The following is a 144,179-nucleotide window of genomic DNA, read 5'->3' as shown; positions in this document are numbered from 1 at the left end:
GTGACTTTTGAGGTTCAACATGGAAACATTAGGAAGGAACTAGGGATTCATTGTGACTTTAATGGTATTTCTTCTTTCCTTGGGAAATAACACAAGCTAAGCTGTTATATAAAAAGACGAAGTCCTGAATGAATAACTGATCGCACAGGCCAAACTGCCCAAACTAGAAACTTGGAATTCGGACAGTAGATAAGATTTGTGACGTAGGGTATTACTAAGGAAGGATTTCTTGGAGATTCGAAGAAAGGAATGGGGTGGCCATCTCTCCGAATCCCTTAAGGATGGAGACTTGAAATTTGGTATTTGGATGTCTCATTTTAAATAATTTGACACGCGTTTCAACGTTTTTTGATACTTTACTAAAATGGGGGGAAAAAAGGTGAAAAGAAAAGGTTACGGGGATTGCAATTATTCTAATAATACAGTGAATGTAAAAAGTATTCATACACCTCAGAAAATGGTAACATGTAACTTATCCCGGTGAGAAAACACCACTTGAATTGAAAATTTGTATTTTATTTCTTCAAGTGTAGGAAACGTAACACAAAAATACACCGATAAGAAACAAATTAGGACTGTAGATAAAAAAGAAGCTACTATTCGTGCAGGAAATTCAAAAAGGTAGTGAAAAGAAAGAAATATCAATCAACAAAAAGTATTCATACATTTCACTTAGTGCCTTTGTTTTGGTCAAATTGGGCCACTTTAGTACTTCGTAGGAGATCCTTTTGCTGCTTTAATAGCTTTAATACGCTTTGTCATTGACATTTCCAAAGCCTTGGTCTTTGATGAGGAAATTTTCTGCCATTTCTCTTGCAGAGCATTTTGCAAGACTTGTTTATTCTAAATCGGTCGTTTTCTAATCTGTTTGTCAAGGTAGTCCCATAGACGCTCAATGGGATTAGTGTAGGGGGATTGGGGAGGTGTTAGCATGTACTTTGGCGTATTGTACGAGATGCAAAGGCGCGTGTTTAAAGCGGAATGCTTTGGATCTTTGTCCTGCATGAATATGAAGTTTTGTCTCATGCCCATTTGTCAGCAGATGAATGGAGATTCGATTTTAAAATATCAGTGTAAAGATAATGGTTCATAATACCATCTATAGAGTGCAAGGACCCTACACCAGATGCACTCATACACCCCCAAACCATGATAGAACCACCACCATGTTTCACTGTAGGTTTCAGGTTTTGTTTTCGAAACTCTGTATTCTTTTGCCTCCACACCATGGTTCGTCCATCGGATGCAAAAATGTTGAATTTGCTTTCATCCGTAAATATCACACGGTTCCAGAGTTATTATGGTGTATTTCGGTGTTCTTTGGCAAATGTTAACCTTTTCTTCCTATTGACTTCACTCACAAAATATTTTCTTCGGGCTACCCGACCATGAAAGCCACGCTTTTTCAAGTAATCGCGAATCGTAGAATGTGAGACATGCACTTTAAGTTCATTATGAAGCTGACTTGCAAGCTCTGACACACTCAGACGCAAATGCTTTTTATTTATTGAACTATCAATGACTGACAACACGTATTTAATTTGACTGGTCGACCTGTTCTATGTGCATTTTTCAACGTTTTTCTCTGTCCTATTCTATCAATAATACTATGAATAGTCTCTCTAGGCTTACCAACAATGCTTGTGATTTCAGAAAGTGAATTACACTGGTTATGCAGACGAATTATAATTCTTCGTTCCTCTTCTGTAGTTTCACGACCCTCATGCCCCATACTACCGCACTTCCAAACTCCGCGATAATGTTGTGAACTAGAATGCACTCCACGGGAATGTAGAACAAACTAGAGTGCCTTTATAGGCCTGACATTCGTTTCTGTACACGGAGAGTGAGGTATTCCTGTGAGAGTTGTGGTACTGTATGAATACTTTTTGCACATTAATTTTCAGACTTTTCCATTTTTGTCCCTGTAAACCAAGGTCAAAATAGCATTTGTTGTTTATACTTCCCCCAAGTCTTCCTTCCCGGAACACCTTTTTCTAATTGCCCAGTGAGTTGGATCTACATATCATGGAAGCGGGACAAAATCACATTTTTTTTACAAAAATATTGCCTGTATGAATACTTTTTACACTCACTGTATATCAATATCTAAGAATCTTTAAAGATTAGAAACATGAAATTTGGTGTATGGACTTCTTACTCAAAATAATCAATACATATTTCAGCGTTTTTTGATATTTTACCTAGAAGGAAAGAAAAGCGATGGGAATTATTATTATTATTATTATTATTATTATTATTATTATTATTATTATTATTATTAAATGCTCATATCTCGGGATCCCTTACGGTTCGAGACATGAAAGTTGGTAGTTTAATTTTTCATTTAAAATAATTAAACACGTATTTGACCGTTTTTGTCACTTAACGTAGAAGGCAAGGAAAAGAGGTGCGGGTGGTTCACTAAAATGCCTTTCGAGGTGTTTGGATTTCTTAACAGAGCTTTAGCTCAATCTAATTCTTTATGAAAGAGACGAAAGGAAGAACGCGAAATATTGTGCCACAACAACACGTAGGAACATTTGCTATATCGTGCGAGGCCGTATGTAGAGCGAATTGGGGGTTTGGGGGCGAAGCGAAGGCTAGTATAATATAATTTTATTGTTGTTGTAAGCATAGCTATAATTATACTATGTTTCTAACAACTGCTTTTAAGAAATTACCTAATAGAGCCAATTTCCAATCTCTGTTCCTAGTCTGGTCTAATGCTTTTTTTTCTTTCTTTACACACTCAATTATACCACTGCAATAGCGGTGTATTCGGACAAAATACCCTATACAGAGCATCATCCGAAAGAACATTTTCAACACTAAAAATGGTTAAAGACATGGCTACAATCCTGGTTGGGGGCAGTGTTGAATTCAGACATTTTCACCCGGGGGGAATGTGAAGTCCTCGGAGGGGAGGGTTGTTTTTCTGTATTTTTGCAAGAAAGCAGCATATTTAACAATTCCATTCACATGCACATCTTCCTAATATTGAGACTAATTGCTGATAAATATTCAATGTAACATTATAATTAAAAAAAAAAAAACAATCGTTTAATTTTATCTACAACATTAAATAGATTGGCAAAATATTTTAGACTAAACTTTAACTGCTATTTACAGTAGCTTTCTTTGTTATTACACTCTGTAAAGAAAAAATAGCGACACTTGCTCGGATATGGTTTTCTCAACATACTCTAATCAATATGATTTTTTACATGAATTCCTGATAATATTACAATACATATTCTTAATGAGCAGTTCATTCTTAATAATTGCGCCAGAGTTTCAGGCTTTTGACATGAATTTAGTGAATTTATATGCATATATAAGTAGCTATGTGTGTTTTGAGCAAATCGTTTGTAGGAAGAGTAATACATAAAACTGAAAAAGATCAACAACAATAGCAGAAAACAAGAAATGGAATTTCTTTAGGGTAAGACATATTGTGTGCAAACATCGGGAAGTACGATACACCAAACTAGTATTTTGTATGTGCACCATGGGCTTTCTGCAGTGCAGCGAATCATCGGAGCCCTTTGGTAACAAGGCTATTGCAAATGCAACCTCGATTTCACGGAATAACACCCGGATTATCTGTTCTTTGAATTCCATTCTGTTTGAGATGGTTGTCTATTGAATCTTCTGCTCATATTGATCCACAAATTGTAAACTGGATTCATGTCAGGTGAGTTTGTAGGCCACAGGAGTCTCTAAATAGTCATATTCTTGAACCACGTATTAACGATTTTCGCTCGGTAACATGAAGTATTATCGTCCTGGAAAAGGAAGTAGTCCAAATTTTCTTCAGAAAAGTCGTCTTTAGCTATTTTAAGAACTTTAACTACCAGAATTTGAAGATATTTTCGTGCATCAAACGATCCTTCACATATATCCGTTGGTCTGATGCCTTTAACGGTGAACCAAGCCTATACCATCACTCAGTAACTGAATATTTGCATCTCCTAAACTAAATCCTTGTCAAGTTCCTTGCTTGTTCGTATCCACAACTTCACACCACCATCGTTTCCCACTATTCTAAACTTCTTTTCAACGAAGAAAACGACTTGCTTTAAGTTGTCAAAAGTCCAAGTTGAATATCGACTCACAAAACTACATGTTGAAGTCCTCTGTGTTTTGTCAGTTTCGACCTTCTACACGGTTTCTTCTTTGTAATATCCTCTTCATACAGTCAAGACAATACAGTTGTATGAGTAACTGCAGTTCCAAGATCATGTCAAACTACAGAAGCGATTTTTGGGGAAATCACCCCTTAAATCTGCGGTGCTATTGATTTCATTTAGCAATCTGCTCTGGGTGATGCTTTCTTTTTTCTTTCACACTGTTGACGAAGGGACGATTTGTTATGCTGTTTCCGCTTATAAATTACTCTTCCTGCCGTAGAATGATGGATTTTCAGTATTCCATCTATTCCCTTAGAGATTTGCCTTAGCTGCGCAAAGCAAGAATTATGTCTTGTTCACATGGCAACAACTCACATTTCTTACCCATCTTATTTGTTTACGGTCCACATGTAGCAACAATATCACACACAAACATCACTGCACAACAACAATTTTGCCACTTGACACTGTTCAAACAATGAGAAAGCAAAGAACAATCATAAAATGCTATTTACCTCAGCCCACACATCACAAATGCAATGCAGAATTTCTCACTACAATAATTTACGAGACGCACTCAGTGCCATGTATCGAAAATACTACTGATACACAAACAACTGACAAGCGATGTCGTACACCACAGGTGTCACAGATAACGCAAATGAACTATCCCACTCTTCATTTCCTTCTATTCCTCTTCTAACGGGCTGCAACTATGGTTTTCTGTGTAAGTTACTTTGAAAATTGAGGTGTCGCTATTTTTTCTTTACAGAGTGTATTTCCTATATTCAGTAGTTACTGTTTGTTATTAATGTAGAAGTTTTTAAAAAGATTTAAATTAACACACATATTTTTTTTTGGCCTAAAACAAGCATACATAGGAATATCTTAACAACAAATTATCATTCTTTCTCACACTTTTGATTCTAAATCAAGCATATTAGCCTTGGTTTCTTCACTGCATGCACACACATCAGTTTAGTTTACGAAATCTACAGTAGATCAGTGCCGTATCGTGGAAAATCAGCGCTTGGGGTGAGAGTGTACGACGGCACCCCCGTACATATGAGTGGCGTCGACAGACCAATCGAGAAAAATGAGAAAATTTTAAAAAGTAAACCCTGCTCTTCCTTGATTTTGAGCACTTTTATTACTTTTTTCCTTTCATTTTATATATGTGCACATGCTCACATGTGCACATGTGTTTCATTCCTATCTTTTTTTCTTTCCTTCTTTTCTTTTCCCTCCCGAATTTTGCGCCCCTTACTTCGGCGCCCGGGATCGTCGACCCACTTGCCCCTCCCCCATGGCACGACAGTGAGCAGGATCTTTGTAACCTTCAATAACAATCTTTCACTTATATACGTGTATACTATTATATTGATAAATTCTATATAAATCTCTAACCCAGGAGGGATAACTGCTTCTCCCTGATCCCTCTGAATCTCACCCTTTAACTGACTTATTTTTAGTTAAAGAAAGGTGTGTTTACATTAACAATCGTCAAACACATTTACATCTGTTATTTGCGATGCGAGAAATTGGATTTAGGCGCTCTAATTCAAATAATGCACGAACTGTACATTTTGAAGAACTGAAGTCTGCTGACATAAGAGATCATATGTAATGATCGAAAGAGCTTCCCTATCTTTCCTTTCCTATCTCAATCTGTGCTAGTGCTACCTACTAATATACAATATAGGGAAAGAGTAAAGTACCTACTAAAATACTTACCTTTCTTCAACAGTTGACAATTTCATGTTCTGCCAAACTCGGTCATAGCGTTAAGAAATACAGGTTTTATTGACTATTTGGTATTCTATCTTAGATGTTACATGTTTAATATTTATCTAGAATTAGTATGCGTTATTTATATGTATATTGAGAAATCGGATTTCGTCTGCATGTGCACGGAAAGAAAAGCAAATAATTGGGTGAAGTAATTTCTACATTTTGTGACTGAAATTTTGGAAGTTTCTCCGGGGGGAATAAATTTTCTTCGGGGGGAGATTCCCCCGGGCTACCCCCTGAATTCATCCCTGGTTGGGGGCAGATAGACTTAGAGGCCTGTCACTACTATGCACCGGGACAAACGTAAATTACGATTGAGTCATCGACAGATTTGCCAGGAACAAGAAAGGACGTAGGTTTGAGTTTGTGCTGTAACTTTCACAGAGATGGACTTCAAGGTGATAAATGCCGTTGTGTGGTTTCCACCCGTCGTGGTTTTGACCCGCAATTATTTTCAATTCGTGGGTATTCTCCAAAAGTCATGAATATGAGTCTAACAATTAATTGTAATTGTACTCCTTCTGTGTATCTGAATCGCAAATCAAGAAAGATGAACGAACTTGAAAAAGTTTTTGAAATTGCTTTTTAAAAATCTTTAACTGAAACGAAAGGGCACAACTACAATCGTAAAAAATGTGTACCGGTATATAGAATATATTATAATTTTAATAAACAATACATAAGATATTGTTTGTTTAACTTCGCACGATTGTTCCAGGACGGCTAAACGAGACGTGGACTTATTGATTATAGTGGAATCCGAACCACTTTTTATCGTTCAACTGTACCCCCACCGGGAATCGAACCCGGGATCACTCACACCAAAGGCAAGCATGTTAGCCATTAGATCAAACCCTATTATATTTGAGATTAAAGAAAAACAATAAGTTTGTTTTTCTTTAATCTCAGATACTTTTGTACTGTATTCTCCATTGGTAATTTCGTTTAAAGGTGAGAATTTTTCAAAATTAAATTTTAATTTGCATTTTTCTTTTTAAATATCTGATATTGTCAAATAATATCGCCAGTCGGAATGTTAAAGAAAATATAGTTTGTGTGCAGTAATGAACGAAAACATCACTTTGGTTTTACATTTCAGATCATCTTTCTTTCATTTTGTTATAGGCTTTGCTATTTTTTTTACTATTTATCATTATAATGGCTTATATTGTGATTCTATATAATTGTAATTCATATTTTAATTCAGGTAAAATTTATACAAATTTCGCGCTAGATCATCTGACAAAATTTCTGAGTTTGTGTAAGAGAAAGTTTAGTATTGATATTTTTGTTATTACATTATTTGCAGTATTTTATTGAATAAATTGTGCATTTGCATTCGTAGTGATTTATAAGGTTAAGGAGTATCTGCAACATATTACAAACACACACACACACACACACACACACACACACACACACATATATATATATATATATATATATATATATATATATATATATATATATATATATATATATATATATATATATATATATATATAGGGTGTTTAATAAGTAATGGTCATAAATTAAACCGTAGATAGTACACGCCAAAACTAACGAAAAAGTCTTAGTAAACATGTGTCCGCAGACGCTTCGTAACGGAGAAGGGGCTGTCGAAAGTGTGGGAAAATGAAGTTTAGAGACGAATATCTCAAAAAGTATGAATCGGACAGAGGGCGGTCGAATGAATGATTATCTCAGTCAGACCTCCTGTGCTATGCAGAAATGCATGGTTGATAACTCTGCAATCCGCGCGCAAGGGATTCCCCAAAGAAACGGAGGGATTCCCGGAAAATTGTCCAAGGAAAGGGGGCTCGAGATGAACATCGAGGGCGAGTCTATCCACCAGTAATTCATAAGTCGTGGTACCAGGTCGAAAGCTTGAAAAGATACAAAATGGCGGACAACGGTTACGTGCCTTGTGTGGTTGCATAACCAGCAGGAAATGAGACAGGCAATCGAAGAAAGGTGGTGGTGCATGTTGTGAACTACTTCAGAGTACATTGCTAAGACAAGTTATCAACCATGCATTTCTGCATAGCGCATGTCTGACTTCTATAGTCATTCATTAGACCCCCCCCCCCTTGTCCGATTCATACTTTTTGAGATATTCATCTCTAAACTTCATTTTCCCACACTTTCGACAGCCCCTATCTCCGTTACGAAGCGTTTGTGGACCCATGTTTACTAAGACTTTTTTGTTAGTTTTGGCGTGTACTATCTACGGTTTAATTTATGACCATTACTTATTAAACACCCTATATATATATATATATATATATATATATATATATATATATATATATATATATATATATATATATATATATATATATGATTTATACTCACAATTCAATTCATATGTTACTGCTATAGTTTAACTTCAAACTGTCGCTCTGGGTTACTGTTAATAGTACAGTACAAGGGTTCAATGCAGTGAGAATTAGTATTGTGTATTAGGAAGTGTGTCCATTTCATTCTCCTGCACTAGATCTGTGGGAGTTAAGTGCGCAGGTTAGTTCTTTTAAGGCAAAAACCATAACATTCTTATTTCGGGGGAAAGCCATGAAATTCATGTTCGGGCAATCACTACTAGGGGGAATAATCACGGAGCCACTAAGCATCCTTGGAGTTCAGTTTGAATTTTTTTTTTCAATTTTCAATTTGCTGAATTATATCTGATATAAACAGAAATGAAAGCAATATGTACAGATTGCTCCCCTATATTTTTGGCCCAGTTGGAACACTGTGTTGATATACTATTAAACATCACTTTATAATTAATTATTGTATTATTTTAATATACCAAGAAATTTACATAGAAATATCATAATGTCTTTTGTTATTTGTTGACATTTTGTATTATTCTTTATGCATGTATATTTTTGTTATTTATTTTTACGTAGACCAAGCCTGTCGTTTTTCTTTTTTCATCTGTTGTCTACAATAGATGTAGCAATAACTAACTAACTCTATGGCCTATGGAACACGGAGGTTCAATGCCGCGTTCACAAAAGCTCTCCCTGACTTCTATCCTTAGCTAACTGCGTCCAGTTTCTACTTTGTATTCCAATGTCTGCGAGATCCATCTTAATATTGTCCTCCCATCTGCGCCTAGGTCTTCCTAATGGTCGTTTTCCTATGGGTCTACCAGTCAAGACTTTGAAAGCGTTTCTACTTTCTTCCATTCTAGCTACATGACCCGCCCACCTAAGTCTCCTAGACTTGACGACCCTAACAATGTTGGATAAACCATATAAATTATGTAGTTCCTCGTTATGAAGTTTCCGCCATTCCCCTTCCCGTTCCTCTTGGGTCCGAATATTCGTCTCAGGATCTTGTCCTCAAATACTTTCAGTCTATGTTCTTCCCTCAGAATAAGTGACCATGTTTCGCAGCCATACAAAACAACAGAATGATTATCGTTTTGTATATTTTAAGCTTCAAATTCCTCGACAGAATTCGCGACGACAAGAGATTTTGAACCGAATAGTAACACGAGTTCCCTGCTTTTAGTCGACATTTAATTTCTTCGTGAATATGATTTTCCTCTGTTAATATTGATCCTAGATATTTGAAATTATCCACTTTATCAAAAGTATTATTTAATATTTTAATATCTATAATTTGCTGTATTACGGTCCCGACGCACTTCCATGTATTTAGTTTTCTCTGCATTTACTTCTAAATCCATGTCCCTGCAAGCGTTTAATAAGATCTCTGCATTTCTTTCTATTGTTCTCCTATCATCCCCTATTAAATTTACATCATCAGCATATGCCATCACCTGGTGAATACCGTTCAACTCTAGACCCCTGGTTGCTATCTTTGATTTTCCTTATAGCGTATTCCAGAACAAAGTTAAATAATAATGGCGACAACGCATCTCCTTGTTTCAGGCCATTTTCGACGTGAAAGTTCGTGGACAAAAATTTTCCTACCCGGACTTTACTTTGGGATTCATTTAAACATATCTTAATTAATCTAATTAGCTTTCTCGGTATTCCAAGTTCTGTAAGAACGTTGTATAATGTTTCTCTCCTAACCGAGTCGTACGCCTTTCTAAAATCAATAAATAGTTGATCCACCGGGGTATTGTATTCCCACTTTTTTTCGAGTATTTGGCGAATGGTAAATATTTGGTCGATAGTTGATCGATTTCGTCTAAATCCGAATTGATAATCTCCAATAATTTCATCTGCGTATGGGGTCAGTCTTGCTAATAGAATATTTGAAAGGATTTTATAGGATGTTGACAGAAGAGAAATGCCTCGATAATTATTACAGTCAGTTTTGTGATGTCCCGCAATTGAAGTAACTGCTTTGTAGTCCTGCAATTGTTATTCAAAATATAAATGATTAGAGCAAATTATACACTCTTTCGTTAAAATGAATGCCATCGTCAATACAGTATTTTCTTTTGTGCAAGTAGTGCAAGGCAGCGCATCTGATATATTGCGGTGACTAGTGAATCATGATACCGCCATGCCTCTAAAAGGAAAGTTCGTATTTAATTTAAATCTACAGAAAGAATATACTTCCATTTAAAAAAAAAAAAAAAAAAAAAAAAAAAAAAAAAAAAAAAACATAAATTCGGATACCAAAATGGAATATGGAATATGGGAATCAGTTTTACACCCCCCCCCCCCCTCTAGTCCCGCATTCATAAGCGTCCGATTCTTGCAAAGAAAAATTCTGGTCACCTTGGGACTACGATGATCTTTCAGGAAGCGAACCGCTCCCCCCTCCCTAACGATCCTTCTGGATCCGCTAGTGGCTGAAACTTACATCAACAATAGCAAAGAAACTGTAAAATGTATAACTCTAAGGATAATTTGCTGCGAGCTTCTGCACCCGATAACAACCACAGAAAACAGAAAAACTTAGAGATTTATTTCTCTTCTACCTAAAGATATGAATGCAGATAAGCCAATATTTAGTAACCAGCTGAGGTTCGAAAACACTTAAGTTTGCCAAGAAAGAAATCTTATTTAAACGATTAGTTGTAGTAGTTAATTATATACTTTATGTTTTTCTGCCGATGTAATCAAATTTTAATCTAATTATTTATCAATGAAGTGTAAGGCAAAAAAAATATCAGTTTAATAACACTGAAGATATCAATTAAATAGCTGAGTAAGTATTGATAATGGCTGATAAGAGCATCTCGAAATCTCTTGTGCATATATGCAAGCTTATAGACTATATGTGTCAATAGGAAAGTCATATACAAGTATTAGCCAGTTTGAATTGTTTGTAATTGATGAAGCTAACAACTGTAACATTTCGCCGCACCACCGTTGGTTGTATTAGTTTCTCAATGACTTACTGGTAATGTTGAATTCAGGTTTCAGTTTACTCCAGGACGACAGGCCGCGTAAATAGAGGATGGCAGTGGGGCACAACAACTTCCAACACCTTCACCCTCCCCTGAACTTTTAGTTCCTTCGTATGTATATATGAATGTAAGGTAAACTTAAAATGAGATCGACCCCCAAATTATCTCGTCCTCCTGTCTTATTCTGACTAGGCCTGGATCAAGATCGTTTTTTTTTTTTTTTTAAATAAGGTTCACACTAGTGCTGTTAAAAGTGTTCAAATAATTTTTCGAATATTCGTTATCCGAAGAATGTTTCTGTTCCTGTTCGAATATCTGAATATTTGTTTTAAACTTACGAATAATTAATTACTCGTTATTCGAATTACGTATATACAACTATATATATAATAATGAAATATATATATATAATGAAATCTCAGTTTAACGTCCCACGATTATGCCTTTAGGCTAAGGGAGACGGATGATTAAAGCAAATGAATGATGGTAGAATTGGTGGGATGTGAATGTGGGAGGAAACGAAAGTACCCCGAGAAAATCCACGGACACGATGTTGTCTAGCTTACTTGGGAGTGGATCGAACCAGAGACCCCATGCGCCCTAGATTATAGATAAGACGGGGTTTTGCACAAGTGACGGTACTACTTGATTTTTTTATAGAATGTAAAAAACAAGGGAGAAAATTCATTACATCTCTTAGTAATGAATTTTCTCCTTGTTTTTTACATTCTATAAAACCCAAATCAAGTTGTTCCCAGTCCCATAGTTTATGCAATCCGTGTGAATAATCGCTCCTGTAGCATAATCTAGGGCGCATGGGTTCTGAATCGATTGTTCACGTTTTCTGTAGTTATTACTCGTTTTCAAGCCACACAGGTGTCATCTTGTGTCATGTGAGCTTTTTTGGTGGACAAACACCGTGTGCGTGGGTTTTCTCGGGGTTTTTTCTGTTTCCTCCTACTTTCTTAATTCCACCATTTCATTCATTTCATCACTGTCTTTTTTATCCTTGGTGCATAATCATGGGGCATTAAACTAGATACTTCATTTCATTTCAAAGCATTTCATATTAGTGGTGCTCTTCTTCCAAAACTAATGTAGTATTGAATATCGATAATTCCGTACATCATAGATGCCTATTACATAGGTATGGCCTTGGCTCCGAGACTCCAGCATCCGTTGGAAATTTTTAATGTGTGCTCATAAAATTAATATCGAAATAACATTTTCATGACATTGACAAAAACTTAGTGCATGTCACCGCAAGTTTGATTTCATGGGTGGATGCTTATACGTTGAATAATTGTTTATCAATATAACTTTTAGCCTCCTTAGGTATACGGCACATCGAGAATTGGGCGATATAACATTATAGTACAACAACAAATGTATATTATAAAATTGAAAGTGATTACGTTGTGACTCCTAATCTCTTGAACCATCCAACCGATCTCGATCAAATTCTCAACATAGATGAAGTTCAGGCCAGGAACGATTTTTATCATTTTACTTTGACGGCGCAACGTAAGGTAGGAAAAGGGGAGATATACGTAAAAAAAATAAAAATAAAAATAAAAGTGACTATTTTGTGACTTCATCACACTTAAACGAGCCAATCAATCTCAATAAAATTTTTAACATAGATGAGGTTCGGACTTGGGGTGTTTTTTTTCATATCACTTTGACGGTAAAACTTAGGAGAGGGGGAGCGGGGAGGAAAATGTACAAAAATAAATATACCCTTAAAACTTAGTGGGCTTTATGCAGAGTCATTTTGTCGCGTGATTAGTGTCATACTAAAGAGATCGACTAACATATGTTTCCTACAGTAGTGAGGCCTTTAGTATGACCCTAATCATATGTGAAAAGAACTCTGCATAAGGCCTATTAACTCTTGAACCACCTGATCGATCTCGATCAAATTTTTAAAATGGATGAAGTTCGAACCTGAGATGGTTTTTGTCATATCACTTTGACGGTACAGCTTAGGGGAGGGTGAGGGGAGAGATATATAAAAATGATCGAAAATGACGAATATTAGCTAATGTCGAATCCATAGTTTTCGAGGTCGCTGAGTTGAATACTGACATTTCCATACAGTTTACGACCAAATTCAGCCTCCTAACTTGGGGGAAAGAGAGATACATAAAATTTTTCAAAAATGGCCAAATATTAGTGTCGAATCCATAGTTTTCGGGGTCGCTAAGGTGAACAGTGATACTTCCGATCTCGTTTAAATGCAAATTCAGCACCGGAACTTGGGGGAGGTGGAGGGAGAAGATACATAAAAATTATCGAAAATGATCATTATCAATGTCGAAGCCATGGTTTCCGAGGTCATTGAGATGAACAGTGACACTTCCGATGCCGTGTCTCCCAAAATGGGAGAGGAGGAGATATATATAAATTTATTGAAAATGACCGATATTTATCAGTGCTGAATCCATAGTTTTTAGGGTCTCGAAGATGAACAGTGACACTTCTGATGCCTTTTAAATCCAAATTCAGCCCCGCAACTTGGAGAGGAGGAGAGGGGAGAAATATATCAATCATCGAAAATGACCGATGTCAGAGAGCGCTTTAGTAATAGTAATTTAACCTAATAGTAATAGCAATAGCAATTTAACCTAACGAAGTGCGTAATTGATGCTTATAATCCATATTCACAAGTGAGACTGATTTTGTACAGTTGTTTCAAATAATTTGGAGTTTGATGCCGTTATTTTGTATTTCTAATAGCCTATAGGTCAAAAGTATTTATATGAATTGAGTTTATACAAAAGACATAGACAATTGAGTCGTTTCCAGTTTTCACTCGAATTATTCTAAAATATTAAGAGGTTTGGATATAATAATTATCATTTTAATTTTTTCTATCTTTTTTGGTCAATATTGCTAAACATATCATCATAGTTATTCTGCCATTATTGGCAGGTTACTTGTTGCAACTGAGAAGCTTCGATGCACGGTTGTCCTCATCTAGTCTCTTCGTCTTGACGTAGCAATTTTCTGTTTTAATACCTTCCCTCAACTACAGTCTCCTTCGCTCCCTCCTTCTCTCTCCTTCCACCATATCCTCTAGTACGTCTCTCATAATACAGTTCCTCCTCAGCCAATATTCCAACCAGTTTATCTTTCTCCTCTTAACAATATCTAAAATTCTTCTTTTTCCCCTACTGCTAATATTTCTAACACCTTCTCATTTGCTTTCCGTTCAACACAGCTAATTCTCTTCTTTTTTTTTATCTATGCCCACATTTCGAAAGCCTACATTTTTTTATAGCTTTTGCGTAATGTTCATGTTTATGCCCCATAGAGTACATATTGGAATCAGTGAAATAAAATATCAATATTTAGTTGGAAGTTTGTTCAATACAAGGATCAGCTAACCGTGGTTGAAAAGAAAAAAAATCTGACGCCTTTACAGTGTAAAAATAATTTTGCAATTCATGGTATTTCAATAATCCGTGCCGTGTTGATTTTCTTTCATGCGTCTCAGGGGTAGCCTCCCCAGTTTGGGAACCAATGGTGTGTTGGATATGTTAAAAAAATATATAAAAAGATTACGAAACAATGTTATTTATCTTATAAGTAGTGAAGCGTGGGCACCCATTAAAAAAATAAAGGTCATTACCTGTGTTGTATATACACTTTCGTCATACGTACACGAAAGTAAACTATATTACATTTAAAAACATACATTGCTCAGGGGCGTCATTTAGGGAGGGGAGGAGGGTGCAATTGCCCCCCCCCAAGTGTTTGATGAATACATATACTTTAATCGATTGTCTACTAATATACTAGTACAATACGTGAAAGTCTTATGTCAGTGGTGCTCTTGCCCCCCTCAAGCGAAGTCTGAAATGACGCCCCTGATATTGCTTTTCCGTTAGTATTGGCACATTGTAGAATTTATTATTCCTTATATCCAGAGTAAAATTTACCTATGAAAAGCATAAGATTTCTTAAAAGTAAGACTTGCAAGACTCTTGCGAGCAAGACCAAAACCAAGACCAAGTGTTCCAGTGCAAGACCAAGACCAAGACCAAGACCACCCGGGTCTTGCTCTTGGTCTTGCATTTGCTCAACACTAAAATATAATATATCATTTTCTGAAAGCAGAAAAGCAATTTTGTCTTTTCAGGAAAGTATATTTTGAAGCAAAAATCAAATTTAATACAAGGTGATTAAAATATGTACATTTAAACAATAATTTGGTTTATGCTATTATGATTTTTTTTTAAAGAAATGTTGAATCATATACAGCATATCTGTGTTTTCTAATCTTGCCCTTGAAACGAGAATTTCTTGTCTCAAAAACGAAACGAGAGTCAAGACGAAAAGTACATTTTCTTTTACTGATTCTCGTTTCGTGGGCAAGATTAGAAATTCTCTTTCGTGACGAGACGAGAAAACCTTGCTTCTTGTATCGTCTCGTGGGCAACACTAGTGTTTTCAGTATTTTCGTGGGCAAGATTAGAAATTCTCGTTTCGTGGGCAAGATTAGAAATTCTTCGTGGACAAGATTAGAAATTCTTCGTGGGCAAGATTAGAAATTCTCGTTCAAGATTAGAAATTCTCGTTCAAGATTAGAAATTCATGGGCAAGATTTCGTGGGCAAGATTAGAAATTCTATTTCGTGACGAGACGAGAAAGTCTTGCTTCTTGTATCGTCTCGTGGGCAACACTAGTGTTTTCAGTATTTTCAACCAACGTTTCTAGAACAGCACAAATAATTATATACAACAAACTAGGTAAACAATACATGTGAAGCATAGCTTTCAAAGTTTTTTAAAATCAACGTATTAAACAATATAATGTTACTAAGTACACATAATTTCATTTGCTTCGGTCCACCCTTTCCGCCACCCAACGCTTCGGTCCACCAAGCTTTTTTTTTTTTTTTTTTTTTTAATGGAAAATTCGAAACACGTATTCCCTCATCTTACGTCTACAATATTTGTGCACAATTTCATTCCCTTCGGTCCACTTTTTCTTGCCTTTCGGGCATTAACTTTCAAACTTTTGGGTGGGGGCTTTGCCTCTAAAACTGTTTCTCCGCAATAAATAAAAAAACGTATTTGTTTATTTTTTTCATATTATCACTATACGAAGTTTCATTGCAGTTCTTCATGTCCTTTAAGCAGTTCTGACATACTGTTATTAGCACTTTTGATATTTCATGATCAAAGCTTTGAAAAGGTCCGTGCTCCACCCAACCGTTTTTTTTTTTTTTTTTTTTTTTTTTTTTAAGGGAAATGCGAAACACGTATTCCCTCATTTTACGTCTACAACAGTGACGACAACTGGACGTTAAAAGTGGGGAGGAGGGAAGACATTATCTGAATATTTGTATATCAATGTTAGTTTCCCTGCTTGATGCTACCACTTTGTTTGATAAAAGGTTGTACAACTAATAGGATACTACCTTTTTGAGTTAAAATATCGTATATCGTATTTCATATATCATTAAGTAAATTGACAAGGGCAACCGAAGTAGGTACTAGCCCTTTGTACTCTTAAACAGTGTAGGACTGAAGGACAATTGTTTGCTGATGGTCTAAAAATCTATTGCAGTATCTCCAAGGAATTAGACGCTATTTCTTTGCAAAGTGACACTAATGATATTTCCCAATGGTGTGAATCAAACAAATTGCTACTAAATATTAGAAAATGAAAAGTAATAGCATGCACCAGGAAAATGAACTGTGTACGCAATGTTTATACTATAAATCAAACGCCAATTGAGAGAGTGAATAATGTTATTGATCTTGGAGTCATTCTCCAGTCAAACCTATCTTTCGATACTCATGTCAACAGAGTAGTTGGCAGTGGCGGCCGGTGGATTGTGGTTTCGGGTGTTGCAGTACGAACGATAAGAGACAAAAGATATAAAGTTGACTCATTGACTAATCAGCATAACTTGAGATACAAATGCTATATGACATGTTAAATTAAATAAAATTCTGTTTTATAAAAAATAAAAATGCAAAACATTTTATCCGATTAATCACCTTAATTAATTAGTAAGTTCATTCTCCTCTCTTTGATTGGAGCAAATCTGTTTAATACATGCTGGTTGAACTCTGGTATTCTTATTGTCAGGTCTTTTTCGATTGAAAGCATAAAAATGGTGATAACATTTCTTGGGACATTCAATTCCTTGAAAGTGTCAATTCTTTCTCATATAGAAAAAAAACTTTTCGTCTTTTGCTGACGCCATAGGTACAGTTAATATTAATTTCAGAAGCTTTGTAGATTCACTAAATATTTTTTTCTAGATTATTGCGAACGATTCATTCTAGCAAACTCAGTCCCTGACAGTGATCCGAATTCCTCTTCAACGTTGACTGAAGAGAGATCGTAGCAGGGATTAGTGTTATAAAAAATTTTACATTGAACACACTTTATTCACAGTTTATCCAGGAAAATTTAAAATAAATGGAGGAAATGTATCTGGTGCAAACAACACTACTGCCATAAGATATCCTGTAAATTTATACTGGATTTTTGTTTCGAACACTCTCCTGAATTGCCCTTTGCTTGTTTTGTCTAAACCTTAATTGCAAATTTTTCCTCAGTTGAAAGCTGGTCAATGTTTTTTGTAAGTTATTTACAGAAGTCATGGTATACAATTTATTCAGAATTTGTAGGTTATTTAAAGGATTAAAGCACACAATAAAATTAAACCTAATAATTAAAAACCAAAACAACCGATACAAAAGATGTACTGGTATATGAATTCCGAATGTCACATATTCATACATCATGTGCGTAAAAAAAAAAAAAAAAAAAAACATACATTCCAAATCATCCTCTTGGTTGTTACGCAATGCACGATGAACACAATATACTTCCACATGAGGCGAAACAATGCTTACCAATGTGATATGTTCTGGAAAGGAAATTTCGAAACGCGCCAGATGAAGGATCAGCATGTAACAGAAGCCAAAAATCAAAGAACACCAAAACAAACAGCACTGCCAATTCTACACCTAGAAATATTAACTGAGAGGGATCCAAAGTATTTGGGGGAGCTCCAATACGTCTACATAATATGGAACCTGACTTATACTGCACCCGAAAAGACGATAAGTAATTCTTACTTACTGTCACCTATATTTTTAGAAAAAAAAAATGATAGAATGATTATTTTTATAAGAAGAGTACATGATGAAGTGTAAAATAAAATATTTAGCCTGCATCAATCATTTCTCTGTTAAACAAGTATAGTTCGTTAAGAAAGTCTACAAATGTTAGTCGAGTTTCGAAATTCGTGGGAGGTCCGAACCCGGTGGACCTTCCACGTGGCTGCGCCCCTGAGCATTGCTAACTAGTCCCAAATTCAATCTGGCGTTTCCCATCAAACAGTTTTATGTGGAAAGTTATTAAGATTATAAAATACACTTATTTTATAAAAGAAATATGTTTATACTAAAATACTATCCCCAGAGGGGAGGGGGGAGCGATTCTACATACTGACTTATTAATATTTGATTCACTATAATTCAATATAAGCTAAGAATGAACTTGTAAATGCGGGGTCTTTCATTTGTTTTCTCCTCTACTAGATATTTTCTTTCTTATTTTGTAATTCTGCAATCACTTTTTTTAATTGTCATTATATTGATTTGCTTCAGTATGGTCCCGTAATTTAAAAATAAGAATGCATAAAAACAAATTCCATTTGTTAATTGCTAGTGAAAGAAAATCCAGAACTCTTTTTTAGCGCGAAAATCCTTCTCGTTCACTGGAAACCGTGCTGTGTTGCAGAAGCACTGCAACGACCAGTCCCTTTAACTTCTGAGATAGGGGAAAGGAGACTTAACATTTGCTCCAATTGCCGCGCTGAAGGAATCTGGTCGTTGTATGCTTGCTGCAACACAATATAAATTAGAGACTCTGTGACGGATTATTTTCCGCTTTTTAAAACGGATAAACGAAACGGACAGTTACAGAAACAAAAAAATATGTTATTTAAAGTGTATATATGCGAGTATTAAAAAGTATTTTTTTCTGTTCTTTACTACTATTGATAATAATATTTTTTTCTTGAAATACCTTGGTCGTTACGCAACGCTGCAACACTAACATTAGCCGCCACTGGTAGTTGGTGAGGTCATTAGGAACCTTGGCTTTGTGATGAGATTAGGAAGTGATTTTTCTAACACTAATGTCCTCAAAATATTATACACTGCCTATGTACGGTCTAAGCTGGAATATGCAGCTATAATATGGGGTTCTAATAGTAAGAAATATATAAACAAGATCGAAAACATTCAAAATAAATTTATGCGCATTTTGATATGTAAAGAAACAAGGATATATCTAAAATTTGAGAACTACGAAGGTTTTCGAAACAAATATTCATTACAATCACTTGAACGCAGGAGAACTCATTTCATTTTATCTTTTTTTACATAAAATAATTCATTGTATAATATGTTCAGAATATTTGTTATCAAAAATCAAAATTCACGTCTCACATAGAGCGACGAGACCCTATAATGTCATATTCCATCTCTCAGCGCAAAGGACTAATGACTGAATGTATCGCCTGTCAGGATAATGTGTATATTGTATAATAAGATGTCACAAGGACACCCAGATATAAATATTTTAGTTATAAATAAAATTTTCATTCTATATAAATTTGCTGTATCCTACATATTGTGCTATATGTGTATTTTAAAGTGTATTACCATATAATGATGGAAAACTGTAATTAGGCATTTGGGTGTTGTTTTTCCGAAATAAGTTTAAATGTTTTTTTTTTTTTTTTGTTTTTTTTAAGTGTAAGAGATTTGATTCCTTGCTCCTGAACATTTTAAAATTCTGTCTGGAAAATATTGTGATCAGATTCTTTAACAACAAATTTGCAAAACAAATAAATAGAAATGATAATATTAACCATTGTAATGAATAATGAGGCTTGTTTCCAAAAAATATATATTGAAAGTGGGGATTAATGAAGAACTTATGTTTTTAATTCCACCCATAACTTATGTTTTTAAATGTACGGTATTACTCAGAAAGACAGTAAATAATACAAGCATATGTTACGACTGATACATTTTCGTTGCTATTACGTGGAGTTTTCGCTTTCTTAAAATACATCAAAACTCAACAATACACACAAGGAGACTTACGGAAGTGTCACTCACTGATTTGAACGAAACTTTGCATACTTGTATAAGATTGAAAAATAATCGACACGTATTTTTTTGTTTCGGCAATGGTGAAGATTTAAGGTTGGAAAGCACCCTTTGAACGTTAGGGATTGTCTCCAATCATACACAGAAAACAACTATTTAATATAGAAGAAACCATACTGCCAGGGGCGTTTTAGGACAGATGATTGAGAATCTGACGTCAAAATTACAAAATTCAAAATGGCGGATCCAAGATAGTGATTACAATCACAAAATGTCTTCTGGTTTGAAATTCTCTGCAGTTAGCCAAAAACAATTATAGATGGCAGGGGTTATTATGAGAAGTTTGAAGATCGATTTGAAATCCCTTTCTATTGATTTGAAACCCCTTTATTTTAACGGAATGCTTGGTTAAAATGAGTCTCTGCACTTTTACTTAGTCGGGGTGCTTATGTATAGTGAGTCTCCTCGCCTCTCACTATGTCAGAATTTTACATATCCTCAACTGTTGTAATTAAAATTTATTGAGAAAACCCTTCTCAGTAATGATATTTCGTTAAAAAGTTGGCATAAACATTCGAAAACGCTTCACAGTAATGATATTTCTTTTAAAAATGTTGGCATAACGATGCATAAACATTGTTTACACCAAACTCACTTTTTACAGCAATAACTTTGACAAATCGCAAAATGCAACACAACTTTCTTCCAAATAACTGTTTTTGTATCACGCATATCTAATAAGTTTTGCAAATCTAGGAGAAGAAAACTGATTATGAATCAGTGATTTGTATCTAAACTATATTATTACGGAGATGTAAATTTATGTTATAGTTGTAGAGGACAATATTGGTAAAATGTCTCAAGAAGTTTTTCCACGACCTAAAGACAAACACATCAAAAGGCTGAATCCTACCAGTTGTTAGTGCCGAACGGTTTCTATTTTGAGGTGTTCTTTTGTTCGTAAAAAGATTGAAAAGTTGATTGATTGTGACCACTCCACGAATCCAATAAGAAAATGGACTTTGCATTAGACGCTGGGAGAAAAACTTCTTGAAACCATGATCTCACAAGACCTGACGTTAATCTTCCCGAATTTCATGCTTTCATAAGGACATTTTCAGATTAAAAGAGGCTGTTTTGGAATATAGGGCCAAATGTTTCATTCTTTTCCTGCAAAATAATTAACAATGGTGATAACAGAACCATTTTCAGAAATTAAAGGATGTATGATGTAGCTGTGAGTCATAGATTTATTGACTGTGCAGCACTTTCTACTGTTTGTGTATCTGTAAACGTTATAGTGAGAGATGCAGAGACTCACTTTAATCAAGCATTCCATTAAAATGAATACAGAAAGGAGTTTCAAATTGGTCTGCAACCTCCTCGGGGCGGATCCAGGACGGACTTCTGGGGGGCGGTGAGTTGTAATACTGCTACTTAGAGCTACTTTTAAGAGCGATTTTCCCCCCTGGATCCGCCACTGACTATAATTGTTCTTGGCTAACTGCAGAGAATTTCAAGCCAGAAGATATTTTGTAATTGTAATCACTATAATGGATCCGCCATTTTGAATTTTGTAATTTTGACGTCAGATTCTGAATCAGCTGTCTTAAAACACCCGTGGCAGTATGTTTCCTCCTAAATTAAATGGTTGTTTTCTGTCTGTACTTACAGACTATCCCTAACGTTCAAAGAGTGATTTCAGCCCTTAAATCTTCACCATTGCCGAAACAAAAAAATACGTGTCGATTATTTTTCAATCTTCTACAAGTATGCAAAGTTTCGTTCAAATCAGTGAGTGACACTTCCGTAAGTCTCCTTGTTAGAATCACTCCACACTCCAGTTATACAAAATAACCCTAAAACCTAGCGGTGGCTCAGTGGTAGAGCGTTCACCTCTGGTGCTTGGGGTCCCGGGTTCGATCCCAGCCCCCGCCAAGTGAACTTTGTGGTGGACAAACACCGTACTCGTGGGTTTTCTCGTGGTTCTCCCGTTTCCTCCCACTTTCTTCATTCCACCATTTCACTCATCTCTCATCATCACCGTCTCCTTTAGCCTAACCGGCATATCCGTTGGACGTAAAACTCAAAGATTTCATTTTTCATTTTCTTAACTCCAAGGGAAGACAACTAATACGTACTCACGCAACGGCAAATTATATGGCATCATTTTTTCCTATGAACCAGTAATACATACAATAACTTTACATTTCCAAATTAAACTATATACATTAATGGATCACTTCAAAAAAGTGGAGGGGCAACTGCAACTGCCCCCCTTCCCCCCCAAATCGCCGCCCACGGTCTACAATATCTGTGCATAATTTCGATCACTCCGGTCCACTTGTTTTTGCCTTTTGAGCGTCAACTTTCAGGCTTTTCGGTCGGTCGGTGGAGGCTTTTGTCCTTTAAAACAGTTTTTCCGCAGAAAATTAAAAAAAAAAAAAAAAACATTCGTTTATTTCATGTGTAGTATCCACCAGTACCTGCCAAATTTTATCAAAATCAGAGTGATACACTTGGAAAGTGTTACTTGTGAGTTTACATTTGTAATAAAACAAGCCAGCCTGTGAAATTATCACTAATCGGAGTTTGAATTTTTACGGTCAATCGTTGAAGCACCGCTTTCTTACAATACTGATGGACCTGACCTTTACAGTGTGAAATGATAAAGTATTTGTCAGAACATGAATTTCAATTTACAGATACTTTTCAGCGAAAAATAGAATGAAATTTGAAAGCCTCAAATGAAGGTAACGTAAATGGGAATAAAGTGTAAAATTTTCCATATAATTAAGCATACCCTCCGAACTTAAAATTTCTATGTAATTAAGCTTACAGTGCAAATTTCATGTCTATTTTTCTCACAATTTTATGGTTTGATTGCCTTGTGCTTTGAACGCTCCATACAATAAATATAAGCTTCAACAATTATTATAATAGAAAGCAATGGATATAAAATGCGAAGCACTGTAGTTTTTAATTCTGAATTAATAACTGTTTCTCAATTTATTTCTCAGCTAATATCAATCGTTTATATATCAACCCACTACCAATTTCTCATAAATACAAACAACCCTTCATTAAAAGAGAATTAAAAAAAAAATACCAGGATACGTCTGTTTATTTTTAATGAACAGTTAATATACTAAATTTCAGCTCCCTGAGATTCTCAATATTTCGCAAAAATTCGGACCCGCACTCACCATTTAGGATATGTATTATAATGAAAGCGGTATGATAACATCCCAGTTGAGATTGGGTCCTAACTATATACCAAAAGCAATTTCATTTATCTTTGTCATTTGGACGTGATGGCTATGAACACACGATTATATTCATTTTTTTTAAATAAAATAATTCATATATTACAGGTGATTCAAAAATATATTTATTCCTATAGTCAGCTTCCTTTAAAAATACAGATGTTGTGTATCAGCGAAGTAGGAAGTCCAATTGCTATTATTACAATTACAAATATCAATATCTGAAAGTGCCTGAATTTCTTTTTGCACTTAGATATACTCATCTCAGGTACTAAATAGAAACAAATGGGAAGAAAATGGAGGCATTGAGAGTAAAACGTAGACAAATTCACCAGTCTTCAGAAGATGCTCTCTACAATGCATTGAACAGAGTGGGTCGGTGGGTCAGAGTGAGTCAGGGTGAGTTGGTGGGTCAGTGGGTCGTGGGTCACGTCCTGTTAACCCATGACCCACTGATTCAATCCATTTCTGATATAAAAAATAAAGGAATTGAAGTTTCGGTTAGCTGGATGTATTACAAGTATTACAAGATGAAGTGAACGATTGATGAAAGCAACTCTTGACTGAACACTAACAGACAGGAAAGTAGGCCTACTTAGGAAACATCAACATACAAGGCGGTGCGATAAAATCGATACCATGAAACAGGGGCGCATTCACAGGAGGGGTCCACGGGTCCAGACCCCGCAAAACTTCGTAACTCGACTTAGGCCTACATTTGTACACTTTCATAATAAAATTGTAGTTGTTTAGCACAGAAATACTTGATACAGATTAAAAAAATGATTTTACTCAACATCTGTACTATTTCTTTTCTGATAAAAACAATCTAATTTTATCCTTTTTCGTGAGAATATAGGTGTCAGTATTTAAAATTATTATTATTATTATTATTATTATTATTATTATTATTATTATTATTATTATTATTATTATTATTATTATTATTATTATTATTATGGCTACTTCAATACTACATAAACATAATCGGCTTTAAGCAGAGTCATTCTGAAGCGTGATTGTCGCTATACTAAAGAGTTCGACTAACATATATTTCCTGCAGTAGTCAGGCCTTTAGTATGACGCTAAACATACGTCAAAACGACTCTGCATAAAACCAATGTTTTGTATAATCGGACCCCCCTTCCCCGAAACCTTGGACCTCTCCCAACAAAAGTTTCTGGGTGCTCGCCTGCCATGGAACAGAGTAGCCAAAGATAGATGACTGGAGATAAAAGTTGGAGAGACCTTAATCTAGCAGTGAATTAACAATACTTTATTATGACAATGATTACATATATAGAAATATTTATATACTATACATGCTAGTAGGCTTAGAAATATTGGTAATGAGAATAACATGTTACAGTATTGTTCTCGGAGAGGGGCGTGAATGAGTAGATGAGGAAAAATGAAAATTTAGCTTGTTAAAAAAAAAAAAAAAAAAAAAAAACTAAGTGTTAATTTAAAAGTGATCTCGATGATGCAGTGAAATTTGATTTTCTGCCTTGTCTAGTTATACCAATCTAACCTATACGATGACGAACAGACTGGAAAGAACAATGGGAAACAAAGTGTGTTACAAACATATGAAATGGAAAAGTAGATCACCCAAACCTTCGGCCGCAACTTCGGTTTAGTAGATATGTTGTTTCTCAACATAGCTGGAGTTGTGCTCGCTCGCTAGAGTACATTGTACGAAAAGGTCGCACAATAACGAGAGCGAATCTTAGCAGTAAGTAGGGCCTACTTGATTGTGTGCAAACTTATCATTTATTTTTTGTATATATATATATTATAAATTTACGAATCAGAAACTAGTTTTTGATTTATTGTAATATACGGAAATTGTTTATTACTTATAAGGTGAATGCTTATATGCCAAACGAAGTACAGACATTTAAAAAGCGTTGCGCTTCGTTTTTCATTTGTTAGCAGACGACGGTTTTTGGGATTTTCAACCTACATTCTCCGCTAGGGAACCTCAGACAGGTAGTGAAGTGAGCGATCGCTGAAATTGTGAATAAAGCGAAGAGAGGTCAAGTTGTGTTCGTTGCAGGTAAATATTTCATAACAAGTTTACTTGTTGCCCCATGTTATAATAAAGTAGGAGTTTATAAATTTGTATTAAAATGTATTGTTTAATTTACGAATACACAGTATTGCGCTTAGTATATATCGGCCATAACTGTTTCTTCAAATCGCAATTGTCTATTCGCCATCTTTCTTGTGTTGTTACATTTTACGTGGAAGAAATCCAAGATCATCGGATGTGTGTAATGTGTTACACAAAATTAAATTTTTACTAAGTAATGTTTAAAAGTGCTTCTTTACCCATGACCGGTTAAAATAACAATATTTAGGTGAAATATTGGTAAAATTGAAGTTTATGATCGTTGCTCCACTTGAACTATTTAAAGCTTACTGTGAACTGTCTAGAAAAAAAGTGAAGAAAAAAGTAGCTTAGAAGCAGTGAGAGTTCTACCGAAATTCAAAGTAAAATCAAGGTCTTCTAATGAAAATATACGAAATAAGCTTAAAGTTAGTAAGTTATTTGAGCATATTCTGTGGTTAACTGTTTCACAGGTAAACGTCATCTACCTTGCAGGTGCAGTGTCAAATATTTGACAAATAGATCATTTGTACTTATAAACAAAGTACAATTAATGCAGTTTCTCAGCTCTCTATTTGTCTTCGTACGTACGCTTCAGCGACAATGATAAATCATAATTCAGGTTTTGCGTACAAAGGCTAATTATCAAATCGTTGGTAGTGATTTGGGTGCAGTTTTACTTTACGGATCCACAAATTGTAAAATGTACGGAAAAATTTGGGGAAGTCTTTAATTTGCCCGTTTTATGTCGAGAACAGAACCCCCTGCGGGGCTTTAACCAGTTTTTTCTGCTACTACTTATATTATGGATCCGTATAGTCAAACTGCACGGTGATTTGTGTCTTTGTAGTGATCTTGAATCACGCAGTGTGAAGTAAATTTCATAAACATGTGGATATTCGTTTTAACTATATGAAGCAGTTTTAGAACTTGGTTCTAGAAGAGTTTTTAGTTTCAACTCTGTGGTTTGAAGAACGTAGCAAACTGGGGTACTTTCTGCGGAGTCGAAGGCGTTCAGGTTAATATCCTTATGCCATCAGAAAGATAGTAAATGACTTTTTTGTAAAAATCGCTTGCAAATGTATTCAGAATGCTACCCTCTTGCATGTTCGTGCATATTTATAATGTGGATGCAAGTATTGAATACTTAACAGTAAGTACCGTAAACTAATCTTTCAGCGTTGCCTTCACTTTCACTAGGTATGCTTGCACGAGAGTGGTGGTTTGTTTCATTGATCATCGTTAAGTATAAAAGCCTCACTAAGCGGATACAGACGAACGGGACTTCGGAGTAGAGCGAGAGGTGGGCATTTTTCAGTCACTATAAGCAAGTCTATAGGTAGGAACTCGTGTAGTATGTACTTAAAAGCTCCTATTGAAATTACAAGCTACCTTGTGCGTAGTCTTTTGCCTTTTTAGCTTGCTTAGATCATGACTTCCTTAAGATTCATTCAGCTTTTAGTTTTCTGTAATACTAAATTACCCCGACCATATTATCAGTTGCTGTTATTAGTATTGTGATCGCCGCGTATATACGGTGAGAGTTTTCTTTATGTACACTCATGTCCAAAATTATTGTCGCATGACTATAAATATGTTGTTCTAGTAATATAATTTGATAAAGAATTCGCCCGGTATTTCTTGTGTTAGTATGTGTGTAATCGGCAAAGACAAGTATGTGGTAAATTTCATGTCAAAAGAGCAGTAAATAAGAACAATGAAAGGAAAATAAAATTTTCCTGTATATTTACTATTTTACTATGAACTATTATACACACATTATCAGTATTTAAAGTTTTCTGCAAAATCATCAAGTTATATTCTTACAAGAAGACAATTATAGATATGCGACAATAATTTTGGACATGAGTGTACAATTGCGTGGTAATGACGTGCACTTCTTAATATGGCTTCTATATTAGTTTCTGAACTATTACCGTTTGACATAATAGAATTTTGCCATAAGTTTTGCAGATAGTGGGGATTAATATCCTATAAGCTCCGCTGCGGGTTAGTGTTATCCTATTGAAGATAAACTAATTTGAGGAAATAAGGAATTGTTGGAGGTGTTTATCAGTTTTATGCAGCCAAAGTGGCACTGTCTGAGACTTCTAATCCTGGGGTCGAGACCTGAACCCCTTTGTGTAGCAACCTAGTACAGGTAAATAATGATTTAGTAGACGATTTGGAATTTTTGATCGGTCACTTCTGTTGATTAAAAGCTGGCAGTGGTTAATGAAGGTAATTCCGATATGGGCACCTAAATTCTTAATTTGTACTATCGAGAGCTACTTTAGATTCCAAAGCGTGAAGTTACCTTCGATGTTGGTTAGTAATTACTTGTTAGTTCTCCTAAATGTTGGACTTTCATCTTTTTCATCTTGACAGCTACTGCTAATAGGTAACTGGGGGTAGGAGTGGCGGCTTGGTGGTAGAGCGCTCATGCGTGGTGTGGGTCCCAGATTCGATCTCGGCTCGCACCAAGTGTGTCGTTTGTATGGTGTTTCTCGCGGTTTTCCCCCTTTTTTTGCTTTCCATCATTCCGTTCATTATCATCAGTCTCCCTTAACCTCGGATTACAAAGGAGGGGTGTTAAACTATTATAAACAGAAAGAAATCTTGGCTCCAGGACTGTTTCCTCTTCGAGCTGTGTGGAAGGGTTTATTATTATTGACTTTTTGATCAAAACTAGATAAATTTTCTTGTGAAGGCATATTTAATATTGAAAAAGGAAAGAAAAATTACTTTGCATCTTGTAAATTAAAATTGATACTTAAGAATATCATAGGGTTTCTTGCCCTTTTGTCAATCAGGGTAGGCAAAGAACCTGTATTTTTCGGGGGAAAAATTGGTTTAAATAATTTGCTCTATGTATTTGTTACATATGGACAGAAATATATTTGTTTTGCCTTAGTGTAATTATGCAACAACGGGGTTGTGCTGGAAGGGGTTCCACATAAGCTTAAAGCGGAATCCAAACAGCTTCTCGGCTCGGCTTACATCGGAGAGTAATTGTCCTCTATTTGGACTCGAAATCGGGGCTAGTTGGCCACATAAGATGAGTCTGTCAACTCACTAAGCACTCTTTGATAAATATACGTTGTACTGATTTTCACATATTGTAATATATCTTTCAGGGCAAAAAGATAGTTGACCAATTCCATTTCAAAACGTCCAGACAAACCACAATTGGTCCCCATCATAGTCTCAGATTTAGTTCATTTTTTAAAATAAGAAACTACATACAAAATTATTAGACCCATATTTTTTCTTTTTGCTGAAAAAAATTTCTTCGATATACAGCCTTCCAAGATGGCCGCCCTCCTCTCGGATTGCTCGAAAAACTGAAAAACATGTCAAATTAAAACTTTTATTGTAGAGAAACGAGCGTACTTAGTAACGTAATCGCAATAGCAGGAAGAGTATAAAGTTGTATGTTTCGTTGGAGGGTCAAAATTTGTCTATTGGTCCAATAGGAATCGCGCAATTCACTCGCAATGTTGCCAACTTTGATAATTTTTACTAACTTCAAACATTATTTTTGTCCTCACGAGCAATATCAACCATCTGCTTCTAGCATCGAAATCTACTCCATAAGGTCTCTTGAAAATGTAAAGGACTTACGTTTCTGATTATTACATCCCACGTTATAGCATGATGAAAAGCTGAAAATTTCATTAAGACGCCATGTTTGGACGCCATTTTCTCAAAAACCCCACCTTTTAAAAATCTGAATTTTTTACATGTATTGGAGAAGTACCTAAGTATTTAATATCCGTTAACCGTTCATGCGGCTGCAGCCCCAAACATTCGCAATTAATTATTGAAATTTCGATTTTTGTACTTGCAATGTAAATATTTCCAATGGGCATTTAGGTCCTATACAGAAGGCGATTTTAAAGGGAGTGTGAAAATTTTGAGATGAATCCTGACATCAAATCCAGTTGAAAAGTTCCTATAAACGTGAGTCGAATTCCGCTTAGTTTTCGAGTTACAGGGTTTCCAACTCGGGGCCCAAAATCGGTTCGGGACAATAGAAAATAATATATATATTTCGCGTTAAATCAGAAACTGTGTTAAAGCTTTAATAAAGTTCAGAAAGTTGATTTGTATCAGTATGATATTTTTACGTGCGTTGCAATTCAGTTGGCAGTGTTGCCAACTTGCTAGAATTTTTATTACTTTTCTTTTCAAATGACACTACGTGGATTTTATTTGATATTTGGTATTCATTAATAATTGCAAACATCACACGAAGTACAATTTTCCCTCACATCACCACAGTTTTCGAAAACTTACATGTATTTCATTAAAAGGTTTTATCTCGTGCGTTATTGATAGTTTGTGAGATTCGCTGTCGTGAACATCGCCCTAGTGTTCCCTGGAACCATGAAAATTGTTTACACTGGTAGCATGGCATTGTAGTGCATTTGTGTGAATAACAATGGGGAAGTCCTATTGCAGTAAGGACCGTATTAAATGTGATTATGCTAAAAAGCCGTAAGATGATTGTGCGCAGAAAGAATTCTAAACAAAAAATTTATCTTGCGGTAAAATATATGGATTGCGTACTGCGTGTCAGCCCAAACTTACTATTAGGGGAGGATTATTATTTGTCTTGTACACAAGGCGATTTGAAAGGCAGTATGAAAAATTTTGAGATGTGAATCCTTCACCGTAGTCTAGGTGTCACCGATAACGGCCGTTTTAATGGGGGCACATTCGTGTTTAGCATGTTAACTGTCTGGTTAATGGTTTCCAAATCTACATTCAGAGGAACGAATTCTTTATCTTGCTGGTGCATAATTTCATATTTAAATCTTCTTTCGTGATCACCAATATATCACACACATTCATGTTGTTCACGGTAAATATTCAAAGCACCCTTTACACGAATAATCATCCTCTCCTAATACTACGTTTTGGCAGACGTGCTGCACGCAATACATATATTTTTCCGCAAGACAAAATGTTTGTCAAGAATTCTTTCTGTACACAATTATCTTATGCCTTTTAGAATTATCAACCCATTTAATACGGTCCTTACTGTAATACACTGAGAAAAAATTATTTCTATAGTAAGCAAGAGGATACCGTATATTTGTACAATATACCGCTTTACGGAGATCGGATTTTTCTGTGTAAAACTTCCCCATTGTTATTCACACAAACACTGTAACTAGTGCACTACAATGTCATGTTACCAGTGAAAACAATTTTCATGGTTCCAGGGAACACTAGGGCGATGTTCACGACACCGAATCACACAAACTATCAATAACGCACGAGATAAAACCTTTTAATGAAATACATGTGTTTTCGAAAACTGTGGTGATGTGAGGGAAAATTGTACTTCGTGTGATGTTTGCAATTATTAATGAATACCAAATATCAAATAAAATCCACGTAGTGTCATTTGAAAAGAAAAGTAATAAAAATTCTAGCAAGTTGGCAACACTGCCAACTGAATTGCAACGCACGTAAAAATATCATATTGATACAAATCAACTTTCTGAACTTTATCAAAGCTTTAACACAGTTTCTGATTTAACGCGAAATATATATATTATTTTCTATTGTCCCGAACCGATTTTGGGTCCCGAGTTGGAAACCCTGTGACTCGAAAACTAAGCGGAATTCGACTCATGTTTATAGGAACTTTTCAACTTGTGAACTTGTGAACTTGTGAACTCTTCCAGTACATCACAACTGCGAGCTGCTGTTGCGAGGCACAGTATGAATACAACGGCTATGTGGTGGGGGCATAAAGAATGCATCCAATCATGTCTCTACTCGTTTGGGTACGTTCGATAACTTACGTAGTCCTGTGAGTGAGACCGCAGGATAAATACAGTATAGATTGTGTGACACATACATGCATTATGATTTAGATATATTTCAAGACACACAATGGTAACGGTCGTATGTTACGTTCTTTGTAATACATACAATGTGAAGTATTATGTTGTTCGAATACTTCTGTCGATTTCTGTAATAGAATCAGTTGTATTTTCGATGTGGTACAGTCCGTTATCAACTTCAAAGTGTGGATTGGACTCTTTTCTTTTCTATTGAAGCACCATTTTGTCGGTACCAAAATCTATAGCCATGTTTTAGTTGAATTTAGCAAAAAGAGAAAGTGACAAAAAGACCAGACAACACTTGAAACTGTTTTCATTTTTATGTCCAGAATGCCAAGGGAGAATATTTTTTCCCTCTTCCCAAAACTAGATAGAGATTGCGAAATTTCCCTCGACTACATTGCTTCGTCACAATTGCTTATGTTAATGTATTAGTCACATGATAATTTGTTTAGATCTAACAAATGGCAAAAGTGCACTTTTAACAGAACATTCATAGGAACAGATTCCTAACCTAACCTATTACGTACAAATAAGTGATCCATTTCCTCCAATGCTATATTGTGACCCCCCCCCCCCCGTACTTCACAGACGTTATTCTGAGAGCTCTGACATTTTATACTGGTACGTGAACTAGACCACTACAATATTTCCAGAATTGTGCCTCTAGCTTATTTTACTATAAAATTAAGTTAGGAAAAACTTAGATTGTTTATATGCATAAGCATCACAAGTTAAACAGGAGTAAAGTGATTCAAGTCTGGTTTGAGATTTTCGTGGTGGCTTGAAAGTTTGTTAGTTCACACTTCACATATTCACTTGTAATGCTACATAGCTTGCTCAGTTGTTCTACACTTAGGTTTTATATTTGATACAGTTCTCTTAATTTTAATCAATATTTCTACAACTTTTGAATAATGTTACAGAAAGACTCCTCTTCTAATTATACTTTTATGGCGTTTTTCTCTTGGTGCCGTAAGTTCGTGTTTTCGTGGATATTCGAGCCAACACTGCCTAATCTTCATTCTTCTCATAACAGTTTCGTCCTATAAGATGCAGTGAAACCACGGTTTGAAAAATTTTTTGAAAAACTCAACCCATCTGGGCCCATATGGGTTTTTCAAAATATTTCAATTTCTTTGGGGCACAAGTGTTAAAATGAGATTTATATTTCAAGATAATCATTGTCACAACTTGCAACAATTTTCTGTTAACTGCTGTTTTGAAAATATTGGTCGTAATTTTGAATTTTTACATTGGATCACCGAGAAAATCTATACAAAGCTAGAATGTCTCGTGCTTCTACCCTCAAAATTGCAACTTAAAAGTCCGACAAATTGCACCCTGTAGAGTTGATACCTGCTACTTTGAAAAATGGCAGTCATTTTGAAATTTTACGTTGGATTGCCGCCAAAATATATATAGCTAATTTAGTGTCACGTGCTTCTATTCTGAAAATTTCAACTTAAAAGACTGAAAATTACTCTTTGTAGCGTGGATACCCGCCATTTTGAAATTTTGTTAGTATGCCGCCAAAATCTATGCGAGAAATTTAGTGGCTCGTGCTTGTATCCTGAATATTTAAACTTAAAAGATCGAAAGTTGTACTCTGTAGTGTGTGGTACAGTCAGACAAACGATCAAATATAGATCGAGGATCCCAGGAGTCTGTGACGTTTGCCAGATAAGAATACCAAATATATTAATTTAAAACAAAGATGTAATTAATGATTTATGAAGTAAATGTTTCAAAATGTCATTTCTTTCACGACGGGTTTTTCCCCGAAACTGCAGGTTTTATATATATATACAGTACATCAAAATTTCCACTAGTACAAAAGTTTGAATTCAGCATTTGAAATGGGGGCTGCGGTGATTCAGTGGTAGAGCGTTCACCTCGGGTGTATGGTGTCCTTGGTTCGATCCCAACTTGCGCCAAGTGAACTTTGTGTTGGACAAAGTGTTCGTGGATTTTCTCGGGGTTCTCTCGCTTCCTCCCACTCTTCATTTCTCATCGTCAGTCTTCTTTAGCCTAGCCGGCATTAAACGTTGGACGTAGAACTTAGATTCCATTTCATTTTTTTTCAGTGCTTGAAATAGTAAGCATTACGTAGTCTTCGTAACTTCGAGCATTAAGCTTCTTAAATTTGACAAGAATTTTTACGCTATTGCTGGTGTTGATTCTACAGAATACTTATTTGAAGAGTAGCAACAAATGACTGAACTAAACTGTTGGAAAACCAAATTTTACTGAAGAACACTGGTGTTACCATCAAAGATAAGAAATAATACTAACTGGTAGTACCAGCACATATGGCCTTAACCTTTTCAGGACGGGCAAGGATTTCAAGAAAATCGTAGACCTTTACTTTGGCGGCCCTAGCACCCCTCCTAATTCTTCCATGGGTATGAATTTTACCTTGTTGGAAAGCTTATGAAACAGATTCTAGTAAGATAACCTTTGGGGCTACCGTACCCAACCCGTAGAAGAAGAAAAAGTGAAAAAAATATTTTTTTTTTCGAAATTTGAGTCTGGCAACACTGTTTCTAGTCGTACGCTAGAAAAAATATTCTGACCTGTAGGCCAGACATTGGTAATAATTATACCAAAAAATGAAGGGCAAAGGTACAATAGCTAGATAAAAAAAAACTCGGAAGATAGAATCTAGGTGAATCATCCTGTTCCTATTTTCCCGAGAAATTTTCGTCTACCCTTACGTTGGCAGGCTTGGCGACGCCCCTAAATGTCACACATAAACAAACCATACCTCGTTGGAAAGCTTATAGAACAGACCTTTCAGCAAAGTAACTTTCGTGTCTCTCGGACCAAATTAGTAAAAGAAGAAGGCGAAGGTTTTTTTTTTTTTTTTTTCAAAAATGCAATTCTTCAGATTTTGTCAGACTGTGGCAACGCTGTTGTATACCGTACGCAAGCAAAAAAAAAAAAAAATCTCAGATTTACACCAGACACTGGAGACAATGATATCAAAAAACGAAGGGTTTAGATTCAATAGGAATCGAGGGAAAAATTCTGAACACCGAGCATATGTGATTCATCCTGTATTTTTTCGATAGATTGTGGTATACGCTGACATTGGCAAGTCTGGTGATGCCCCTAATTGTCACAAGCATATCGGTTATACCTCGTTGGAAACCTTATGAGACACCCATTTCAGCAGGGTAACTTTCGTGTCTCTCGGACCAAACTAGTAAAAGAAGACGACGAAAGTCAAAATTTTTGCGAAAAAATCTATTTTTTCCAAATTTGTCCGACTATGGCAACACTGGTATTTGTCGTACGCAAGGAAAAAAAATCTTACATTTACGCCAGACATTGGGAACAATGATATAAAAAATGAAGGGTTTCGGTACAATAGGAATGGAGGAAAAAATTCGGAACCCCGAACCTACGTGAATCATCTTATATTTTGTTCGAGAGATTGTGGTATACGCTAACATTGGCAGGCTTGGCCACGCTCCTAATTGTCACAAACATATTAGCTATACCTCGTTGGAATCCGTATAACACACACATTCCAACAAGGCAAGTTTCGTGTCTTTTGGGCTAAATTAGTAAAAGAAGACGACGAAAATCAAAATTTTGGTTGGAAAATCAATTTTTCTAAAATTTGTCGTACTATGGCAACGCTGTTATTTCTCATACGCAAGAAAAAAAATCTCACATTTACGCCAGACATTGGGGACAATTATATATAAAAAAAAATGAATGGTGTAGGTTCAATAGAAATGGGGGAAAAAATTCGGAGCACCGAATCTGCGTGCATCATCCTGTATTTTTTTCGATAGATTGTTGTATACGCTAATACCGGCAGGCTTGGCCACGCTTCTAATTGTCACAAACATATCAGCTGTACCTCCTTGGAAAGGTTATGGAACAAACATTCCAACAAGGTAACTTTCGTGTCTGTCGGGCCAAACTAGTAAAAGAAAAAGACAAAAATGAAAATTTTGGGTGGAAAATAGTTTTTCGAAATTTGTCGGACTATGGCAACACTGTTGTTTGTCGTGTGCAAGAAAAATAATTCACACATTTACCCCCGTTATTGTGAACAATTGTGCAAAAAATAAACCGTGTAAGTGCAGTAGGAATGCAGAGAAATTCTCTTACTAACGGCAGAGAATAAACTCGCATTGGTTCACCTAACATTGTTCGTCGCAAGATCATTGCTTTTCTTTCCTTTTGCTTCAGGAGGAAGATTTTTTTCTAAAACTAAATAACTTGTCAAAGGAGGGAGTTGAAAGAAATGCATATTTACGACCCTTAGGTTCAACTGATAGCTACAGCTGACTTTGACCAGGCTAAAAATAGAACTGTGCGTTCTGAGGTGATAACTGTTTTTCTTTCGCTCTCTCTCTCTCTCTCTCTCTCTCTCTCTCTCTCTCTCTCTCTCTCTCTCTCTCTCTCTCTCTGTGTGTGTGTGTGTGTGTGTGTGTGTCTGTCTGTCTGTCTGTCTGTCTGTTCAGTAGGTTACCTTGTTGGAATATCTGTTCTATAAGCTTTCCAACGAGGAAGAGCTGATATGTTTTTGACAATTAGGAGCGTGGCCAAGTCTGCCAATGTTAGCTTATACCACAATCTCTCGAAAACATACAGGATGATTCACGTAGGGTCGGCGTTCCGATTTTTTTTCTTAACTCCTATTCCTCCTAAACCCTTCATTTCTCTACATCGTTGTTTCCAATGTCTGGCAAATATGTGATAATTATTTTCCTTGCGTACGACAAATAACAGTGTTGCCATAGTCCGACAAATTTCGAAAAATTTGATTTTCCTCCCAAAATTTTGACTTTCGTCGTCTTCTTCTTTTACTGGTTTGGCCCGAGACACACACAAGTTACCTTGTTGGAATGTTTGTTCCATAAGCTTTCCAACGAGGTATAGCTGATATGCTTGTGACAATTAGGAGAGTGGCCAAGCCTGCCGATATTAGCGTATACCACAATCTCTCGAAAAAAATACAGGATGATTCACGTAGGTTCGAGGTTAGGATTCACTCCTATTGCACCTACACCATTCATTTTTTATATCGTTGTTCCCAATGTCTGGCGTAAATGAGATTTTTTTTCCTTGCGTACGAAAAATAACAGCGTTGCCATAGTTCGACAAATTTAGAAAAATTTGATTTTCCAGCCAAAATTTTGACTTTCGTCTTCTTTTACTGGTTTGGCCCGAGACACACACAAGTTACATTGTTGGAATGGCTGATCTATAAAGTTTTCAACGAGGTATTGTTTGTGTCTCTGTGATAATTAGAAATGTCGCTAGGGCTGTCAACGTTAGAGTACACAACAGTGGATATTGAATAATTTTCAGGATGTGTCACGTAGGTGTGGGGTTCTGAATTTCTTTTTCCATTTGTATTGAACCGACGGGTTTGACTTTTGTGTATCATTGTCCTAAATATCTTTCGTAAATGTGAGATTTTTTTTTTCTTGCGTACGATGAATAACAATGTTGCCAGAGTTCCTCAAATTTGAAATATATTATTTTGTCTTTATAAGAAAATATACAATAAGAAAAAGGGTAAATTCAATATCCCTCCTATTCACCCCTCTCAAGCCCAAAAGTCATGGACTGGGTATGGCTAGTTAGTATGTTCATTTGTCTCTATGGATGCAATTGTTTATCCTTGTAGCTCCATCAGGGGGGATACCTCCCCCAAATTCTGAAGGGAGAGGGAAAACTATAAACACCCAACTTTGCCCCCTCCCCTTCACGGCGGGACCCATTACATGAATGATATACACAGGATTAGAAAGTTCCATTCTTTCTGAAGAGATACATACCAAAATCATATCTCTAGGTTAATTAGGAGCTGAGCTAGAGAGGTTTGAATCGCTGGCTCAAGGGTTGAGCCGTTCGTCCTGAAAAGGTTAAATCCGTGAAACGTATGAGGGGTAACGTCCCTCGGCGTCGCCGAGTTGGTGAGTACACTGTTCACGGAAAGTATTTTTTAAAATATAAAATTGCATATTTTACTTCAAATATGCTATAAGCATAACCCATTACATTAATTTGTTCTATCATCTCAAGCTCTTTTTTTTCATCCAATGGATTCAGAACTTTATAAAGGTTTTACTTGAATGATGATGTATACCTTAACGTGAAAGAATCTAATTCGCCCAAGGAAAGTCCAAAATCTGATAAAAATTATTTTCAATGTGATCACCTTAGTTATATCGATAATATACTAACAAATAGCGTATAAACCTAGCTGGGTTTTATAGTTTTTTTTAGTTGGATCCAACCCGAAAAACCCGGTGGTTTTTTTTCGGGCTGGGTCCACTTGGGCAAATCCTGAATGAAACACATGAACTTGGCATTAGTTTTGTATAATATGAATTTTCCGATAGTTCATTACTTTGAAATTTGGCCACTTATAAGAAATTTGACCTCATAGGTGAAACGTTAGTCCTGCACGAATGTTAGATTTACATCTGTGTCTGCCACCTAAACATTAGACAGTAAAGGTAGTCTTAATTTAGAAAGTCCTTCCAGCTTCTGTTATCGTAGACGGAAGGAATGAAACTATTGAAGGATGCGCTTCAACGTTTAAGATAATTTCATGTTGAAATTACTTTTAAATCGTAAGAGTGTGAATAGAAAGCTTAATTTATTACATATGATGTTTATATTGAGAAATTACACTTACTGTATATTATGAAATACCAACTGTAAAGAATTAGTACCTTAGAAATACTTATATTGCAACCTTTAATTTTCTCTAACTCAATAGTTTATCAGTTTGCAGTGGAATCAGTAGTGGCCATCATGGAAAGGTTTTACTATTTTGTCAATAAGAATATCCTAGAAGAATTGAAGGACCATACAGAAATGAAGTTAGTGTTACAAAAATCCAGAAAATTTAGTGATGCCATTTCTATACTTCTGTTTCCCGAAATTTGTTTGCACGTGAATATCTAACCAGGGTTGGCTGGTTTAAACCAAAGTGGTTTAAACCGGCTGTTTTTTTTTCTTTCTTTTCAAAAAGACCAACTGGTTTAAACCAAACAAAAAACAAAAAAATTGTGTGAACTTCATGGTGACGTCTCCACATATCGAACCATCTGCACTACGTTTATGTACTTTTCACCTTTTAATCAAGGGGTCCCGTGTTCAGTTATCGGTCGAACAACCCATCTTTCAAGTATAAACCAAGTAGCGATTCGAGGTGTCCCTTTAAGCGAAAGTCTTCTCCATGATAACCTTGGTATTTCATAAGGATGTTAAGCCTAAACATACGACACGAAACCAAATTATATATTTCTACTTGCCTGAATGCCTATTGTTTTATAAAGAAGCCAAGGTTCCTTAAATATATTTATAGAAATTGGCAAAATTTATCAACTGCCTACGCAGCTTCCAACGTCAGCTTGGATTTGACTTTGTTTTAATTTTATTGAATGATATCTACATACCAAATTTGTAATTTAATACCTCAGTTTTAGCGTAGTGATTGATACGTTGACCTTAAAATTTTATATACAAATGCATTTAAAGTAATAACAGGATTTTCCCAATGGCTAAGGCGGGAGTTTCCCGATTTATATATAATTGTATAATGCTTTTACTTGTGTAACTGTTGATCTATTTGTACTTCTGAAATGACTCTTGACAATTATATTAACTAGGCCTATGTAAAGATCAGTACAACGTATTTTTATCAGGAGTCCTTCGTGAGTGAGTCGGCAATCGCATTTGTGACCAATTAGTCCCGGTTTCGTGTCGAAATGGACCGTTTTTCTTGGATGAAGCCGAGAAGCGGTTTGGATTCCGCTTTAAGCTTATGTGACCCCTTCCAGCATAACCTTGTTGTTGCATAATAACAACACCAAGGCGAAACAAACTAATTTCTGTCCATATCTAATACAAATACATAGAGTAAATTATTTAAACCAAAAATACCGGGTTTAAACCAAAACAACCTGGTTTTTCGGTTTTTTCAATAAAAACCATGGTTTTTGCCAACCTGTATCTAACAGAAAATGCGAAAAGGATCACTGTTTTCTGGAATTTTGTGTTTCTCTTGTTTTATATATATCCTTTAGCTTCAGGTTCTCTTTAAAAAAAAAAAAAGCGGGGGGGGGGGAGAATGGAGTTGTGAAAACTTAATCTTGACTTAATAGGCGGCCTCCAATTTCCTATAATGAAAATGTCTCCAGGCAAGTAAAATATTTTTTGCAGAGACCGTGTTCACACATTTTCGAAGCTTGGATTTTATATATTTGTAAGATAATGGAAGTATAGGAAAGAAACTCGCGTACATTCATGTCCATATAAATATGTTGTAGGAATATAATTTCGCCTGGTATTTCTTATAATGTTAGTATATGTATAATCGGCAAAGACATATATGTGGCAAATTCCATGACAAAAGAGCAGTAAATAACAATAAAACGAAAATAAAACTTTGTCATTTAGCATCATTTTGCTTTACTCATTCTAATTTTCGAATTTATAATTCTTTTCCTATGAAATTTACCACAAATACACATTTCCCGATTATACACATAGTATTAAAAGTACCCTGCAAAATCATTCTCAAATTATTCTTACTAGAAGACAGTTTCGCGACAATCATTTTGGACATGAGTGTACATGTTTTCAGTTTTGGCAGTGAGCAACGAAGAAACAGGTATTTTTTTCTCTTAATATGTATCATATCTGTGAACTACTAACCATTATGCGAATACACTTCAGCACTTGTTCGCAGTGCGTTATAGCAACATGGCAGCCATACAGTGCTAACGACACTGATAAACAAGACTTAATAAAACTCATTCCTTGACATTTTCGGTTGCTTAAGTTTTTTTTTAGGAACTTAGTGTAACGTCTGACTTCCGATTAGGTATTTGAAAATAATTTAGCCAGTGCAAGGTATTAACTGTGGGACAAGATAGCTAAATGTTCCAATTTGTGATTTTGCACTTGTGACGTTTTACATGTAACCATTTTCTTTCTTTTCAGAAAAAAAAATAAAGTGAACGAGATTTTCTGTGAATGTGCAGTGCTCAGTGAACCCAGTGAAATACCTTTGACTTCTATTAGCAAGTGAAACAAGTTTGTTGCACAAAAGTGTAGGCCATTTTGGCCCTTGTATCATTTCAAAATGATGACAACCGAGAGTCATATGAACTCGACCAATCATACAGCAGTGATGTCTGGCATGAATAATATAAACAATCAGAACAAAGCGTAAGTATTGTGCGCAATATGTAGTTATCTTGACATCGTATACGTTATGCCTTTCGTAAACAACAGTAATAGTGTGAAATCGGAATGTAGAAAGTGGCTTTGGGAAGATTTTACGAAAGTTTTCCATGTCCTTGTCATGGCTAAGAACAGGTAAGGATCTGGAAGTGTTGGATACATTTTTCAAGAAACTAAGTTGGCTTCAGTGGTTGTCCAGTGCTACTCTCTGAAACACGTGTTTCATGAATGTGACGTGAAATTACCATAGTGTCTTACTTGGTTATATCTAATTCATCATTGCACTATTTTATGTATTTTTCTTTCAGTGAGGGGTCAGCGATAAAGCGCTCATTTTTGAAGCATGGGTTCTCGTAAAGAGAAAGGTCCTCACCATAGGGTAAATGCGCCAGTAATCAGTCATTTAAGGGTGAATGAATTAAAAGTAACATGCTTAACTCCCTTGTTTCTTTTTACTTCATTTACTTTTAAGCAAATCCTGCACGTTACGCAGGTATTGATAGGTCTCATTAGTGAAAAGTTATTATTCGAACAGATGGTATATAGAAATGAGATTAACCATGTTAACTGTGATTTTTGTTTGCTGAGGAGTTAGAATTTGCTTATTTAATATATTTTTAAGAGCTACATGGCTGACTACTGGCACATTAACCCTGCAAGTATGTGGTATATTTACTTCTACAGTCCACGGTTTATCATCAGTCCCAATTTGCTACTGATGTTAAGTGTGCCGTTTTTTATTTTAATTTTATTTTTAATTATTACGAAACTTAGTGGATAACTGTTTTTTTTGCATAATTATTTTCTTTTAGTAGCCTAGTTAAGGAAGTAGTACACTGTTAACCCGGATGTAATAACTCAAAGATTGAGTTTATTTTAATGGAAAAATAAAAATACAAAGCATAAAATATTACACGCATACTTTGAAAATATGCCGTATAATGGAAAACTAATCAATTTGCAGCTCTTACTTAAAAAAAAAAAAAAAAAAAAAAATGCATCTTCGGTTGTTATCGCTCCCAGTCTTCGCTATTGTCTTCTACTGTCGTTGCAAATAGAAGATTGTTCTTCAGATTGTCATCCACTGAGCCAGCAATTGCAGGCTTTTGTTTTTCCTGGCAGCGCGTGTTCACCTTTAAGCAACCACTCGTTAAAATGTTAGGATTAAGAACATTAAGCACTTGAAGCTGGCCTAGGAAGGATGACCAATATGACATGACCACGTGGTATAAAAGTGTTGGAGTGTTAAGGTGGGTCACTACCCGGAAGTCAGTATAAGCATTAGTTTATTGCCTTAACCAACGCGTAAAGAAATGGCACATATTATAAGTATTACACTATAAAATAGAGTTATGCGTCAGCTACAACTTGAGATACTATTTTCTGTGCTTATGTATTGTTAGCTAAAAAAGTAAAATATAAGAGGAAAACTTGATCAGTTTTAAGATGAGTACGCAAGATGGCGCTTGCTGTTAGATTTTGCTACTCCTGTGCTCAGTTTTACGAAATTTTTACAAGCATAAATTATTTTACAAGTAGTTGTCTCATTACGGAACATGAATATTACCGTTTTTCGTGTTATGTTTTACATTTTATCCAAATATTATTTTGTGTTTACGGAAATAGTTTTAGCGGCTGAATCTCATGCTTGCGCAGGACGCCATAATGCTTCGTTGCCAAACTTACATGTGTACTGTTGCAGTCACAGTAGTAGGGCAATTCCTTGTTAGCGTTTGTAGTCCAGAGGCGGAGCCTGTGAACTGTGACAAAACTATTACAAATAATAAAAGTGGAAAATGGGAAAACGGAAGGAATCATACACAAAAAAGAAGAATCCAACTCAAAAGATCGAAGAGCCAAGGGAAGCGAAGAGAAAGGGAGAATAATTCGAAGAAACAGCTAAGCGCTTTTCAATTTTTAACTGTTTGTTTCCACATAAATATTATACACACGTGTAATACGAAGATAGTTTATTTTGACGATCATTTTGAACGTTAAATATGTAATATGTGTTCTTTCATTTTCTTTTCTTTCTTTTTTCTGAAACTCATTTTGCTTAGGTAAAATATTATATCTTCTAGAAAATAATTTATATATGTTTTTGAGCTTTCATACATACCCGTTAGTGTCTGAACCCGTTAGTGAAAAATAGTAATTAATTCCACTTACTAGGGAAGTTGTGGGGTGTTACACTGACTTCATTTTGATACTATGCTCAGTCGACTCCTTTTTACATATGAAACAATTAGGAGAAATCCTCGATCGCAAGCTTGTTCGAATTATGGACGTTAAAATTTCAAAATTGAACAGATTTTGAAAAAAGTGTGAAGAAACCATTTTTTGAGATACACGCTTCATTTTTGGTACTGAGGTGTTTTCTTGGATACTCGACGGAATGGTGAGGCATTTTGCAAGAGAAGGGAACTTATTGGGGAAGGGATGAAGGGTAATGGCGTCTTACAACTTGCAAATTGCACCCTATTTGGCACATCGGATAAATGGGCTAATAAAATTTATTTGAAACCAACTGCATTGTCATTGAAATGTCACTTTCTATGTGGCCATCTAAACATTAAACAATGACATGTCTCCGAAACGCTTTGCCGCGGGACTAACTTCAACGCGACACTCACCCCAGCCGGCCTCTGTGGATTGTGGAAAAAATAAAATATTTCGTGAAAAAATAAAATGAAATAAAATATTAACATCCGATGATTATACCCTTTAGGCTAAGGAAGACGATGATTAAGGTAAGTGAATGATGATGGAAGAATTGATGGAATGAGAAGGGAGGAAACAGAAGTACCCCGAGAAAACCCATGGACATGATGGTATCCATTGTGGAAGACGGTGTTTCAATATTTCATCGCTAGCCATTTTTTAAAATTTTCAACGGATTTCAATGGCGATTGTTTGAAAATAGTGGCCAAACTTGAGACAATATTTTACGTATTTTGCGAGAAATGTGACCAAAAAACAATCGGATAGAGATGATGTATTGAAACAGCGGTTTTCTCGAGAATAAAAGTCACCTAGTTCACAACTTTGAGCGCACATTCCCGTTAACCATTTTTTCTTCTTTAAATTTTTTGGTCTATTTTCTCATTGAATATCTTAAAATATTTCCTGGAGTTTGACCAATATTTCCCAATAATACTGGCATTCTAATTGCTAAAAACTAAGCACATGGCTAGCGATGATGTATTAGAACACCGTATTCTGCGATGCATAAGCATAGGCCGACTGGATTCGGAGTACCGCGACAGTGCAAGCCTGCCTGCCGCTCCTCGAACTGTTTGGACCTAGCTACAAAAGGGGAAGAACCAGGCCAGTAGTCAGTCCAAAAATGCGGGGGAGCGGTAGAAGTTAGGGGGGCAGATCCAACCATATTATAGTTCATCTTCATATTATTGTTCATTTGCAAGTTTAATGTGAAAATTTTAGTGGAGCAGTAAAAATTTAGGGAGAGCCCGGCCCCCTAGATCCCCAGGAATGCGGGCCTGGGAAGAACCACAATATAGATCATAAGTTTAATTATGAATATCACGTCGTTCTTCATTGAATTTTGCACGCCTGGCAAACCGTTCCCAAGACAAATGTGATTGTTCAATTTGAAGGTGGCCACACAGGATAGTGATATTTGAATAACAATATAGTCGAATGGGAGTATCAAATACATTTTATTAGCCTATTGGCCCCAGGGGTAAAAGTGAAGAATGCGCGGATGCCGTACCCCACCTCGAAAAAAAGTTAAGGCGTCCCCCAGTTCTGAAAAAAAAACTATAATGGGTATAGATAGGCAGGGGAACGGCGTGGCGTCATGCCGCTACCTACCGTCCTCCCATCCTTTCAGATCCACTTTTACCACTGGTTGGCCCAGTATGTCAAATGGGAGGCAATTTGCATGGTGTAAGACGCCATTACCCTTCACACCATTCCAAATAATTGACCTTATCTTGCAAAATGCATACGTTTTGAACTTACTACTGTGTTGGGTATCCAGGAGAACTCCATGATATCGAAACTGAAGCGTCTATCTCAAGAAATGGTTCTTCAAACTTTCTGCAAAATCTGTTCAATTTTGAACTTTTAACGCTCATAATTCGAATACGTTTGCGATCGAGGATTTCTCCGGTTGCCTAACTGTTTCATATGTAAAAAGGCGTCGACTGAGCATAATATCGAAACGAAGTCAGAGAAATATCCCGCGACCTTCTCTAGTTAGTACTTAAAAATTCACAAAACCGTAAAGTTTGATTTTTTTTTTTTTTTTTCTATAATGAAAAGAAAGTATTCAGACCCTATAGCTTCACTTGAGAAACGCAACCACTCATGTAGAAATCCCTTTTCTACTCCGGAGCTACAGTGACCCCGTGGTAGAACATTGACATCTTGTATGCAGGGTCACTGGTTCGATCCCAGATTAGCCAGGTGAGCTTTTTGGTGGACACACACCATGTGTGTGTGTGGATTTTCTCAGTTTCTCTTTGTGCTCCTACTTTCTCATTCTACCATTTAATTCATTCTTATCACCGTCTCGTTTAACCTATATGGCATAACCGAGAGACATGAATGTTTTTTTCTGTAATGTCCGATCATTGTGCTTCGAAGGAAAGATAGAAGGTGATGATGACAACGAATGAAATGGTTGAATGAAAGAAAGAGAGGGACCCGGAAGAAACTCCACTCATGGTTTCTTCACCACAAAGTTCACTTGGCGCGAGCTGGGATCCAGCCAAAAACCTGACCCACCAGAAGTGAGTGATCTATGTCTAGCTCTTATTGATCCAATATTCTGACGAATATTGTCCGTGAATTCCGATTTGTAAGTGATACGTTTACCGCTTGCGGTTCAACATAAGAATAAGGAGCGGAAATGGAACCCATGCTTGGGACGCTGAATCTATATCAACAAATAATTTCTTGTTATCGCTTACAGTTTTGCTCTATGTAAATTGAAAGTGAGATAAGGGGCAATGCAGAATGACTGGATGAAGTAGCTACAATCATTGGCATAAGTCACTGTTCAATCTGTAATATTATCCACGCTGTACTCAGATTTCGGAATGTGTGTGCCAGGATGGTATCACGCCAGTTCATAGGCGAACTAAAGCAGCGATGTGTTGATGTGTCACGAGATTTTGCTACGCCATAAACGAGAAGGTAGTGACTTTCAGAAGAGATTCGTTACTGGGTATGAAACACGAGTGCACTACTACATTCCCGAGCTCCTCCGTGGCCAAGCGGTTAGTGTACGCGCCTTTCGCGTGGGAGGCCCGGGTTCGATTCCCGGCGGGAGCTCATGTGGTTCGGATTCCACGTTAATCAGTAGGTCCACGTCTCATATAGCCTCGCTGCTAAACGGGACGTTAAACTCAAAATCAACTCAACTCAACTACTACATTCCGGAAGTAAGAAAGCGAGCATGCAATGGCAGTATCCATTATCGGACACAACCATCTACAGGGAAGTTAGTACTTTCTTCTGGGACCAAAAGGGTGACATTTTGGAACGTTACAGCATAGTGAACGCATAGTCAATAATATCTTGTATTCCGATCTCCAAAAAGGCCCTAAACTTACTATACGACGTAATACGGACTTCTGAAAACAAATTTCCTCTATAACATAACAATACTCGGCCTCATACTACTGCCTGTGCAATGGCTGCGATCATTGAAAATCTTCATTTCATCCTCCTTTCGTACCGAATCTCGCGTCAGTGGTGAAAGGCACTAAAGATAAAGAAGTTGCAATCTGATGAAGTAGTGCAACGAATGGTGTATGACTGATTGCGTATCAAAAAAAAATCTTTAGAGGCATTGGGACACTTTGGAAGTAATGGGAAACTTATATTGAGCGTAGAGTGGATTATGTAGAAAAATGAAATTCATTTTTTCCATGCTCTCTCAATATTTTCCTTTTTTAAGTTTTAAAGGTTTTTTGACACCTCGTAACACTAGAAAATTGTTGTTTCCGTAAGTACCGGATATGGAAGTGGAGATACAATTTTAATAACCGGTTCGGACGAACTAGGTGAATGACACCATTGAGTAAAACAATAGACCCGTATGCTCTGTCAACGATCAGACTATGAGCGTACGCAGTGGAGGCAAGGGGACAATCGCTTTACCCTGCATTTTCGAAAGGTGTTTGGTTGTTTCAAAACGCTTTTACCCAGAAACACACATGAAGGAACATTATATTTGGTTACACCTACTAGAATATTTAACATAGACCTATTTAATGTAGTCCACAAAGATATACAATGTGCCTGAATAATAACTGTTTTGCATCATGCGTTATGCGCATCAATGTATGTCGGGCTTTTGCCCCTTCCCCGGTCTTGGGAAAATCCTGCGGGTGTTTCTGGATAAAAGTGTTCTTATTTGGAACTATTATCTTCAGGTGTGCATAGTATCAAATATGAACCAGTACTAAAATATAGCGTGAAATTGTTTTGAATATATGCCACTATAAACAAGAATCACAGAATTCATACTTGAGCTTATTATTGTTGAAGATCGTGTTATATACATATGAAGTACATCAATCAAGGTTCAAAAGCAAATACTTGCAAAACACATGAAGAAATGAAGTAGGTTAAATATACTAGTAGATTTTAATAAAATTAGCTGTAAATAGCTTGGTAGGTAGAACACCTCTGGCGCACGAGATCGCTGGTTCGATTCCACTTTTCGCCAGGAAGACTTTCTGTAGGACCCATAGTGTGCGTGGATTTTCTCGGATTTCCCCCCACTTCCTTCAATCCACCATTTCGATAATCATCACTGCTTCTTTTAGATTCAGACTATAATCGTGGAATATTAAACTAGAAAATTTCAAATAGCGCCTTCGGCACCCGTGCTAATCGCGTAGTTTTACTCGCTGCGAGAATTTATGCAGTGTCATTCTGACGCGTGATTACTAAAGAGTTCGACTAATATATGTTTCCTGCAGTAGTCAGGCCTTTAGTATGACGCTAATCATACGTCACAACGACTCTGCATAAAGCCCTATCTTAGTTTCCATATTCCACCTGGATTGTGGAACAAATCTGTAAGTAAGTAAGGAACCTAGTAAAAGTTGGTGATAGTTTTCATTTAACGTAGCCATGTTTGGTCCAGAAAACGCTGGAATTTTAGCCATAATGAATATCATCCCGGTAGCCACTCCAAAATTGTAGGGGGGCTCGGCTGAAGTTAGAGGGGGCTCGATCCAACAATATTATAGTTCATTTGCAAGCCTACGGTGAAATTTTAGGGGGGCCCGGCCCGCCTAGACCCCCCTGGATACGGGCCTGATGATTATGCCATCTAAAGTAAAGTTACACTAAGACATTCAACTTAAAAAATATATATACTGGGGAACACAACTTACAAAATACCTGCACGGGAATACAACTGACAAAATACCACGCTTGAAGGAACTGAGTCTGTTTTGTTGAAATGATCGGATTTGTTTAATGGTTTTGTATTTGCATACTTATTTTTAATTTGCACCTTTGAGACATCTAGTTATAGATAAACGTATATCTTTGCAAAGAAAATTTTACCATGCAAGTAGTTTTCGTTACTCCTAAATGCAGTTTGAGTTGAATTTTGCCCAAAAAAGGCTGGAATGTTAGCCATGATATTTAAGCCCCTAAAGTAAAGCTGCTCCAAGGATTGCAACTTCGCCTATAAAATAACATTTTTGAACCTACTAAGAATATGTTTTGTCCTGTCTACCTAGGTAATGAGTTTGTATTTGTACACGTATCCTTAATCTGCATCGTAGAGGCATCTAATTATAAACAAATGTATAACGTTTACCTGTCGTTTTCTAAGAAACTATTACCATAGAAATAATATGATTTCCCCCTAAATGCAAATTGAGTTGCTCTTTGACCAAAAAACAAGGGGATTTTAACCATGATATATTAAATCTCTAAAGTAGAGATAAGTTTTACACCAAGGATTACAACTAGGCGTATAAAACATTTTTGAGCGTACTGAGTGTCTGTTTTGTCCAAAAGATGAAATTTATGTAATGATTTTGTATTAGTATAGGCATTCTTAATCTGCACTGTAAAGACATCTAGTTTGAGAGATCCACATAACGTTTCATAAGTTAAAAATCACTTTTGATCAAAGAATATAATAAATTCATATTTTAAAGCAGGCAGTATTGAAATGGAAATAAAAGCTCTCATTTCTCTTTGTTGTAAATCATGTATAAAATGCGGCCGTGTCTAAACACTTTTCTATCCGTAACTCATGTGGCAACATCGCATGTATCGCAATGAGCTCTGCCATCTAGTGAGAAAGTTTACCCTAAAGATGACTAGCGATCCAGCTTAACTCTCTCTCTCCGCAGTTGATGTAGATCTTGTTATTGAGAGAAAAATGTTAAAACAACTTTTATCAATATGTCTCACACAGAATGAGGCTAAACTTTAACCAGGAACTCAAAAGGGATTTATACTGCGCAATAAAAACGGTGCATGTCACATTGTAGTTAGTTCCTATGCTATGCTATGTACTGCGGAGAGAGACTTCCTGAACACAAGATAATGGTCCACCCTTTGTATATAATTCCAATTGTAAAGGGCTAAACTACGCTTGTACTTACTAGCATGAATTTTACGGAACTGCTTTCATACTGAGAGTATTACATTCGGGCCAGTATAGACTTTAAGTCTGTGGTGTCACCAATTTATCAAAAATACAGGGTGAAATTAGATGAATTGGGCAAAAACTCTGCTCGAAAACATTGAAAAGCCATCTCAGTATTGAGTGCTTGAAAATGACAAAGAAATTTGTATTCTTAGATTCTACACTATTTTGAGAATTGAAAGCAATGAGGATAGAATTGAGTGATCAATTTTCGATTTCCCTTTATTTGTAAATAATTAATGTAATTTGGAAGCTCATCATATACTAAATAACCTTATCACTCAGATAAAAGTTGTTGATTTAGTAATTTACACTATTCTATAGGCCAGTATACAGAGCTTGTTCAGTCTAAATTTGGTCAACTTCGACTTACCTAAAAATTTAGAAGAATCCATGGCGCCAGGTCCGTAAGTGCTCGATGTGTTTCACTTGGTTCCTAACAATAGCCCGACATCGTAATTTCCACTGTAATAGGCTTCTCTGAAGAACTGGGAGGGGAAACTTATCCCATTCCCTTTGCACAGCTTTCCAAAGTCCTTCCACAGTTGTCACACGCAGTTTTCCCAAAACCCGCTTCAGGAATCCAAATCCACATCCACAATAGTCCATAGAACTTGCATCTTGAGATTTAACAGATACCTCATTGAAAGGTATCACCTGTATACCACTTGCCTCCTCCATCTCCCTGTAGAATGCGAGGGATGATCGTGCGGTATGTGATGAGGCCTTGTCCATGTGAATGCGCACCAGATTGGCGTCATTTCCGTACATTGTTGGAATCTCATGCTCGTAGATCGGCCGCATGATCTGCTCCTGAAAATATTGCGTATTTATTTTGCAGTTCTTCGCCACCCTAAGAATCTTCAGTTTATCTCTGTAACAGTAGCGACCATGAACCCTTTTGGGAAGGATTCTTTACAGACACGGACCCACCTTCTGAAGTTCTTGGCGCCTTTCTCTCGGTACATGATTGCTCTCGATTTGCCGCAGTCGGAAAGGTAAATCCATGCTTCATCGAGAGTTACGACGTACATCCACCTTTGTTTTGCCAGATGCCGTTCGCACAGCTTCCGGACGTTACACTTTCGTTCCTTTTGGTGGGCATCCGTGAGATGGCCGCGAGCTTTCATGACTTTCCAGCTTCAGTTGGTGTAACGTCCGGCTCACAGTCCCCAAAGACACGTCAAGACGATTAGCCATACACCGTTGTGTTGGCGGATTTTCTTGCTTTGCAATTTGCGAAGTTTCCTCTGCATTGTGGAGCCTTGGTACAGTCACGAACATTAATAAATGGAGGCTGAAGACATTTTCTTATGGCTCAAACCTCCATTTATTAATGTTCGTGACTATACATTCCCGCTTCCTAGGCAACTTCGTTGGTGATCCAAGTGGTGGAGCTTCGTTGCCCTTGCACTTTTTAATATTTTTTTATTCCACTTAAACTGATGTTGCAACCATTCTTCTTGCACTGTTTTCTAATGACAGAAACACTGAAGTAGGCGTCATAAGCCTTCCCAAAACCGGCTTAGTTTGGGCGGCATTTTGGCCACAGAACGGAAACCCACACACTTGGAAACAAATTTAACACAACACACTCACAACAATAGTCCTGTTTTTTGCGTTATTGTCGTCCGCGCAGAAAAACAACTCCGTTGCCAGGTAGCCGCTGCAGGACGCCACGTATCAGGTCGGGTGAGTCCATTCTGCCCGGGAGGAGGAAGGAACGAAATCGGCCAAACGTAGGCTGAACAACCTCTGTAGGTGGGTAATTTGGAGGTACCAGATTTCCTTTGAACAATTTTGATCTTGCCTTAGCAAGGCTAGAAACTGCTTAACTGTTCCGAATTATTTTTTTGGATGTAGTACTCATGTACCTCGAACTGAGTTTTTATCACTTACTATGATTAAAGTGCCTAAGGGGTTGGATGGGAGCGGGGCATCGAAATTTAAGAAGTGAGTATCTCACGGTTCTGTCAAGTTAGGAAGATGAAACTTAGTACATCAACTCCACATTAAAGGTAAGTGGACATATGACCCAATGTTTTGAGAATTCTCGTTTTAAGGAGCGTTTTTTTTTTTTTTAATTCCTTTCCTTACATTAAAAACGATGATGCCTGTTTTATGTGATCGCATAACGGGAAAACAGTTGAACACTTCGAAATGAATTTTTCAACATGGTTAGTACCTACATCAAGCTGGAATTTGACGTAACTTTGATTAAAGAACTTATGCTGCGGAAATAGGGAGCTGAAATTTTATGCCAAAAATAGATCTTAGTTTTTCTTTAACTTTTCATTGATATGCTTATCCCAAGGGGGGATGGAAGCTCTATTTTCTATAATTCTATTCTCCTAGTGCAAAATACGGCATTTCAGCTAGTCTGTTGATAAAACTGGCATTGTCGTAGCTTCTATTAATTGTGCAATTTTAATACCTTTTCTTTAAAACAAAAAGATTTTATATACATGTATGCTCAACAAAATTTATTTTTGCTGTATCTTTAACGCTATATGAAGAAAAAATGATTCCATAGTCTTTTAAAGTTCCATTCAATTTACAATGTCTGTAACAAGTACAGATTTTGTGAATATTCTAACATAGCCTGAAATACCTGAATTTAAATATTCAAAGATGTGCGGAGTCTAGAGAAGAGCGCAAAGTATAGGGCAAATTAACTAATCCGCGATTTGGAAACTATGGCGGGAGAACTTTTCTGAAATTCTCCTGAAAATCATGCTTGGAAAATTGACAAGTGAACATTTATCTGCTAAATGGATGACCGTATTACTGGGTCCAAAAGCTGTCCTATACACCCTATTCCAAAAGGATTGAGCGCATTGATTCCACTGTTTTGAGCTAAAAAAAAAAAAAAAAAATCCTTGTCCAATTTTCGGGATCTTCGACAGGTGGCAGGTTGGAGGCCCCAAACCAAACTTCTCAATCGGGGAAAAAATGCACAAACGTTTTTTTAAGTATAAGACACGTTGAAATATTGAGTGTAGAAAAAAGTAACATTCATTGAAATACATGATATAGTATTTCGAAACTGTATGTATGAGCACATGCTGGTTTTGTCACCTACGTTTTCGTATATAAAATAACATTTCCAATTAAATGACACAGAACATAGTTCTCGTATCCATAGCAGACTGAAAAAATACGGAGCTCTTTTGAATATTATTGTCTTAAGAGATTATTCCTTCGAAAAGTTCGACAGTAGGTTTCATGTTAACTTAATGATACTGCGGGACGTCAAATCGTAAGGTTGCGAGTTCGATTCCTGTTTGGGTCAAACTTTTTGGTATTTAATGATACATATATTCCTCAATGCATGAATAATTAAATAAAATAATTACACCAAAATAAAACGGTTGTCATTTCAGGTCATAAGTAATTGTTTGAAATATAACATCCGAGATATGGTGGGTGTTGACAGAACGTCAGTGTACTGTATGTGAATGTTAAATACAAATTAAGTAAATCGTGTAATAGCAATAAATGTGTGTGTGTGTGTGTGTATGTCTGCATATGTTTGTCAAACGGAGGTTGCTTCTCAGTATTCTCACTACAGCATGAGATTCACGTTCGTAAAATATAATCAAAGGCGTAAAGAGAACATGTGGGTATAACAAGACAATATCAAGAATCGGATCGTGGTTCCAGACTGCAAGTTCACGATCCCTAGGAGATAGCTTTAAGAAGCTACATAGTAAGAAGGGCAGAAATTGCATAGATTTTCAGTTCAATACTCAGAATTCTTTTCATACGGAAGTGGTAAGGCTTTGGTTTCTCTCACACACACAAACAGCGTTGCACAAGGTAGGCAAATCACCAGGGGAGATTTCCAAAATCTTCTAGAAACTACAAATTAAAAAAAAAAAAAAAAAATCACTATTCAGAGCTTTCTTGAAACTCGAACTGGGAAAGATCTCCAGCGGCAAGTAAGACTACTCACTGTACGAACACCGGTACTTGTAAAAGCTGTGGTGGCACGTGTCCGAAGAAATCCAGTTAGGAAAAAATATGGCTCGTGAGCTGAAGATATGAAAAGTGTCGCTCACCTTGAGCTGTGACCTTGGACTCCATGCTTACAACGCAAATGACGTCCTGACAAATGAAACTGAAGTGCCAATGGCTCCTAAGGCAAAGCGCTTACTTAGCATTACGTAGCAAATGGGCACCATCGAGTCATTTTCACTGATGAAACGATTTTGTTAGGAGACTTTCAATGGCTAAAATGACAAGATACATGCTAACTAACCATATCCTCTGGAGAAGCTGATGGAAAAAGCTCGAGGGATCCAGAGGGGTCAACAACCTGCTTCAGTCGTGTGTGGTGGGGTATTAGCTACGAGGGCACAACGAAGATTCATTTCTGTGAAAAGAGTGTCAAAAAGTCAGCCAAAGTGTACCAGAAGACGATGCTTGAAAGACTAGTCAAAAATCTTACAAGTACCTTCCGTGGACAGAACTGGATCTTCCAGCAGGACTGGGGTTTGAGTGTGTGCCCACACTCATAAGAGTGCAAGAGCTATTTGTTTAATTCGAGTAATCTAGAGCACGCTTTCTCTGTTTCAACGTTGTGTGTCAGCGTGAGTCACAAGAATTGAAACTATCCAATAAATGGAATCACTAGAAAAAAATCTGAAATAGTTTCTCTGCTTTCATTGATGTGACCATGTGATCATGAGTCCTTAATGAATAAACAGAACTGTAAGCAAATAAAAGCAACGAAAGGAAGAAACATGAAGGTGTGAGAAAGGAAGTGTAAACGAAATAGATTAACCATGGAACAATTTCATTGATGTATTACGATAACGCACATTAATCTCTTGTCTATACATTATTCGGCGTAAGCTCTAAACTCCGATAAACAAAATATTTGTATCCTTCCGCTTGTCACAAATACGATTGGCTAGTGATGTATCACTCCCACTCCCCACGGGGAGAAACAAATTATACACGTGCATTTTGACAATACTGTCTCGTGTTGTCCAGATACTTACAGCAGCAGCAGAAAAGAAGGAAAAGAAACTCGAAAGATTGAAAAAAAAAAAAGTATTTGACTTTAGCTCGTAAATAATTGTTGCTTAGTGAGTAAAGGTTTGCCTTGTTGGTGTTTCACCACAACACTCGCGGAACCGGGATTCATGCCAGTCATCTTTCAGACTTTAAAAGCAGAACACGCGTCCACAGTTGAGTTGGCGCCAGAATTACTGCGCATGCTTAGTGTTTATTTCTATTGTTTCATTAGCCACACTCGATTGCAGTATTATTAGATAATCCGTATTATATTTTTGTCATTTATAATAATATAGCAGCTTTATATGAAGCTTCATAGTAAAAGTAATAATGCAATCACATGAATTATTTTGCGGAGGAGCACAAGCGTCGGTAGGACAACAGCAAAATCAGCGAGATTTAGTTTCACGTGGCTTTGTTTAGTCGCAGTTTAGAGCTTACGCCGAATAATGTTTAGTGATTTGCATTTCGTGGCCAGGCATGATTCTGATAAAAGTATAAGATAAAATATATAAAAATAATAGCTTAGCTGAGATCGAACCTCGACCTACAGATTCTGACTCCAACAGTTAAGTATTACTGTATCGGACATAATTCTGTCTTTGCTGTTATTATGTTATAATTGTATTTGTTAGCATCAGAAGGAAGGATATTCACGCTAAGAATGTCTGAAAGTTATACAGTGGTTCATGTTTTTCATTACTTCGTATCTTTTTGTATATGCTTTCCCAAGAACATGGTTAGTTTGAAGACATGTAAGACAGCTTGGTTGCTTGCTTGCAAATTCCATACTTTCGTTATTTGACGGAGAGCAGTTATTCACTAGTAGGAAAAATTGCTTAACCGGACCAGGACTAGAACTTGTACCCCTATTGGTATTATTTTAGAAAGTAAAGGCTGTAACTAATGAGCTCTGTTTACAGCCAAAGAAATATGCCCAAGATTAAAAAAAAAAAAAAAAAAAAAGACACGCTAAGTTGAATTTTATTATACATTAGTGATCGTAGATACGAAAGATTTGATTGGTTTAGATTAGTAACAATGAAACATACTGCTTGCATAAGGGATGATATAGGTTTCCGTACCTATTTTTCGCAGTAGAAAAAGCCTATGGATGATGCATTTTCTAGGCTTAATGATCCAGAATGTTTATTTTTACACGTGTAAAGGCAGCTTTTCTTATGTATAAAAATTCATTTATGAAAACTGTTACTATTTTCCTTGCGCCATTTTGATTCCTTTCACAATTGTTGACCAAAGCGTTCCCCACAAAGGATGTGTCCTGCAAGTAACCAATCGTATACCAGTTCCCAAAAGCTGTTACTCGTTTCTTTGCTGCTCACAGCTCAGCATTGCTGATTTATGGACAGACGTTCAGCCATAATTGCCTTATGGGAGGTGGAGGGCTATATTACAACTTTCAGCTGGTAGACGAATGGGTATCCCGGCCGCTACAGCTAGGTGATGGATTCAGTAATGGTACTACAGGTCAGACTGGTAATTCACGATCTCCTGGTCGTCCTCGTTCTACAGAGGCGGGAGATGAGAAAGCCCGGTTAGACCCACTGCGGATATCTAGACAGCGAAGGGAAGCTTCCCACTTTCGTGGTAGTACGCAGACGGTGCTTAGAAGGCTTCATGCTGAATTACGTGGCGGTGTTGCTGCCATGAAGGAAAAATCTCGAAAATGAACACAAAATTTACCGTCTCGCATTTGCGCGTGCGAATGTCGTTCGCAACTGGGAAAAGTATTCTCAAATGAATCCTTATTCACAACATCGAATGAGAGGCGCCGTTTTGTGTATCGTCCGAGGAGCACCTGATATGACTCCGGGTACGTGGCTGCTTGCAATCGCAATAGTCATGTATCTTTTTTGTGCAGGACAGGTTCACAGATTAGAGCCCCATATCTTAGTACTTACGCAGGATTTTATTTTATCTTTGTTACCTTATCACTGAAGATGGAACTAGCTTGTTCCGATACGTGTGGAGTGTTTAGTTTCCCCACGGGAGGATTTATTGGTAAGATTTTTAAATGTCTTACTACACTTGAAACACATCTGCACATTTTTTCCCCAATTGCGAAGTTGGCTTGGGGGCTCGAGCTTGGGTGGCATCTTTGGTTTACTGATTCCGAAATACCCGAAGTTGGACTTAGAAAATTTTTAGTTCAAAAGTCATAATCAATGCGCTCATTCTTTCTGGGATAGGGTGTACCTTTTTACTCTCACTCGTGTTCCTATAAGCTACCTAGTTGTATTGCCTATTTAACAACTTAAACGCTACACCTGCTTGTAGACTGTGACAACCTACCTCAGAAATTGAAGAATATACTGTTAACGAAGAGTGGATTTTTCAGTGAAGAGAGCTAAAATTTGTAGGTCATAGGAGTTGACAATTAACTTTATATTTCAAAAGCAAAATAATGTGAAAAATAGCTCAATGTCATGTTACGTGCTGTATACAGAATAGCGAAATATTTTTGTAAAAATTCTATTGCAATTGAGTTCTTTAAACTCTGCGCTCGTTGAATGTTCAAATTCAGATGTATCATACTTTGTGTGCGGATATTATAGATTAAGACAACGTAAGTTCTATTTTCAGATGCGGCAAAAATAATCATGGAATTTATTGCAAATATGACAAGCTTTCAAAAACAAAAAGTAGTGTTACTACCAGTTTATGAACAGATTAGGGTGCCATCTTGCAAAGTTATCGAGCCGAGACAGCACTATAGCTTTTCGTAAAACTCACCAGTGCAACTGTGATTCGACGAAAATCTGGTACCCCCAAATACTCAGGTACCCTCAAATAGTCTTTTCCACTCGATAGGCTCTTTGACCTTTATCCTGGACGAGTTTTATTTCTCTGCAGGGTCTTAGATAGGATGAGATTGTTCTTTGCAAGTTAATTTACTTTTGAGCTAATTGCTTGGTTCTTGCACTTCTCGTGTTCGGTATTTTATATAGAAACTGTGTACTGCAAACAGGTTGTATATTGATTTTCAATGAGTGAAAAGGTGCGTGATTGGGCCGGAAATAATAGTCCCTTCCCCTGTGCTATCCATTACGTTAGCCAGCTTGCTCCTTGATCAACTACAAACCCCTAATTTAAAAGGTCAGTGCTCATATTTTTTATGACTGATCGCTATATGAAATGTACTCTTGTATTTGGACAGTCATCTGGCTATATATTAACACCAATGACAGTTGAACTGTAAGAAGCATGTGAAAAATTAAGAATAAACTGATTTTCAGAGCCCCATATCTTCTGTAGGTGTTAGTTTCCGAGTTCGCGTCCCCACGGAGCAAGTGTGGTTCGGATTCCACACTTTTGGTAGTTCTAAGAGGTTGTAATATCTTGAATAAGCAATGATACGCAGTTATATTAGGTGAATTTGTTAGTTTCTACGTGTAATGTGTATAAATCACAATGATGGTATTGGCAATAGTGGTATCGTAACTGAAAATTTAAGATGTTAGAAATTGAGATCTAAAAGTTCACGTACACTGCACAAGAATACGAAAGAATGAATCTAAACACACCAAACGGCGTCACACTTGTTGCAGATTGCAGTAGCGTGCCCTACTAGTTACAATGAAATAAGTCAGTTTCGTGTGGATAAGGGAGACCTGCAGGAGGGATTGAACAACGCATGAAAGTGGAAGTATCAATTCCAATACGTAAACTGATAGTGAAACTAAGAAGGTCTCTCTTAGAAACATAGTAGACGCAATAAAGAAATCACATTTTATAGTACAATACTAGAACTTTTAGTGATGAGCAAGTTCAGCATTCATAAATCCTACGGAAGAGTTACTTTGTGGAGGAAACCAAATACCCACATGGAATCTAAACACCTGTCATACTTTAGGTAGATATTCGCATACATAGTGAAATGTGAATGGCGTGACAGATGTACAAGCACGTCGAATATGCTCTTGAATGTTAGGAAGTTAGTGATATGAATATGATCGTAACTTTAACATACCTCGTAAAAAAAAAAAAAAAAAAAAAAAAAAATCCGATTGGGTCATGTCCGATGATTCAGGAGACCAACAAATTGAAACTCTACGTGTACTGTTATACGAACGTACAGTATATTATTAGTCACAAAAAAAGTCAGTTTAACTTCTATTACAGGGTTCCCAGTGATCATGGAAGTCGGGAAATGTCGGGGAATTTACTTACTTTTCAGAAACAATTTCTCGTTTTCATCACCGGCTGTTTGGAAGGAAGTATTTTATAAAATACAGTATAAATATCTATTTGCATACTAGATGAACCCCTGTTCAGTTTTTTACATTATACAATAAACTCGTGACTATCCGGCCTAGTTATTATCGTAATTAAGTGAACTCCGGCCTAACTGGCTTTTTGTTATCCGGCCTGTCCTTCCGCCACATTAAGCCGAAATTTGTAAATAGTGACCGAGAAAACCTGGAAAAGTCTGAAATTCTTGCTCGCCAAATAAGTGACAACCTTGTACTGATTTTTAACGGAATGATATACCTTTTCTCGGCACAAAAATTTTTATATTGGATCTTATGGGGAGAACATGGCTACCGAATTTCCTCAGTTTCTAAGGAACTAGGTATCTCTAATGGGAAAGAAAAATTTTGCAGCATTCTACAGAAGTTTATTAGCGGCTTGAAATACTTAAATTGTATATTTGTCTGCTAGTTTAGCAGAAATAAATTATTAAAAAATAAATAAATTAGTTTCTTTTTATACAAATTATAATAAGCCTAACTTTGGAACCAATTATGGTAGAAAGATACTTTTTTTTTTTTTTTTTTTATTCCTTGAGAAGAAACAACTCTAATAGTTTTAATCACAACCATATCTAATACGCCAATTAAAAAATAGTATTTTAATATCAGTATTAAAGTCCACCTGTCAAGAAGTTTGACGAGGGTAAGGCATCCGCGCCCACCCTTTTCTTCTGTTTTCGTCCCGAGAGATATGAAGGGACAGTTTTCACAGCAGGTGTCAATGCGAATGTAAACATCCTGTCCTCACGTTCAATAGCCCAAGTTCGGCCACTTTCTCTCTCTCTCTCTTTTTTTTTTTCTCTCTCTCTCTCTCTTTTCCGAGGAGGTGTTTCTACCCTGTAAGAAAATTATAGATATGTAGAGAAAATGGTGATTAATTATTTCTGACAGCCAGATGATAGACAAGCATTCTAAAATGCCTTCGAATTCCAAAAATGTATCGACCATAACTTTACCATCTGGTTATTTTCAGGAGGCAAAAGTTATTATTATTATTATTATTATTATTATTTGGAGTTAGTGTAAAGCCACGAAGATACAAATGGCTCCATTGGCTAAACATACACATAGCTGCCCCCATTCAGAACATCCCTTTGTGCGTTAGAAAACATGCTATAACAATGTGCCCCTCGCAAGCTGTAGGTCCCACCCATAGGACGACGTCATTCTGAAAGTATGTTCTTTTCTGCGTATCCTGCTTCTTGCGAGACTGACAGTGCGTAGTCTTAGCGGGGTAAGCGCGGAAAACGAAAAAGTCAAAGAAAACAGGGCTTTGCTCCCTTGTCTCCATATAACAATGCACAGTATGGACACCGTTCCAAATGGGTCTTATAGGAGCTATCATGGCAACATTTTTGTATAAGACAATTGGTGTGTGTCGTCTGCATGGTTGTCTGGGGACAAAAAAGGGCAAACATGTTTTTCAATAAATAAATAAAAGAAAACGTGCATTTTTCAATTCCCATATCCTCGTCCTAAGAAGGCGCTTAGCGCAACGAGCCTAAACTTTAAATGCTTTGAAAGTTTGTTCTTTTTTGCGTATCCTGCTTCTTGTTTCAACTCCCTAGGACAGGAGTGATTCTGGGGGGGAAATTCTCCCAAGAGCTACGAAATTCACCGTCGGGTGCTTGAGATCTTCGCAGAAATTTCTGTGGAGCACGCAATTTTTAGTCGCTTTCCCCCTTGTGCGTGCGGAGGAAATGATCTGAAATTAATACTGCTATAGGATAATTGGAGATTGGCTTACAGTGCTTAGTCTTAGCGAAGTAAGCACGAGAAACCAGAAATATTACAAAAAAACAAGGCTTTTGCTCCGCTGTTCCCCCGTGAAAAATGGACGGTTTACACACAATACAGGTTGGATCTATCAGGGCTATTTAGAGAACGTCTTCTAGAGCATTTGGTGTGCAGTGTTGTCTGCGGACAAGGAGGCAAAACCGTGTTTTTCATTAAAAAATGGAGTATTTTAAATTTCCCTCACCCTCTCAGGAGACGCTTCAATGAGACCGTATCCTGCCTCTTTCTCCCATTCTCTACGCTCTAGGCCAATTAGGACTGACAGACATTTGAATAAGTCCATTACTTGGTTGCCTAGTAATTAGCCATCATATTGGCTGCCATATTGGATTTAGACAAATGTTCTCTCATGTTACCATGTAAAATATGTCTTGTGATGAAAGCTACCAGAAAAAGTAGGTTTCGTTTAGTCCTAAGGAAGTACGCTACATCCTAGAGTAATGCGTGCATATACGCATTTGTAACTTTGTACAGTTAATCGTTAGACAAGTGTTGCCAGGTTGTAAGGTTTCTAAGTGGCAATAAACAATGCCATATTTAAATTCATCGGCCTCAGAAACCTATAGTTTGACACCAAAATTATCTTTCTAAGTGCCTTGGTATATATATAAATAATATATATATATATATATATATATAGAGAGAGAGAGATATTTACGTAGGGCGGCGGGCATATTGGAAAATGACGGCTACCAGGAAAACACCTCAAATTTGAAATATATTCCCAAGACATTATTTTAAAAAGAACTTAGGGGACATTTTTTTACGGACACTATATGTGGGGGCCAGGACTTTACATTGCCGGAATCCTGTTGGGGCACCCCTCTGCCCCCCTTCCCTTCGCCACTACTGTATGCTATAATAATTGTCCGGAAGGGAAAAAAATTCCCAAAATAACAGCGTTTTCTGATATATACTGTTCTTCCCGCGCACTCTAGAATGCATCTTGATGAACTTCCAGAGGTAACGGGGAAAAGAGGATACTTCACATCATATCGTCAGTCTCTTATAACCATTGGAACCATTGAGGGAGACACTCTATAAAGCTAACAGTATTTGGCAGCTGACAGGTAATCTCAGAAACTGGTCGAGAACCTGTTTCATTCAGACATCCACCCCCTTCCCCCTCCAATTCACCAACCCCCGCCCTTTCCGCGGCCAAGCTTAGTGGGGCGTGACTTACCCTCGTCAAACTTTGACAGGTGGACTTTAATACTTATATTAAAATACTATTTTTTAATTGGCGTATCAGATATGGTTGTGATTAAAACTATTAGTCGTTTCTTCTCAAGGAATAAAACAAAAAAAAAAAAACAAAAAAAAATTGATCTTTCTACCATAATTGGTTCCAAAGTTAGGCTTATTATAATTTGTATAAAAAGAAACTAATTTATTTATTTTTTAATAATTTATTTCTGCTAAACTAGCAGACAAATATACAATTTAAGTATTTTCAACCCGTTAATAAACTTCTGTAGAATGCTGAAAAATTTTTCTTTCCCAATAGAGATACCTAGTTCCTTAGAAACTGAGGAAACTCGGTAGCCATGTTCTCCCCATAAGGCCCAATATAAAAAAATTTGTGCCCGTTAAGTACTAACAGCTAGACAGTGGCAACTTGATGTCTACATGCTGTAAGAACAGCTGAACTAAATATTTCGATATGCATTTTATCAAGGAAAATTAGGAATTCTATGTGAACATAAAATAACACTGTAAAGATGTTTCTTTCTACTGTAGATCCACTCAGCCAAACTATCTTTCCGTTCCAGATTGAACCAATACAAGCAGTGAAACATTTCTATATGAATATCATAAATTTTACTTTATCAACTGTTACTCCTCGAATTCATTTGAAATTTAGTGAGTTTGGGCGGACCACCATGACCCTACCTGTTCCAGCTTGAAAGATAAGAGGAGCACTTGTATTAATTTGCCTACAAGTTCTGTTTGTATAGTCACTTGTCCATGTAATACCTTTGTATTACTCAGTTTCAGGAGCATTGGGGTAAACATTTTGAAGCGCCAGTTGCAGTTGGAGGTAAAAACAGTTAAATCCTTTCCGTGCGTGTTATAGGAGTTCGATACTACTCAACTAGTGTTCTCGTTTAAAATTAACTTGCTGGAAATTGAACTTAACACTGTTCCCGTCGGAAAAGTAATAAATAATGAAAAACAAAAGTTCTTAACATAGAAAGCTGAGAAATATAGTGAAAGAAGAATTTTAGGGGTAATTGATCAAAATAGGAAATAACTTTTTAAGTTATATGTACAATCCGCGGCAAAAAACCTGCAACATGAGCATATAAGTTTATTGTGAAATGACGAAGTCTTTTGCTCCAAAATAAGTGTGCACGGGAGGAGACCGAGGTTTATCCTGGCGTGATTCGTTTCACTTAGACGTTATGTTCATTCCCTGTGCTGTTAGGCGTAGTTTCACAATAAACTTACATCTTCATGTTGCAGGTTTTTTGCCGCGGATTGTACATACCAAACATTTAAACTAAATTGTATCCTTTATAAAAGATAATCTGAAGCGATGTTACTTTCTTTCCAGAGATATGGAGAAGATTGGCGACATAGGATGGAAGGCACAATTAAAGATTCCACCAAAGGATAAGAGAATAAAGACTAGTGTAAGTAATTTTGCGTTAATGAAATCTATTGAGTTGATCTTCATAGATATGTTAACTTTTTACAAGAAATGATATCCTCAATATTTTGGTCATCAAGTGTACACTTCAGTAACGTCAAGGTGTGCAAATCGCAGTAATGTACCCAGTTTATTCACTTGACCTTTTTTTTTTTCTTTTTTTCTTTTTCTAAATGGACTAATTTAAATTGACAGTGTTAATTAATATTTCATATGCAGAATCCGTAAGCGGCGATACAAAATTATCACCAGTCAAATCGCGAGTGTTGGGTTCATTCTACTTGTTACGTGAAACTAATAAATCAGAACTAAAACCTGAGCAAGTGCCGACCTTCAGGGAGAGAGAGAGAGAGAGAGAGAGAGAGAGAGAGAGAGAGAGAGAGAGGTTAATGTGTTAGAAATTTATGCTTGCTGTTGAATAATGACACATGTAAGACTTAACTTAGGCACTGTTAAATTTAGCTTTAAAGTTACTTCGAAATAAGTCTTCGATTTTTTTTAAAGCTACCTGTACATTGGTAGAAGATACGGAAATAATCATCTGGTATTAAGAAGTGCCTTGTATTCTGCATTCTTATCTGCTTTGAAAAGGTATTGACGTGAAGAAATGCCAGTTAGAAGATTGGGGTATTCTTTTTGTCCAAACCGTGAAAGAGGTGAGCGTGATGGATGGATAGAAGCATAAGTGATGAGTCTACCAAGAACCCTTGCCTGCACACGTTCAAGGTGTGTGCTGCGAACTGGTCGTGACTACCATGAACATTAGTTTTAGTGTGATTATGTGGCTGTCGGAAACATGGCCATGTAGACTACACCAATACTACAGTAGGAAAAAAAAACTTACGTTTTTTGCCCATCTTCCCATTTTAATGGCGTGAGATCTCAATTTTCACTGCGAAGACTAAGCTTGAGTTTCTGGCTCATGCCCAGAAACCAAGATCTAGTCATCAGTATTGGTCAGTTTCATAAAATTCGGAACAGTATTAGTACATTGAAACTAACCATTAAGAACCAACTGTTGCCACATTGTTCATGTTCAAATTTTAAAATCGATCCCATGGAAGTGAAAGAAATATAAGTTTATTCACTTCTCATACGACTTTGTCTACAAAGGTACAGATAATATTGACGTTACGATCTTGAAGTTTTGCTGGTGTCTACTATTAATCCAATGTTCTCGGGATTGCTGCCAGAGTGAATGTTGCTGTACTGAGCTTTCGTTACCATACAGCGGTAACATCATCAGAGCTATGGGTTGGAGTGTGCTGGTCGTACAAATTATATTGTAGTCTTAAGGAATTGCTGTTTCTATTGATTGTTTGGTGAATTGGTGAATAGCGTGCTCTGATGTTGCCGGTGGAAACTGTTCTCTGGCTGATGGTTCTTTTCGTACTGAGAAGCTGGAGCCAGATGTCAGGTAGATAACCTTCGTCTCTATTGATGGATGGCTTGTATGAACGGATGAATAGAGATTCATGTATTTTCCTGTCCCAGAACTGTTTGCTTTTCTTTAGTACTTCAATTTGGTCCCACATGGCTGTATGATTGTATTGTATACAGTGTTCGGCTGTTGCAGATTTTTCAGGTTGTTCCAATCTGGTGTCGCAGGTGTTCTTTCATTCTGTCTTCTATATTCCTTCCCGTTTCATCTATATAAGTGCGTTACATTCGCATGCGATCCTATAGATGACCGGTGTATAATCCCAACGGGTCTTTTGCGGTTGGTAGTAAACTCTTGATCTTTGATGGGGGACCGTCTTGATTCTGAATTTCTTCAATAGTCTTCTAGTTGGAGGGTTTTCCGAGGTATGGAATAACTCTTTTGTGATGCAATTTCTGTTACTGTATTTTCTCATGACTGTCTTGATCTGTTTCGACGAATATCCGTTGAATTTAAATACAGTTTCCAGATGAGAGTTCTATGCTCATATTATTTGCATCTGCTATTTGGTATGCTCTGTGCATTTAACACCCCCATCTTCTATGCAGAATGGTGATAGCTGGTACCATCGAGGTAGAGATGAGTGTGCGTAGGTTTCCTGTAGATAGTGGCCTAGACTTCCATCTGTTTTTTTGTATACGAGTACGTGAGGAACGGGAGTCTTCCTTCTGTTTCTATTGTGAACTGAATGTTGCGGTGTATAGAATTCAGATGTTGCAAGAATTCGTCGAGTTTGTCTGTCTGCCATGGGGCCATATGACGAATGTGTCGTCTACATATCTGTAAAATACCTTAGGTTTATATGTTGCTGCTTCTAGTGCTTGATGTTCAAAATGCTCCATATAGAAGTTTGCTATTTCGAGAGAGACTGTTGCCACTCCTCGCTTTGTTCATAGAAATTGCCGTGGTAACTGAAGTAGGTAGACGTTAGTGTATGTCTGAAGAGATGTACTATATCCTTGTTGAAGTGCGATTCCAGGAGTATAATAGAATCTTCTAGTGGTACCCTCGTGAAGAGAGAAACCACATCAAAGCCGACGAGTATGTCTTCTGCGTTTGTCTTGATGCTGTGTAGTAACTGTACGACATGGCTGGAGTTCACATTCAAGATCATCGTGACAAACCTCTACGGGGAGGACATTTATAGGAAGATAAACAGACTCCAGACAATCTCTCCAGCAAAACACCTAAGTAAAGCAACTACAAGTCTTCTATGCAAAGGCCCGAAATTCGCTCCAACACCAAAACACCTTCCCATCGCAGAAATCGTAAGCGGTATTGAACAGACCATAAAACACAAATCAAGAAGCAGCAGACCCATACGCACACAAGCCGTTACGGTCCTTATGAGGGCCAAGCAGCAGAAGCAGAAATACAACCTATCCAAAGAAAGGAAAGCTCTCAATGGCCTACAAGCAGATGAGAGCATCATATTACCAGCGGATATGGGGAATGGGAACGTTATTCTCAACAGGGAAAACTACCACTCAAAATTGACATGCCTATTGGAAGATCCAGCATACAGAAAAATTAGCAGAGATCTAACAAAGGCCATCGAAAAGAGAACCTCCAGATTAATACCAAGTTCCAGTCTGAATGAAGAAGAAAAGAAACTTAAACCTTCCGGTTCAATACCACCAAGGATTTATGGCCTTCCGAAGATACACAAGAAAGAAGTTCCATTACGACCTATAGTTAACTAACTACATAGGAGGCCCCACGTACAACCTGGCCAAGAAATTAACAGGACTGCTACAGCCACTAACAGAGTGTACACACCATATTAAAAACTCCAACCACTTCGTACAGTTACTACACAGCATGAAGACATACTCGTCGGCTTTGATGTGGTTTCTCCACGAGGGTACCACTAGAAGATTCTATTATACTCCTGGAATCGCACTTCAACAAGGATATAGTACATCTCTTCAGACATACACTAACGTCTACCTACTTCAGTTACCACGGCAATTTCTATGAACAAAGCGATGGAGTGGCAATAGTCTCTCTCTCTCTCTCTCTCTCTCTCTCTCTCTCTCTTTCTCTCTTTCTCTCTCTTTCTTTCTCTCTCTCTCTCTCTCTCTCTCGAGTAATAGCAAACTTCTATATGAAGCATTTTGAACACCAAGCACTAGAAGCAGCAACATATAAACCTAAGGTATTTTACAGATATGTAGACGACACATTCGTCATATGGCCCCATGGCAGACAAACTCGACGAATTGCAACATCTGAATTCTATACACTACAACATTCAGTTCACAATAGAAACAGAAGGAAGACTCCCGTTCCTGGACGTACTCGTATACAAGAAACCAGATAGAAGTCTAGGCCACTATCTACAGGAAACCTACGCACACTGATCTCTACCTCGATGGTACCAGTTTTCATCATTCTGCGTAGAAGATGGGGGTGTTAAATACACAGAGCATACCAAATAGCAGATGCAAATAATATAAGCATAGAACTCTCATCTGGAAACTGTATTTAAATTCAACGGATATTCGTCGAAACAGATCAAGACAGCCATGAGAAAATACAGTAACAGAAATTGCATCACAAAAGGGGACAATACGGCAGACAAGGAAAATATTGCAGTTATTCCATACCTCGGAAAACCCTCCAACTAGAAGACTATTGAAGAAATTCAGAATCAAGACGATCCCCCACCAAAGATCAAGAGTTTACTACCAACCGCAAAAGACCCATTGGAATTAGACACCGGTCATCTATAGGATCACATGCGAATGTAACGCCACTGACACCAGATTGAAACAACCTGAAAAATCTGCAATAGGCGAACATTGCATACAATACAATCATACAGCTATGTGGGACCAAATTGAAATTCTAAAGAAAAGGAAAGTTCTGGGACAGGAAAATGCATGAAACTATTCATTCGTACACACAAGCTCTCCATCAACAGAGACGAAGGTTATCATCTACCTGACATCTGGCTCCAGCTTCTCAGTACGAAAAGAATCATCAGCCAATCAGAGAACAGTTTCCACTGGCAACATCAGAGCACGCTATTGGCCAATAACAATCAATAGAAACAGCAATTCCTTAAGACTACAATATAAATTGTACGACCAGCACACTCCAACCCATAGTTCTGAAGATATTATCGCTGTATGGTAACGAAAGCTCAGCACAGCAACATTCACTCTGACAGCTATCCCGAGAACATTGGATTAATATTGACGTTCTCATTTGCGTATTGTAAGCCTGTTTTGGCACAGTGGTTCATTATTTTGATGTCCTGTCATTTAACTAAGTATGAGTTACGTAATCACTGAACACCCATCACCGAAAATACCTTGCATATTTCTGATTCTTAAGTCTTTACTCAGTTTGCTCATATTTAATTCGTACACTGCTAATCGTGATTCAGTTAAAATGAATGCGGTGCTATTCAACAAGCACATAAAGCATGCATTACACTATCAACTTAGCTTCTAGATTTTCTAATTCGTGCTGCGTGTGCAGAGAAGGGTCTCCTGATTATCCACACTGAAAATTTGCACCAACCGCTTTGGGAAAGTCTTTATCAGGGTTATATAATGAGGGATGAAATTGTTATAATTCTAAAATTTAACCAGTTTGATAGATCATGAAATGCTGAAGGTTTCTTTAGGTACACATTGTCATTTACTTGTGGTTAATAATGCTTGAACAGTATTTATCAGTTTATATTTACACATTATTCAGGGTGTCTATCGGTCACGAAAGTCACAAATGTCACGAAAAAGTCACGAAATCAGAAAACTGTCATGAAAGTCAAGAAATTTAGCTTTCGGGTCACGATTTTTTTAAATCTGTACACATATACTGATTGAAACATTTTGTTCTATAAAACGTCAAAATTCACCGCCAAAATGTCTATGGTCAGCTTTAGACGCTAGCAAATCGCAATCAAAGAACGGTTCTATCGCATGCATGAAAATCCGGTCTAATTCGCATCCAAATTCGCTCTAGAAAGTGTTACGAAATTTTATAGTTTGGTAAAGAAAAGGTCACGAAATTTCATTTTGTATTTTAGTAGACACCCTGTTATTCATTTCAACTTTTTAACTACTTTACAGGATGTGACAGATACGAAGGGAAATGAATTCGAAGAATTTTGTTTAAAACGTGAACTACTTATGGGTATTTTTGAAAAAGGCTGGGAGAAGCCCTCTCCAATACAAGAAGCAAGTATTCCAGTTGCGTTGTCAGGAAAAGATATATTGGCTCGAGCAAAGAATGGAACTGGAAAGACTGGTGCCTACTCCATACCTGTATTGGAACAGATAGATCCTAAGAAATACTGTATTCAAGGTATTCTAATTAAGCATAACTATAGTTTTTGTATGTTTCGTGTAAGTGGTGTGTAAAGATTTTGACATGGTAATTTATTGCTTGAATGTCTTCATAACAAATAACTTTTGAATACTTTTGTATGAAGTTTTGTGCAAAAGTAACTACTCATGCCCGAAGGCAGTGATATATATATATACTTGCAAGAATTGTTCGAAAGAAATGGGATATGTATATCTGGTATAGTTTTATCTAGGGATCAGGTTGCATAGCTTCTGAAAAACTGTAAAAAAAAAAATGTTTTCTTTTTAGAGATATTTGAAAAACTAAACTATGCATTCTATAAGTTTGTGCGCAGTGAAGTTTGGTTATTCAGCAATTATTTTAATGTTAACATTCTAAGCATGTTTAGCATCAGTTGCAGTATCCAGTAAACGTGCCTAGCTTGGTTTGAAGAATTGGACTGCTGCCCTCCCCGCTGGTCTAGTGGCTGGTGCATGTGCCAATGGTGTACGTGATCCCAGGTTCAATTCTCGGTGAGAGAGAGCACAAAAAATTTAATCTGACAATCATTCACTTTTATTAATCATCTCCTTTAGTCTAAATGGCATTACCGTGGGATTTTATTCTTTAACCCCTTGCCATATTTTGACGCGCTGGACTCGTTGCTTTTCACTTTTCACTTCCGTATTTTGACGCGTTGTCACGCGTTCCGATGTTTGAGTGGCTGTATCCCGCTTGCTGTCAATAGAAGGCAAAAGCTTAGAGGTTTCCTGTGCTTTGTGAGCATCTGTTAGTTTAAGTAAGCGCCAGAAGAGGCATAGATGTTTACAGCATTGCAAAAAAAAAAATTCCGAAAGAAATCATATGTGAAGGGGTTAATGGAGTGATTCTTCATAATTAACTCAATTCTGTTCAAGATGCGTTTCTAAAGGTTAGAATATAACTTACTTGATTAATATGGCGTCGTACAACTTAATGTTCTTGGCCAGTTGAGGTAATAACTCGTGAATTCTTTCATAGGAACAGTAAACCATTCGTGAAAGAATCTATATATCCTCACCTTAAACTTACGTGATATCTTAATTTCTTTGGCTGGTAGGAATAAAAGATAAGAAACAATCTTGATTAGACACTAACAAAACATCAAATTCACAATATTTATCACTTTTCGCTTGAGCTTGTGTAGCTTATTATATTGATTTCATTCGAAAGTTCTAACGTCAGTCCTCAAACTAAACTTATGTCGATCACGATCACGAGCAAATAAAAATATGTACATGTTAATACAAAAATCTACTATATTTACATTTGGATTTTGTGCAGAAGCTGTAGTGTAACGGCTTTGACAGAATTTTCGAACGATATGAATATAAAGAGCTACAGAAGTACGGTCAGTCTGATATATAATTAATAAATTGACAATATTGTGATTTTGCTGTTCTAGCGTATCGTCAAGATGGTGTTTCTTATTTCAACGACCAAAAGAAACCAAGATATCACGGAAGTTAAGACAATTTGGATTTATAGATTCTTTGAAACTGTAAGTACAAGGACTTGAACTGTTAAAGGGGAAATCGGGTGGTGAATACGTTAGAGCAGTGGAGAATAACACATGGGCTGAAAAGTCCCGGGCCTAACAAAGAAAACACCGTTTTTTTTGGTTCAAAATTAGCTTTATTCATCAACGTAATCTCCATGAAGAGCAACGCAATCAGTCCAGCGCCGCTCTAACATTTCAATACCACTTTTGTAGAACGATTTATCTTTTGCCTCAAAATAGGCCTCAGTTGCAGCGATAACCTCTTCATTCGTGCGAAATTTCTTACCGGCGAGCATTTTTTTCAGGTCTGCGAACAGCCAGTAGTCGCTGGGAGCCAAATCTGGCGAATACGGTGGATGTGGGAGCAATTCGAAGTTCAATTCATGTAGTTTTGCCATTGTTTTGATTGACTTGTGACACGGTGCGTTGTCTTGATGATACAAAAGTTTTTTCTTTGCCATATGCGGTCGTTTCTTTGCAATTTCGGCCTTCAAACGCTCCAATAACGCTATATAATAGTCACTGTTAATGGTATGTCCTTTCTCAAGATAGTCGATGAATATTACACCACGCACATCCCAAAATACCGAGGCCATAACCTTGCCAGCCGATTGTTGTGCTTTCGGGCGCTTTGGACGAGGTTCACCAGTTGCTGTCCACTCAGATGCCGATCGTTTTGATTCCGGAGTGAAGTGATGGATCCATGTTTCATCCATGGTCACATATCGACGCAAAAAGTCCGGTTTGTTACGTTTAAACATGGCCAAACACTGCTCAGAAGCATCAACACGTTCTTGTTTTTGGTCAACAGTGAGCAAACGCGGCACCCACTTTGAACAGAGCTTTCTCATAGTCAAATGCTCATGCAATATAAAGCCAACACGTTCTTTTGATATCTTTACGATGTCAGCTAACTCACGCACCTTCACTTTTCGATCATTCAAAACAAGTTTGTGGATTTTTTTTGTTTTCTGATGTTACTGCCTCATTTGGACGTCCACTGCGTTCTGCATCATCGGTGTCTCTACGACCACGTTTGAAGTCAGCAAACCAACGTTTTATTGTTGTTTCTGATGGAGCGGAGTCCCCATAACACTTTTCAAGCCATTGCTTCGCTTGAACGGTATTTTTTCCCATCAAGAAGCAGTGTAAAATTAAAACACGAAATTGTTTTTGATCCATTGTTTTGAAACTAACACAAGTAGGGTCACTCTTAGCACAATAACTCACAGACGAATGAATAGAATATCATGAAATTCTCACAGCTGTCTTGTGAAGGTTAGTATTCACTGAAAACAAGGTGACTGCAATACAACTAGCGCCATCTATGTGTTAGGCCCGGGACTTTTCAGCCCATGTGTTAGTTTCAATTTGCATAGCTTTACGGTTAAGATGATTAGCAGTCTTAATAAGGAACCTAAATAAGATTTCAACAGATGTTTTCTAAGGATATTTACATCAGTACTTCAATAAGTTAAACACATTGCCTACACTTGGACTTAAATTGTTGAAAATTATTTCGCAACTTCATACCTGATGCCAACAAAAGGTGTAGAATTAGCTTTCAGAAGAAATCTCACTGACAAACTACACAAACCAAAATAAATGTTTAACCACTAGAGATTTCGCTAATTATGCGAATTTTAGAACTTAAATCAACCAGTGAAATTAGTGTTTACAACAGCCAAAACTAAATGAGGAACAACCACATGGAGCAATAAATTACATATTGCGGAATTTCGCAAAATCATTAATGTGAATTATTTTCGTAAAAAAAAGTGAATTGACTGTAAATACAGGAACAGTTGAGGTAAATCAAAAACCGAAATTGAGTCACGGAATACTGCCCTAATTGTTCCTTAATAGAAAAGAAGCATTAACGATAGGAGACTGTAAAAGTAAGGATCCGAGGACTAATACACAATGATTCCGAACCCTGTGACAAATTAAGGAGCTAGGCAATAATTCGCAGCAGTGGTTTCATGGGAAGAATGATCAGCCCCAACTTGGAGGCTATTGTAGTTCGAAAAACTGGGCGATGGAGATTCTCGTCGCTGGCTGAAGGGATTCCGAGATGATGTAGATATACTATAACTGCAATCTCCACTTTTTCCATTTCGTATTTCGAAAAATTCGTTAGGCTATCCTTGTGACCTTCCATCATAAATCCTATGTACTGTCCAAATTTCATGTTTCAGCTTCAATAGCCTCACCTAGGCGTTGATTAAATTATAGGACTGAGTATTATGACTTCCTCCTTTACTTCACTTCAAGCTCATCTTCGACTTGGCTTTGCCCTACCAGAAGATTTACAAACACTGCTCGAGATGACCACGGAATGATCCCTTAGGCTTTCATGTTTCTTCGTTACCTACACGTTCTACCCATCCTACCCACATTGCGATTGTCCAAGTCTTTACTCTTGTTTCGTGCTTTCTGCTATGTAATTGTAACTAAACATGTGTTTATATATATAATATGACCTAAAAGGGAAGAAAAAGGAGTGGGGATTACAGTTGTCTATCTCGGAATCTAAACCATGGTATACACTTGTGGTAAATGAATTAATTCCGTATTTTGACTTATTTAAAACTATTAGATTTGTGTTTTTGATATACCTAGAAAAAAAGGGGGGAGAGGTTCACTAGTCTACCAGATTTCATGTATCTATACTCAAGGGATTGAGATATTAGTCTTATTATTGGAAGTTCGACTTGCAAGAGGTGAAATGGCAGTTACAATTATTAGAAGATGCCTAATCTCGGAATTCATAGGTTTATAGAAATTTGGTAGACTTTTCATTTAAAATGCACTTGTCCGCATTACTTGATATTTGCGAGAGAAAGGAAGAAAGAAATTGGTTGAGGTTGAGTCGAAAACTAGTACCAGACAAATGCTGGGTGGGTACCTAACAAAACATGTCCCAGACCCTTCCTTTCCCCTCTTTCACGAATAGTGTGCTCGCCGAAGGATGTCATTCTCATACGTGACAGACTTAAGGCTATAGATGCCTAGAATGCCCAGAAATATAAGTAAATAAAGCTTATACTTTCTTTGTGTGAGAAGGTTTAAAATGATCCATAGGAATTAATTCGAATCACACCTAGTGAAGAGGGATCGATCGTTTATATATATATTTATTTTTATAATTAGAATTCATACTTTACTGTTATCACTTAAATGCTTTTCTTTCCTTTTCAGCGCTTGTTATTGTGCCAACGCGAGAGTTGGCTCTTCAGACTAGTCAAATTTGCATTGAACTTGCAAAGCACATGGGTATTAAAATAATGGTAACTACTGGTGGTACAAACTTGAAAGATGATATAATGAGGTTATATGAAACAGGTAAGGTCACATTCTGTTTCACAAGTTAGTAAAATACTAAGTTCAGTAATAATTTATTTTCCATACCTCGAATTCAGGAGACTGCGTAGTAATACAGCAAACTCCCGATTAACCATGTAGTTGGGTAGCGCGACAACCGCGGATAAGGAAATTACACGGATAATTTGCAAAATGCCTGAAAAATATACAAATCGCCACGAAAATACCTTCAGCCTTACCGCTGATCTAGTGGCTAGTGCGTATGTTTTTAGTGCATGTAACAGGGGTTCAATTCCCGGTGCGATACCATAAAAAATAATTTCACAACCATTCACTTCCATTAAACATCGCTCCCCTTTATTCTAAGGGCATGACCGTGGGACGTTAAGCTAAAACTTCATTTCACAATTATAACTTAAGCAGTAGTTTCCTGTACTTAAAATTGTTTACTTTTCAACAAAAAGGCAAGTTTTTGGTTTTTGTCAAAAATCTTCTCCTTATTTGTGAGTGAAGCTTCATTTAACATTTTGTCCCCCCCCCCCCCCAAAAAAAAAGTCTTAAAAAGGAAGATTGAGAATAATCGAGAGTTTACTGTAATTAGCTGTTTTATGTATTTAACTGTATGCAGTTATCTGTAGTAATTAGGTGTGACGCAGTTTGAATATGCATAAATCTGCTAATTGCGGCAATCATAGAAGAAAAATTATTAAATAAAAACTTCTCATAGTTTAATAAAAAGATAAGTGTAATGTATGTTAAAAATAAGAATTTGAATTATAAAAAATTGAAGAAACATTGTATAGTAGTACGAACTTATAACATTTAGTATTATATGAATAGGTACGCAATACATAGTTTTATATATATATATATATATATATATATATATATATATATATATATATAATTACAAACTAATACATAGTTTTTTAATGTATTTTCCCTAATTTTAATCCCGGTATTTTTATTTGTTTTATCACATTATTGCATAAGATTCTGGTATATTTTCTTGAAATAATGTTTCCAATATTTTTCTCTTCATAGTGCAAGTGATCATAGCTACACCAGGTAGAATTTTGGATTTGATGGACAAGAAAGTAGCTGTAATGGATCAATGCAAAATGTTAGTATTGGATGAGGTGAGTAAATTTTGATAATGGATGTGTGTTGTAGGTAGGTAGAAAAGTCTTGTAATACTAAGTCTCTAGTTTTTTATGTTTCATATAAGATAAAACACTATTCTTTATAACAGACCAAGGAATTGCGGGATACAAATGAGCAGTTACGAATATCTTGAATGTAGTCATTCGAGATAATTACATAGTGAATGTTAGGAACAAACTGAAAGCGGGAATAAACAAATTACATGGAAATACTATCACATACGGGAAGTAAACTGAGTATAGTTTCGTTGGTGCTTCATCAGATAGGAAGCAAGTGATGTCAAAGAAAATATTAGTTGTCAAATCCGATGCATATTGGTTTAGGAGCATGGTAGTTGCCAGGTTGTTTAATGAACTGATATTTTGCACTAGTTCTAGCTGCTTATATAATGGTCTGACACTTTCTAGAACCTAACTTCTCGTTGCTCTGCAACACAGTTCTAGACAAGCATTCTAAATAGGGAGAAGGGGGTGACACATCTTAATTTCAGAACAGCTTTAGAGTTCTCTGCAAGGAATGAACATGAAAATAATCAATCTTCCAGTAGCGGAACGCGAACTTTTTGTTCACACATTTAGCGTTATTACTCTAATAATGTAACTGAAAAACAAAACCCTTTAACATTCCACGATGATTCAGTTAAGCATAAGACGGTGATAAATCCAAGTGAACTGATGAAAGTAGTGGAATGATCAAATAGGAGGAAAGGAGAATCCCGAGAAAACCCACTGTTATGATGTTGGAGGCATCCCTATTAAAATTTAGTGTAATCACTGGGTGCTGTACTTGTTACGCAGGTCACTCCTTTGTTTGCAGCAAGCGCAGAAAAGTGACCGGAGCCATTGCGTTAGTACTGCTATGAGTGTAAAATATGAACTAGGACCGCCTGGTTTCTGTTCTCACCTTTCGTCCCACTGCTGCACTATGAAACCTTAGATGTTCCATTAGGTTGAGATCAGAAGACCATGGAGGTCGTCCGTGCAGATGAGTTTTGGGTGTTCTTGTAGCCGTACCCGAGTTGGACATACGAACAGCCTTGTTGTGCATAAATAGAAAGACTGTGTCCGCTTAAACTGGAAAATTCGCACGAAAGGATGGTAGCAAGATGTTCTCCAGGAAATCAATATAAATCTGGCTGCCGTGTAGTCCCGGAAGTATGCCAGGCCGTCTGGAATGCCCTGTTTCCACTAAATGTTGAGTTTCTTCCTCGTTGGTGGAACGGGAATACCGTCTCATCACTCCATATGGTTAGATCCTAATATGCGTGTGGGAGTTCAGTACTGTGCTCACTCTAGTCTTGCCTTGCACGCGTCTGTGAGAAGGTCGTGATGGAAGGACTAAAAGTTCCTCAGGCTGCATTCGGTCTTTGTCGTAGTTCCGTGGGAATAAGCATGTTCTTCGGCTTTATCCCGCAGTTTGTCCATGGCGATTGGATTGTTTCGGATGTGTTTTTCCAGCGTTTTTCTGGGCTGCAGTTAGTGCCCTAGGTCTACCTGATCTAAGATTTAACTAATTTAACTCTATCCTGTGCCGATCTAATGTGAAACACTGAGTCGGTTTCTTTGAGATTCGTAGTTGCCTGTCGTAGCCATTTGACTAACCAGTTCTTCGGAATGTGTTGAGTTTCTTTGCGAAAATTGAATTGTCCCCATTTAGAATCTTTCTTCTTTCGTATTTTTCTCAAGTTGTTACTTAACCATACTATGCGTTATTTGTATGCAGATTTTCTACACTCTTACATAATATATTGCTGACTTTCATTGACTCTCGCTACAGAACTGTAGCTTCGACTAATTTAATTTTCATGTTCTCCATACACTCGGTGCAGGAATCCCACTCTCAAACAGGTGTACATTTTTCTTGATAGCTTGTACCTTGTAATACGCAGATGAAGGCAGAAATGCATTTATTTCAATCCTAACATCGCGTTTGAAGAGGACTGATATTAACAAAACACAATTGCTAAGTTTTCGTTTAACATGTAGATTTGAAAGGTATAATAACCTGACGTAGTGCTATTTAAAAAAATAAAACTGTTGTTAACCTTATCAGAGTACGCCAATGTCCGCTGCCGATATTCGCATTGTGCAAAATTTCAGCTCTTTTGTCCATTAGTTAAAAGCTACAAGGACATATCAACATAAATTACCTACCTTGTGTGTATCTTTATAAGTACAGAATATTGTATTTAATCTGAACTGAATTTCGGTGGACTGAACTTCGACTTATCTTCAACTTCACTTACATCTTCAAAACTGTGAAGCATTTCACCAATAATAGCAATATCAACTCCCAAAGTCATTGTCAGTCCAAGCGATCCAAACTCGAAATAAAAATGTGGTCAGCAATACATAGATGAAGCGCCAAGGAATCGTGAGTTGAATATAGACGAAGAAAAAACAACTCAAGATTCAAGAACACGTCATCACACTAGTAAATTGACTTCAATTAAGAGTACAAAACCGTCACGTACATCAAAAAGTAAGGGCACCATCTGTAGATAATAGCTTCTAGCGTACCACAGCACTCCTGTCTTCCAGGATTAATATAAAGGTATAGGAACTACGATATATATATATATATATATATATATGTGTGTGTGTGTGTGTGTGTGTGTGTGATCAAAAGTATCCGGACACCTGGCTGAAAATGACTTACAAGTTCGTGGCGCCCTCCATCGGTACTGCTGGAATTCAGTATGGTGTTGGGCTACCCTTAGCCTTGACAACAGCTTTCACTCTCGCAGGCATACTTTCAGTCAGGTGCTGGAAGGTTTCTTGGGGAATGGCAGCCCATTCTTCACGGAGTGCTGAACTGAGAAGAGGTATCGATGTAGGTCGGTGAAGCCTAGCACGAAGTCTGCGTTCCAAAACATCCCCAAGGTGCTCTATAGGATTCAAGTCAGGACTCTGTGCAGGCCAGTCCATTACAGGAATGTTATGGTCGTGTAACCACTCCGCCACAGGCCGTGCAGTATGAACAGGTGCTCGATCGTGTTGAAAGATGCAATCGCCATCTCCGAATTGCTCTTCAACAGTGGGAAGCAAGAAGGTGCTTAAAACATCAATATAGGCCTGCGCTGTGAGAGTGCCACGCAAAACAAGGGGTGCAAGCCCCCTCCAAGAAAAACACGACCACACCACACCACCACCACTTCCGAATTTCACTGTAGTTACTACACACGCTGACAGATGACGTTCACCGGGCATTCGCCATACCCACGCTCTGCCATCGGATCGCCACATTGTGTACCGTGATTCGCCACTGCACACAGTTTTTCCACTGTTCAATCGTCCAATGTTTACGCTCCTTACACCAAGCGAGGCGTCATTTGGCATTTACCTGCGTGATGTGTGGCTTATGAGCAGCCGCTCGACCATGAAATCCCAAGTTTTCTCAGCTCACGCCTGTCATAGTACTTGGAGTTTATCCTGATGCAGTTTGGAATTCCTGTGTGATGGTCTGGATAGATGCCTGCCTATTACACTTTACGACCCTCTTCAACTGTTGGTGGTTTCTGTCAGTCAACAGACGAGATCGGACTGTACGCTTTTGTGCTGTACGTGTCCCTTATGTTTCCAATTCACTATCACATCAGTTCAGTTGACCTAGGGATGTTTAGGAGTGTGGAAATCTCGCGTACAGACTTCTGATACAAGTGATACCCAATCACTTGACCACGTTCGAAGTCCGAGAGTTCCGCGGAGCGCCCCATACTGCTTTTTCACGATGTCTAATGACTACTGAGGTCGCTGATAATGAGTACCTGGCAGTAGGTGGCAGCACAATGCACCTAATATGAAAAACGTATGTTTTGGGGGGTATATATATATAACTAAATAATTTGCTATCAGATGTTCATGCATAATCGTGGAGATGCGTATGATAAATTTGTATTATACACACTAGTTGTTAAGATATAAATAAAACTCTCTTCAATAACATGATACGAATGGTAAGGTTTCAGAAGGTATTCGTTACATATAATTTAAGTATATACGGTGTATCCTCCACGTAACGAAATTATTAGTTTCCTTGGCATTTGTGCCGAAGACGTTTAAATGACAGCTCATGATTTGGATCCCTCAATAGGCTGTAGGTGTAACTCTTCATTCTGTACTGAAAAGTGAATTTGCAAATTACATTGTGTCTGAGAAGTCCCGTACCCTAAAGTTTGAGTGTACAATGTCAGTGTAATTTTAATTTTGGTATTGTTAAGTTTTCGTAGTCACAGACAGCACTGTCTGGTATGAAGGTCACGTGGAGTACGTCAGTCAAGCTAGCTGCTGTGAGTAGTTGCCCTTAGTAGTTGAGGGTTTTGTGGTATTTGTGTGGGTACATGACTACCACATATTGCACAGTGACAGGTAATAAATACGTTTGGAAATTGCTTTGGCCATAACTCGTAAAGCAACCTTCTTGATTGGGAGAAACGTAAGTTTGCTTATGGATGTTACACACCGCGTAGTGACGTAAGGTACGTGAGGAAACATGTGAGGCCATTGCTCGGTCAATTCCGATATCTAAATAGCTTCGTATAAAGAGCAACTGAACTGAATAAATTGTGCCCAACAATGCCTTATTAAAAGATTTGCATATGAAAGCATTTAAATTGATATTTATGAATGCATTTCTGACTGTTTGCAGCCTGTGCTTTGGCTCAACTTCCATATGCTGTCTGGCTCACAAGTTTTCAGATGAATGTGCGATATTATCGCAGCTTGCATAAGAGGAATGTGGCCTTCTGGTGTAAGGGAACCTTTCATTATGTGCAAGAATTAGAACGAAACCCCTTCTCATGTTACATGGCCGGGATGATAATTTTCCCACCTCCCTTTAGGAATGTGAATGAACTTTATTACACATGTTGCATACATGGTTAACACCTTAGCTGCAAAGAAAGGGAATCATGGACCCTGTGTGGGTCCAGTCCATTTTGCTCTTCAGGTGCGTGATTTCTGTAAATAGTTTCCAGGCAGCTCGTTATGTTTAATTGCGTGAAAGTTTGGAGGAAACCTTTGAAACGATCACTTCTCAAATGCTCCGCATCATGTCGGGGAGGGCATGGGGACTAATACATTTGTGTTCAGGACAATGGACCATATGCACATGCATTGGATAAGACATTACTCCGTGATCCTCAAACTAGAAGTAGGAGACTTTTCAGACACTTTTATTTGCATTCTATATAGTGTATTGGTAGCTGCTAATATGTATTCGTAATAAATTTAGTTTTCGGAATTTGATATGTGAAAAATAACATTTTAGGCTGATAAGCTGTTGTCACAGGACTTCAAGGGAATGCTGGATCACGTTATTTCACGATTACCCGAAGAGAGACAAATCTTACTGTATTCTGCGACTTTCCCCCTTACAGTGAAACAATTCATGGTAAGTATGAAGTTCCCTCTTCAGTCACTTTTTAAGCAAAGCTTCTAAGTACTTGTACTGATGGTATATCAATTTTGACGAATTGTAGAATTGTTTGGTGAGTTATTAGACGTCTAGTAATATATATATATATATATATATATATATATATATATAATGAACTCAAAGTAGTTTCCAGTAGTTGAAGCAAACATTAAGAGAAAATGCAGCCGGTCATTTCACGTCGAATCATCCAGCAAAATGTAATTTTTTTTAACCTACCATCTCAAATTTCCATGAAACTTGTCACTTGTTAGTAGTACAATGGTCATAATCGGTGTGCAAGTTTTTCCTCCTTGGATCAAATAGTTTAAGGCTTGGGAAAATAGCACATGTACACAGCTTTCGAGATTCTGCTTTCAGACTGCACTATAAATTGAACATGTTATAGCTCAAGATCTAACAAACATAGCTACGTGAAAATATAAGAAACACTAAGGTTTATAGACATCAGAAAATATTTCAAGATAGCTAACTTTCAAGTTACGTTCGTATGGCTCAAAAACACTGCATCAGTAAACAAGAATTATTACGAAAGGTACAGGTGTTTCTTGGGGTAAACTTTATCCTCAAGTTAAACATAAAGCTCTGCTCTAAAGAGTTATATAAAATATCAATGGGATTTTGGGTACATATTGGTGTTAAGTGTTGTAATTTAACAATTTATAAATTACAATATATGCTTGAACTGTGGTGTTGGAAGTATCCCAAAGATTGCGCCCAAACCGGACAGAGGAGCCCAAGTACACAAATGCAACATAACCAGACACTTACTTCTTAAATAAATATATAAATAAGTGGGAGGAGTCTCTGAACTCATCCACTTGTTTATTTTGAAAAAAAAAAGTATTATCAACTAAATATCGCTGCTAAAATAGATGTTAGGTGCTCAGTAATACGTACATATAGGCAGTGTGGTGAACAATGTTATCATCTTAAGGGTATATCTGAATTAATTCAGATATCCTAAATCTACAATTTTAAAGGTTTGGGAAATTAGGTACTTGGCAGATTGTATTTCTGCACCTGACTAATCATAAATAAGTTATAAATTTGTTATACCTTCAGAAACTTTCAAATCTTACTGCTTGTAGAATCAGTTGTAGTATGAGGTGCTTTTTTGATGGAGTTTCTACTGTCACACTTTTACAGAGGTTGTTCAGTCTAAATTTGGCCAATTTCGACTTACCTAAAAATTTAGAAGAACCCATGGCGCCAGGCCGTAAGTGCTCGATGTGTTTCCCTTGGTTCCTAACAATAGCCCGACAGCGTAATTTCCACTGTAATAGGCTTCTCTGAAGAACTGGGAGAGGAATCTTGTCCCATTCCCTTTGCATAGCTTTCCAAAGTCCCTCCACAGTTGTCATACGCAGTTTTTCCAAAGCCCGCTTCAGCAATCCAAATCCACAATAATCCATAGGACTTGCATCTGGAGATTTAACAGGTACCTGATTGAAAGGTATCACCTGTATACCACGTGCCTCCTCCATCTCCCTGTAGAATGCGAGGGACGATCGTGAGGTATGTGATGCGCACCAGATTGGCGTTATTTCCGTACATTGTTGGAATCTCATGCTCGTAGATCGGCCGCATGATCTGCTCCTGAAAATACTGCGAATTTATTTTGCAGTTCTTTGCCACCCTACGAATCTTAAGTTTACCTCGGTAACAGCCAGTAACGACCATGAACCCTTTTGGAAAGGATTCTTTACAGACACGGACCCATCTTCTGAAGTTCTTGGCGCCTTTCTCTCGGTACATGATGGCTCTCGGTTTGCCGCAGTCGGAAAGGTAAATCCATGCTTCATCGAGCGTTACGACGTAATCCACCTTTGTTTTGCCAGATGCCGTTCACACAGCTTCCGGGCGTTACACTTTCGTTCCTTTTGGTGGGCATTTTTTCCAGCTTGAGTTGGTGTAACGTCCGGCTCACAGTCCCCAAAGACACGTAAAGACGATTAGCCATACACCTTTGTGTTGGTGGATTTTCTTGCATTGCCTCTGCATGGTGGAAGTGGCCTTGGTACATTCCCGCTTCCTAGGCAGCTTCGTTGGTGGTCCAAATGGAGCTTCGTTGCCCTTGTACTTTTTAATATTTTTTATTCCACTTAAACTGATGTTGCAACCATTCTTGCAGTTTTCTAATGACAAACTAAAGTGGGTGTCATAAAGAGCCGCAACATAGCCTTCCCAAAACCTGCTTAGTTTGAGCGGCATTTTGGTCACAGAACGGAAACCTACACACTTGGAAACCAATTTAACACAACACTCACAACAATGATCCTGTTTTGTGCGTTATTGTCCGCGCAGAAAAACAACTCTGTTCCCAGGAAACCACTGCACAACATTGCTGGACGCCACGAGTCAGGTTGGGTGAGTCCATTCTGCCCGGAAGAGGGAAGGAACAAAATCGGCCAAACGTAGGCTGAACAACATCTGTAAATCTGCTGTCCAAAAAACGGTATATGCGACCAGAGCTAGTTGTTGATGACGTCTCAGATTGTAAGAATATGAGAGAGAGAAATTAAGCGCACACACCCTCGAGTTTAAGGCTAGTAGAATGACAGACCAGGCGGGTGCCTGAAGTTAACCTGAGCATTACTTTGACCTGTTAGCTACGTATTACACCAATGAACCATTTCGTCAGACACGTATATCATAGCAGCCGATATTCAGTTGAGATACAATGTTATCGTTCACATCTATTGTTTCAAAATTGAAAATTGAATACTTTCATCCTGACTTCTTTCCTTCAATCCAACTTTGTGTTGGGATAGTGGAAACACCATGAAAACCTTGTGCCAGGAATAGTGTTTGCTTGCATAAATCGTAGTTCTGGGTGTGAACGAATGTGATCCAAGTCTCTTTCAATAGTGTTGAAAATATGCCACAAATGTATGCAAACACTATCAGCGGATGTAATTTGATCTTGTAATGATCGTTGAAGGCAAGCTATTCCATGAAGTCACTTGAGTGTGCCACTGATTCCTTCCCAAGGTGATTTGCCATGACTTATCACAAAGAATGACCAAGAAGCTCTCAGTTCGAAATCTCCCTTGTGATGGCATATGACGATTTTTGCAGTATTTGTATTGCATAGCATAATCATCTCTGAAGTAATATGTTCAACACAAGATAATTGCTCCTTAATGTAAGAGGCTATTTGACAGAATTTTATACACCATTGAAATGTAATTTGATAAACAGTGACTGCTTGTTTGTGATGCAACATCACCTTTTACTTCTGTAATACATCACAACTGAATGAACTACAGTAGCCTTGAGTCCAATAGTATCCTTGTGCTACATTTTGGACAACAAAGGAATAATTTTCACTAAAATTCCACAAAGTGATACCTGACTTGTTTCGTAATATATGTGTGGGGTACAAGAAACTCAAGCTTTGACACTACTACTACTATAAAATCGACACTTGCAGTGAGGGTTTGTTGTAATGTCTGCTCTGATGGTATTGACCCGCTGGTGATGTTATATTAAATCATCTGGATCATAGTTCAACTTACTAAGGAGACGGTGCGTTAGATTTTCTGGAGGACAGTGTTTGCATTGTCCGAGCATACAGGATGGATTTCCCACAGTCACAAAAAAAAAATCTCTTTAGCTACCATAACTTAAAGCATGAAGATGAAACTCAGCTTTTTGATTGGTGCAGACGCAGACTACAGAACTTTAGAGGGCGTAGAGTACAGAACTTTAAAAACCCTACTTTGAATTGAATATATATTTTCCCTAAAGGAACAGTAAAACTCACTTAAGTTGCATAGCAGAAGCCTTTTCTGTTTGGACACATTCCTGAATGTGCCGCCAAATATCTTTAATTCCTGGCATTTATCTGGAAAACTCATCCTGATAAAAATCTTTATCAGGTAGTTTCTTCCCTTAAGTGAGATGAGGTACTGCACAGATTCCGTGTTCCAGTGTAAGTTTTCTACCTGCCGAACCATGTACTCGGAAATGTCGAATTAGTTTGCAGTCTTCTTTTTGGACCACGATTGAGGGGTCAGTGTGAGAATGGAGTTTTCGTTGTCTATTCACTGGGCAACGTCTGCTTCAGTAAAGAAACCAGATCTAAATTTACAGGCGTCTGTTCAGGTTACGCCCAAATTCGTCGCTGCTTGAGCTGTCAAGCTCAACTTCTAAAACTTTGGATATCTTGTCTACTACAGCTTCTATAGTCTCCTGCATTTTTTTCCTATATTCAGGTCTTGCACAACTTGGTACGGAATAAAGTTTCAATGATGACTTTCGCAAATCTACAGCTCTAGTCTCTCTCACTGCTTCAGTTGAACTCCCGAGTAACATCGCTTTCTTCTGGTTTCTAAGATAAAACTTCAACAGCTTATAAAATGTTTATATCTAACTTCTTCCTACACAATGCGCACATTTTCTGTCCACAGATTAAGTGAAACCTGCCTTGTCTGCTACTTTTCTTTTCCTGCTGTAGTGAGATTGTACGGAGAGTGCTTAACAGGAACACTGTGTAATTTCATGGGGTCGCAGTATGACCTCTGAAACAGTTCATACTGCCTCAAATACAATGCATTATGTTGACAACAGATTGTCTGCAGATCATCGGATATACCGGTCCTTAGCACTTTTTTTTTTTTTTTCTGGCGATAATGTTTTTACAATTGTAATTCTCTTGTTCTTTAACTCACCTTGCTATTATTATTATTATTATTATTATTATTGTTGACAGAACATGATGGAAGTTTGTGACAACTGGCTATATTTTTTCAGATAGAGAACACCAAAACGATTGATCCATTTACCTCAGTACAAATTCTTTAAATCGAATTGATTCAACTCAATTATCGAATTAACTGCATTATTTACTGCCTCAAGTTAAACTAATTGTTTAACAGACTACTGGCAAACCAGTGTTGCAGGAACGGTAGTGACATTTTTCCTCAGTCTATAAACTACCCTCTGCACGAAGAGGACTAATTTTATAGTATAAGCCATTGATTGTTCCAGGTAGTTCGAGAATGTTCTGAAAGGAAAAACAATGTAGAATACGGTTCTTCAATATTCTGCTAAATACAAAACTGTTCCAAAGCATTGTAAAATATTCTGGAATGCTTTATATTCTTTCGGAAGGATCTAGAATATTCCACTAGGGGACAGAAATAAAGTACCACACTGCCAAACAAGTACTAAATTTCCCAAATGTCTAAAATAGTGTCCTAGTATGTTTGAATTAATGCAGATATACCTTTAAGGTGGCAACACTTGGGAATACTGTTCAGTACAGTGCCTATATATGCGTATGGATTACTGAGCACATCATATATCGATTAGCAGCGATATTAACATGAACAGGTAAAAAAAAAATATTTTTTATTTATTTATTATTTCCTTCAAAATAAGCAAGTGGGTGAGTTTAGACTCCTTGCATTTATTTATAAGAAATAGGTGCCTGGTTATGTTGAATTTGTATTGGGCCCCTCCTTTCCTGATTTGGGCGCAATCTTCAGAATACTTAACCTCCCACACCACAGCCCAATCATATATATATTGTAATTTGTAATTTAACAATTCACAAATTTATAACATATATTAATAATGCTAACGTGTATCCAAAATACGTCTCTCTCTCTCTCTCTCTCTCTCTCTCTCTCTCTCTCTCTCTCTCTCTCTCTCTCTCTCTCTCTCTCTCTCTCTCTCTCTCTCTCTCTCTCTCTCTCTTTGGAGCAGAGCTTTACGATGAGCTGAAAACACAAATTACCACCAAAACACCTGTATCTTTCGTGGTAATTCTTGTTTAGTGATGCTTTTTTGAACAAGGATAGGAGTTGGCTATCTTAATGAAATAGTTTTCCTGAAACCTACGAACTTTGGTGCTTGTGAAAATTTTCATGCAGCTGTTAGGTCTTGAACAATAGAATGTTCAATTTAGAATGCAGTCTCAAAGCAGAATCTCCCAAACTATTTTCTCACTTTGATCAGGTAACTCTAAACCCATTTGCTCTAAGAAGGAAGAACTTCACACAGGTTATAACTCTTGTATTACTAACAAGTGACTGAAGTTTCATGAAAATCTGAGATTGTGGGTTAAATGGTCTGGATGTGAACAGACGTTGAATGACCCCAACGAAAAGTTTTTCACCCATGTATATGTTTATTATTTCTGTACAGTCTATCCTCACTAAACTTTTCTTTACGTATGCCTTGATAATGCTGATTACTTTCAGGAAAAATTCGCCGTTTAACATGTTTGCTTCAACTTAACTACAGAATAAAGAAGCGCAGTGACTACTACTTAAGCTTATTGATAAGGTAACTCTTCACGCGGCTTACATTATAATAATTTTATAGGTCTCCTCTTTCACAGATTCGGATATTTAAGATATCCAAGAAATAGTTTAAAGTAAACAAATATTTTCTGAAAATATTAACATGAGCTCTTACTTATAAAATATTCTAATAACACTTGCAAATGAAATGTACACTGTACACTTTCTCCTTTAGAGAATAAAACATAGAATTTTCATAATTTTTCTCACTTAGGAAAAGCATTTACGTGATCCGTACGAAATCAACCTAATGGAGGAACTGACTTTGAAAGGTGTGACACAGTACTATGCTTTTGTACAAGAAAGACAGAAGGTTCATTGCCTGAACACCCTCTTTTCTAAGGTAAGTCAACTGTTTGTAATAAACTGTCTTTTAAATACACTAGAAGTACAAAACGTGAATCGATGGTTGTTAATTGAGAATGTTCAGACCTTAAAATTCGTGGGCGGGACACACTTATAAAAGCACTTTATATTATTCAAACTAAATGTATTAGCTTTATACAAGCTTTTTGTAGAAAGTTTATATACTGAGATCTTGAAAAACTTCAAGGGAGTATTTGTAGAAGAGCTAATTAATTAAATTGTGGTAAATGAAGAAAATAAGAATTCTTCCCATGCTGTATCCTCTGTATTTGAGAATATTGAAATTTAGTGAAAATGGACTGGATCGAGAACCAAACCTGAGTGTTCGGCTTACCATGTCTTGCTTTAACATTGTTACCCAGTTCGCATACTCTGATCGTGAATTCTATTGGAGTAATTATTTCAGACGAGACGTCATTGATATAATCAAGGAACATACTTCGAATCAGAATATTTTGAAAGATTTCGATTAACGTGCATTGTATGTAGCGAACTCGAGTTGGGCTTACTCTATAAGATCCGGAGTGATGTTCGTTAAGCAGACACCAGAATTCAACCGGTTGTCATAATTCAACCATGAAATAACTGTTGGGATTCGCGATTGGTAAGACATGAGTGCATGTAGTAGTGATCAGTTAAAACATCGAAGATAGCGATTTAGTTTTCGTCCACAAAACTTAAGTAAATAAAAATTCAGTGACGAATTCTGCGCTGTGCATATACAGGGTGTCTATCTGTCACGAAAGTTACAAATGTCACGAAATCAGAAAACTGTCAAGAAAGTCACGAAATTTAGCTTTTGGGTCAAGATTTTTTTTATCTGTACAAATATAAGTACAAACTGGAAAATTTTGTTCTATAAAACGTCAAAATTCATCACCAAAAATACCTATGATCGGCTTTAGACACTACAAAATCGCAAGCAAAGCATGCTTCTATCGCATGCATAAAAATTCGGCCTAATTTGCACCCAAATTCGCTCTTGAGAATGGTACGCAGTTTTATGGTTTGGTAAAGGAAAAGTCGCGAAAAGTCACGAAATTTCATTTTGGAATTTTAGTAGACACCCTGATATAAGTAGATGACTGACCAAGACGACTCACCAACATAATACATGTTAACTGGAGAAGGGTATGGCTCAATCGACTGCCATCCTTGCTGTTTGTCATGGTTTAGGAATGAAATAGCTGCGGATGACTGGTAGATTGATGTTATGGTAACATTGCATTTGACCATTTAAAAGCAGGAAGAAAAGGATTCCAGATTGAGCTTACGCATACAAATAGAGCTCAGATACTAGTCCCATAGACATTGTGCTTTCAGATTCCTGAAATATCTTAGAAGAAAATGGTGTCGAACTGTAAAGCCATCAAAAAAAAAAAAAAAAAAAAAAAAAAAAAAAGTTTGCGGGTAAGTGAAAGAGAATACCCATCTCTAACGTACTTGTCTACGAACACGCTATATAAGTAATTGTTTAAAATGTTGATCCAATAGATTACAACTTAATTGTGACATGAATTTCATGCTGAGTACCGTTTCAGGACTGGTCCCGATTATACAGATCAGATGTGTGTAGTTATTTAATATTTGAATTTTTCATTCTTCTAACTTAACCATCATTCCAGGCCGCCCGGCGGAACTTCGTCGTGGTTAAGCGGTTAGCGTACGCGCCTTTGCGTGGGAGACCCGGGTTCGATTTCCGGCGGGAGCTCATGTGTTTCGGATTCCACGTTAATCAGTAGGTCCACGTCTCGTATACAGGGTGTCTACTGACCTGGAAAACCTGGAAATAGCCTGGAATTGGACGAGGAACCTGGAAGTTTTAAAATTTTTAAAATATTGTTTTTGGGGTTGGTATGGAATAAGTATATTAAAATGCAAGTTATATACTACAGTATAAGTTCAAAGCCAATACTAACTTATTCAGTGGAGACGAAGTTGAGAAAGAGACAGACGTGAGCAGAGTGCAGGCGGTGAATGTTTTTGGAAAATACGTTGAGGGTACAAGAAGAGACTGAATAAGATATGTTTGTTTGGCATGGTCGTTGTGAATAACAGTGACTACAAAAAGAGCTAAATTAGTCCCCGATGATGAGAGTAAGGTAATTGAAAAAGTTAAATTTCATCTATTAAGTTTGTGTCTTAAGAACCTACATTTGTCATTTTTTTTTTCATCTTGTCACTTAAAGAAACTATCACTTACCATATGCATTCCCAAATTATAACCAGTTTTTAAGAACTATATAAAATTGCATTAACTTATACGTGTTACAATAAATGTCACTATACTGAATAGACCTGGAAAAAAAGGAAAAATAAACCTTGAAAACCTTGATAAAACTTGGAATTTGAAAATGAACACTTAGTAGACACCCTGATATAGCCTCGCTGGTGAACGGGACGTTAAAAATCACCTCACCTCACCGGACACCAGGCCGCTATGGCAACTGGGAATATGAGTTTGGCGCGTAGGTAATTTAAGGTCAAAACATGACATCAAGTTAGCAAAAAAAAAAATCAGAATTAGATTTTTTTTTTTCTTCGAGAGACACACAGGTTTTAAATTTGGTCTTGAAATCATTCAGTTTTTAAAGCATTGTGAATTTAACAGGATTTAGTTTCTTGTTTTCCAGATTTGTTTATTTACTTAAAATATGGCACACTAATTTTTTTTTCCTAGTTACAAGTGTTAAACATTGTAATTGTTCTATTTTCAGCTACAAATTAATCAAAGCATCATTTTCTGCAATTCCACCCAGCGAGTGGAACTTCTAGCCAAGAAAATTACTGAGCTTGGGTACTGTTGTTACTATATTCATGCCAAGATGGCTCAGAGCCATCGTAATAGGGTCTTTCATGATTTTAGAACTGGGATGTGTCGAAATCTGGTTTGTTCGGGTAAGTTGTTCTAACTTTTTTTTTCTTTCTTTTGACAGTATGAATTGCATATTTACTTCAAAACTTTTGGTACTAGTTTCTCTATGTAGACATACTGTTCTTAGTAATTATGATTTCCACAATTTCGTTGATTAGTTTTCAGTTAGAATTAAATGCTCAATTAATAAATTTCCCCATTTGCATTGTTGAAATGAAATTACTTGCTTGTTGTCCTTAACTATTGCATAACATTTTTCTTCCGTGGAAATGCGTGAGTTAAGAATTCCTGTGAGGGTTACCTCAAAGTTGAAATTCCTTTAATCTAAAATTTAGGAAGGTACTAGTTCATACTACCAAACATACAGAAGTGATTGCTAATTGAACGTTAAGAAATATTAAGATAATCATAATACTAACCTGTAAAGTATTCCTATGAGACTATAAATACCTACAAAAATCAAAGCACAGTTTAGGATATTGTCATTTTGTATCACATTACTTCTTAAATTGAAAAATTATATTTTGAAGCTTTTTATATAATAGCTAATAAGTGGTCTTAGCACGGATGAAGGAATTCAGGGACGGGGAAAATATTAAAAATTAAATACAAACTACATCTAGAAGGACTTTATTCTACGAATACACACAGCATACGTACAAAATTCATCAGTTTGCACACAATTTTGGTAACAACTACTATCCAAGGCAGATCTTAGACGGCACTGTAGTTCGTCAAATAGTTGTGTAGAACAATTTCAAAGATTGCCCAGAGAAAACATGGGCTTATTAAGTTCTGTGAGTAGAATATAAAAATTGATTATTGATTAAAACAATGCATTTCGATCTTGAAAAATTATTTGGAGCTTAAAATAGAGTAGATGGAAACCTCTTCACGGAGTTCAGAAATCTCGATCACTGTATTTTCATAATACATTACAGTTCAAATGTCATATAGAAGGGTGTTGCATCCTTATGGTAGCAATTTGCAGTCGCCACCAGAGGCGTTAGTTTCGCGTCAGCAACGTGACGCACGCAGTACGGAGTAGCCAGACACTTGTGTACAAGCCGTGCAGAGAGACGTGTGTGAGCAGAATGCCGCCGAAGATTGACCCTTTTTGGGAGGGCTACATCGTAGCACTTTGATATAGGCTACAGCTATAGCCAAATAAGAACACAGTGCAAGAAGAAAGGTTTCACAGTGTCTGATAAGGGAATTAATGCAGCCATCCATCGCAATAAAAACCCAGAGCAAACCATTGCCATGCGTCGTCAAAAGGGGCAAAAGAAGCAACCGGCTCCACAACGCAGTCACGTCATTGCCAAGGTTCGCCGGTTTGTGACCCAGGAGAATCCATCCACCCAACGTGATGACATAGCGAGGTGTGTTGGACGGTCAATTGCAACTGTACACCGAATCATACGCGACAATTTGGGACTCAGAAGTGCACACAAGCGGCAGGTCCATGTTCTGAAGCCAACACTCATCGCAGAACGGCGGGTGGCATTCAAAAGTCTGTATGAAGATTACCTGGCAGGTGACAAATGGCGTTGTGTGATCACCTTAGATGAAGCATGGGTCTATTTGACAGGATCCCAGCAGATGCGTGCAATTTACCGCTGCGGTGATGGAACCGATCATGCAAAGTGGGTTCGCTCCTGCAAGGAGAGTTTTCCAAAGGGATTTGTGGTAGTGACGGGTTTCTGTGGAAAAGGAAAGCTTCCGATACACCGGGTGTCATCAAATGTCAAGGTGAATGCAGCGTATTATATCGAGCATGTACTGGAACCAATGTATCGCAAACATGCCCTGGCTTTGTATAGCAGACACACTGACAGTGTTCATCCACCAGGACAAGGCCAGCAGCCATACTGCCAAACGAACTGTGGCATACATGACACATATAGAACAGGAGACAGGTGTAAAGGCTATCCCATTTCGAGACATCAAGTTACCAGATGCATCCCCTATGGACTTCTGTGTTTTCGGCCGCCTCAAACGGAACATCAATAAGCGTCGTCCGACCACACTTGATGGCCTTTGGAAAGTGTGCAAGGAGTGGGCGAAATTGGATCAGGCAGTGCTCAATAGAGATGTCCTTCAGTGGAAACTACGATGTCGTGCAATCGTTCACCAATGAGACTCTCGCATCGAACATGATCGTTGGTGGAAACGGGGTTTTACACCCTAGCGCACTGGTCTATACTTCACTACCATAAGGCTGAAACAGCCTTCTGTAGAACTTCTGGTTTACTGTGAGTGTAGTAGCATGACTTAAATTTTGAACAATCTCAACGTTGAGCACCCGAGATATGCGCTCGAAATGTGTGTGTATATATATATATATATATATATATATATATATATATATAATCATTTGAAGATAATTTGTCTCGATTAATTCCAGGTTGGTATTGTGACTTACACAGAAATGGGTTGTTTACAATAAAGATATGAATGTTATATGTATATTGCTCTGAAGTTGAGATGTTTCAAGTTCACGCCATGATATATATATTTTTTCTCTAACAGTTGTAAATACATCTTGTAAGTGTAAATATGCTTAAATTCTCAATTTCAGATTTGTTTACGCGAGGCATAGATGTGCAAGCAGTCAACGTGGTGATCAATTTTGATTTTCCGAAAATGGCAGAGACATACTTGCATAGAATTGGCCGATCTGGAAGATTCGGCCATTTGGGTATAGCAATTAATCTGATAACGTATGAAGATAGGTTTGCCTTGCATCGCATAGAACAGGAGCTTGGGACTGAAATCAAACCTATTCCAAAGGTAAATTGTTTTTCTTACTCTGTTAGTCTTGGATTATTTTTTAGTTCCTTTTTTTTTCTTTCCAAATAATGACCATACATTTGTGCATAGGAAATATAAATATATAATGAAAAAAAAAAAACTTAAAATATAGAACTTCACTTTTTCTTCGATCATACAATTATGTGGCAACTAGCATTAGGTACGAATGGGTTGAGGAATAAGTTCGTAGCGTTTTTATTAGTTTTATTGGAACAAAACCCATTAATGTAACAATACATTAATCAAGAATGTATTCGCTTCAGGCCCGTAGCCAGCCCAAAAATTGAGGGGGGCCCCGACCCAATCATATTATACTTCATCACCATATTATAGTTCATTTGCAAGCCTACCGTGAAATTTTATGGTGGCCAGTCAGTTTAGGGATGGCCCGGCCCCCTTGCTCCCCTGTGGATACGGGCCTGATTCGCTTATGCTGTTTACGACCAGCTCCCACCTCTCAACCAATTCGTTGATTCCGTTCTGCCAAAAATCTTCCGGCCTGATATCGAAGAAATTGTTCAGCCAGTTTTTGAGGTCCTCTTTGTCGTTGAAGGTAATATCCCTCATTTGGTTCGACATTGAGTGGAACAGGTGGTAATCTTTTAGTGCCAGATCCCGGAGAGTATGGCGGATGCCCTCCCACTCGAACTCTTGGAGTGCGGCTTTGACTTGTGCAACATGGAGCGTGGCGTTGTTACGAAGAATGGTGTGACCTTGTCGACCGGGCCTCTTCAGCTGAAGTGCCTCATTTACACGGCGCAGCTGGGCAATGTAAAGTTCCTTGTTGATCGTACTGTTCCTCTCGAGCATCTCGCTATGCAACATACCCTGCCAGTCCCACCAAACTGAGATTATGATCTTTTTTGGGTGGAAGTCTTGCTTGACTCTTGCCTTCGGCGTATCACCTGGAGCTACCGACTCTCTTCTTTTATTGTTTCAGATTAACTTACAGGCACCATTTCTCATCTTCCGTTACGATGCGGTACAAAAAATGTCCACGTGTTGCTCGGTGGCAGGCAAGATGCTGAGAAGCAATTTGTAGGCGATTCTCTTTGTTCTCGGTTAGCTTGTGGAGTACCCAGGCTCACAAAGAGATTAAACAGTGATTAGCACAGTTTTGTAGAGCAGAAAGTGTACTTTCGAATAAATATCAACACTGTCAAACAGCAAACAAGTCGTAGGACAAAAGAAAACAGAAAACGCTACGAATATATTCCTCAACCCGTTTATCATTATCTTAGACTTCCTTCAAAACTACTAACTTTAAGTACAGAAATTACTTCCTTCTTCGACCATACAATTACATGGCACCTAGCATTAGGTACTATATGCTAATCTGAATTACCAAGTAACATATTCTAACATGATTGGAAGAGAAAAGAAAGTTACGGTATTCCAAAAATAACTGACATACTAGGGTAAAATACAAAATAAAATATAAAACAAGGTAACGAAAAAATGAGGGAACAAGTCAGACTGAAATCATTCGCAGTATACATTGAGGAATTCAAAGTTCTTTCTCTATAGTCTTTTCTTTCGTACGTAATAGTTCACCAGATACTTAAAAAGTCTTGATTTTAGTCAGAACTACGGCTACTTTTTATTCACTTTTAATGTTTAATTTCCCTAATATCGCAGTTACAGGAAACTAGAATCCCTGAAATATTCGGAAATTTTCTTGAAAAGTAAAAGAATATAGAAACTGTTCAGATATGTATTGATAGTTCGGGTTTGTAGTCAATTTGAGAGAGAGAAAAAAATTTGAAGTTTGAACAAAAAAGAATTATAAACCACTTGAGCATTATTTTATCTAGTTACTTTTAGTGTGTAGACGGTACAATTTTTGTTTCGCATACTGTTTATAAAAACATAATAGTCATGAATGTATTTTATAAGGTAAATATTTTCAATCCTAATTCTGTTTAGTCAAAAACCTTGCATATAGTCACTGCAAAGATAATACGATATTTCAATATTTTACAGTATTTAAATTGGAATCCTGACAAAATTAATAGCCACCCAACTAGTCCGAATGAATACATCATCTAGAAAGAACACAATACGAAAAGCATTGCATTTCCTTGTCTGTCCGATTTGGATGATTTTTGGATATGTTGTAGCTGAGGACACAGTGTATCTACAAAATTTTAAGACTGACATTATCAGAAAATAATGCAGAAAAGAATTACCTTGATTGGCTGCTAATCTTCAATATGACCCTCCTTGTTGTATTCTTTCTGGAAGTCCTTTTGTCCGACAGTGTTGTTCCTTCGTCACAGTCCTTTGGATGTCCGAAATTGAGTCAAAATGTTTGCCTTTCAACGTGGAAGAGTGATTCATCACCAGTTATAATTTCTTTAAACTATTGTGGGTCATTTTTGGCCGGTTGAACACACTCCTGACTCGCGCTTTTAATTTGTTTTTCCTGGGGAAAATATGCTTTAATTTCCTATTTTTAATGTGACAGAAGGGTGCAAAAGACCTCGCTGTCGACGTGCCTAGCCCAACTCTTTCAATCAATCAATCGACGATACCCGGTCTTTTTTTTTTTTTTTTTTTTTTTGTCCTGTCACTGTGAGGCACAAATCTGGAGCAAATAGTCTTCTGCAGATCTTGTTCCACTATCTTCTGAACAGTGTCCTTATCAATTGCAAGTTCTGTGCAATCATCCTGAAGGACTGACAACGATTTTCAGCCAGAATTTCCCACAGTTTTTCAAATTGCTTGATCTTCCTTAAAGTGGTTAAAATCTCGAAACTCCCCTTGCGTACGCTACTAATAAGTGTTAATGACTAGTACTAGGCATATGCTTTTGGTGGAAAGGTCCTCTGTTAGATTCCCAGAGGGAGAATATCGAACTCATTACTGTGGTCCAGATCCCTCTTTAAGTTGCAGATCTCTTCTTATAGCCTTCCTTCTGACATCTTAAGAAATCAGTATATTCTAATTGGTTAATTGCTTTGAAAGCTAGAAACATAAGTGTAACAATTTCCGGTTTTCTCTGTACCAATTATCCCAAATGATTTAACTTAATTTTAATTTCATTATTATGAATGAATTGTTATGCATACAAATTTGAACTTCTAAAAAAAGTTTTTATTCTGTTTCAGACGATTGATCCGGCATTGTATGTGGCAAAGTACGAAGACTCGCAAAATGATGAACTGAGTGTGAACAAATAACTGGTTTGATGTAAATACCATCTTGAAAGAAGACTATCCCAGTTTATTTATAGAAGATATTAAGTTATCGCCCTCCCCCCTTTTTCAAGTTTCTGCTCTGTAAATAAATAAGAAATACAAATGAACATAGATATCTCACTCAAGCCATGGATGTAACCAGTGAACAAACGTTGTGGAAGACAATTGTTTCTTTTGTTAAAATATTCCATTTTTAAGGGAAAATGATCAGAACTAGATTACTTTTGTTGTATGTAGATTTTTATACGATTTATAGTTCATGTTTTTGCCATACACTGTGGCTTGATATTGTGAGACGAAGTGAACTTCTCGTTACACAGCTCTAGTGACGGACCATTTTTCACGAAAACTATGCATTTTTGCTATGCATTCAGTCTGGTTATCAGAGACTGCCAACTGTTGAACTATGATCCCTCGTTATTGCTGTGAATAATACTGTAGTTTTGTAAATTTATTTTTATATAAGATGGGTTTCACATTTCCAGTGTTGAAACTTCAATCTTCCCTAAAGTTTAAAAAAGAAAAAAATTCCGTGATCAGCTGTACTGATACTTGGTTGCAAACAACTCTAAATTGTCATCAACAATAATGTAATAAGACAACCCGTTTTCTTGGTAAATCTTTGGATCTCCCCGAGTATCAGTTCTGGCTGATCATTTCGATCCAGTTTTATGTACTGGATGTACAAGTTCGTTTCTAAGGAAACACAGACTGATTCATAGATCTGTATGACTGTGTTAAACGTGTGAATTTCCAGGAAGACAATTTTTCGTATCCACTTTTAGTTTTTTTTGTCAGTCGAAGAGTGCCACGAGGGTTTGAGGAAAAAGCAGCAATATGCGTTTGATTTTTTTTTTCTCCATAATTGTGAAGATACTTTTTAGAGAGGTCAGGGCAGTTTGACTGTTATTGTACTTCTGCTACTTTATACATTTGAAGAAAGAATGTTTGCATATTGCGAAAGCAGTGCTCAGAAAAGAGACGTAGGTACTTGTAAGTGTATTGTAATGACAAGGATAAACTGAACAATGAAGTGTGAAACGTTAAACGAGAAGTGTATGTAACGATTGTGAAACTGGCAACGATGTTTTCGTATATTTCTGCTGGAGAAGGGACTCCATTTTGTATGAATGTGTGTGTGAAAATTTGGACATTGTGGGTGTGCTGCGTGTGCGTGTCGTAAAAATAAAAAACAAATACATTCGGATTGTCATGTGCGAAGATCACAGTAATCAGACTTTCAGTTCATTATGTTGCACAAAAAATAAAAAGTACAGGGTGACAAGGCTTTCAGTTTCGGTAGGAAGACAATAACGGGTTTCCATAATGAAAACCGGAAGCGAGGTGCTGGAAAACGAAAAATGCAAGAGCAGTTAAGAGTACCTGTAGTTTGGAGATCCAATGACATTTACCATAAAACAGCAGCAGTTTCAGCGGTAATTTCTTTTGTGGAGTTAAAACTGAAATACAAATTTATTAACAGAGCTGCTGTTCCATGGTTTGATAATCAAACCAAAAGTAAAATTGCTTAGTAAGAAGTCTATTTGATTTTTTTTTTAATTCCCCCAAGTAAAAATTCATGATCTTTCACTTCTGTCCGATTTGTATTTATTGTCTTACTAAGCATTCCAAAAATCATTTCTCTTTTTATCTAAATTTATAAAACGTTGTAATTTGGAAGTAAACAAAAAGTAAATCCGAAACCTACTTCCATTCTCATTTTGGGGGAATAGTACTTCGGGTTCTGGTTGTGGCTCTCCAGAACTTTTTTTTTTTTTTTAATCTTCATTAGTTCTTTCTTTTTAGAGCCACTCGGTGGGGGATTGGATGAGAAACGAAATTGGCAGTGAAGTAATTTGGACATAACTTACGAAATTTGCAAAATTATGAATAAAAAAAATTAAAACGTGAAGAGCACTAATTGGCAGTATATATTTTGTTGTGTTAAAAGTGTGGAATGTGAATGGGGTAAACACTAAATGAGTCCTAAATTACAGTAAGATTTTTTTTTTATGTATAACAAAAAGAAATGTTCATAAAATATCTTTATTTTGATTTTCTTCAATTCTGTTTTGTAATTGAATATTTAATGTACGTTACTAAAAGGAACTTGTAAATTCGAAATTTGTAAAAGAAAAGAAAAAAAAAATAATAAATGCTCTAGCTCTTCACAAAATAAGTTTTTCATTATCATTTCTGTGTGTAGCTCGATAGCAGTGACTTGATGTCTAATATGCTAACAAAAGGGTTTCCACTCGTCCTAGAAAACCTGGAAATGTCTTTGAATTGATTTTGTCCTGGAAAAATCCTCCAAATGTTCTTGAAAATGCATTTCTGTCCTTGAAATTTACAGAAATACTGAATGTCAGTTTTTTTTTTTTTTTTAAATTATAATGATAAGTTATGCTATTTTTGTTTTTGTGCTGAATAATTGTCATGATCCTGCATGTGTTGGTGGTTGGCTGGGAGAACTTCTTTCATCCACTAGTGTCAACCCATTCTTGGATGCTGCCTTCACTAGCACTATTCTCCAGAAACTGTGCTTTGTACCAGTATCAATCCTCCATAATCAGTTTAATTTCGCAACAATACTTAACTCTTCAATAAAATTTCATATGAATGCTATTTGTGACAAGGTTATAAAATAAGAGGAAAGAAATAAGTGAAATGTACAGCAGCTGCAGAGAAAGAAAAGGAAATTGATGGAAACAAGTGAAGCTTTGGAGACTGAAGCAAACCAGCTTGCACATAAAGCAGAACAGAAGTCTTGCTTTACTTTATCGAAAAAGTCAAATGCTATCCGTAGAGCAGCTTGGCTAAAGAAGAGATCGTCTATAGACGAGGAAATCACAACTCCACACTCAATTCAAAAACTTCTAATATAATTTTTTTCCCCCTAATTATATCTGTTATACTGTCACGCAATAAGGATGCCATGTACGAAAAACAAATTTTTGTTTGTAAATTTGTTCGCTGCACAATTAAAATGTCATGTAGAAAGAATGAAAATATATGTGCTGGATGTGGATGGATCGGGTGGCTGTAAGTGAAGCCAGAAAAAAGTAACATTACGCTTCGCTTTGTGTACTAATAATTGTGTATTAATACTAAACTTGCATTAATAGTCGCTGCATAAGTTGCTGTACTTTCCATTTCACTGTTGAGAGTTTTGAACCTACAGTTGCAATCTTGTTATACTTTGCTGTGCCGAAGTCCTGGAAAATTGGTGATATGTCCTGGAAGTTGTATTTGGGAAAGAGTGGGAACCCTGCAACATTGGAGGAAGTAAGAATCACCATAATTCTATTGATACATATTTATAACAGGTGATACAGAATGAATTACTTCTAGCTATTGATTTCCTAAGTTGGTTGTGTAATTGTTTGTTACAGAATAATTAATTCCAACTCAGTGATCAAAACATTCTTGTCGGGCAATAACTAATTTGTATTTGATATAGCTGAAATTTAGAATTCATTGTCAGATTTATGCCAAAAATAGGGTATCTTAGGAACAGCTCAAATTAGAGGTTGAAATTTATATATAATATAGATCCCTCCTTGAAAAGTGGTCACGTGTCCAAGCTCTTTCGGAAATGTAACTTTTAAGGAAAGAAAATAAATCGGTTAAGTTGTACGAGAAAGTATAAAATTCGGGCAGTCACCTGGAAGAAAACTATTAATACCTGTGGGCTATGATTTAGTCCTTCAACTGGAGTAAGCAGTTTTTGTAGAAGTCTCCACTTTGAGCTTAAACATTTCTATATAAATTACGTCATCCCTGCTGTTAGTGGCATCCTTTAAGTGGAAGCTTTATTTCTGGAAAAAGAAACCAGTTAGTTCTAATTCATTTGAATATGGAAGGTGGGGCAAAATTGCATATCCTAACTATATCGCATTCGATATAGATGCGAGCTGGTGCATTTGTTGCCGACAGCAGCAGTCTTTTGCTTAGCATTTCTCGACGCTTGGTCTTCACTTTCTCTGGTAACAGCTTAGAATAGTATTAACTATTGATACTTTGCACCCTCTGACAGGTAGTCTATCATGATAGGGGGAGAATTTCTGTGCTTTAGTTTCTGGGTCGTTAAATGTAACAACTTCCATCCATCGTATAACCACGAAGTTTGTCATCCTGTTTTTCCAGTATAAGAGGGTCACTACGAAAGTTTTGAGATGTGAAACAACTTACTTAAAATCAATTTAACACTTAATTTTCTCAAAGTATTCACCATTACACTGTACACACTTTTGGATTTTCGAAAACCACTTTTGGAAGCAGTGTTGCCAGTCTTTTTCTTAACCCTTATCCGGACAACCGGGACCTCCCAGGCCCAGTAGCTTCATTTTTCTAAAATTTCTCAATAACCATACATATTTCGAAGACATAAAATACTGAATTATTCTATCTTTCGTCGAAGTTAAAATCATGAACATATCGACTTGGTAAAGTGTTTTTTAATTTGAAAATCTTTTCCTGACGTAACCGGGGCCTAGGAGGCCCCGTATAACTTTAGTGAAATTCCTGTCAAATATTAGATCAAATTGTCACATAATTATATATTGAACACGTGACTATCGTAACCTTTAGTCGGAACAGTATGCGGCAAAGACATTGAATTTTGAGTGTTCTGTACTTAAAATATATACTGGACCTGACAGGCCCCAGTTGCCCGTTTACGTTTCAAAAATGTCTGGACCGGATTTGCTATTCTGCTTGGTCGGCTTACACGCGTGACACGAAGTTTCGCTCTTCCCGGCGGGAGCTCATGTGGTTCGGATTCCACGTTAATCAGTAGGTCCACGTCTCATATAGCCTCGCTGCTGAAAGGGACGCTAAACTCAACTCAACGAAGTTTCGCTACTTGACAAAAATATATACCGGTACATTCTAGACTAATCTGAACAGTAAGTGACAATATGCATTGATTTTGTGTATTCTGCACTTAAAATATATACTGGGCCTCACAGGCCCCGGTTGCCCGTTTACGTTACAAAAATGTCTTGCCCGGATAAGGGTTAAAGTGTTGAAAGTTCATTCTCGTAAGCCACTACAGCTTCTTCAGGGCTGCAAAATCTCTTCCCATGCATGCGATCTTTGATTCTGGGGAATAAAAAAATCACGGGGCCAGGTCAGGGCTATACGGCGGATGTCAAGTTTGCATTCCGTAGATTCTAAAAACAATTGTGATGTTAGCTGTGCGTGCGTGCGGACGCGTTGTCATGAAGCAGGATCCCACGCAATCCAGTTCTTGGACGCCGTTCCCGAAGCTTCTGGAACACACTTGTTAGGCAAACAGTGGTGTACCACAGCAGTAACAGTACTTTGTTCAAGTGGAACAGTTGCAACATGGACAAATTTGGAGAAGAAAGTTGCGACCATCTTCTTCCCCACACTTCGCGGTCGCTTCACTTTCGTGGGTAAATTTTCGCCTGGAAAGATCCAAACTGTAGACTGGCGTTTATTTTCATGGTCAAATTGATAGATCCAAGTCTCAACACCAGTAACAATGTCAGAGACGCGTCGAGAATTGCCTCCAAATATTGCAAGCATTTCTTCATACCATTCCACACGCATGCGCTTCTGCTGTTAAGTGTAAGGCACCCAACGAGATGAAACCTTCCTGAGCCGATGATGATCATGAACTTTTGTTACTGCTGGCAATCCAATGTTCACTGTAGATTCATTGTCCTTGAAAGTTGTTCGAGGATTTTCTCGAATCATTTGTTCCACAGTGGCAATGTTTTCATCTGACACAGATGTTCACGGACGTCCAGCTCTCTCTTCACCTTTAAGCGATGTCCGGCTTCTTTTGAATTCACCAAACCACCGAAAAATTGTAGCACGGGAAGGAGCAAGATCCCAAAATGCCCCCTGCAAACGGTCAAGGCTTTGTGTCTCGTTCAAATCACTTTTGAAATCGTAAAGGATCATTGCCCGAAAATGTTCCCTTTCGAGCTCCATTCTAGACAGCCGAATATTGCTCACATCAACAAACAAGTGAAGGCGATACGGCCACGCCAATAAGCGAGGCGTGTTGAAACTTGCTTCGCTCTGGATACCACTACCGAACGCAATTGTTGGAATTCAAATACTGTGCCACAACAATGCGTATCAAAACTTTCGTAGTGACCCTCGTATAAACTTTCTCAGCTGTCTCAAAGATCTAGGGGCATCCAAAGTGATCCTGCCAAGTTTGAAATTGCAATTCCCACTTGGATACAATCTCATAGCATGGGCTTTCCCTGTAACATGTTCAGTCTCTGTGAATTACAGCTTTAGGTGCAGGAACTTGATGACATGCCAAGGCTCAAGATTCTCAATCATCACACTTTGTAATTTACCTGTAAAATATCCCTAAGAGTCAAGTTTCATATGGTTAACTTGGAAGAAAAATATAATAAGTTTGTCCGAGGAGTTCCTAGTTACTTCTGGGTAATAACACAAACTTTGTGATACCTATTCGTAAAATTTTGTGTGTAATCTTGAACATTTGGGATAAGATTGATCCTATATTAAGAACCAGGATAGTTGTCACCATATATATAAAACTAGCACTTTACATTGTAGTATTCAATGCAATTGAAGGATTTGAGTGTCACTAGTTTTAAACAAGGAAAGCGAAAGAATTTTTTCTATTTGAAGTTTTCCAACAAAATTAAATATGAATTTGAATAATTGGAAAATTTTAACATTAATCTAAATATGCTAGAAATGTCCCGATTTTCGAAAGATGTTTTAAATCCTCTTGGTGCCTGCTTTATTGGGTGATTATTAAATAAAAGCTCGTTATATTACTTTTCAGCACTTGGGCGTGTCGAGTTAATGAAACTAGAAACTGAAATCCAACGCGGCAAGATCTAAATTAAAATACGCAGTTGTATCATAAATACTGTCACAAAGTTTAGAGTGGCGCTGTATGCATCCGGAGTGGCACAGTGCTGCCATCTGTGTATAAAGCGGAAGATGCATGTAGTGTATGTGAGACTGTTCATGACATACGTTGATATTGTACTGAGTTCTGATCGAGTGGAGCGATTACGAAAATCGTGTAGCAGTAATTCAGGGTGTCGATCGGTCATGAAATCAGAAAACGGTCTTGAAAGTTAAGAAATTTAGCTTTTAGGTCGATTTTTTTATCGAGAAATATGGTATAGATTGGAAAATTTTCTATAAACGTCAAAATTCGCCACCAAAAATGTCTATCTTCGGCTTTAGACCCTACCAAATCGCAAGCAAAGCAGGTTTCTATCGTATTCATAAAAATTTGGCTCAATTCGCATCCAAATTCGCTCTTCAGGAAGTTTTTAAATTTTATGGTTTGGGAAAGAAAAGGTCACGAAATTTCAGTTTGAAATTTGAGTAGACACCCTGTAATTGCACTACACAAGGTCGGGAAGACAGCAGGTGAGATTTTCAACCTTCTGAAACCCCTAGAAATCAGCAAGAGATTCGTGTATCGCGCCATACAGCGATACACCGAGACTGGAACGGCAGCTGACCGCGCAAGGAGTGGCAGACCACGAACGGTACGAACCCCGCAGGTCCAGAAAGCAGTCGCAGCAAGAATTCGAAGAAATCCTGTTCGAACACAGTGTAATGGCTGCTGAGATGAACATAAGCATAAATTCCAAATCTTGTGTGCTCAGGAGTGACCTACATCTACGGGCGTATAAGAGGCGGACTGGTCACTTTCTGACCCAATGTTGCAGAGGGTCCTTAAATCAGACTGTTGCGGCGTTACGCCAACAATCTGCACAGAAAGATTCTGTTCACCGATGAAAAGGTGTTCACAATTGAGAAGGCCTACAACGTCCAAAATGACCTATGTATGCCACGTCATCTACTGCTGCAGCTGCTGAGGCAGTTCCAAGGGTTCAGGGGGCACATCATCCTGACTCAGTGATGGTTTGGTTGGGAGTGAGCTACTCAGGCAGAACCCAGCTGCATTTTTGCGAACAAGGTGTTAAAACGTCTGCCAAGGTGTACTAGGACACAGTGCTAACACCTATAGTGAAACCACTGTCTACTACCATGTTTCCTGGAGAAAGGTAGACCTTCCAGCAGGATTCCGCTCCAGGCCACAAAGCGAAAACAACCCAGGACTGGCTGGCACGGAACGTCCCCGACTTTATTCCTACCGCTGATTGGCCTTCTAGCAGCCCGAACCTTAACCCGTTGGACTACAAACTTTGGGCAGTCCTTCAGGCAAAGGTCTGCCATAAACGGCATCCATCTGTCGACAGTCTGAAACAATCCTTGACCCGAGCAGTGAACAATTTTCCCATGGACGTGGTGCGTAATGTCATTGAGCAGTGGCCGGACAGACTTCGTGCCTGCATCAAGGCCAATTGGAGACATTTCGAAAAATGATTCGTGCGTCAGGTGTACAACATATCAGTGTAAAACATGACCAAAATAAATTGGCTTGGTGTTAATACTCTGTGTTATTCACATTCAAACTTGTGACAGTATTTATGATATAACTAGGTACTTACATCCATTTTAAAGCATTTAAACTCGAACGGTGGTTGTATGTATGCATGTTTATGCACAGTCCAGCGAAAGGTTAGTTGAAATAAGGGAACCTACTCATGGAACAATTTCCAATCGCATGCGCATGTTTCTCAGCAGTCAGGTACGGGAAGACAAACTATACATTTATAGGAGGAAGCCAAGCATTAAAAATAACTATAGAAGAAGACATGTAAAGTGACTAGCGTCTTAATTTCAGAATATCAGCAATTACAAGTTTGCCATACTATGAAAATGTGTTTAAGAAGTGGTTTACATGTATGTGGCTTGGGTCTAAAAGGGCCATGTCACTTTTTGGCAAAAATGAGATACTCTTCAATTTTAACGTCTATAAAAGGATGTTTTCCTGTGCAAGAAGAGCAAATGTTAACACGAAATAGTTTGGGATATATATCATTCATATTAACATTTGCTTTTCTTGCACAAAAAATATCCATTTATAGGCGTTAAAATTTGACGAACATCTCATTTTTGCCGAAAAGTGACATTGGCCCTTTTGGACCAAGACAGTATATATACATATATACAGGGCTCCCAGCTGCCCTATTTTTTCCTGTATTTTGGAAATTTGTGTATATTTATCCTATATTTTAATCTTGTCCTTTATTTCCTATATTTTTCAGTGATTTAATTATTAAAAATACAAGCCGAGGGCAGTTTCAGTGATGATTTAAATTGCTAAGTATTAGCAATATGCTAAATGTGTCTTAGCTTTTTTTTTTCTGAGGGACTAGTCACTAATTCTCAGTATTATTTTTTGTTTAATTTGCTTTTCCCTATCCTCCCATTTACACCTTTTTTTCTTTGTTTCCTATGTGCTTCTTCTTCCCCAATGAAGCTTAACTGAGGAACCTTGCCATGCTCCAGTTTCTCATAACACAAACTGTGTTTGCATTTTCTTTCAACAGTGTGTGCAGCAGTATTGGCTAGGTATTGAGGTGTGTTGGTATTGACTAGGGATGGCCAAAATTTTCCGGATTCCGGAAATTTTGTTTTCCGGAATCGGAAAATTTACTTTCCGGAATTCGGAAAAATTCCGGAATTCGGAAAAATTCCGGAATTCGGAAAAATTCCGGATTTCGGAAAAATTCCGACATTCGGAAAAAATCCGGAATTTAGAAAAATTCCGGAATTCAGAAAAATTCCGGATTTCGGAAAAATTCCGGAATTCGGAAAAATTCCGGAATTCGGAAAAATTCCGGATTTCGGAAAAATTCCGACATTCGGAAAAATTCCGGATTTCGGAAAAATTCCGACATTCGGAAAAAATCCGGAATTTAGAAAAAATCCGGAATTCGGAAAAATTCCGGAATTCAGAAAAAATCCGGAATTTTTCCGAGATCCGGAATTTTTCCGATTTTACTTTCCGGATTCCGGAAAGTAAAAATTCTGGAATTGGCCATCCTTAGCTAGTAGTTGTTAAAAGAGAAACACAATAATGAATAGGCTATATATACTGTATTAATTTCTTGTAGTTGGATACCGTCAAATGGGGTGAATAGAAACACATTTTTGGCTATATGAGAATATAAGTCTGGTAATGTTAAAGATTTCGCGTATCAGATTATTCCAAAAGAAAGGTCTTAAGATGCTAATGAATTTCAGTAAACGTCATATTAATTTATCAACTCCACTTTTCTTCTCCTTGATTTTTCTTAATTGATTCTCCTTGATTTCTACCCATGGGGTGAATAGAAACAATTACTTTATTTTCATTGTTGTTTCTTTTATACTATTGGAAAGGTAAAAAAGAAAAAGCGTATTTGTTGAAACGAACTATTTATTTGATACCTGCAAGATATTAGTTCAATAAGACCAGTATTACATAAGTTACAAACTTATAAAACAATACAATGCACAATATAGGTATAAACGACCATATAGTTTTGATGATATTTGAATAAGATTTAAACCACTGAAATCATCAGGGAAACTTATCATGAGTTGAGTTGATTTTGAGGTTTACGTCCCGTTCAGCAGCGAGGCTATATGAGACGTGGACCTACTGTTTAACGTAGAATCAGAACTACATGAGCTCCCTCCGGGAATCGAACCCGGATCTCCCACGCCAAAGGCGCGTACGCTAACCGCTTAGCCACGAAGGGGCCCGAAAGTTATCATATACTTAAAGCGTGCTGACGAACTCCTAATAAAACCCAACAGTTTCGTTATGAAAATTTCATTGTTTATGTCCTCTCTTATAAAACACTCCCACATATGCATCATATTCCCATTTTCGCACTTGGGTGCTGAATAGTCTCATCGAGTTTTAGCTTCTCATTTTACCACAGCAAAATCACCAGCTTTAGAAAACCATCATCTAGTTCGTGATCGTCTGGAATGTTGTCTTCTAGAGTGTTGTCTTTCTCCTCTTCCGACAATACAAAGGTAGGTTGAGTTTCGTTGTGATTTGATGAAAATGTATCCTTTTCAGAAAACAAACCAAAACTCTTACCAGAAACATCTATTCGTACTCTCTTCTTCCCTTATTTAATTTTTTCATCTTCTCTCATGCTCCTGAGAAGATCCATAAGGGAACGGTTTACAGTCTGAGATGACTTTTGCTGTTCTGTTTCTTCTCGTTCATTGTCTTTTCTTGGCAACATCCTCAGTATTTGGTATCGACAAAGGGGAAAAATTCCACACTTTTCAAATCCAGCCCTGATATTTTCCTCCTTCAGTTTCACATTTTTTTTTTTTCAGAAGACTTGGAAATTTGTTCTTAGAGATGGTTGATACATTCCTATCAGGTCCTTTTTTCTGCTCCTCAAGAATTTTCCACTCCTTGAGAAATTTCAAGAATTTCCCAAGAAGTGTTTCTATTCACCCCACTAATTAAAAATCCTAACAATAACCCAGTAAAGTTAAATTTTGATTAAAAATAATTTACAAAAGGAAAACTTTTACTATGAACGTCAGTAAATGAAACAACAAACTACAAAATAGGCATATGTTCAAATGCAACAAATATGAAAATGTCATACTTACCAAGAAAGTTTAAGGAGCGCTAAAATACCGTGTAAGATTTCAGTAACACATTAATGCTACTGCCGTCTACCTCAGTGTTCCCAACTCAGTAAAACATTTTGTCTCTGCCCTGGACACTTTAGCCGTATAAGACTACGTTAAGAAATTTCAGTTTTCTTGATTAATTTATCGTCCAGATAAATCCAAAACTAATCTGGGAGTTTTGTTTCTATTCACCCCCATGTTTCTATTCACCCCATTTGACGGTATGTCTTTATCATTTACGTAGACAATTGCTACTGCAGTTATTTACTACTTTATGAGAAAGATCTTATTTTCACACACAAAAAAGTCGCCGGTATGTCTCAAACATTATCGCGTTCCCACCTGCAGCTGCTCCAAAGCACTGCAAACTACTTTTTAATCAGGCGAAAGGCAGTGAAGGAAAATAAATCTCAACAAATATTCTAATAACATTCGCTTATTGTCAACATACCTACAGTGAGCGCAGAAAGTGTTCGTACACCGTGCATAGTTTATATTGAAAACAGCTAGCATGAGAACGGGAGGTGGAAAAATATATATATATAACCAGAATTAAGACTACACATTCATACATTTTATTTCTATATACAAGAGAAAGGCCAAACAAACACAATCACTGTTTTGTTCAGAAGAAAAGAGAGAATTCCTTTTTTGTAAACGCAAAAAGTCACCGTACACTTATGCTTGAATTAATGCTTATAAAGTATATTACGTTATTTAATATTTTGTGGGATTACCCTGTGCGTTAATGATTGTCTGTAATCTTCGTGGCATTGATTTCACCTGTAGTAGTTCGTAGTTCTGTAGCTTCGGGACTGATTATGTCCCATTCTTCTTGAATAGCTTTTCTTATGCCTTCTTTAGTAGACAAGCTGTGCCTTCTGATTCTTGTCTCCAGAACAGATCATAGATGTTCTATGGGGTTCATGTCTGGGGATTGGGGAGGTGTGCGAAGCTGTTTCAAGGTATTATAGAGTCAGGGGCGGGTCCAGAGGGGGCAATCGCCCCCCCCACAAGAGGAAACTCTTATTTTATACATAAATAAACCCATCCATAACAAGTTTGGAGCTCTTAAAAGTAGCAGTATTACCGCCGACCGCCCCCCCCCCAGAAGTCCGTCCTGGATCCGCCCCTGGCAAACCTTGCAGACAGGCCTTGTTCAACAGTACAAACAATAATTGCGATGTATAATGTTTCTATCACTGTGCGAAACCATAAAAAAAATAATAAAAAAAGAACTCGAAGACCAAGAGTGTTGAGTGAACAAGTTAAACGTTACATTATTAGGGAAAGAAAAAAGGTTCCAAAAAGTAGTGCTGTGCAATTGGCAACGGATCTGGAAACACGCGGTGTTAAAGTATCAGCCAGTACAGTGATGAATATTTGCAGGGTATCATGGTCGGATAGCCAGGAAAATGTTCTGGGTGAACAAGACAAATCGTATAAAGAGACTAAAGTTTGAAAAAGAGTATAAAGATAAGGGATCAGGCTTCTTTCTGGAATAGGGTCATATTTTCGGACGAAAATAAATTTAATTTTATCGAGTCCAATGGGAGGCGTATGGTATGGCGCAAGGTGAATACAGAGATGAATCCTCAAAATCTCGTCTCTAAAGTAAGACACGGAGGAGGGTCCGTGCTCGTCTGGGGTTGTATGAGTGCCTCAGGAGTGGGTCGTCTCCACCTTATCGATGGAGTGATGATCTACAAAGTGTATATTAACATATTAAAGGAATATCTCCATACTAGTGGGCAGAAGATGGTTCTTGAAAACAATTTATTGTTCAGCAAGACAACGACTCCAAACATACAGCGGAAAATACTCGATTGTGGCTACTCTATACAGGGGCGGATCCAGGACGGACTTCTGGGGAAGGGGCGGTCGGCAGTAATACTGCTACTTTTAAGAGCTCCAAACTTGTTATGGATGGGTTTATTTATATATAAAATAAGAAAGTTTCCTCATGTGGGGGGGGGGCGATGGCCCCGATCGCCCCCCTCTGGATCTGCCCCTGAGGTTTGCTATCTTTCTCAAAGACTTACCCTTCTTATGCACTTTAATAATTACTTTTCTTGTCTCCTCATTTGTTTCTGTTCGGTTGCTTCCCATTTCGACAGCCCACCGTGCAGTTTTTTCACTCCTATTCACAACTAAACTCATTCTGTTACTCGTCATGCTATACAGAGGTGTATACTCAGGTGAATACTAGTGAACCCCAGTTGTGGTATCTTTGTTTCGTATTCGTACGTCAGGTGTACGATCACTTTTTGCGTCTACTCTATATATTTTCTACGGAATTTATTTACTTTCTGACCATTAAACTTGTCTTTGTGGTTCTTTATTGATATATTCATAAAGCTTAGTTTTCATTATTCATATTGTGTGTGTTATTACACTTCTTAAATTTTCTGTTTCTTTTTCGCAGGCATTTTCGTTTCAATAGCATAGGTGTACGAACACTTTCTGCGCTCACTGTATGTACAGTAAATACAAATTGACTTTACGAAGTATACAATGTAATTGTTCAATAATTAACATAAGCAGGCATTCATTAATTTATATTAATATAATAGTTAACAAAACTAATAAGCGGGTGATTGATGACTCAGTGGTAGAGTTTTCATCTATGGTATTCTAACCCAGGACATGTGGGTTTTCGATGGCTAATTTTGTGTTCGAAAATTTTCCCGGTGGTACTCTTGGTTCTTTCTTATATTTGTTCCATCATCACTCATTAACGAATTTAGTTTATCAAAACTCTATAGCCATATATTCATTCTGTCCGTCAGTGAAACAAACAGTCTCAAGAACTATCTGATGGATTACCAATCAATTTTGGCCATGATGTACAGAGTCAATAGTTAAGAATCGAGTTCCCTGATGAATGTAATATTCAAACCGGAAGCGGTACAAATCAACCATTTCCGGTTTTAACGTTAATCATTATATAGTAAATATGGTAGTAGATAGCGAGAAGCGGTTTCCAGTAATCGACATATATAACATTCATGTAGATAGCATGTTACCCAGTTTGTGCATCTGCTGAAAATAATGAGCTTAGGTATTTAGAGAGCATTTTCCGCTTTAGAAAATGTGTGCTTGGTAAAGAATGTAGAGATTTAGCTGAGTCAGGCACGTAGCTAGAATATGGTAATAGGAAGGGGGGGGGTCTGTCACGAAATACTATGGTTATTTACCAGGGGCTCAATCATTCTAAACTATTTTATTGGCAACATATATTGATTCGTTTAGCCAAGATTTCTAATGGGGGCATGATACTGTGGTTACACACCAGAAGCTCGATCAATCTAAATATTTTACTGACAACATACCCATATTGATTGGTTAGGACAATAAAATGAGGATATATTAGTAAGTATTTTAATAAGAAGCTATGAAGAAATCTCGAGTAAAAAATTATAAAAAAGTATTGAAAAAGATATAGTCTTCCGAGGTCATTCGAACGGTGTCGAGAATTTTGCGTCTGGGAAATTTGCGCCCTACCTCAAGAACAGGGAAAATTGCGCCTGCGATGTACCTCCACCGGGAAGTTTGAGACCTGCGAAATAAAAGAACCTATTGGAGCTTACGCATTTCCTCGGAGGGGCTGACATTACAGCATAAACAATCCTCCCCCCACAACCATGCCATTTGTGATTTATTTTCATTGTGGCTATATAAGGGGAGAATAAACTTCAATATAAGCCAAAAGAACACAACGGATCAACGCAATCACTGCTTCTTCCAGAGATGATTTTGGGGGAACACTGGCCTCCCCAGAGCTCTCAGAGTGCCCCCTCGGAGGAGACCAAAATAATACGTCTATAATATAATAATAAATAGAATAGTACCAGCAGTGACCCCCCTCCGGAATACTAAATGTGCCCCCCGGAACATTTTTCCTGAAAGAACGACTGAACGCAATTGTGTGTTTGAAGTGTAATTCCAGCAAGTAAACACACTGTACATAGTTTTCTTGATAATATTACTGAACTGATTTTACATTCACTTTACATTTTCTTTTCTATATTTTGTGTCCTGAAAAGCCAAACAACTCTCAAGGATTGTGAACAGAGATATCTGGGTAGAGCCAAACAGCCTTTTGTAGATTAAATTATACTCTTTGATTATATTAATAAATAATTATATATCAGTCATTTATACGTTTATTGTAAATTTTGTAGTATAATGAAAAATTGTATTTGTATGGATTGCCCTTTAGTGAACTAAAATTGTATTTTTTTTTCATTTGTTCGGAATATTATAACGGATGGAGTAACTCACTGAGACGATGAGAGGCAAGCCTAGTTCAAGTGCGAGTGGAAGTTACTTTACACAATACAATAATAAGTTGAATTGTAGGGCGCTAACATCCCAGTGCAAATATATAGCCGGCGCATTTTCCCCTCTTTTTGGGGTAGGGCGCAAACATTCCAGTGCAAATATATTGCGAGTGCATTTTTTCCTATTTTTGTGGTAGGGCGCAAAATTCTCGCATTCAAGGAAAATATAATGTCCGTGAAGTTGACAAGCCACTTATGTCAGACTCCAATTTCGACTTTAAACGTCGCTAGTGCTACGTTAGTGTTCGATAGTGACGCAAATCGTTAGTACTCCAACTGCATGCCAACACGCCCACTTCTAAGAATCATCTCAAAAGTGAGGTTAACCATTCGAGCAAGTAAGTGCTCATTGGTGCCATTAACATTAACGTTAAAGCCTCCATCGTACGGCCCTTTGAGTAATAATAACACCACGTTTTTTGCTAGTCTCAATGCGTCCCTATATTCTCGCGAATATTCTGACGTGCCCAAGTTAGTTACTTTTTTTTTGGGACTATTGTTTATGTTATTGTTTATTGTTTATTGCTAGTCTGCAGAGTAGTCCTTACATTAATATGCCATTGTCCTTGATAATCATTGCGTATTTACAAGCAATTTGTTATTACTGTTAGAAGATATCAAAAAACAAGATAAAATATACTACTTAACGGTTCATATTTTTCTTTTACAGTACATAAACGATTAATAATAATAATAATAATAATAATAATAATAATAATAATAATAATAATAATAATAATAATAATAAGAAGAAGAAGAAGAAGAAGAAGAAGAAGAAGAAGACTATTCCAGCATAAAAGTTATCAATTGCATTACACTGGCAACAAGCGACGCATATTTTAACTTCATAAAAAATCGTTTCTCACGATTTTCTGGAAAACTACGTATGATAACATCTTCATTATGTCAAGTTGTTTATCTCAGTGTAATATATGTCTTACCTCTGGACAATATCACAGTAAAACAAAAATTAAATATTAGGAGTACATCGTACTTTTGGACTACATCTCATTAACCATGGGAAGATTGAGTAGTGTATACTTTAAGATATAAGTTTCAGCTTAACTTGCATCATACATTCTTAGGATTACAAAAAGGAAATTTGTTCGTTTGCATTTGAACAAAATTCTTAGGATTACAAAAAGAAAAAATAATTTTTCCGAATTCCGGAATTTTTCCGAAATCCGGATTTTTTCCGAAATCCGGAATTTTTCCGAAATACGGATTTTTTCCGAAATCCGGAATTTTTCCGAATTCCGGATTTTTTCCGAAATACGGAATTTTTCCGAATTCCGGAATTTTTCCGAAATACGGATTTTTTCCGAATTCCGGAATTTTTCCGAAATCCGGATTTTTTCCGAATTCCGGAATTTTTCCGAATTCCGGATTTTTTCTGAATTCCGGAATTTTTCCGAATTCCGGAATTTTTCCGAATTCCGGAATTTTTCCGAATTCCGGAATTTTTCCGAAATACGGATTTTGTCCGAAATCCGGATTTTTTCCGAAATCCGGAATTTTTCCGAATTCCGGAATTTTTCCGAAATCCGGAATTTTCCGATTTTACTTTCCGGATTCCGGAAAGTAAAAATTCCGGAATTGGCCATCCCTAGTATTGACCAACATATCCCAATGCCTTCCAATATTGCTGTACATAATATACGTCACGAAAAACCTGGAAATAAAAATGTGTCGTGGAAACACCCTGAAAGTTCAAATAATTCAATATTTAATTGGATTCAAATATTTCATTACAGACAAATAAATTATCAATCTTGTTTTTTCATTAATCTTTTTGTATTAATCTAAATCTTGTTTCCAGTTGCCCATTGAGTTAAAGGTTGCCCTTTTCTTAAATACATTTATACTTTTTTTCTGTGCTTCAGAGCATAATATTCTATTGTATAAACCAAACTGTCCTATTTTGTAAACCAGACTGCCCTATATTTTTTCAATGTCCTGCTGGGAGGCCTGTATATATAACCTCCGATTAAGAATTTTACCTTATTTTTGGCAACACTAGGTGGAGACCAAACCATGCTATGAATACTCTCTCAAAGTTGTGAACTTATCATACGATACTTCCTCAAATTTAGAAGCTTTTTAACACTTTAAGCTAGATCAACACACCAGTGTGTGAAAACTTTAACAAACTCTTAAATTAACAATAAATTTTACACCATTGTTTTAAAAAGTAAAATCTCCCACAAGTTTCAGGGTTGCATGAAGTGACACTTAAGGAATTTGCAAATTAGTAACAGTAATACAGTGAAACCTCTACTAACGGACACCTCCCGTAACGGACATATTTTGTAATCCCCAAACACTGTAATAGGAAAAATCATATTGGCAAACCTCTCTAAAACGGATAGTCTGTAGTACGGACCCGGACAGTATTTTCTGTCTTTTATAGGTATTATTTACTTCTGTATTACGGACACTTTCTCTAGAAACAAGTTGCAAAATACAGAAAAAATACATTTTTAGTACTTCATACATGTGTCACCAAGGAAGCATTGTGTCAACATTTTGCCTCTTCAACTGTCTACTCAGCAACCCAGACGAAGCATTATCAGTTTAGCAACACCCTCATGTCCTTTGCTTGCATTTCACTCCCACTCAACCTGTTTTAGACACAAAAGTGATTGACAGTTGCCTGCAGTCTGAGATGACACGTTATTCTACTGTCCCTCTGGAATCTCTGACCAAGCGGAAGACAAATTTAGTATCTTCTGTCCTCGGGTACGCATATTGTCTTTAAAAAAAAAAAAAACACTACTGGACTGCAATTAACCCAAAAATTAAAGGAATATACTGTAAACGTAGTAAGTAGTGATAAGTGTAAAGTGCAAAAAACTATAACATCTTATCTCCATGTTGTGTCTAGAACACAGAGTATTGAATGGCAGAGGATAATGCAAGTTCAGTATCATTTTGGTAATATTTGTAAACACATGATTCATGCAATTATTTTTTTCTAATTGGATATTACATTGTTTACTAATTTACGTAAGGAAATAGTTATTGACACCTCTCTATAACGGACAGTTTTTGATTCCCCACGGCTGTCCGCTTTAGAGAGGTTTCACTGTATGTAATTAACATGTATTTTATACGTAATTACTTCGTCCTTTCCTGTACGATGTGCCATCCTTTACAACATACGTTAGTGGTATCCTTAATCCCACATAGATTAATAATTATGGATGTCTAAATGCCGAAACTTCAGGTGGAAAGTGTTTTACACCCTTTCTCCCTCCTACGCAGCGTGCGTAGTCCTGCCCCCCCCCCCCATCACGCAGTTCTTCGAAAACAATTTCAATCGTTTGTACTTCGTTTGTTCCCATTTGCTCCGCAGTAGCTCCGTTTGCTCCCTTATCGTTCCCGAGAAAATGGAATCATAAAGTGGGGGGGGGGGGCAGAACAACGTCGTTCCAGCCCCCCACCCAACTAAAAATAATAGTTGAGGGGAACGGATGGTGGCATTCGTTTGTACTTTCTTTGCTCCCATTTGCTCCACAGTTTCTGCGTTTGATCCCCTAACGTTCCCGAAAAAATTGAAATTTAACCTGAGAGGCCAGAAAAAGGTGGTCCCAGACCCTCGAATTAAAAACAGTCACAGAGAGGAACAGATGGTCGCATTCGTTTGTACTTCGTTTGCTCCCATTTGCTCCGAAGTAGCTCCGTTTGCTCCCTTACCGTTAACGAGAAAATAGAACCTTAAAGTGGGGGGGCAGAACAACGTCGTCCCAGCCCCCCCCCCAACTAAAAATAATCGCTGAGCGGAACGGATGGTGGTATTCGTTTGTACTTCGTTTGCTCCCATTTGCTCCGAAGTAGCTCCGTTTGCTCCCTTACCGTTCCCGAGAAAATAGATATTTAAACTGAGGGGCCAGAAAAAGGTGGTCCCAGACCCTCGAATTAAAAACAGTCACAGAGAGGAACAGATGGTCGCATTCGTTTGTACTTCGTTTGCTCCCATTTGCTCCGAAGTAGCTCCGTTTGCTCCCTTACCGTTAACGAGAAAATAGAACCTTAAAGTGGGGGGGCAGAACAACGTCGTCCCAGCCCCCCCACCTAACTAAAAATAATCACTGAGGGGAACGGATGGTAGCATTCGTTTGTACTTCGTTTGCTCCATTTGCTCCGCAGTAGCTCCGTTTGCTCCCCTACCGTTAACGTGAAAATTGAACTTGAAAGTGGGGGGCAGAAGAACGTCATCCCAGCGTCCCACCCAACTAAAAATAATAGCAGAGAGGAGCGGATAGTGACATTCGTTTGTACTTCGTTTGCTCCCATTTGCTCCGCAATAGCTCCGTTTGCTCCCTTACCGTTCCCGAGAAAATAGAAATTTAAACTGAGGGTCCAAAAAAATGTGGTACCAGACACTCGAATTAAAAACAGTCACAGAGAGGAATAGATGGTCGCTTTCGTTTGTACTTCGTTTGCTCCCATTTGCTCCGCAGTAGTTCCGTTTGCTCCCTTACCGTTCCCGAGAAAATGGAAGCTTAAAGTGAGGGGCAGAACAACGTCGTCCGAGCCCCCCACCCAACTAAAAATAATCGCTGAGGGGAACGGATGGTAGCATTCGTTTGTACTTCGTTTGCTCCCATTTGTTCCTCAGTTTCTGCGTTTGCTCCTTTACCGCTCATGAAAAAATAGAAATTTAAAGTGGGGGCCACAACAACATGGTCCCAGCCCCCCACCCGCTAGCAATGAGGAACGGATGGTGTCATTCGATTGTACTTCGTTTGCTCGTATTTGCTCCGCAATTTCTACGTTTGCTTCCCTACCGTTCCTGAGAAAACTGAAATTCAAATTGTGTGTGGGGGGGGGGCAGAAGAACATGGCCCCAGCCCCCCACCCAACTAAAAATAATCGCTGAGGGGAACGGATGGTAGCATTTGTTGGTACTTCGTTTGCTCCCATTTGCTCCGCAGTTTCTACGTTTTCTCCTTTAACGTTCCCGATAAAATAGAAATTTAAAGTACAGGGCCAAAATAACATGGTCCCAGCCCCCCAATCAATAGCAGATAGGAACGGATTGTGGCATTCGCTTGTACTTCATTTGCTCCCATTTGCTCCGCAGTTCCTAAGTTTGCATCCTTACCGTTCCCAAGAAAATGGAACTTTGAACTGTGAGGGGCCAGAAAAAAGGAGCCCGGGAACTTCGAGGGGCCAGAAAAAAGTGATCCCAGCCCCTCGAATTAAAAAAAATCACGGAGAGGAACAGATGGTCGCAATCCTTTATACTTCCTGTGCTCTAAATTGCTTCGCAATTTGTCCGGTTGCTCCCCTGGCGTTCGCGAAAAAGTAGAATTTTAGACCGGGAGAGTCAGAACAACATGGTCCTAGCTACCCACTCAATGGTAGAGAGGAACGGATGGTGGCATTCGCTTCTACTTCATTTGCTTCAATTTTCTCCGCAGTTTCTCAATTTGCTGCCCTGCCGTTCCCGAGAAAAAGGAAACATTAAACTGGTGGTCCAGGAAAGCGTATCCCAGCACCTCGAATTGAAATAATTTCAATGAGAAACGGATGGCGGCATTCGTTTGTACTTGGTTTGATTCGCGGTAGCTACGTTTACTCACCATTCCCGAGGAAATGGATCTTTAAAGTGGAGACTAGAACAAAATTCTCCCAGCATCCCACTCAAATAAACATAAAGCATAGGGGAGGGGATCGTGGCATTATTTTGTACTTCTTTAGCTTCGATTTGCTTCACAGTTACTTGGGTTGCTTCCCTAACGTTCTCGAGTAGACAGAACTTAAACACGTGATCTCAGCCACCGTCCCGACGTAATAATCGCAGAGGGGAGTGGATGTTGGCTATATCTCGTTTTTTCATATTTGCTCCACAATTGCTCTGAGTACTCGTCTACTCCAATTGATGTTAAGAAAGAGGAATTTTGAAACGTTCGGTGTGGAAATGTGATCCCAGTCCTCAACCTCCTAAAAATCGGGGAACAGTAGGGAAGAAAGTGAAACAATTCCAGAACAATTCACGCAAAAAATTATTTTTTATTACATTTTTTAGGAGGTTGAGGACTGGGATCACATTTCCACACCAGCCGCTTCAAAATTCCTCTTTCTTAACATCAATTGGAGTAGACGAGTACTCAGAGCAATTGTGGAGCAAATATGAATAAACGAGATATAGCCAACATCCACTCCCCTCTGCGACTATATACGTCGGGACGGTGGCTGAGATCACGTGTTTAAGTTCTGCCTACTCGAGAACGTTAGGGAAGCAACCCAAGTAACTGTGAAGCAAATCGAAGCTAAAGAAGTACAAAATAATGCCACGATCCGCTCTCCTATGTTATTATGTTTATTTGAGTGGGATGCTGGGAGAATTTTGTTCTAGTCTCCACTTTAAAGTTCCATTTCCTCGGGAATGGTGAGTAAACATAGCTACCGCGAATCAAACCAAGTACAAACGAATGCCGCCATCCGTTCCTCATTGAAATTATTGCAATTCGAGGTGCTGGGATACGCTTTCCTGGACCACCAGTTTAATATTCCATTTTCTCGGGAACGGCAGGGCAGCAAATTGAGAAACTGCGGAGCAAATGTGAGCAAATGAAGTAGAAGCGAATGCCACCATTCGTTCCTCTCTACCATTGAGTGGGAGGGGGGGGGGCAAAAACCATGTTGTTCTGGAACCCCGAGTTTAAAATTCTACTTTCTCGAGAACAATAGGGGAGCAAACGGACAAACTGCGTAGCAAATGAGAGCAAAGGAAATACAAACGAATGCGACCATCTGGTCCTCTCTGTGATTTTTTTTTTTAATTCGAGTTGCTGGGATCAGTTTTTTCTGGCCCCTCGAAGTTCCTGGGTTCCTTTTTTCTGGCCCCTCGAAGTTCCTGGGTTCCTTTTTTCTGGCCCCTCACAGTTTAAAGTTCCATTTTCTTGGGAACGGTAAGGATGCAAACTTAGGAACTACGGAGCTAATGGGAGCAAATGAAGTACAAGCGAATGCCACAATCCGTTCCTATCTGCTATTGATTGGGGGGCTGGGACCATGTTATTTTGGCCCCGTACTTTAAATTTCTATTTTATCGGGAACGTTAAAGGATCAAACGTAGAAACTGCGGAGCAAATGAGAGCAAACGAAGTACAATCGAATGCCGCCATCCGTTCCCCTCAGCGATTATTTTTAGTTGGGTCTGGAACGACGTTGTTCTTCCCCCCCCCCCCCAATTTAATGTTCCATTTTCTCGGGAACGGTAAGGGAGCAAACGGAGCTACTGCGGAGCAAATTGGAGCAAACAAAGTACAAACGAATGCGACCATCTGTTCCTCTCTATGGCATTTTAATTCGAGTGTCTGGGACCAACTTTTTCTGGCCCCTCAGTTTAAATTTCTATTTTCTCGGGAACGGCAAAGGAGCAAACGGAGCTACTTCGGAGCAAATGGGAGCAAACGAAGTACAAACGAATACCACCATCCGTTCCCCTCAGCGATTATTTTTAGTTAGGTGAGGGGCTGGAGCGACGTTGTTCTGGCCCCCCCAATTTAATGTTCCATTTTCTCGGGAACGGTAAGGGAGCAAACGGAGCTACTGCGGAGCAAATTGGAGCAAACGAAGTACAAACGAATGCGACCATCTGTTCCTCTCTATGGCTTTTTAATTCGAGTGTCTGGGACCAACTTTTTCTGGCCCCTCAGTTTAAATTTCTATTTTCTCGGGAACGGTAAGGGAGCAAACGGAGCTACTGCGGAGCAAATGGGAGCAAACGAAGTACAAACGAATGTCACCATCCGTTCTTCTCTGCTATTGGGTGGGGGCTGGGACCATGTTGTTCTGGCCCCCCACTTTAAATTTCTATTTTTTCGGGAACGTTAAAGGAGCAAACGGAGCTACTGCGAAGCAAATGGGAGCAAACGAAGTACAAACGAATGCCACCGTTCATTCCCCTCAGCGATTATTTTTAGTTGGGTGGGGGGATGGAAAAACGTTGTTCTGGCCCCCCACTTTAAGGATCCATTTTCTCGGGAACGGTAAGAGAGCAAACGGAGCTACTGCGGAGCAAATTGGAGCAAACGAAGTACAAACGAATGTGACCATCTGTTCCTCTCTGTGGCTTTTTAATTCGAGTGTCTGGGACCAACTTTTTCTCGCCCCTCAGTTTAAATTTCTATTTTCTCGGGAACGGCAAAGGAGCAACCGGAGCTACTTCGGAGCAAATGGGAGCAAACGAATACCACCATCCGTTCCGCTCAGCGATTATTTTTAGTTGGGTGGGGGCTGGAGCGACGTTGTTCTGGCCCCCTCACTTTAAGGTTCTATTTTCTCGGGAACGGTAAAGGAGCAAACGGAGCTACTTCGGAGCAAATGGGAGCAAACGAAGTACAAACGAATGCGACCATTTGTTCCTTTCTGTGACTGTTTTTAATTCGAGGGTCTGGGACCACCTTTTTCTGGCCCCTCAGTTTAAATATCTATTTTCTCGGGAACGGTAAGGGAGCAAACGGAGCTACTGCGGAGCAAATGGGAGCAAACGAAGTACAAACGAATGCCACCATTCGTTCCGCTCCACGATTATTTTTAGTTGGGTGGGGGGGGGCTGGGACGACGTTGTTCTGGCCCCCCCACTTTAAGGTTTTATTTTCTCGTTAACGGTAAGGGAGCAAACGGAGCTACTGCGGAGCAAATGGGAGCAAACGAAGTACAAACGAATGCCACCATTCGTTCCGCTCCACGATTATTTTTAGTTGGGTGGGGGGTCTGGGACGACGTTGTTCTGGCCCCCCACTTTAAGGTTCTATTTTCTCGTTAACGGTAAGGGAGCAAACAGAGCTACTGCGGAGCAAATGGGAGCAAACGAATTACAAACGAATGCCACCATCCGTTTCTCTCTGCTATTGGGTGGGGGGGGCTGGGACAATGTTGTTCTGCCCCCCCCACTTTATATTTCTATTTTTTCGGGAACGGTAGGGGATCAAACGCAGAAACTGTGGAGCAAATGGGAGCAAACGAAGTACAAACGAATGCCACCATCCGTTCCCCTCAACTATTATTTTTAGTTGGGTGGGAGGCTGGAACGACGTTGTTCTGGACCCCACTTTAAGATTCCATTTTCTCGGGAACGGTAAGGGAGCAAACGGAGATACTGCGGAGCAAATGGGAGCAAACGAAGTACAAACGAATGCCACCATTCATTCCGCTCCACGATTATTTTTAGTTGGGTGGGGGGGCTGGGACGACGTTGTTCTGGCCCCCCACTTTAAGGTTCTATTTTCTCGTTAACGGTAAGGGAGCAAACGGAGCTACTGCGGAGCAAATGGGAGCAAACGAATTACAAACGAATGCCACCATCCGTTTCTCTCTGCTATTGGGTGGGGGGGCTGGGACAATGTTGTTCTGGCCCCCCCACTTTATATTTCTATTTTTTCGGGAACGGTAGGGGATCAAACGCAGAAACTATGGAGCAAATGGGAGCAAACGAAGTACAAACGAATGCCACCATCCGTTCCCCTCAACTATTATTTTTAGTTGGGTGGGAGGCTGGAACGACGTTGTTCTGGACCCCACTTTAAGATTCCATTTTCTCGGGAACGGTAAGGGAGCAAACGGAGATACTGCGGAGCAAATGGGAGCAAACGAAGTACAAACGATTGAAATTGTTTTCGAAGAGCTGCGTGATGGTGGGGGGGGCCAGGACTACGCACGCTCCTACGCACATTCTGCCAAAGTGGCATGCATCTTCTGTTAATGTAATTTTTCCGTTACAAAAATGTATTTATATATCGATTGTGGAATAGTGCGCAACCGTTACTTTTCGCAAATTTGCCTAACATTTGTCTGTTAATACAGTGACGCACTGATGATTAAATGCAATGTGCGAATTAGATAATTTACATTGGGGGGATAAAATTAAGTAACAGGACGTAGCTTCTAAAGGTGCAATAATTCAAAATGAGACAATAATGCCTACCTTTCCCCCCCTCAGACACATACATAAATATGGCATGACGACGTCTGTAATAAATAAAAGATTTATTAATTCAATAAGTCTGCCCACAACTATGTAGGGGAAAGTCGGACAAAACCGCGACCCAAAATGTTTTTGCTTGTTCCTCAGCATCTATATCGATAGTATAGCTTGAATTAGTTTTCAAATGCTAAATAGATTTGTTATTGACACAAAAATATTTATTTCAGTGGAAAAAGCTGGTAAATTTCGAGAGCAAAAACATTTTTACAGGGTATGCAAAAACCCGGTTTTGTCCGACCTGGTCGGACAAAACCGGCTATATTTAAAATAATTATATAAAAAAACTTTTCTTTCACGAGGAAAGTATGTAATTACTCCAAGAAGTAGTACAGTAAGAATCAATACAATTGAAAAAATATGTGAGCTTAAAAAGTACGGAAAATATAGACGGCTAGACTATAATAGACCAATAGCATAGAAAAAATAACTTTAGGTCACGATTTTGTTAAATCTAAGAACAAAAATCACAAATAAAAGTTTCATCATATTCGTCCAGATTGCTACAAGCTTTGTGTGCCCATCCTTTACAGTTAAGACATTGTATCTAACCTTCTCAGATTTACACTGTACTACCCGGTTCTGCCGACTGTTGATGTCCCAGTTTTATCCTACTACGCCATTATTCAGAACTACAGGCCTAGCACCTCTCGAAGAGCACAAAAATCCTGATTCAAGACATGAAGTAACAGCAGGAAGAGTTATTATATGTTGTATACTTACATAAATCTTCCAGTGGTTAGAAACAGCAGTATATTATCGATGGGAGACAAATCAAAACTTTTCTACACAAATTCTTCAACACATCGCCAACAACAAAGGAGCCACTTAGGCTAGCTTTAGACGGAAGCATTTATCGTAGCATTTCCCGTAGCAAAAATCGTATCATCGATATCCTACCGTATAACATTTCCCATGCCATGGCATATCCTATGGCATTTCTTGTCGATAGAACCTGGTCTATTTCGTAGCATTTTCCCCAGCATTTCTGGTCCGATTGCAGCGCCGTGGTGTGTTAAAAAGAAGCGAAAGATTTTGTGCCAAATATCCATGCTCTTTGTTTTGTATGGGAAATTGAGTTGTAGTAAAGAAAAATGAGTTGGAGTAGAGATGCTCTTTGTCCACACACTTCTTTGTGATTTTCGTTTTTTAATATGACCGGTGAGAACTATTGTTACAATTACTATAGCTTTTGCTATCTCACGCTTAATTTCGGAGCCATAATTGCGCTCTTCTCCAGTGATTTGTTTGCTACGTCACTACAGATTCTTATCAAAATGCTACCGTTCAAAAGCACCATATACAGATGGTGATCAGAAAAATGGAAACACCTGTAGTTGGCAACACGTCAGATGTATGGGTTGGCAGTGGTGTCGTGGCGCCCGCAGCGCCGGACGGCTGGTGGTGGTGTGTTAGGTCGGTCTCCATACTACGTCAGGCGCAGTGGAACAGCAGTGTCCAGTGGCTGCAGCAGACGGAGGTAGTGTAAAATGGGACACACCTCAGATTTTCAAAGAGGGCAAATTGTTGGTGTGCGGTTATGTGGAGTGAGTGTGACGGCAGTGGCTACTCTGTTAGGTGTGTCGCGTGGGACAGTGTCGAAGGTGATGACGGCCTACACAACACACGGAAAAACCACATCGGGGAAGCGGAACAGTGGGCGGGAGAAAATCATGAGTGACAGGTCACGCCGGGTATTAAAGCGCATTGTCACGCAGAACCGTCGTGCCACTGCGGAGCAAGTAACAGAGGAACTCAATCAGCACCTCCCCCACCCTGTTTCGACAATCACAGTCCGCCGCGAATAACATGACATGAACTTACGGGGTCATGTTACACGGGCCAAACCGCTCATCAGGGACCATAACGCTTTTGCACGCCGCAAATGGTACCGCGACCATGCAACTTGGACCGTTGAGGACTGGAAACGTGTGATATGGTCGGATGAGTCATCCTTCACCCTATTCCCAACCACGGGTCGTGTTTATGTGTGGAGAACGCCCAAAGAAGCTTATGATCTGCAGTGTCTACGCCCAACTATGAAACATGTCGGCGGCTCGGTGATGCTGTGGGCCGCCATATCATGGTTTTCATTGGGTCCTGTGGTCACACTTAGCGGACGAATCACTGGCAACGATTATGTCGCAATTTTAGGAGACCACTTGCACCCTATGGTCCGGATGTTGTTCCCGGACAATGACGGCATCTTCCAGGATGATAATGCACCTATTCACACAGCTGGTGTTGTTGCAGCGTGGTTTGAGGAACATCGGGATGAAGTTCAACACCTCCCCTGGCCCGCCCAATCCCCAGATCTCAACATAATTGAACATCTGTGGTCCGTCTTGGAAACACGACTCCGGCGACGATTTCCACCTCCATCCTCTCTCACAGAACTGGCCGATGCCCTGCACGAGGAATGGTGTAAAATTCCACTTGCTACCATTCACGACCTCTATGCCTCCATCCCACGTCGCATCAAGGCTGTTCTGAAGGCGAAAGGTGGCCCGACACAATATTAATCTGGTAAGTTGCAATTTCGTTCAGGTGTTTCCATTTTTCTGATCATGATCACCATCTGCACTTTTGATTTCATAGAATATTATATTAATTTTTTTGCCAGCACATCTGCTACGAGAAATGCTACGATAAATGCTTCCGTCTAAAACTAGCCTTACTCAACTTTCTCTTAAGCAAAGAATGACATGGGGGCTGTTTGCAACTAATTCCATGCGTTGGCCGATAGATAGTGGGGCCCTAAATGTTTGAGCAAAATTTGAATTTTCTGGGTGGAAAAGTAACCCCCAAAATAAAAATAGACCTAATAAGAAAGATCTTTTTTTTTCATGTATGACGTCATCACGCCATATGTCTCGACGCAGAAAGGCGTGAAATAATACGTAACGTATTCTACAATGCCTCTCTGCAGGCCAGTAGCCAGCCTAAATATTTAGAGGGGGCCCGGTAAAAGTTATCGGTTATAGTATGGGGGGTCCGATCCAACCATACTATAGTTCATCACCATATTATAGTTCATTTGAAAGCCTACCGTGAAAATTTTAGGGAGCCGGTAAAAATTTAGGGGGAGCCTGTCCCCCTAGACCCCACTTGGATACGGACCTGTCACTCTGCTTGAAAAGAAAAAAAAACGAAATAAAAGCTTTGAGCCTTATACATAGTCGTTTTGATGTGTGATTAGCGCCATATTAAAACCCTGACTACTGCAGGAAACATTTTAGTCGAACTCTTTAGCATGTCACTAATCACACGTCAGAAGGACTCTGCATAAGGCCCTTTATTTGTACTTATTAAAATCGAATAATGAAGACACTAGTACCTAAAAATAAACACTAGATCTTAAAAGGGTTAGGAACGGACTTTTTTTTTTTTAAACAAAATATTTTATTATTATCGATCTATTAAAATGCTACAATAGCAATTAAGAGCGATTTTTTTTGGTCGTCATCCCGTTTAAGGGGTAACGCCCTTTCTTCGGCTGAGCTCCAACCTATAACTTTAGCTTTCAAACCTTTGATTTACGGTTATTTGTGATTTCACGTTTATAACAAAGAGAAATACTTTTAAAAAGGTGTACTTTAAATAAATTACTTAAAGAGATCTTTCTCACAAAGTTTGTCCTTTTAAATTGTTATTCAAAGCCTTTCCATTTTAATAAGCCTTCTCCGAAATAAATGCAGATGAATTGTGCTGCCATCTCTGGAGTTTTTTAAACTATACGTTCGTGGACGTTTATATGGTTGTGGCAAATCCTTTCGACAATGAGATATCGGAAACTACAAGCTCTAGAAAGATGACGTTTTCACTGATCGATTGGAAATTTTGCGTAGATTTTCCAGTTCTAACTCAATATTAAAAAAAAAAAAAAAAAAAATGGACATTATTTCTTAATTACATTCTTACGGGCACACTGGAAGTGTTGACATTAAAAAAAAAACTAGTTACTTAGTTACTTAGTTTATGCATTTGCTTCTTACATACTACATGCAAGAAGAAAGAAAACACAGATCATACACGAATTAAAAACTCCAACCGGATGTAGGCTCAAATCTTGCAAATGGTACGAGATATTGAAAAAGTAATCGAAAAAAAATCTCCCCTTTACGGCATCTCTTGCCGATTTTTACCAAGACTTCTTTCACTTGTGCCTGCAAAGGGACATGTACAGATGTGAGGAATAACAAGGAGATTCATGCTCATATATGAATGATGCGCTGTGTAAAGAGCGCAGGTTCAGCTAGTCTATATATTAAAATGATAGGTTTATATGTTTGTCTCCAATCCTTTCAATAATGATATCCCGAAAACCACAAGTGCCTGAAACGTGCCGTTTTCACTGGTCGATTCCAAATTCTGTGTAGATCGTCCAGTTCTATTTGAATATTTAAAAAACATGGCCGTTATTTCTTTATTATAGTTTTTAGGGGTACAAAGGAAGTGTTGAAATTTTAAAAAGGTATCTTATCCTATAAGTTATACAGGTTTTTTTTTTTTTTTTAAATCTCTCTCAGGCATTTGCTTCTAATGAAAAATGAAGGGTAATCATTTCTCCAGTATATGGTGAATCTTTATTGTTTGGTGTGTTTTTCCCAATGAGCACCATATATCACTGACATAATTAATTGTGTGTGTAATGTATTTGCTTATTACATGCTGCATGGAAAAACAAAGAAAACACTCATCATACATGAATTAGAAACTGCAACCGGAAGTAGGTTCAATTCTTGCAAACGGCACGAGGTATTGAAAAAAATAATTTTAAAAATCTCCCCTTTATGGTACCCCTTGCCGATTTTATGAAGACGTCTTTCACTTGTGTCTGTAAAGAGACATGCACATATATTGTGAGGAATGACAAGGAGCTTCATGCTCATATGTGAATAATGCACTGTATGGAGAACGCAGGTCCAGTTAGTTTTTAATTAAAAGCCTATTACATTTATGCAAAGTCGTTCTGACGCATGATTAATGCCATAGTAAAAAGTTCGACTAACATATGTTTGCTGCAGTAGTCAGGTCCTTTAGTAAGACGCTAATCGTGCTTCAAAACGACTCTGCATAAGGCCCTATATGTTAAATTTCACACCAACTTAAGTAAATCCTTTAACTCGGCCTTTTCTGAATAAAGAAAAAGAAATGATAACCCCTTTGTGCATAGAAGTGTACAGCCTTATGCAGAGTTGTTCTGACGCAGATTAGCACCATGCTAAAGAGTTCTACTAACATATGTTTCCTCCAGTAGTCAGGTCTTTAGTATAATACTAATTATACATCAAAACCACTCTGCATAGGGTGAGTAGTGTCGAAAATGCTGAAACACACTGAAACACTTGTTTCTAATGAAGTCTCTAGCTTCGGAGACGCTAAATGGCCTTCACGCTCCCCTGATTTATCACCATACGATTATTTTGTTTTCTATGAACTATTTGAAGGATATTGTCTCATCCCACCAACATCACACTATAAATTAATCGCAACGTCCATTATTATTATTTTAGATCATTTTCAATGATTCCCTATAATATTGAATCCACTGATTGAAATAAGCAGGAAGGAGTCATTGCTTTATTTGAAGTTTAAAAAGGGAGATTTGAAGGATTTGAAGTGAATTTCAAATACTCATAGGATGCGTCGAGTGGGTCTAAGAGTTACGTATAAGGCGACGAGCGGAATTGATGAAGATTATGTTGAAAAGTGTCACACACTGCATATACATCAAACTGTGATTTTGGTTATGTCACTTTGATTAAAATGCATGTGATAACGGGAAGCAAGAGGTTCAAAATGTATGCGAAAACACAGTATCTCACGACCTCTCATGTTAGAGATTTGAAAATTGAAATATGAAATCCTTAAATAAATATGCGGGCCCAGCCTATCAGAAAGTGGCGTTTCTGAGAGGGAGGTGAAGGGAGCAATGTCTATATTATTTTTCTCTATATAAAACGTTATCTCTTTATGTCGACATTGTCTCTCTTCACTATCATGGAAAAGCGTTTGAACTGTTTCAGATGAATTTTGGAAAGTACCGTAAAACGGGGCTACTTTGACATTTAGGGTTACTTTGACATAGAGCGGGGCTACTTTGACAGATAAGCAATTCGTGCTTCCTGCGAGATTTGTTGCATATACTTTTATAGATAAAGGCTGATATGGTGTCCACGGTGCGAATTGCCGAAGCGGATGAGGGATTTCTCCCGTTGTATTTCTACCCCCTCTCAATATCCTTCCTGTCCCTCAATATATAATATAAGGACTTCTAGATCCGCCACTGTTTATTCCCCCCAAAAATGAATAATCTAATTCGCACTCTGACGATATATATCAACGTGTTGTGGAAGGGTGAAAGAGAGTGGATTCAATGTGTCCTGTGCCAAAAATGGGTGTGTGGGTTTTGTGTGTGGTGGTGGATCAAAAAATCCTCAATATGCTTGTTACGACTGTGATGTTGATGACTAAGTTTTTTTCTTTCCATTGTTACATGTAAAGATAACGTACCGGTACATATGTAATTATGTTAAAAGTAAAGTAAAATAAAAAAAATAAAGTAGAGTAAAAAAATAAAGTAACAATGTAAGGTGAAGCACCGTGTATGTTCAAAGTAAAAGATGTTAAAAGTAAAACTTGAGAAAAACTTGTATAGTGGTGTATAATGATGTACACAACAAAATAAAGATTTCGTGCTTATCAAGTATACAGCATACCGTACTTTACACATGATCAAAACAGTGTTATATACACTTTACATAAATTCCATGTCAAAATAACTCCATACGTTGAGTAACTTTGACCTTATGCAGCAAATACATAAGATGTCAAAGTAGCCCCACCCCCGGGGCTACTTTGACCGGTATTTCTTAATTTCTTCCCGCCAAAACTTACTTGTAGAGACTTAGGTTTAGTAGTGGATGTGATAGCCTAGATACCTATTGTTATGATGAGAATAGTATCATTCATTGGTTGCAGAAAGTGTCCCGTGTACACATCTAAACTAGTCCAAAACTTGTCAAAGTAACCCCGTTTTACGGTAGTTAGTTAGACTTGAGCTGAGCTGGGTTTTTATAATTTTATTTCAATTCTAATATGTTCTGAGGGGGAGAAAACGGGTTCAATTATACCTGTGAAATATTTTCCATAAATCTATTTGTTTCGTTCAAAGAAGATAATTTTCAGCTAGTCGTTCTAGATTGCTTTCTGTTCAAGGGTATACATTATAGAGTGTTGTAATTTTGTTTAGAAAATATGTACACATGTCGACGACATTTCATAGCAGTGATAGATTTTATAATAACTTCTTGATTGCATTAGGAAGAATTTCTTAAACGAAACTTCTTTCAGATGACTGACAAGTATGTCAGTGAAAAAATATTTATACGAATATAACTTCTTTGTTCTTGTTATAGCAAGTGGACCTTATCCCTCACAATTTTGAGCTTATTAGCATCATTATTTCGTGTATTTGTATTTTTTTTATTGTTTACTAGCTTGCATTTCGTTTTCTTTATATTTTTTGTCGACGACATGAATTTCAATGTCTTCTCTAAGCAAAATTGACAAATGGGTACTCTCCTAAATCATTGTTATCATTTCAAATATTCCACACAATAAATGAATGATTTTGAAACAAATGTTACTCGTTAGTTAAAAAACGCCGGGGATCGAACCTAGATCTAGTGCTTTTAAAATGCGAACACTAACTACTCGTTATATGTTGTAGAAGTAACGCTGGAAAATTGTCTCAATTGAAGTCACTTTACAGGGGGAAATGGGTGAAGTTAGGTAGTTTTATAGTTTTTTTGTTGTTGTTGTTGGCTATGTCTTTAAGCAAGAGTAGTATCTTGTGTAGTCTTCACTACTTGGAACTTGGAATACCGAGAAAGCTAATTAGATTAATTAAGATACCGTGTTTAAATGAATCCCAAAGTAAAGTCCGGGTAGGAAAATTTTTGTCCACGAGCTTTCACGTCAAAAATGGCCTGAAACAAGGAGATGCGTTGTCGCCATTATTATTTAACTTTGTTCTTGAATACTCTATAAGAAAAATCAAAGATAGCAACGAGGGCCTAGAGTTGAACGGTATTCACCAGGTTATGGCATATGATGATGATGTAAATTTAATAGGGGATGATAGGAGAACAATAGAAAGAAATGCAGAGATCTTATTAAACGCTTGCGGGGACATGGGTTTAGAAGTAAATGCAGAGAAAACTAAATACATGGAAGTACGTCGGGACCGTAATACGGCAAATTATGGATGCGTTAAAATATTAAATAATACTTTTGATAAAGTGGATACTTTCAAATATCTAGGAACAATGTTAACAGACGAAAATCATATTCACGAAGAAATTAAATGTCGACTAAAAGCAGGGAATTAGTGTTACTATTCGGTTCAAAATCTCTCGTCGTCGCGAATTCTGTCGAGGAATTTGAAGCTTAAAATATACAAAACGATAATCATGCCTGTTGTTCTGTATGGTTGCGAAATATGGTCGCTTACTCTGAGGGAAGAACATAGACTGAAAGTATTTGAGAACAAGATCCTGAGACGAATATTCGGACCCAAGAGGAACGGGAATGGGGAATGGCGAAAACTTCATAACGAAGAATTACATAATTTATACGGTTTACCCAACATTGTTAGGGTCGTCAAGTCTAGGAGGCTTAGATGGGCAGGTCATGTAGCTAGAATGGAAGAAAGTAGAAACGCTTTCAAAGTCTTTACTGGAAGACCAATCGGAAAACGACCATTAGGAAGACCTAGGCGCAGATGGGAGGACAATATTAAGATGGAGACAATATTAAGAGTTAGTTAGTTAGTTAGTTAGTTAGTTAGTAGTCTCTACTAGCTTCTATTACGGCTCTTACTCACCTTGATACAAAATTCACTATCTGGCAACATATCGGTGTGCCTGTGTCTCTTCTTCCCACGCATTAAGAACTAGCTCCCATAGCTCGTCAGCTCTCGTTGATGGGTTGTCAGGCCAATTTTCCTGTAGTGTTCTTGCAACTTCCGCTCAAATCTTCATTGGATTCAGGTCGGATGCTCTAGGAACCCAGTCGACTAATTTAGGAAAAAAAAGTATTTCAATATATATCTTGAAAAAGATCAATTGAAGGATCTTTTTTAGTGTTTCGTGTGTAAAAAAGAACTTTCGATAGTTTTTCCATGTATATACTAGCTGAAATGCATGTTCTTCGCAAGAAAAGATCCTGGAGAATGCTTGAAAGATTTATTAAGATCCCTCGCACTCTTATACATTTCAATCGAAGTATAAAATTCCAGTCGGAATCAAATGTTAACTAGACCTATACTCAAATGTTCACTTTTAAACGGTTCAACTGTTATCTCACTTTGATCATTTTCTGAATACAAAACGGGAAATCAAAATACAGACATAGAAATTGTCGATTTTCCTTTTTTAGAGATGGCTGGGACACGTGTCAACTTACTTTTAATAATCAATCTATATTCCGAGTTTCATCTTCCAAGCTTACGAGGCTAGTAAGTTACTCTATTTTTCACAAATACAGTATTTTGAAATTTTCTTCCTTTCCAAGAACATTCAGTTTAATAAAATAGACATAATAAAACGACGGCTCAAGAACATGGTATGTTCATAAACACTAATTTCAAGTGATGTATCCGTTTTATCGTAATAATACAGACAACGTTGATTTGAATATGTAGGAAAATATTTTTTTAAAAAACGCAGAATTTCAGAAAAATTGGGACAAGTATTCGTTTATTTTAAATAATAAGCTTGTAGGGCTAGGGCTACATTACTTTCATTTCTCTAACTTGAAGGGCTCCTGTGAAATTTTATTTTTTGCATTAACTTTTTGAAACCCCTCTTTCGCTTAGTATACGCATTTTTACTCAAAGTGACATGACAAAAACTTGACCTGAGCCAAGTGTTAACTCAGTTCAAAAACTATTTTAAACGTATCACTCGTTTGCCCATTATGTAACACAACTTCGATGTAATGAAACTGAACTCTTTCAGTTTAACACCATATGATCATGACCGTATGGTTAAGGGAGAGAGATGATTAAGGGGAGTGAATGATAATGGAAGAAATGGTGGAATCAGAATGTGGGAGGAAACGGGAGTATCGCGAGAAAATTCATGGACACGATTTTGCCCACCACAAACTTACTAAACCAGAGACAACTCTCACCAGAAGTAAGCACTCTACCATTGAGCCACCTTGCCCTCCTGTAATTTTGATATATTGATAAAACAAAATCGGATATTGCCGTTCTTCCCCTTAAAAACAAAATTTCCGAAAACGTTGGGGCAGTGTTTGCTTCTTAATATGTTTATACCCCAAATTTTATCTTCCTAACATTAGCTTGTGACATATTCTTTCGGCAAACATTGAATCTCCCCTCTCAGTTAGAACAGGCGTTTCAATAAAAGTGAAATGGTAGAACCTTAGTCCAAGATAGGTAGTATGTCATAATTAAAAAAAAAATGTTTGTTTTGTTCAAAGGATAGTATATTTGGCCCTTGTAATGGAAGGTATGGAAAAATCAGTTCAAGTAAGCTTTTGATTGATCTTCTAAACATCTAAAGCTGTGAATCTTGATATATAATGCAGTTTACGCAACATATAACCTGTGGTGCTATTCTAATTTTTTAACAACCGGTTTCCTTTCTTTTTTCTTTTCTTTCTCTCTCTCTCTCTCTTTATATATATATATATATATATATATATATATATATATATATATATATATATATATATATATATATATATATATATATATATTAGGGTAGTCCTTATTTATATAGGGAAAATCTGGGAGAAACCTTTGTAATTTAGAAACGGCTTAAGGAAATGGGAAGATCTTTTGGATAATGAAACTAGAAAAAGAGACCAATCTAATTTTTATAGCATTATGATAGCGGCCATCTTGAAGTCCGCCATCTTAAATTCAGGTAAAAATTTTCAGATAGGAAGAGGGTCATGTGACATATCGTTTTGAGGTACTGTTTCACCGAAAGCACAAATCTGGCATTATTTTCAAGTTACCTATTATCATGTAAGAGTTATTACGTGTGAAAAACGAAACACTTCGATGTAATGTTATTTTATTGCAGTTATGGACAACAGATTTGTAAGAACTTTGGAAGTTTTCTTTTCTTTTTTTTTTTATACATAAACTGAATCCAACTGCTAGAGAATGCTAAATCTTTGTTTCGCTATGAATAGGTTTCCATCAGGATGATTCATAGACCATTATGAGGAAAGAGAAAAATTATAACTTCGAAGAATTTGAAATATCCCTTATTTGTGTAGTTGCTTTATGGTAAGTTTTCAATCTTATTTGCTACATAGTTCATTTTTAACACATATAGGAAAATATTGTCTGTGGGCCTTCACTATCTCAAAAGAAACTGTTTCTGCTTCTCATTTTTCGTAAGAACATTGTAATCTTCTATTAGTTTCACTCCCCGTTCTGCTGCATCGTTTGGTACGTGAATGAACTTAACTATTGTCTTGCCTTGAAGATAGTAACCATGAAATCGGATCACACTCAAGAAACCCTTTGGGTATTTTAAATCTCTCGAGGAAAGTTTGTGTGTTTGTTGTAACAAAACCATTGATTTCTCTTTTCGCAAGAATTTTTATCGTCACCTCTTGCGTCAAGCCTCTTTGCTGTTTCACGGTTTCTCCTTACAGTTTTAATTCTTTGAATCATTTTTTCCCATAATACTAACTTCATTAAAAAGAACAACGCTAAGTGTTCCTCTGTCAAGTACCAGAGATGGCGAAAAAATTTAGAAAGAGCCACTTCAGATAATTCAGCATCTATTTGTCTATAACTGTACAAACCTTTCAAAAATTGCAGGTTTTGTAATGGTGAATGGGATGCTTGCTCACATTTAAGCCAAACTTGAACATATAGTCGTATCAGAAAAATGCATACTCTCCGCAGATCCATTTCTATTTGCTTTGTTAAACGAAACTGTTGGCGAAAGAGAAATATAGATTGTTTTTTACGTCCACCTTGCATGGTGAATTGCTCCAGGCAAACGAAAGAAAACTCCTCGAGGAGATATGCCACTCAAGAATATGATGACCAGCCCTAAAAATTCCCTAAAATTCCCTCTGCAGTGTCCTGCTTCTACAAGTTTGATAGCAAAATTTAACACTTCATTTCTTACATCGGAAATATTGTTCCTTACATCATCATCAATTCCTGGAATAAAGTTAGTGCAATCTATTTTAGACCACTCGTTCTGAAAATGCTTAAATAGAGGAACGTCCAGTCCAGCTGCAAACCAAACGCAACACTTAACAAATACACATTTTAAAACCAATTCATAAATGTAGTGTCTACAAGGAAGGTATATAACATTTTTTGGAGCTTCTGCTCTAGCAGAATGCAAGCACCATGACCCATATTGCAGGGAGTAGTGTCACAACAAAGTGCTTGCACGAACTTAAGCAAGTTCCATTCTTCACGTGAATGAACTATAGTAGAAGCAATATGTTCTCCTCTTGATGGTGACAAAATTGGAACACCAATTAGCCTCTCATGACCATCCTGTAATAATTATTGATAACCTTTCGACAGTCTCTCTGCCAGTGAAATTCGGTAGTAGTTTTCCGTCCCAATGCATTACTAACGCACTTGATGCACTCTGAAATTGTTTTCTGTGGTGCTGTGCAACTTCGGTATGAATTTTCTTTCGGCATTATTGAATGGAAGACTATTTATTACTAGTTCCTATACATCATGGCCTAATGCTTTTGCAGTCACTGTCAGATCTATCAGTGACCTTGTATCGATCAAGAGCAGCAACCAGTCTTGAAGTATTTTAATTAGTTTTTCCCCTTTTACATCTCTTAGAGGGTCCGGGCAGACACGCATCCATTTTTACATTTTCTCTAACATTCTCAGCTGGGTTTTCCTCTTCATTACTTGAATTGCTTACCTCCATGTCTTTTGGTGTATAAAGTTCAAACAAATCATTTTCAGAATTGAATATTCTTTTGCGTTCCTCTTTCTTTCGAAGCCGTGCATATCCCTTTTGTTCTTTTTGCGCCAAACTCATGTATTTACCAAGTATGTTACCAGGGCGACCCTTCTGTCTTTGAGACAAAAGAAACTATCTTTCTTGATTTCAATAATACCTTGAGCATTAGCGTGTGCTATATAAAATAAATCAGGCAAGATGCTTGAGAAGGTTTCTTTTTGCCCTTGCACTTCACTTGACCTTTTATTGTTCTGTAATGCTCACCATTTCTCATACAATACAATCAGTTTGTCAACACAGTGTTGGGTGTCCTTTGCCAGAATCCTTGTCTTTTACCAAAATACCTCAGTTTCTTTAACAGCTAATCATGTACTTTCCCTTACTGTCAGATTTACCGTTGTCAAGTTGTAGAAAAAGACATTTATCACATGCTTGTTTGATGGTAATTTATTTCTCAGAATCTGTTCATTAGCACTGCCAATTAAATAAATTCCTTTCGACATGGTTGTATCTTTAGCTTACATTTTTCCATTAAAACTCGCTAGAAAAGTGAAATATTCAACTGTTAACCCTGACATTTAAACTAAAACAACCTTTTTCTAAAACAAGTTTAATTCCCATCCGAGGATGGGTGGGCCGTAGAAGGCAATACCTTCTCTGTGGCCAGAGTTTAACCCTTTCCTCTGTAACTTACCAATACTCAAATAGATATAGAATATTTTGGTGAGCTTCAATTTCATGGGCGGCGATTAGGGGGGGGCAAAGGGGGCAGTTGCCCCCGCACTTTTTTAAGTAACCAATTAATGTATATAGTTTCATTTGGAAATGTAACGATTTTGTATGTGTTACTGATTAATAGGAAAAAATGCTGCCATATAATATTTGCTGTTGCGTGAATACGTATTGGTTGTCTTCCCGTGGAGTAAAGAAAGCTACAGTAATTGCGTTTTAATCGCCACAGAAAATAACCCCAAAAAAATAACCTATTGGAGCACAATTTCAGCATACTTTCATTTCTTCTTACAAGGGCTTGATATGTTAGTGAGCCGCTTTGAAGCTAATCGAAAGAACATTATGCAAAAAAGTAGGGCCTATTTCACAAGTTATTCTTTAATTGCACAAAAATTGACAGTTCCTAAAATGTCTTTTCTTCTTTCTAAAGTAAGGAATATCGATTAAAAAGAGCGTGATAAGAAACAACTTCTACCTTTTCCATTGTTTTGTAGTGTAATATACGAGTGAAGTGTTGTGTTTAAGGATGTACGAGTGTATATACAATAAAATGTAGTAAATTGAACATAATTCTAGGTTTTAAGTTTATTTTGTATAACTGAAGTGTGGATTGTAAGTATTGTTGTGTTTTGATGTGTTCCAAGAAAGTGAAATCTGCACCTAATGGCAACGAACATATTTCAAGAAGTTGCAAAAGCAAATATTTCTTTAAATGTCGTAGCATATGCTTGTAGTATTTACTGTCTTTCATTTTCTAAGAGTAATAACATACATTTAATAGCATGTGTGGAATTAAATATTAAATTTTTCATTAATCCTCAGTTTCAATATAACTTTTGCAAAACAAGCATCATTATTCATTACTATGATTAATATTATCCTTTCTATTTATTTGTTTTGCAAATTTATTAAATAATCTGATCACACAATTTTCCAGACAGAATTTTAAGATGTTCATGAGCAAGGAATCAAATCTCTTCTTACACTTTCGTTGTTTAAGAGTACAAAGGGCTAGTATCTACTTGCGTTGTTCTTCTCAATTTACTTAATAAACTATCATATACGATATACGGTATTTTAACTGAAAATATAGTATCCTATTAGTTATACAACCTTTCATCAAACAAAATGTTAGAAACAACCAGGAAAACTAACATTTATATACAAATATTCAGATCATGTCTTGCCCCCTCACTTTTAACGTCCAACCGCCGCCACTGTTCAATTTAATATTAAAAATCGAATGTCACGCACCAAAAATACTGCAAGCAAACAAAGCTTTTTGCCTACAAAATTATAATTAAAATATTTTCTATATTTATGCATTTACACTTTAAACAACTAAAAAAGAACTTACAAAGTATAAAGACAGTATTTGCTACTGCCACATATTGACCAACTAAGAAACCAAATTAACTAGAAAGTAATTACATTGTATTGAATATGGCAGAAATAAATATGCTAGTCCATAATTAAATGCATTAATACAATTATCATCGTTACGGTATTTACTAACGTTAATATATGATTGAATAATAGAGCCAGAATCACAAATCTGGCACTATTTGAAAGATACTTTTTTTAGACGTGTAAGAATTATTACCTGTGAGAAGACCTGTGAAAAGGAGAAGTCTTTCACAGGTAATACTTCTTACACGACTAAAGCTATCTTTAAAATAGTAACATATTTGTGCTTCTAGTGAAACGCTACCTCAAAACGATATGTCACATGACCCTCTTCCTATTTAAATATTTTGACCTGAATCCAAGATGGCCGCCATGCCAATACTACACAAAATTAGGTGTGTCTCTTCCTCTAGTTCCATTATCCATGGTATCTTCGCGTTCCCTTAAGGTGTTTCTAAATTACAAGAGTTTATTCCAGATTTTTCCATATACTATGTATTGTAATCTTATTCAAAACTTTAAGTCGCTTGAGGCACCATTTAATATTATTAAATGGAGCTAATTTTTCTCCTGGCTTAATTTAGTCCCACATGGAACCATTTGAGGGGGATCGTCCAAAGAAATTCGGAAATCAAAAATTAAGGACCACCCTAATATATATATATATATATATATATATATATATATATATATATATATATATATATAATGTATCTGAGAGATAATAGTAGATGGATAGCTAGATAGATATAATTCTCTTGTCACATATAGCGACCTACACAGCATACAAATGGTGTGGCGAAATTATGCTGCACTTCGAATATCTTGGAAACGAATTATCCAAGATAGATGGTTGTCAAAAAGTATTTAAAATACCTTCATCCAGCAATGGATCGATAATTGTTAATAACAGTATGTATGAGTTTCAAATATAAATAACCCTCACGACTTCAGTCATATGATCCTAGTTCTCATTCTTGATATCTAAGCATTTGAGATTAGGGAATAAACATCTATACCGTCTTCTGAGAGATTGTACGTTTAACCCTGTACCTGCAAGAGTTTCTAAGAACAAAGACATTTAAAATTTGCCTTTTCCCCTGCCTCCATTATTCTTCTCGTATGTACAGAACAAAGTAATGTTCTTAAAATAGGTCAATTGTTTTTGGCAGTGAAAAATTTGTATTCTACAAGCCCTCCCTTCCAGCTCAAATTTGCAATGGACGCACTTGGTATGCTAATAGATATACAAAAGGTATAGAAATCTTATCTGCATGTTTTTTTTTCGATTGTCAGAAAATGGGTTCTGCTACGTAAAGTTACACCGTCCATTTTGTTTTTGGTATAAATTGTTTATAAATCCTGAACAAATGAAAATTTTATGAGAACAATCGTGAACAAACGATCTGCATGGTTTAATTTTCAAAGTCTGAAAATGGGTTCTTCCAGGTTTAAACACATAGGGCCTTATGCAGAGTCGTTCTAACAGAGTCGTTCTATGGCATAGTTAGTGCCATACTAAAGAGTTCGACTAACATATTGTAGATACATACGATTAATATTATTTTTATTTTGGGAAAGGAATCATCTTAATTATTAAATGTTATATCAGAATAAAGAATTGAAATGTTGTCATATAATGTGAACACGTGTTTGTGTTTATGTGTTCACATCAATGATGTGTATATGTGATGAATGTTATGTTTTGCTACGGCTAGACGCTAAATCGTCAGTTTGTATGCTATTGTGATTTGTAATTTGTAATGTTTTGGTTAAGGAATGAATTGTCATCAAGTTGTAATGCTGTAACATTGACACACTTTGACTGTGGCATAATCGTCAAGTTTGCAGAAATTTGTTGGTCTGAGAATTTGATCACGATGTAATTCGGGTGAAACCAATGTTTTACCAATAGCTGAGATATACAAAAAGTCAACAACGTGAATTCCAGGATGTCTGGAAACCGAGTATAAAAACTCATGGTCCTAAAGGATTTAGGTCAGAAGTGGATCATCATAAGTTGAGTATCAACATAGAGAACCACTGATACTTCAATCACAGTAGTCAGTCAGCTGTGATTCCATTCTACGACTAGATCAAGGAGATCTACTAGTATCCAGTAAACCATTAAAGTGGATTATGGTTTAACAATAGTCAGCAACAACATACTATTGGCAGCACGAGATATTCATCATCCAGAACTTCAACATTATTCCAGGCGTCATCTACTCGAAGGTATGTGTATCTCAGCTATGTTCGAGGTATTCGTGGTTAACTTCTTAGATGCTTAAGATATGTGATCTGACGTTTATACACAGTCTATGATTAACCACAGTCATACACGATATTTATGAAAATACAAAGATCTAATTGAAAGTTAATTTAATGTGGTTTTCTTATGTTCCACTTCGATCCTACTCATTACAGATAGTGAGTAGTAACGATCTTCAACCGTCTAACATCGTCTTATCCCCATGCAATTTAGGCACGACGGTTGGAGGTTGTTATGGTGGAGTATGCTTAGGGTTCGATTCCAGGCGGAACTAGTTTGTCATAAGATTATATTTCCCACCATTGTTATGGTGGAGATATGCTGGTTTTGTAACGGTCCTAGTTTAGCTTTCACCGTGTTATGGTGGAAGTAGCTGTGGTTCGAATCCCGCGCCGGTACAGTTTTAGTGTTAAGAATATTTCCCATCATTGTTATGGTGAAGACAGATATGGTTCGAATCCCGCAACGGAATAATTTTAGTTTTAAGAATAGGTTTCAATATGGTTATGGTTCAAGTCCGGTTTAAATATTTATAGTTTAAGTAATTTATTATGATAAGATTTTGTAGTATTAACGTTCACCAATTAAATACGAGATTTGGTTCGGATCTCGAAACACTTAGGCATTGACTCAAGTATATTAAGTAATTAGGTTAACCCTCACCACCCTCCCTCACTTCGTAATCAAAGTTGAATTAAGTATATAGTGATAAATGAATGAAAATACTGTGTTGACAAGAGCACAGAAAGCGAGTAAGGGAATTAGTATTGAAGTGCATAATTTATTTGGTGTGAGGACACCGGAACGACGAAATACTTCTTGTAGTCAGGATAAAGTCGCGAGTCCCAAAATTATTTTAAGTAAGGAACCAGTGTTCAATTTCCCGAGTAGTCCGGTAACTAAATCCGTATCAGAAGATTTTCCATCAATTATAAATTTAGATCCAAAGTTAATAAATAGCAACAATAAGGATTTTAAAATGGCGTCTAATATTACATTTTATGCGGATATTAACAAGCTTCCTAAATTTGATCTGAAGAACGATAATGACATCGTTTCTTTCTTTGATGAGTTCGACGATGCTTGTCAGATGGCAGGTATCGCCGAAAACAAAAGAAAGGAATTGTTGCCTAACATTTTTAAAGGAGTAGGGAGGCAATGGATTAAATTGTTCCTGAAACGGAAAAATACGGCAGAAATACAATACAAGGATTTGCAGTCAGAAATCGTGGAAGAGTTTACCAAATCGAATGTGACGATCGATATCGAAGATAAAATTAAGGAGCGTTTGCAGCATGAAGACGAGGCTGTCATAAACTATGTATATGACATGCTCGTTCTTTGTGAATGGTTAGATTCGAACATGACTGACATAAAGAAAATTGGTATAATAGTTGGAGGATTACATCCATACTATATGGAGAAAATAGGGACGATAGCCTACTCTAGTTTAGATAAGTTCGTTGACGATCTACAAAAGATCGAAAAGAATAAATGTAAGATTGCAAAACGCGTGAAAAAAGAAACTGGTAAAGTTACGATTAAAGATCTTGTCAAAAAGATTAGAGAACAGGTAGAAGATGACGAAAGTGAGTCCGAGTTGGATCACGTAGTTGTAAGGAAGAATAAGGAAGAGCATAAAATTAAACAAGAGCCGCAAGGTCTAACGCAGATCGCGGAGTTAGAGAAAAAGATTGACAAATTGCAACTTGCATTATCAGCGAAAACGCAAGAAGAAGAGAAACACGAAAATAACGGTAGAAAAGGAAGGAATCAAAATTATAGAAATAATAGGCAGTACAGAGGTAATAACCGAAATAATTACCGCGGAAATAAGAATAAGAATTGGTATAGTAATAGTAACAGAGGTCAAAACAGTAATAGAGGAAATAATAGTTTTCACAACAAACGTGGTAATCGAGGTGGTTATTGGAGAAATAATCGAGGACGTGGTCAACAGGGAAACTGGCAAGGAAGTTGTCAGAATTCTTGTTGCCAACAATCCTATAATTTTGATAATCAGAATCAGCAGAGATTTGTGCAAGTGGTACCAGCACAAGTGAATGGTACTACTTACTACCAAACCGCAGGTCCGAGTCATTTAAACGGAACACATCTGTAAATGGGCGAGGCACATTTACAGGGAATAGAAACGTAAGAACAAGAGAAATAATTGCCTCAGTTAATTTGGAAAACAATATGGTATATTTACCACTAGAGATCGATAATCGACAGATTAAAGCGTTACTCGATAGTGGGTCACAAATTTCGATAATTAATGAGAAATTAGTGCCACCAAGTGCGAGAATAATTCCACGACAAACAAAGATCAAAGGTATCACGCAGAATACTCTTGTAATTAATAAATTAGCAGTAATTAAGTTTAAAATTTCAAATCAGACTTTTCACCAAGAATTTAGGATAATAAAAGATTTCCCATATCAAATGTTAATCGGGAACGATTTCTTGCAGACACAGAATTGTCGAATAGACTACGGAACTGGTAAAATCATAGTTCAAAGGTTCGGGAGACCGGCTAGAAATTGTAGAAATGATCAGGAAACGAGAACAGTGTCCGATAATATTGCAATTAGTATAAAGACAAGTTTAAAACCGAAATGGGTCCTTGGACATAGAGTGAAGTTGTTACCAAGAACTAGGACGACTGTTGAAGTCAACCTAGTTAACTCTTGGGCAAACAATGAGTACTTATTAGAGCCTGACAAGTTATTAGAAACACAGTACAATGTATTTATACCTAGAGTGATATTGTCAAAAGAAAATCGCTGTCTAGAAATAATTAATCCATCAAATAAGACAATTATGCTAACAAGAAATTTGAAAGTTGGGGATGCAAAAGGATGTATTAGTGAGTCGGAATTAAGACAGGAAGGATTAACAGATGATGAAATTGAAGAGGTGTTAGATGCAAGGAAAAATTATGATAAAACAAGGTTAAAATTTGGCGAGAAAACTCAACCAGAAATTAAAAAGAAATTGGAAAAGTTATGTTATGATTACGCAGATGTTTTTGCGTGGAGAGAGAATGAGTTAGGTAGAGTTAAAGGTGTAGAACATAAGATAGAATTGGAAACGGAAGTTCCTTTTAGAAGGCAACAGTATCCGATACCAATAGCTATGAGAGATAAAGTTAAAGAACAAATAAACATCCTGCTCGAACAGAACATCATCGAGGAGAGTAATAGCTCTTATAATTCACCCATGCTATTCGTCAAAAAGCCTAATGGATCGATAAGGGCCTGTCTCGATTGTAGATTGCTGAATAAACACGTAAAATTCCATTCCGTGGCGTTGCCGCCTATACATCAGATTCTAACATGTATGGGGGGTCACAAATTCTTTTGCGTGCTTGACATTAAAAGTGCTTATCACACTGTATCAATTTCGAAGGAATCAAGAAAGTACACGGCGTTTAACATTCCTGGCGTCGGTGCTTACCAATATTCTAAATTACCCATGGGTTACATTCAGTCGCCCGCCATATATACGAAAATCATGGCTATGACATTAGCTAACGTTCATCCGGAAGCGGTGTCATATTACATGGACGACGTATTCCTTTACGTAAACAATCAGGAAAAGATGGTGTCGGTATTACATTCAGTTTTTCAAAGACTAAGAAAGTATGGCTTAAAGTTGTCGGTAGAAAAGTGTCACTTTATGGAAGAGAAAGTGATCGCATTAGGTCACATTGTAAGCGAGGCCGGATATGAAATAAGCCCGAAAGTGATTCAGGCAATAAAAGCTTGTAAGCCACCCACAAGCGCAAAAGAACTTAAGTCATTCCTTGGGTTGGCGAACTACGTACGAAAGTTTTGTAAAAACTACGCAGAGATGTCAGCTAGTTTTCAACAGTTGTTGAGGAAAAACCATAAATTCGTATGGACCGAGGAACATCAAGTTAGCTTTGAAAAATTAAAAGATGCATTGATGAATGCACCTTTATTAGCACCATTCAGAGAAAATCTAGAGACGAGAGTGTATACCGATGCGTCGACGAAGTCGATTGGAGCTGTACTCATGCAAAAGCAAGTAAATGGAGAATGGACCCCAATTGCATATTATAGCAGAGTGTTAAGACCAAATGAAACGAGAAGACATATAGTGGAGTTAGAAATTTTGGCCGTGGTGAGTGCCTTTAAAGCATTCAACTATTATTTGTATAATAAAGAGTTATACACTGATTGTAGATGTATTAAGTATTTACAAACAACGCCAAAATTATCACCGAAATTGTTAAGGTACAGTTTAGAAATGGCACAATACCAGTATACGCCGGTGCATTGTCCAGGTGAGAAGAATCCGAGCGATGTATTGTCAAGAAACACCGATATTCAACCCACCGATGAAGACATTGATTTGGATGCGTTACCAGTAAAGACGGAAGATCTCGAAGTCAACATCACTTTCGATGAAGACGTAGACGTAGCTGAATTGCAGAGGAAAGATTCTTTCTTCGGACCAATTATGAAGGCTATTGAACATCCTGAAGAAGCAGACGAAAAAGCGGAAAAACAAGCTCGCTGGTATGAAATAAAAGACGGAAAACTTTTCAGAACACAAAAGATGGCAAATGGAAAGAAATTTCTATTATGCATTCCTTTTTCTTTAAGGGAACAAGTATTTAAAAACTTGCATTGTTCGATTTATGGAGGAGGACACTACTCCTATACGAAGTGTAATAATCGGGCATTAAAAACTATTTATTTCCCGAATATGAAAAGATTTTTCCAGGAGAAAGTCAGCCAGTGTATCAGTTGTCAGATTCAGAAGCGTAAAGC

At 37.4% G+C, this 144,179-nt stretch overlaps 1 protein-coding gene across 1 annotated transcript; it reads left to right on the top strand.

Annotated features, from left to right (window-relative positions):
* Nucleotides 1-25,609: 25,609 nt before the first annotated feature.
* On the top strand, nucleotides 25,610-98,248 carry me31B (ATP-dependent RNA helicase me31b). Its single transcript, XM_081758711.1, has 11 exons — nucleotides 25,610-25,748; nucleotides 40,652-40,879; nucleotides 63,201-63,279; nucleotides 68,823-69,057; nucleotides 73,781-73,924; nucleotides 74,948-75,042; nucleotides 80,336-80,458; nucleotides 87,029-87,157; nucleotides 89,898-90,078; nucleotides 92,637-92,848; nucleotides 95,980-98,248. The coding sequence occupies exons 2-11, from the start codon at nucleotides 40,794-40,796 to the stop codon at nucleotides 96,049-96,051; spliced, it is 1,356 nt and encodes a 451-aa protein (XP_081614837.1). The 5' UTR covers nucleotides 25,610-25,748; nucleotides 40,652-40,793; the 3' UTR covers nucleotides 96,052-98,248.
* The last annotated feature ends 45,931 nt before the right edge of the window (nucleotides 98,249-144,179 follow it).

The sequence above is a fragment of the Thermobia domestica genome, chromosome 5 (assembly GCF_964235325.1).
Source record: "Thermobia domestica chromosome 5, izTheDome1.hap1.1, whole genome shotgun sequence".
NCBI classification, from domain to species: Eukaryota; Metazoa; Arthropoda; class Insecta; order Zygentoma; family Lepismatidae; genus Thermobia; species Thermobia domestica.
The sequence above is the reverse complement of the archived record's forward strand: the minus strand, read 5'-3'. Positions and strand labels throughout refer to the sequence as shown.

Excerpts from the sequence above, each read along its gene's own strand:
- me31B (XM_081758711.1), top strand. The coding sequence starts at position 40,794 with ATGATGACAACCGAGAGTCATATGAACTCGACCAATCATACAGCAGTG. Across the intron at positions 80,459-87,028 it reads TTACAGTGAAACAATTCATG|GAAAAGCATTTACGTGATCC; the intron begins GTAAGTATGAAG and ends TTTCTCACTTAG. Across the intron at positions 90,079-92,636 it reads TCGAAATCTGGTTTGTTCGG|ATTTGTTTACGCGAGGCATA; the intron begins GTAAGTTGTTCT and ends TCTCAATTTCAG.